The sequence below is a fragment of the Phyllostomus hastatus genome, unplaced genomic scaffold, assembly GCF_019186645.2.
Source record: "Phyllostomus hastatus isolate PE091 unplaced genomic scaffold, TTU_PhHast_1.1 phas_scaffold_78, whole genome shotgun sequence".
In the NCBI taxonomy this organism is placed as follows: Eukaryota; Metazoa; Chordata; class Mammalia; order Chiroptera; family Phyllostomidae; genus Phyllostomus; species Phyllostomus hastatus.
In genome coordinates this window covers 58,951,055-59,095,233 of record NW_025334041.1, presented here as the reverse complement: position 1 = coordinate 59,095,233, position 144,179 = coordinate 58,951,055, and the positions used below count along the sequence as shown (strand labels likewise).

General features: G+C 39.4%; 1 protein-coding gene across 7 annotated transcripts; it reads left to right on the top strand.

Annotated features, from left to right (window-relative positions):
* The first annotated feature begins 24,153 nt into the window (after positions 1-24,153).
* TBC1D8 (TBC1 domain family member 8) lies at positions 24,154-143,755 on the top strand. Of its 7 annotated transcripts, XM_045827680.1 has the most exons (20): positions 76,525-76,635; positions 76,952-77,068; positions 90,700-90,776; positions 100,818-100,936; positions 103,196-103,424; positions 106,126-106,366; positions 114,726-114,933; positions 116,273-116,467; positions 117,270-117,446; positions 118,321-118,471; positions 121,241-121,455; positions 122,414-122,817; positions 123,522-123,651; positions 123,795-123,893; positions 124,457-124,525; positions 130,220-130,460; positions 131,231-131,296; positions 140,245-140,334; positions 140,717-140,814; positions 142,786-143,755. In XM_045827680.1, the coding sequence occupies exons 2-20, from the start codon at positions 77,001-77,003 to the stop codon at positions 143,311-143,313; spliced, it is 3,405 nt and encodes a 1,134-aa protein (XP_045683636.1). In that variant the 5' UTR covers positions 76,525-76,635; positions 76,952-77,000; the 3' UTR covers positions 143,314-143,755. The 7 variants fall into 7 exon arrangements, with proteins under 7 accessions (XP_045683633.1, XP_045683637.1, XP_045683638.1 ...); XM_045827677.1 differs by lacking the exons at positions 76,952-77,068; positions 90,700-90,776 and adding an exon at positions 24,154-24,461 and having other exon boundaries at positions 76,525-76,680; XM_045827678.1 differs by lacking the exons at positions 76,952-77,068; positions 90,700-90,776 and adding an exon at positions 24,155-24,461.
* The last annotated feature ends 424 nt before the right edge of the window (positions 143,756-144,179 follow it).

The window sequence follows — 144,179 nt, the reverse complement described above, 5'->3', positions numbered from 1 at the left end:
CTAGATTTATTGATCCTTTGAATTTTTTTAAGTCTTTATGCCATGTAATTCTGCTCTGATCTTGATTATTTCCTCCTTCTACTCACTCTGGGCTTTGTTTGTTGTTGTTCTTCTAGTTCTTTTAGGTGTAGAGTTAGGCTGTTTATTTGAGATTTTTCTATATTCTTTAGGGAGGCCTATAATACTATGAACTTCCCTCTTAGGACTGCTTTGCTGTGTCCAGTAGCTTCAGGGATGTTGCATGTTCATTTTCATCTGTTTCCAGATACTTTTCTATTTGTTTATTGATCTCATTGTTAACCCGTTCTTTATTTAGTAACATGTTATTCAGCCTCCACATATTTGAAATTTTCTGAGATTTTTTCTTGAGGTTGATTTCTAGTTTCAAGCTGTCGTGATTCAAGAAGATGCTTGATATAATTTCAATTTTCTTGATTTTGTTAAGGGTTATTTTATGTCCTACTATGTGGGTTATCTTGGAAAATAGTCCATGTGCCTTTCAGAATTGTGTGTATTTTCCTTCTTTGGGGTAAAATGTTCTGTAAATACAAATTAAGCCGGTTGATCTAGAGTGTCTTTCAAGGATATGATGCCATATCCTTGCTGATTTTTTGTTTGGAAGATTTACCCATTGTTGACAGTGGGGTGTTAAAATTCCCCACAGTCACTGTGTCACTGTCTATCTCGTTATTAAAGTCCTCAAGATTTTCTTTATATATTTAGTTGCTCTTATATTGGATGCATATGTGTTTACAAGGGTTATAACCTCTTGTTGTACTGCTCCCTTAAGTAGTTTGTAGTGCCTTCTTTGTCTCTTGTTATGGCCTTTGTTTTGAAGTCTATTTTGTCTGACATAAGTATTGCCACCCCAGCTTTTTTTCATGTCCATTCACATGGGATTTTTTTTATCCCCTCACTTTCAGCCTATGTCAATCTTTTCTTAAGTATATTTTGTTCTATTTTTTAAATATATTTTATGGATTATGCTATTACACTTGTCTCATTACCCCCCTTCATTCCCCTCCACCCTGCACACCCTCTCCCACCTACATTCCCCCTTTTAGTTTATGTCCATGGGTCATAAGTTCTTCAGCTTCTACATTTCCCATACTATTGCCCTACCCCTGTCTATTTTCTACCTACCATCTAGGCTACTTATTCTCTGTACATTTTCCCCCTCTGTCCTCCTCCCACTTCCCTGTTGCCAACCCTCCCTGTGATCTCCATTTCTGTGGTTCTGTTCCTCTTCTAGTTGTTTGCTTACTTTGTTTTTGTTTTTATTTTCGGTGTGGTTGTTAATAATTGTGAGTTTGCTGTCATTTTACTAGACATATTTTTTATCTTCTTTTCCTTAGATAAGTCCCTTTAACATTTCATATAATAAGGGCTTGGTGATGATGAACTCCTTTAACTTGACCTTATCTGAGAAGCACTTGATCTGCCCTTCCATTCTAAATGAAAGCCTTACTGGTTAGAGCAATCTTGGATGTAGGTCCTTGCCTTTCATGACTTGGAATACTTCCTTCCAGTTCCTTCTTGCCTGCGAGGTCTCTTTTGAGACATCAGCTGACAGCCTGATGGGAACTCCTTTGTAGGTAACTCTCTCATTTTGTCTTGCTGCTTCTAGGATTCTCTCCTTCATTTTTACCTTGGCTAATGCAATTATGATGTGGCTTGATGTGTTCCTCCTTGGGTCCAACTTCTTTGGGACTCTCTGAGCTTCTTGGACTTCCTGGAAGCCTATTTCCTTTGCCAGATTGGGGAAGTTCTCCTTCATTATGTTTTCAAATAAGTTTTTAATTTCTTGATCTTGTTCTATTCCTTCTGGCACCCCTATGATTTGGATATTGTGATGTTTAAAGTTGTCCTAGAGGTTCCTAAGCTTCTCTTCATTTCTTTGAATTCTTGTTTCTTCATTTTGTTTCAGTTGGATTGTTAGTTCTTCCTTTTGTTCCAAACTGTTAATTAAGGTTCTGGTTTCCTTCCTGTTACTGTTGCTTCCCTGAATATTTTACTTTACTTCACTCTGAGTATCTTTCATTTGTTCTTTCATTTTTCAACCTAGCTCAATCATTTCTGTGAGCATTTTGACTACCAGAGCTTTAAACTCTCTATCAGATAGGTTGACTATCTCCTCATTGCTTAGCTCTCTGGAGTTTTGCTCTGTTCTTTCATTTGAGCCCTATTTCCTTGTCTTGACAACCCTGTTAAGTTGTAAGGGATAGGGCCTTAGGTATTCACCAGGGCAGGAAAACCCTCCTTGCTGCAGTGCAGTGCTGCCCGCGGGGGAGGGGCTAGAAAAAGAACAATGCAGCTGGCCTGCTTGGCTCTAGCCCCACTTTTCAATGAACTCTCCTGTGAGACCAAGAGTTTCTCCCACTGTGACAAACCCTGCCATAGTCCACACTCAGCTCTGAGTCTCAGTTTCCCCTTCAGTCAGTGCCTGGATGTGGTCCACTGCCTCACTAGCAGTTCTCTTAGACAGCCTCGCCTGCATGGTCAGCTGCCTAGCCAAGGGTTTTCTCCATTCACCCATCTTATTGGTTTGGTTGGGCTGGTTAACTGTTTCTTTAATTTAACTGTTTCTTTAACTGTTTCTTTAACTGTTTCTTCAGTTGTTGGAGTTCCATGCAGTTTGATTTTCTGGCCCTTATGATTATTTGTTATCCTCCTTTTGGTTGTGCAAGGAAGGGAAGGGTTTCTACCTATGCCTCCATCTTGGCTCTGGCACTACCCTGAGGGGCCTCCTCCAGGGGCCAAAAGGAGCCCTGGATCACCAGCCTGTGTCAATCTTTTGTTTTGAAGTGTGTGCCTTTTAGATAGTGTATTTGTGGGTTGTGCTTTCTTATCCATTCACTACCTTTTGTCTTTTTATTGGAGCATTTAATTCATGTACCTTTAAGGTTATTTTTGATAGGTACTTATTCATTGCCATTTTTTCCCTTTGTACCTGTGTTTCTCTCTCTATATATAGATTTTCTTCTTCTTAAAGCATTCCCTTCAGCATCTCTTGCAATGCTGGTTTGGTGGAAATGCATTACTTTAGCCTTTTCTTTTAAATCCTGGGAACTGTTTTATTTTTTATTTTAAGTGAGAGCCTTGCTGGGTAGAGTGGCCTTGGTTGCAGGTGCTCGCTTTGCATTACTTGCAATATTTCATGCCAATCCCTTCTGGCCTTTAGTGTTTCCTTTGAAAAATCAGCTGATAGCCTTATTAGAGCTCCTTTGTAGATAATTAGCTGTTTCTCTCTTACTGCTCTTAAGATTCTCTCTTTTTCTGTAAACTTTGCCATTTTAACTGTGTTGTGTCTTGGTGTGGGCCTCTTTGGGTTCCTCTTGATTGGGACTCTCGGTGCTTCCTGGACCTGCATGACTCTCTCCCTCACCATATTAAGGAATTTTTCTGTCATTATTTTTTCAAATATGTTTTCTATTCCTTACTCCCTTTCTTTTACTTCTGGTATTCCTATGATGATAACATTGTTACATTTCTCATCATAGGAATAAGGGGCTGTCCCAAAGCTCCCGTAAGCTATCCTTGTTCTTCTTGAGTCTTTTTTTTTTCATTTTGTACTCTGGGTGTTTTTTCTACTGTGTCTTCCAACTCCCTGATTTGATCCTCTGCTTCATCTAGCCTGCTTTTAATTCCTTTTAGTGTATTCTTCATTTCATAGATAGCATTCTTTGTTTTCAATTGGTTTTTATTCAAGTTTTCTATGTCGTTTTTCATGCTGATATGGTTCCCACTATGTTTCTTGTAGTTCTCACTAAGTTCCTCGCATATCCTTATAACCATTACTTTGAACTCTGTGTCTGATAAATTGCTTTCCTTGATTTCATTTTTCTGGAGATTCTTCCTTTTCTTCTATTTGGAGGTTGTCTTTATTTCCCCATTTTTGTTGTCTTTTTTTGTTTGTTTCTATGTATTAGACTGATCTGCTTTGACTCTCTGTTTTATGGAGTGGCCTTATGTGTTAGGAGTCCTGTGGGACCCAGTGGTATAGATTCCTTGATCTCCTATCTGGATGCTATAGGCATGTACTTTGTGTGTGTTATGTGGACTTTCTTGTTGTATTTGGGTCCTGATTGTTATTGGCCCATTCCTTGGTGGGAACAACCCTCAGGCTGGCTGACTAAGAGGCTCAATCCCCACCACATCTTGTATGCTATTGTATAGGTATTGGCAGAACAAAGCAAAACAACAGAGAAACAACACCAAAACAAGCAACACCCCAACCACAACAGGAATATCAACAAGAGATCAAAGAATAATAAAAGCCAAAAGAGAAATGTAATAACAAAGAAAGGGGAAAAGGATAAGAATGTGAGAAGACCAAAGGGAAGAAAAGTGATTATGAGAGTTGAAAGGTGAAGAGAACTAATATGTACGAGTAATGAATTAAAAGAGGGAAATGGGGGTAAACACAGAAAAAGTAACAAAAATAATAAAAGGAGAGAGTGAAACAATGATAAGAGTAAAACAGAAGATATGAAAGAAAAATTAGAACACCAAAAGAAAAAACAGATAAAAATAATAAAGTCTGTGAAAAAGAATAAATAGGGAAAATAATGAAGAAAGAAGCAAGCAGGTTAGTCTCAGCAGAGTGTAGTATGTGCATGCTAGTTTCTCTCTTTGGATGCTGCTCTGATATCTGAGTCTGGTGTAAGCCAATGTCAGGTGCTATCCACCTCTGGCCCTCAGCAGCGTTTTTAAAGGCTAACACTCAACTCACTGAGCCACACCAGCCAGGGCCCTCTGCAGCCTTTTCAAAGCTACAATTGATCCACAGTTTGTGGCTTATTCTCTGGGCTTGGCTGATCCCAGTGGGGGCCAAACTGCTCTGCAATGCTGGCTTTTATTAATACTGGGTCCAGAGGTGTGTGAGCAAATGCCCCTAGTCACTGCAGAATCCACATTTGCCTGTCTCTGCATGGTGACTTGCTTGTCAAATTTAGACTAGTTGCAGACGTGACTATTTCTTAGAAGGCTTCTGGTGGAAACGGGCTGTGTTTCCTGGATCTCCCATGGCAGGTGCCTTTCAGACTTCAGGGAAGATTGTGGATGTGTTCCCCTCCCCCAAGTCACTTGTCTGAATATGCCTAAGATTATTTCCCTGTGCTTGGCAGGGCAGGACAGGACCCCTAGTAGGCCTCCAGAGCCCAGATTTTAGGTAGAGACACTGGGAGGGTGTTTCTGGTGCTCTCCTGTGAAGGGGAAACACCAGTCTGTTTCCCAAGAAAGTGTATGGTTTGGCTGTGGCCTACTGTCAGTCTCTGACAACACCTGAGTCTGTATATGTTGCTGTCCCCTCAGCAAGGGTTAAGAGGAAGGATGGCAGAAAAGAAAAAGAAAAAAAGAAAAAAACAATCCAAAGAAAACAAAACCCAAGACAAACCAAAACTTTAAAAAAGAGCAAAAAAGTTACAGGGTGGAACAAACAGAATTTCAGAGGGTGTGGCTAGTGGAATTCTAGAGGGTGGGGAAGAGGTATCCCACAGGATAAGGTAACTGATTTTCCCCTGGGAGGGGCTAGCTCTTCTCAAGAAAGATGGCTGCTGTGGAGCCCAGGTGTCATCTGGCCCACACAATCCCATAGCTGCTCCCCAAATTCTCTCCCCAGTGCCTCCCACTCCAGCCTCTCCTTGTATGATTCCAGCCCATGTCACCCTACCTTTGGTGGTGCCCAAGGTAGGTAGCCACAAACATACAATGTTTGCTTTGACCCTTTAAGGAAAAAAAGATGGTGGGCTCATCTGTAGCAGTTTTCATCTTCCCCCAGCAGAGAGAGCCCCCATGGCCTTATCACTGCTGCTAGGTGCTACATGGTGGGACAATTCTGGTACTGGCTCTGTGTTTGGGAGCCAGGTCTGTGGTCCTGGTTTCACTCCTCTCAAGGGGAAACTCCCACAGCTGCACTGCCATCTCACCCTGCCACCGATATGTGTGGGGCTAGCCCCTTTAAGATGTCCCTTCCCTTCTTACTAGTCTAAGGGTGGCTTTTTGGCCATCTTTGGTTAAAAGTCTCTTTTTCAGATAGCCTTCAGTTTAACTCAGGTGGATATTTTTCTCTTTAGGTTTATTTCCAGTCTAATTCTGGGAGACAGTGTGCAATATATTCTATTCGACCACCATCTGGCCAGTCTCTCCCCAAATTAGTGCTCCTCCAAAAGAGTACCAGAGAAAACTCACCCCTTCTGCCATGTGTTTACACAGTAAAAAACCCCACAAAACTGTTGTCTAGGAACCAGGACTTGTATCTGTACCAGATACTGTATCTGCCAGCACTTTGATCTTATAATTCTCAGCCTCCAAAATTATGAGAAATAAATTTCTGTTGTTTAGAAACCACTCAGTCTATGGTATTTTTGTTATAGTAGCATGGATGGACTAAGATGGATCGATGAAAAGCTAATGAAGAAATTTAAAAAGATACTATATTGTTAAACATTAATGAATGGAGTGGAGAGAGTCACATAGTCTTATTCCTGCTCTCAAGCCCTGCATCATTCAACAGTCCTTTACCAGGCCTCTTTGTTTTTGCTCATTCTATAAGCATTTGAGAAACTAGGTATTTATAGGTAATTTAATATACTGTTTGTTTAGATACAGAACTGGATAATGTCCAACAGGGCCATTAGCTGTAACATTTGGGGTTATTTGTTCCATGGGCAGAAATTATAGAGGAACCTTATTATTGAACTCAATTCGTTCTGGAAAACTGTTCAAGAAGCGATTTGTTTGCAAACCAAACCTCCTTTGTTTGTCACGTGAGAAACACATGACTGATCATACAAGTATCAGCATGAAAGTGTTGTCAGGTAGAGAATGGAGACCCAAAGTTTTGTTAGACAACTGAGATATTTTTTCCATGAACAATTTAGTCAAGAACTGAGTTGTTTGAAACCAAGAGATTCAAGAACTGAAGTTTAACTGTAATTTGCATCCTTACTAGACAAAAATCGACAAGTTAACCTCTCTGTCTATGTGGATTTGTAAAACAGCCTTGACAATAAATTGGGAAGCCTAGTGTGCTGAAGTCAAAGAACACTTGGTTATCTTTCTGGCTCATTCACAAGCCTCTAAAACAATGTTCATCCCTTTAGGATGGGTGTTTATCAGTGTACTAAAACAAGAAATAAGAGTTAGTGTTACCAGTGGCCAAAATCTTCTTCTGAGTTATTATGCTCTGGGGAGGAAATCTGTGGATTTGGATTATTCATCTTCCCGTGGCCCTAAGATAGATAATTTAAAGTTGGCTATGTGTATTCTTATGGGTAGCATGAGGAAATTATAGGCCTCAGCCATTTGAAATTAAATTAATCATTTCCATCTCTATGATTGCTCTAAACTCATTCTATTAATTCCTCTAATTTCTGTTTAGTCTTTAAAATTAAAAAAGTATACTATCAAAGTCATAGTTTTATAAGACATACTGTTTTTATGATTTATTTTTTCATTCATTTACTCTGGAGGACCAAGCCGTCTTCTTGTGCTCTATGGAAGGACATATTGTTTCTAAACTTACAATAATAGCGCCCTGCTTCATCCCCTCTTCACCCTTCATACCTGATCCTTACAAAGAATCTCTTTCAACCCCTTTTGTCCTTCCTTCTACTATTTACTTCCCTATTTCTTTTTTAATTACTTTATTGTTGTTCAGTTATAGTTGTCTGCATTATCTCCCAACAACTCCTGCCACCCCAACCAAACCCACCTCCCTTCCTTGTTTCCTCCCTCCCCCTTGGTTTGGCCATGTGTCCTTTATAGTAGTTCCTGAAAACCCTTCTCCCCACTCTCCCCTCCCACCTCCTCCCTGGCTGTTGTTAGATTGTTTTTAATTTCAATGTTGCTGGTTATATATTTTCTTCTTTTGTTGATTATGTCCCAGTTAAATATGAGATCGTATGGTATTTGTCCCTGATCGCCTGGCTTACTTCACTTAGCATAATACTCTCCAGTTCCATCCATGCTGTTGCAGATTGTAGGAGCTCTTTTTTTCTCTCTGCTGCATAGAATTCCACTGTGTGAATGTACCATAGTTTTTTGACCCACTCATTTGCTGTAGGGCACCTAGATTGCTTTCAGCACTTGGGTATTGTAAATTGTGCTGCTATGAACATTGGGTTGCATAGGTTCTTTCAGATTGTTTTTTCAGGGTTGTTAGGGTATAATCACAGCAGTGGAATTGCTAAGTCAAAAGGCAGTTCCATTTGTAGTTTTCTGAGGAAATTCCATACTGTTTCCCACAGTGGCTGCACCAGTCTGCATTCCCACCAACAGTGCACTACGGTTCCCTTTTCTCCACATTCTCTCCAACACTTGTTTGTTGATTTGTTTATGATGGTCATTCTGACCAGTGTGAAGTAGTATCTCATTGTGATTATAATTTGCATTTCTCTGATGGGTAGTGATGCAGAGCATCTAGTCATATGTCTCTGGGTCTTCTGTATGTCCTCCTTGGAGAATGTCTGTTCAAGTCTTTTGCCCATTTTTAATTTTTTTTTGTCTTCCTGAAGTGGAGTTGTGTGAGTTCTTATATATTTTTGAGATCAAACCCTTGTCTGAGGTATTATTGACATATATGTTTTCCCATATACCTGGTTCTCTCTTCATTTTAATGCTGTTTTCTTTAGGTGCACAGAAGCTTTTTAATTTGATGAGGTCCCATTTGTTTATTCTTTCCTTTATGACCTTTGCTTTAGGAAACAAATCAGTGAGGATGTTGCTGTGTGGAATGTCTGAGATTTTCCTGCCCGAGTTTTCCTCTAGGACGCTTATGGTGTCACAACTTATATTTAAGTCTTTCATCTACATTGAATTTATTTTTGTGTATGGTATAAATTGATGATCGAGTTTCATTTTTTTGCATGTAGCTGTCAAGATTTCCCAACACTTTTTGTTGAATAGGCTCTTTTTACTCCATTTTATGTTGCTGCCCCCTTTGTCGAATATTAATTGACCATAGAGGCTTGGGTTTACTTCTGGATTCTCTATTCTGTTCCACTGGTGCATATGCCTGCTTTTATGCCAGTACCAGACTGTTTTGATTACAATGGCCTTATAATACAGTTTATTATCAGGTATTGTGATCACTCCTCCTTTGTTCTTTCTCAAAATTGCAGCAGGTATTCAGGGTCATTTATGGTTCCATATAAATTTCTGAAATGTTTGTTCTATATCTGTGAAATATGTCACTGGTACTTTAATAGGGATTGCATTGAATCTGTAAATTGCTTAGGGTAGTATGGACATTTTGATGATGTTAATTCTTCCAATCCATGAACACAGTATATGTTTCCAGTTGTTTGTTCCTTCCTTGATTTCTTTCTTCAGTGTTGTGTAGTTTTCTGAGTACAGGTCTTTTACCTCCTTGGTTAGGTTTCTTCCTAGATACTTTATTTTTCTTGTTGATATATCAAATGAGATATTTTCCCTGATTTCTGTTTCTGATATTTCATTGCTGGTATACAAAAATGCCTTTGATTTCTGAGTATTGACTTTGTATCCTGCTGTTTTGCCAAAATCGTTTATTAGGTAGAGTAGTTTTTTGGCAGAGTCTATAGGATTTTTCTATGTGCACTATCATGTCATCTGCAAACAATGACAGTTTGGTTTCCTCCTTTCTGATTTGGATGCCTTTTATTTCCTTTTCTTGTCTGATTGCTAAGGCTAGGACTTCCAGTACTATGTTGAGTAGGAGTGGTGAAAGTGTTCATCCTTGTCTTGTTCCTGACCTTAGTGGGAAAGCTCCAAGTTTTTGTTCATTGAGCATGATGTTGGCTGTAGGTCTCTCATATATAGCCCTTATTATGTTGAGGAATTCTCCCTGTATTCCCACAACACTGAGTGTTTTAATCATAAATGGGTGCTGTAGCTTATCAAATGCTTTTTCCACATCTATTAATATGATCATGTGATTTTTGTCTTTCATTTTGTTTATGTGGTGTATTATGTTTATTGATTTGCAACTATTGTACCATCTTTGCATCCCTGGGATGAATGCCACTTGATCATGGTGTTTGATTTTTAACATATTGCTGGATGTGGTTTGCCAATATTTTGTTGAGGATTTTAGTGTCTATGTTCATCATTGATATTGGCCTGAAGTTTTCTTTCTTTGTTATGTCTTTCTCTGGTTTTGGGATTTGGATAATGCCAGCTTCATAAAAAGAGTTTGGGAGTCTTCCACTTTCTCAAATTTTTTGGACAATCTGTTGAGGGTAGGGGTTAGATCCCCCTTAAATGCTTTGTAAAATTCTCCTGTAAAACAGTCTGGTCCAGGGCTTTTGTGTGTCGGAAGCTTTTTGTTACTGTTTCAATTTCATTAGCTGTCATTGGTCTGTTTAGGCTTTCTGCTTCTTGTTCATTCAGTTTTGGAAGATTATATTTTTCTAGAAATTTGTCCATTTCACCTAGGTTTTCAAATTTCTTGGCATACAGTTCTTTGTAGTAATTTCTTACAACCCTTTGTTTTCTGTGGTTTTGTAATCTTTCCTCTTTCCTTTCTGATTGTGTTTATTTGGGTCCTCTCTTTTTTTTCTTGATGAATCTGCTTAAAGGCTTGTTGATTTTGTTTATTTTTTTAAAGAACCAGCTCCTGGATTCATTGATCCTTGGAATTGTGGTTTTAGTCTCTATGTCACTTAATTCTGCTCTGATCTTGGTTATTTCCTTCCTTCTGCTTGCTGTGGGCTGTCTTTGTTGTTGTTCCTTGAGTGCTTGTAGGCATATGGTTAGGTTGTTTATTTGAAATGTTTCTATTTTATTAAGGTAGGCCTGTATCGGTGTGAACCTCCCTCTCAGGACTGCCTTCACTGTGTCCCATAAGTTTTGGGTTATTTTGAGTTCATTTTCATTTGTTTCCAGAAACTTTTTTGATATCTTCCCTAATCCCATTCTTGACCCATTCATTGTTTAATAGCATGCTATTCAATCTCCATGATGTTGAATGTTTTTTTTTTCCCCCTTAGGGTTGGTTTCTAGTTTCAGTCCCTTGTGGTCAGAGAATATTCTTGGAATCATTTCAGTTTTGTTGAATTTGTTGAGGCTTGTTTTGTGTCCTATCATGTGGTCTATCTTTGAAAATATTCCATGTGCATTTGAAAAGAATGTGTATTTAGCTTCTTTGGGATGAAGGGCTCTATATACATCAGTTAAGTCTATTTCATCTAGGCCACTTTTTAGTGCCACAATATCTTTGTTGATATTTGTTTGGAAGATCTATCCATTTTTGACAGTGGGGTGGTAAGATCCCCTCCTATAATTGTGTTACTGTCAATATCTTTCTTGAAGTCTTCCAAGGTTTTTTTTTTTTTCATGTGTTTGGGTGCTCCTACGTTGGGTGCATGTATATATATAATGTTTATGTCTTCTTAATGGATTCTTCCCTTGAGTATTATGAAATGACTTTCTGTGTCTCTTTTTATGGCTGTTTTTTTGAAGTCTATTTTTTCTGATATGAGTATTGCTATCCTGAATTCTTTTTCTTGTCAATTTGCTTGGAAAATTTGTTTCTAGCCCTTCACTTTCAGTCTGTGTAGGTTTTTTGTTCTGAAGTGGGTCTCTTGTAGGCAGCATAAGTGTGGGTCTTGTTTTCTTCCCATTCCTCCATTCTGTGTCTTTTGATTGGGGCATTTAATCCTTTTAGGTTTAAGGTTATTATTGATAGGTATTTACTCATTGCCACTTTTTTCATACCAGTGTTCCTCTCTCACTGTTTTTCTTCTGTTCTTAAAGCAGACCTTTTAGCTTCTCTTGCAGAGCTGGTTTGGAGGAGGCACATTCTTTGAGGCTTCTTTTGTCCCAGAAGGTCCTTATTTGGCCCTTCATTTTAATTATGAGCCTTCCTGAATAAAGTAGTCTTGGCTGCAGTCCTCTGGTTCTCATTACTTGGAATATTTCTTGCCATTCTCTTCTGGCTGGAGCATTTCCACTGAGAGGTATTCTGCTAGTCTTATCAGGGCTCCCTTGAATGTTACTTCCTGGTTTTTCCCTTGCTGCCTTTAAGGTTCTCTCTTTATCTTAGAATTTTGCCATTTCAATTATGGTGTGTCTTGAAGTGGGCCTCTTTGGGTTTGTCTTGATTGGGACTCTCTATGTTTGCTGGATTTGTGTGACTTTTTTCTCTCATCAAATTAGGGAAGTTTTCCATCATTACTTTTTCAAACAGGTTTGCTATCCCTTGATCTTCTTCTTCTCTTTCTGGTGTTCCTATTATATGGATATTATTATGTTTCACATTGTCCTGCATTTCCCTTAACCCCTCTTCATTCTTTCTGAGCTTCTTTTCCCTTTCTTGCTCACTCTGTGTATTTCTTTTCCTACCTTGTCTTCTAGCTTGCTGATCTGATCCTTCGCTTCATCAATCCTGCTTTTGATTACTTCTACTGTGTTCTTCAATTGAGAAATTGTATTCTTCATTTCCATTTCCTCTTGGCCCTTGTTGATAGTTTCTATTTCCTTTTTTCATGTTGGTATAGTTTGCAGTGAGTTCATTGTAGTTTCCCTGTAGTTTCTGGTAATTCTCTGTGAGCTGATTTAGCTTCCTGATAACCATTGCTTTGAACTCAATATCTGATAGTTGAGTTGCCTCTGTTTCATTTATCATTCTTTCTGAGGCTTCCTCTTTCCTTTCATTTGGGGATTGTTTCTTTGTTTTCCCATTGTTTGCGAGACTGTTCTTGTTAGCCTCTGCTTCTTAAATCAGTCTGTTCTGATTCCCTTTGTTTCTAGTGTGAACTTCTATGGTAGAATACCTATGAGATTCAGTGGTGCAGCCTCCTTGATCTCCTGAGCTCACTGGTCTTGGGTTGTCATTTATGTTGGCTATCTGTATGTCTTTGGGTTGGTTGTTGTTGGGTCTTTCTTTGGTTAGTCCTTCCCACCAGCTGGTTAACTGAGGGTCGCTCTGTCATCCATCTCTTGTATTCTGTTGTACTGATGTGGGCAGGTTTTATTGAAGCAGGTTCTTCCACGTGCACAAGGTTTAGAGGATTCTCTCTCTTATTCACTTGTTTGTTCTAAGTAATTGTCCACCATTTAGTTGTATTTCCCAATAGGTCCCGGGTTGAGTTAGTGTGGCTTCCACTCCCTCCTTCACCTTCTTCTGTTGTTATCTGTTTGTTGTTTCTTTGTTGGTGGCTTTCCTCTTCCAGCAGGTATCCTGGTGTTCTCAGCTCCCACTTACTGTTTTATGTGATCAGTTGGTGGCAGAAGGCCAAATTGTTTAAAACAGCAGGAGTGTATACTATTATATATAAAGTACCAACCTATGGAGAAGAGATAGGAGATCCTTTGGATATATAGAGTGTTAACCATGATTTTTCACCCAACTAGCTACTTTTTAGAAAGGGTAGAAAGATGATAAGACTCTTATTGTAGGGGGGATGGATTGTGAGTTGGATCTAGAAAGCAGTGAACTTGTGGGAGGTCAGATTATAAGATATAATGAGAGTGAAGGATATAAAATAGGTGTAGTGTGTGCGAGAACAGAGTTAGCCACAACAGTAATAAAGTTTAGGAAACAGGGAAGGGGGCTAAGATCTGGGAAGGGTGCTGTGTAGTATTTACAATTGTATGGAACAACAATTATTTATAATAATAATGGAACAACAATCACATGACAGAATATATGTGATTTGGATAATAAGAACAGGAAGTATAGGACCTAGAGTTGTGTGCTAATGAAACACAAGTTAAGTGAAAGACAGTAAATTAAAAATACACTATGAAAGAGAGAACAAGGGAAACCAACAATGCAATTTAGCCAGCCTAGTGAAGAAGACTAAGCAGAAAGAAGAGAAATAAAAAAAATACTAATAAAACAAAAGATGTAGGAATAATGAAAAAATAATAATAGAAATGTACAATAACTTGCAAGTTCTCTGGAGTAGCAAAGTGAAATTTGTCTCACTGTCTCAGCATGTGGGATGACCCCTCTTTTGGTCCAACTCTGGTCTTTTCACAGTTCCAGGTTTTATTGTTTCACTTGTGGGGCGGGGGGAAGAAGGAAGAAAAAAGAGATAAAGAGGGGAAAGAAAGGAAGGAGGAATTAAAAAGAAAGAAAGAAAGAAAGGAAGGAGTTAAAAGAAAAAAAATACTTAAAAAAAAAAAAGAAAGCTTCTTCCTAGCTTCAAACTGGCCAAGCCAGTTCTTCTGGTCTTCCTGGTTGCAGCAGGCTGAGGGGGAATTGGTTTTGCTTTTCTCCCTTCCTGAGCAGCACTGGCTCAGCTTTCAGCCCAATTCCTCAGTTCACTGCTAAGCTCCCAGTGCCCTTCTGCTCCAGCCCAGGCCTTTGGTCCACCAGTTGTGCTGTCCTTGAAGTGCACCAATTAGGGGCAATTCACATACCACTTTCTGCCTCTTTGCTGTCCTAGATGCTAGGGACTCTCAGTGCCCCTTTAGGCTAGTTCAGCTTCCCCATTGAGTTAAGTATTTCTGGGGATTACTGACTTCCTTAGCCTTGCAGTTCTCCTCTGAGGGGGTGTCTCGGCCTTCCTCTTAGAGAGCCAGTTGGCCTGCTCCTGTTGTGCATGCAGGTGCATGCCTCCTCTGCTGCTTCCCCAGGGGTGCAGGGGTTGGGTGCCCACAGTTCCTCTGGGGGGTGGGGTCAGGTGCGCTCTGTCCAGGCCTGAGGGTGTGGTGGGATGGGCAGCTGCTGGTCCCACAGGTTCAGGTATGCACTCTCCCTGGGTCTTCAGGTGTGAGTGCATGGCCTTCTGCACCACTGGGGCTGGGCAAGGTTAGGGTCACAGAGGCTGGGGCGGTGGCTGCAGGAGAATTCCCCAAACAGTCCCAAGAGTCTTTTTCACTTTTTCTTTTTGAGAAATTCCTCCTGCTCAAGCCTGCCTTTCCATACAAGGGCCTGGCTTCTCACACAGCCCCACTCTCCAACCAGACCAGACACTATCCAGGTTGAGGTCCATCACAGCCCAACTCTCCCCAGCCAGTGTCCACAGTCTCTGTGGGTGCACACAGCCCCCGTGTGTTTGCCACTTCTCATTATTCCCCTCCCTGTAACTTCAAGACTTCAAGCAACCAGGTCTCTCCTGGTGCTGCTCAAACCTTGTTTGGCAGGGAAAGGAGCCATTGACCCAGCTTTCTCCCAATAATCCTGTGGCAGACCCTGTGGGTGCCAAACATGGGGTTGCAGCAACTCTGGTCCCTGCGCTGGACCCAGGGACCTTATCATCCTGAAGCACCTTCCTTACCATCTGATTTTTCAATGTCCTCTATAATATTTGGTCTACAATCTTCATATATACTGGGGTACTGTTGGCTGTTCACTCTATTCCTCAGAGATTGGCTAGGTGTTTCACCCATGTGCAGAGGGAAGTGGACTCCACTCCCTCCTAAATCGCCACCATCTTCTCTCTCTACTTCCCTATTTCTAAATATATGCTCATACTACTAATTCTTGATATTAAGATATTATCAATTAACTTCCTGTTATGAAACATGAGAATTTAGGTGTTCTACTCTTTTCTTTCCCCAAAACCATATACTGCCCCCATTTTCCCACTACAATTATAACGAGATTTAGTTAAAACCAACATTCAGTGATTGTTATTTTGATTAATATGTTCACAGCTAAGCCATATTTTTACATGTTTCTTCTTGTAAAACTTAGTCCTCATTGAGTTAAACATTTCCTCATTTAAAAAATTTGCTTAGTTTTCTATGTATCTGATGCAAATTTTCTCAAAGTCTCTGCCAGAGCTATCAAGTTCCTCTCAACCCAGTTCCTCTCAATTAGTCAAGCTCTCAGATTCATAACTCTCCTGTTGCTCTCAGACTGCCTGCACCACACAGAGCTGTGGTGCTGGACTCACCCTGACTTTTACTGGGAGAGCTCCTTGTGAGTTTCATGTGTTGACTCCTCTACTTTCTGGTTCCTATTTCCTACCCCCCTTTTGATTTATTCCTTCTTTCCACATTCTTCAGTATTTCCTGAGAAAATATATTTGGCAATTAAATTTTTAAAAATATCTGAAAATGGAGACTTTTGGCCAACATGGAGGCATAGGTGGATATACTTTGCCTCCTAACACAACCAAAAGAAGGACAAAAACAAATTTTAAAACAAAAAACAACCAGGTCCCACTGGCAACAAATTGAACTGTATTGAAGTCTGACAACCAAGGAGTTAAAGAAGAAACATTCATCCAGACCAGTAGGAGGGGCAGAGACAGGCAGCTGGGCAGAGAGGACTTGTGCCAAGGTGGTGGCTGGAGGACTGGGAGAGGTGGCAGCTGGCAGAGCATGTGGTCCCACATTTGCTATTTGGATAGACAGGGAGGAAAAATTGGGGAGCAAGATGGACCACACAATCCAGGGTCCCAGTGCAGGGAAATAGAGTCTCAAAGCCTTAGACTGAAGAGACCTGTGCGGGTTGAGGTCATGGGGGAGACTCCCAGCCTCATAGGAGAGTTCATTGGAGAGACCCACAGGCTCCTAGAACACAGGCCCACCCACCTGGGGATCAGCACCAGAAGGGCCCAATTTGCTTGTGGGTAGTGGCAGAGCTGAGCAGGTGGCATTGTTCCCTCTTGGACCCCTCATACAGTGCCACAGAACAACAACATGCGTTGATTGAGAGATTCACGGGACAACCCTGGTGAATACCTAAGGCTCTCCCCCTCACATAAAATAGGTGTGCAAATACAAAAAAAAATTGAAACAGCAATAAAAATCAAAAGTATTTAATAAAAAAATGGCCCAAATGAAAGAACAGATCAAAGCTCCAGAAAAAATACAACTAAATGATGAAGAGATAACCAACCCATCATATGCAGACTTCAAAACACTGGGAATCAGGATAATTACAGAATTAGTTGAGTAAGGTTGAAAAATAGAGGAAAATGTGAAGGTTATGAAAAGTGAAATAAAGGAAATTAACAGTGAAGGAAATGAACCTGGGACTCAAATCAATGGTTTAAACCAGAAGGAGGAAATAAATATTCAACCAGAACAGAATGAAGAAACAAGAATTCAAAAAAATGAGGAGAGGATTAGGAACCTCCAGGACAACTTTAAATGTTCCATATCTGAATCATAGGTATGCCAGAGGAGAGGAGGAAGAGCAAGAAATTGAAAACTTACTTGAAAAAAATAATGAAGGAGAAGTTCCCCAATCTGGCAAAGAAAATAGACTTCCAGGAAGTCCAGGAAGCTCAGAGAGTCCCAAACAAGTTGAACCCAAGGAAGCACACACCAAGGCACATCATAATTAAGTTACCCAAGATTAAAGATCAGGAGAGAATCTTAAAAGCAGCAAGAGAAAAGGAGACAGTTACCTACAAAGGAGTTCCCATAAGATTATCAGCTGATTTTTCAAAAGAAACCTTACAGGTAAGAAGGGGCTGGAAAGAACTTTTCCAAGTCATGAAAGGCAAGGATCTATATCCAAGATGACTCTATCCAGCAAAGCTACCATTTAGAATGGAAGGGCAGATAAAGTGCTTCCCACATAAAGTCAAGTTAAAGGAGTTCATCATCACCAAACCCTTATTATATGAAATGTTTAAGGGACTTATCTAAGAAATAGAAGAAGATCAAAGATATGAACAGTAAAATGGCAATATACTCACAGCTATTAACAACCAAACCTAAAAAAAAAACAAAACCAAAAACAAACCTACCCAACAACTAGAAGAGGAACAGAATCACAGAAATGGAGATCACATGAGGATTATTATCAGTGGGGAATAGGAGGGAAGAGAATGGAGGAAAAGGTACAGGGGATAAGAAACATAATTGGTAGGTAGAAAATAGACAGGGGGAGGTTAAAAGTAGTATAGGAAAGTAGAAGCCAAGGAACTTGTATGTAGATCCCATGGACATGAACTAACTGGGAGGGGGAGGGAATGCAGCTGGGAGGGTGTGTACAGGGTAGAGCAGAATAAGGGCAGGGGGAATGGGACAACTCTAATAGCATTATCAATAAAATGTATTTAAAAATATCTGAAAATGTCTTCAGGGGATTAACAAATCATACTTGATTAGTAGCCTGGTTGTGTACAGAATTCCTAGTCTAAAATCATTCTCTCTCAAATGTTTGATGGTTTTGTTCCACTATCTTCTACCTTCCAGCAGTACAGTTGAGAATATTGATCTAATTTCTAATTTTTTGTTTCTGATCTGTTTCTTCTCTTTGGAAGGTGTCAGGATCTTCTTTTTATCCTGGATGTTGTGAAATAGCATAACAATGTGCCTCAGCATTGCTCTTTTTTCATTTGTCAGCTAAACTCTTCAAACTGGGTCCTCATTTAAAGTGGGCTTTTGTTGCCCTGGCCAGATGGTTCTGTTGGAGCAATGTACTATATATTAAAGGGTTACAGGTTTGTTTTCTAGTCAGGGCACATATGACAGGCAACCAATCCATGTTTCTCTCTGTCTCTCTCTGTCTCTTTCCTCTCTCTCCCTCTCCCTTCCACTCTCTAAAACCAGTAAATAAACACACACACACACATACACACGTGCATGCACAGAGTTTGGCACAAATAATGCCCTTTTTTAATGAGCTGGTAATCTATACCAAATCTTTTATTACAAAATCAAAAGCATGTGATTCTGTACACAACAATATCACACTCAAGCACACCATATGATGTTTTGGGTGAAATGTTCAAATTGCTGTTCATCTTATGTGAGACATTACCCTACCAACCACACTCAAAGGCACTACTTCTGCCAGAAAATAAAGTGGGCCCTTGTTAACATCAACAGGTGTGAAGAAGTGGAAGAAGGAGGCTCTCAACATATTCTAGCAACAATCAGAAATTATACCAAAATAAGAGGAGGTACCCCACTCTTATTGGTCCAGTTGTGGCTAGATGTGCAAAGAAAACATTTTTAGGTCAAATCCTGGACTCTGAGAAAGAATAGTGTAACTTGTATCTTTGGAAAATTATAATTTATAAAGTTCCTTTCAATTGGTCAAAATACTTTTCCTTCCACTTGTTATTGAAACAGAATGTGGATTCTATCAGCTGTAGGTCAGCAGTCTTTCAGAGTAATTGGAGTGTTTCAGGTTTTATTCTTTGATTTAATATTATTATGGTACAAATCACATATTTTGTGGAAGTTATTGGTATGGATTCTCAGTCTTATAAAACAATGAAACAAACTGGTTGTAAAACAGGGAAAAAATTTGGAACAGGACATGCCTCATTTGTACATTTCCTAACTGTGTAATTTTCCTTGGCAAGTGTACAGACTCATCATCATTGCCATTTGATACAATTTCTCAGATTACTCCTTTGAGATACAAAAAAAAACTAAGAGAAAAACACAAGATTAACTTTTTTCTCCCTACTTTTCCCATCCTTTGGCCTCCTTCTTGTTACTTTTCAAGGGAGAGGAGCCTGATGTACTTGGGGCTGCACAGTCTCTGGGAGGGGCATTTCTAAGGAGGCGGACACTAGTTGCATTTTGTTGGACTCTTTCCAAATGTGTTAACATTCTTTATATAATTACAGACATAGGAAAAAATGTAAGCAGAGGATAGAGGAACTGCTCTAGATTACAGAGGGAGTAGTGCACTTCCATTATAAAAGGGAATGCCAGAGACCTCCTGCTACAGCAATTCCTGAAGAAGGTGTTTTGAAAAAAATCTTTCCTTTTTAAAGATTTTATTTATTTATTTTTAAGAAGGAGGATAGGAAGGAGAAAGAGAGGAAGAGAAACATTAATGTGTGGTTGCCTCTCTTGCAATCCCCTCCTGGGAACCCGATCCGCAGCCCAGGCATATACCCTGACTGGAAATCAAACCAGCAACCCTTTGGTTTGCAGGCCAGCACTCAGTCTACTGATCCACACCAGCCAGGGCTGAAGGAGGTGCTTTTAGTGACTATGTTCTAATTAAATCACAAATCTGAGAGACCTGTGACTTCTGAAAGGAAGACAGTGGTGTGATGTTGGTGGTAATTTACTTTAAAACACCATAGCACAGTTATAAGGTGATTAAGGTTATTTATTATAAGGTTACACTAGTTGGTTTTAACTTGCACCCTAGGAGACAGCAATAGACACCCTAATTCTGATCATGTATATACCCTCCAGGGGTTGGTTAGGTAGCATGTAATCAAATACCCACACTCTAGCTATTTTCCTCTTCAAACAACAGAGAATTTGTTAATTAGCCCAACGGAGGTTAAAAGAGCAATTTTGTTGGTAAAATTTGTTTTGTATGAGAAGGTGGGTTGGCTAAAATTTAGTGAGCTTTTCACTTCTCACCCTTTGGAATGGTATGTAAGGCTTGAACTAAAAGGTCCTATGTCCAACTTCTGACTCAGAGGAATCTGGTTGCTTGATGCCAACCACAGAATTACTTCAGCATATGGTTGTGTTTTTATCTTGAGTAAACATTTAATGCCAGGTGCAGTTAGAGACCTGAGTCTTCAGGAAGTTATAGAACAGGATGTAGGACTACATTGGTCTCTCTTTCTAATAAATGTTTAATATATGTTTAAATGTGCAGCAACATTTGGTCTGTGACTTGCTTCCATTATAAGAAATTCTTTCTTGAGTGTGTGGGGAGTGGAGGAACTCACAGCCCTTTACATATTTCAAACCAGTGTTGGCAACTGACATTTACCAAAAGGTACTTACTAGTTATGTATAACCGAATTGACTAATGTCTGTTTTCAGTAGATCTTCAGTATGAGTATGTCACTATATGTGACTTAATATCTTTGTTTTCTGGATGTGAAGGGGATAAATTAGTCCAGTGGTCTCTGCTCTTGCATAACCACCTGTGCTTGGGAGGCTGCTAGGACAGGCCCTTCAGTCTTCTCAATCTGAAAGTAATTTCAGAATTGGAGACAGAGAGGAGAGATGTTAAATGTGTGCCTCGTGCTAGGGTTGAATAATCCCAGAGGAAATTATAACAATTGCCATTTGAAAGATGTACATGGGCCAAGACCTGGAGATTCTTAATGTTTAAAATATGAGTGAGTGTATATGTGGGTTATGTCTAAGAACTTCTGTACATTTAGTAATAATAGCTGACATTTAATGAGTGCTTATGTGTGTTCCAAGCAATGTACTTAAATATATTAAACACTAGATAGTACATATTAAAAAAAGGTGCTATGATTATCCCAATTTTATAGATGAATAGACTGAGACTTACTGAGATTTTTATCTTGCCCAAGGTCAAGGTTGCAGAGTTAACTAGCAACAAGAACAGGGTTTGGTGTAGGACTGTCTCCAGAAGTGTGCTTAAACCACTATGTCATACCTGTTGATTCATTCACCAGACATACCCTCCCTCCTTGACCTTGTGGCAAATATTTTCCAAGCCCCATTGAGCAACAGCTGTTCTGTGGGTCTTTCTCAATACCTTCCATGAGGAACTGATCCTTCATTCTGTGCATCCCCACCGTACCCACCATGACTCCCACTGCACTTTGTGCCTATTTTCTCTACCTGTGAGTTTTTCAGGGCAGGGCCATCTCCCATTCATCTCTGCAATTCAAGTGCCTGCCAGTGTGTCTGACAGGGGGAGGTTCCAGTGAATGTTTCTGAAAGGAATATTTTCTTGCCATCCCTGAGGGCTCTGTCTGCTGTGATGCACACAAATCCTCCTTATTATATCTGACTTCCTTCCTCAGTTTTACTCAAGGTATGTGTCAGTGACCTTCCAGTCCTGGACCACAGACACTCCTGCCCCTTGGGTGGAGGTCCTTTGGTCCTAGCACAGGGCTCACAGTGGCTTCTTACCTGCCAGTTCAGGCCAAGTTTCTGAGCTGATCCTGTTACCGTACAGCAAGTGGGGTCCTGCTGCCTTCTGCCTCCCTCTAGGCAAAATTCCGGAGGCAAAGGTTTGGTGGTAAAGGAAAGGAGTCTTCATTCAAAAGCTATACAATTTTGGGATAACAGCTTTCTACATGTATTAGTCACTTAAGCCTATGAATTAAGGCTAAACTCTTTAGCTCTTTAATTACAGCTTTAATCACTTAACCTTTTAATTAAGGCTAAGCTCTTTCACATCTGAGTTCTCTCATCATTCCCTGTTAGTTTTTAATTATCTTATTTCTATAGGATTAGTTTACAAACTAAAACAACAAAAGATACAAAAGCTATGCAATTTTGGAAGAATGGCAGGCTTCTGCCTCAGAGCTCATTCCCTCTAGAACACCCAAAGAAGAATAACCGAACTACCTTCTGCCAGGCCAGCCCTATCCTAGGCTGTGTCAGGGAGCTCCTTCCCATCCAAAATACCATTCTTTGGGTGATGCAGGCAGCTGCAGCATGCTCCTCCAGGTATCCTTGAGGAAGAGCCAGAGAGCCAGAGAGTCCTTTTATTTTAAATCTTCTGGCCTATAATACCATGCGTTCTGGAGGAATTCAGATTTTCAGCCAATCCTTCCCTAGACTCGGGCAACCTTCTCCTATGGCTCCTCCTTACACCTCCCCAATGATATGATCAGATCCCTCTGTATGAATCCCTGTGATCCTCGTTGGCTCTGGGTGAAGAGGTTTCACTCAATTCCCAGGCACCCCGTGGGGGATTTATTTGACTTCTACTTTTTGGTTTTGTCCTAATTAACAGTCGTATTTTGTCAGGAATCCCTTTGTCAAAACCAGACCGACATTTTGGTGTTTTTCTTTTCCTCTTGTTACTGGTGGTGTTGGTGGTGAAATTGGACCTCTGCTCTTGGGTTTGGCAAAGAGAGAACGGAGAAGCAAGAACACAAATTGTAAGAGGTTTATTTACAAACTTACACAGGTAATAGAAGTGAGCCAGTGGGGCTCCATAGATTCAGGAAATAAGTTATAGAAGCAAGTTCATAAGCCCTTCTAGGGCTCTGGAGCTTAGGAGAAGGAAAGGCAAAGGTAACACTACTTGGGGATAAGAAGAGGGAGAAGGGAAAGGCACAGGGCATCACTCCTGAGAGGGAGAGTTCACTGGGTCCTTTGTCTTCAGGGTTTCAAAGCCTGGGAGCTTAGGGTAGGTCTTAGGGGGAGGATCTTAGTAATTCTATGCTGATGCACTAAAATAAATTTTATTCCCTCCCCCACCCCACTTTACTCGTTCTTGGATGTGACTGGCACAAATGGTACTAATTGGATTTTTATCTACCTTTCTGAGTAGGGTAATTTAAGCTATTTACCCTTGGAGAAATGTAAACCTTTTACTTTTAAGTATCCTCCATTAGGGAAGATAGAATTTTGGGATTCACTAGATGGCTGTAAACTGCTTGGCTATTTAACTGTTTAACTACCTGTCTCAGTTTCCCTAGGACACCTGCATTGGCTTACTAGCCTTCCTCACTCTTTTGCTTGCGTGTTGTATATTTAACTGCCTTCCTGCAGAGATGACTTGGAGGCCCTCCACCCTGTTCAAGGCCAGTTACCCTGTGTCTATTTCTACACCAGCTCTGAGGAAATACTCATTTTTAAAACTCTACTTCCACATTTCTTTTAGATTTTCCATACTATCACCTACCAGGTTTCCCAGCTTTTCAATTCTTAGAACAAACGCGACTGGTTTTATTCCTGGTAGGGGACCTGCAGGACTCCCCTCCTATCCATCCATATTTTTGTGCCCTCAAGGGGCGCCCAGTGTTGAGTTCAGTCTGATATTTGCCTCAGAGTCCTACAAACGGCACTACCTCTTCAGCAGCTCCCTCGGATCCCTTACCAGACCATCAACGTGCGCTAAACATTTAAAAAATCGGACAATAATTATTTTTAACTTTTAATGCTACTTTTGAGTTATGTAAACATTTTTCTTGTTATTTTAAGTGTTATGTTATTCCAAACACACCTGGGTTTTCTGGAGTGCATTCTGTCCTGCCAAAGATAAATGCCTTAGGTCCGTCATCCTGCAGCTGTGGAGTACCAGCGGTCTTTCCCCTCTCTCCTCCTGGGCTCAGGATGTTGAGCGATCCCGAGAGGCCTCCCAGCAGGGGAGGAGGAGGCACCAGAGCCCTGGAGCCCTCAGCAGCCTGGTGGGGAGGGGAGGAGGACCTGTCAGCAGGGATTGGATTTCCTCTTTTGTTCCGGAACTGTGCTCTGGAGAGGCCAGGACTCCGACACCAGGAAGGCCCTGGGGAGCCTGCGCGGAGTGGAAGCGGGGGGGGGGGGGGGCCCCCGCGGGCAGACCAGGACAGGGCTCTAGCGGGCCAGTGGGCGGTGTCTGGGTGGGGCAGCGTGGGGCGGGCGTAGCTGGGAGAGCTGGGCTGGGCTAGCTCTTCCAGCGTTGCTCCCAGGACGCTAGGCAGACTGTGGTCGCTGCCGCCTCTCCTCGAGCAGGTTTGGCCTTGCGCGGCCAGCAGCCCGGGCTGTGTAAGCTGGCGGAGCCCACGGGCGGGGCCAGACCGCTACCATGTGGCTCAAGCCCGAGGAGGTGCTGCTGAAAAACGCCCTGAAGCTTTGGATGACTCAGAAGAGCAGCTGCTACTTCATCCTGCAGCAGCGCCGGGGGCACGGCGGGGGTGGCGGCCGCCTCACGGGTAAGCGGCGCGCGCCTGGGCAGGGAGACGGGTGCTGCGGCCGGGCCCTAGACCTCGGTCCTCGCTGGACAGAATCGCAGGTGGCGATTTCACGGGAGAGCTTGGGCCGGGGCAGCTCTGTTCGGGCTTGTTTTTCTTTTTTTTTGCATTTCTAGTGCAAGCCCCCGTTGTGGTTGTGGCAAAAGGACTTGTGGGCTCGTGCATTTTCCCAGGAGAGTTAGGTGCCCTCACTGCCTGGCCCAGTGACCTCTTTTAGGTCAAACTTGGCTCAGGAATCCGAGAAGAAACGCTGGCTGGAGCGTGACCGGAGGGAGCGAGGGCCATCCGGGTTGGAGCTGTGGGATGCCCCCTTGACCTGCACTGACTCCGCCACCTGAACACGCCGGAGGCTGCAGGTGGTGTCGCTGGTGGGAATATATCGCCAGCCCACTGCTGGGTGCAGTTTAGGAGGCCCTGGCATTCTGGGACTATGGGTAGTACCGGAACAGGTGAGGTGGGGACGGTCTCCACTCCCGGGGGGGAACCCGAGGCCGAGCAAATCCCAAACTCACGGTCTTTGCGTAATTAAGCATGTCTGTTCAGTACACCCTTCAGTTTCTTCCAAGGAAAGATAGGACAAAACTCAGGCCTGTAAAATTTATGAAAAACAAAGTATTTCTCCCCTAAAAGTTATCCACCACCCTCATTGAAAATCAAGCATTTGTAAAAATGGTTTATAATTTTTTTATTTAATTTATTGGGGTGAGATTGGTTAATAAAATTACATAGGTTTCAAGTGTGCAATTCTGTATATTATATTGTGTTCATCACCCAAAGTCAAGTCTCCTTCAGTCACCATTTGTCCCCCTTATGCTCTCTTCTACTTGCCCACCCTCTTTCCCTCTGGTAGTCACCATATTCTTGTATGTATTATATTTGGGGAAATTGAGTCCAGCGTGCATTGGCTGGAACACCTGTTTAAACCGTCCGGGGGAGTCCTGAACTGTGTGGCTCAGTTGGTTGGGCCTTGCAAATGGGTTCATTCCCTGTCAGGGCACATGCTTGGGTTTTGGGTTCAGTGGGCAATCTGGGTGGGTAGGACTGATGGATTGATATTTCTCTTTCACATTGATGTTTCATTCTTTATTTCACGTTGATATTTCTCTGCCTCTCTTCCTCCCCTTCCTCTTGCTCTAAAAATAAATAAATAAATAGATAAATAAATAAATAAATAAATAAATGCCAATGGAGGAACAATCAATGGAATCTTCAAATTTTGGAATCTGAATCTTAGATTTTCTTGCCATCACATCCTTCCTTATACAGAGGAGGACACCAGTGCTAGAGATTGAGGTCAAGGGACCAAGGGTGGTTCCTTGGGCTCATCACCAATTCTGCTGCCCTCTTATTCAGGGAGAGGCCCTCTTACTAAATAAAGTCTGAGGAAATGTTATCAGATCAGTCAGTTGGCTCTGAACCTGCAGGACCAAGTGTAAGTTACCCTTTTGTACTTTAGACTCAGAGGAGGGAAAGCAGGCAGAAGGATTCCTTGAGCAGGGCAGATGTCATGAATCTCCAGCAATGGGTGGGAGTTTATCTGATTCTGGATGGGAGAGTGATGGGTAGTTGAGGTAATTAGATGAAAGGGATAATAGGGTGATCTGTTGTTATGGTCTCAGTGGGGATAGTTTGGGCAGTAGATGTGTGTGCTCTTGGAGCTGTTTTTAAGCTCTGAGGGAGGCAGTTAGAGGCAGGAGGCCATAGGGGCCTTGTTGGGCCCCTGAACAGCACATTAGCACTTGATGTCTTGAGCTCTTAGGAAATGGTGGTTGGTGATGCCTTGTGAGGCCCATCAGAGGCAAAGGGGCCAGAGGAGGGGTTTGTCCCCATCACCCCACAACAGTATATCTTAATTTTTGGTGCATTAAGCATAGTACCTGGCCTTTAAATGGTGTCCTTTCATAGAGGGTGAGGACAGGGCTTGAAGATTTGTAAAATGGGAAAATAGAAGGAACATTTGTCCAGTAAGTACTTTCATTCACTTAGTTCACCTTACACTGACTGTGGGATGCTCGCACAGCTGCTTTGGAATAAAGAACTTCAGGTTATTCATCTGGCAGGAGAAAGAGCCAGACAGGAAGGGCAGAGCCTTAGATCAAATTCCTGATTGAGATTCAGGCCAGCTTTTCATCAGAAGAGCTTGCTTTGTTGTGTAGAGTCTATCTGTGAGGAACTCAAAATGAGATGGTCCCCCTCATAGTGCATTCCAAAATCAATCAGGTCTCATGTTGTCACTGATACTTTGCTTTATTAGAACCTCTTGTTGACTGTAAAAGGATGACAGCTCTTGGGCAGCTGAGTACTACCTTTGGGCATTTAGCCTGGAAGCAAGTAACATGGCTGTGTAGATTGTGCCTCTGAGTTGCCACATCCCCTGGTCCTAATGGGGCCACTTATGAATGTTGTGAAATCAAAACTGATGTGGCAAGGGAGCAACTCCATGTTGGTGGTTGTTTTCAGAAATTTTAGAATTCTAATTTGGCAGATTTTCAGCAATTTATTTTAAAAGTTTAAAACTTAAACTGAGTTTATCTATGAAAATATTGTACACTAACACAATGCATGTTCTGACCAGTTCTAGGTTTTTCTTTGGAGAGAATCAAGTAGAGATGATTAAGAGGGGTTGGAAATAAAATGTAAGGGAGCAGTAATGAAGAAGTATCACCTTTTTTTATTGCAATGCTGAATTTGTGATTAGGTAGAAGGAGCTTAAACATATGAGATCTCATTAGCATTTAAAGTATTCTATCAAGTTTAAAAATTGTTCACCCTCAGAAATACAAGGTTTTGTTTCATTGAGGATTATAATTGGTCTTCATACTTAAACACTCACACTCACTTCCTATACACATCTCTAGTTTTTTTCTTTATAACTTTCTCACTTTTTTCATGTACAATATATTTATTTTGTTCATTGTTTCTCCCAACTAATTTTACCAATGACAATGCCTAACATATAGTATATTCTCAGTAGACATTTGGTGGATGAATACATACATGATGACAGATCCCACTCTTTAAAAAAAAAGTTGGGTTGGAGCGGAGGCCCAGCTTTTCTGTGTGAAGCCTCACAAACTACATAGAGCAAACTACATAGAACAGGAACATCCCCTCTCTCTTCTCAGTTTCCTGTTTACCTGGCAGGCTGACTGTGTGGGAAGCTGGAGGGAGTGGATGGGAAACAGAGTCCCCCTCCTCTTGTCTTTTTCTGAAGCTTCTTCCTTTGAGCAGGAAGGATCATGGCACCAACTTACCAGGTAGCCTCTGTTACTACCCCCTGGGACCTGTCTGGAGAAGGAAAATCTTGGCTCAGGGGCAGTGGTGGGAGGTAGCCACCCTTTCCTCCAGTTAGACTATGGTGTGGCTGAATACAGTATTATCAGATGTTTCCAAAGGTTCCTTGACAGAAGTGATTTTGGTGCTCTGGAAGTTTACTTAGATATGTCTGCAGCCCATGGGAATATTTCTTATAACAGTTCAGTCATGTCTGGGAGAACAAAGGGGAATGCATGGCATTAGTGCCCTCTCCCCCAGCATTCTCTGAAGCTCTCAAAATGAACAGCGTAAACTTCAAAGACTATCACCACCCAGATGTGGATAGTGGAGGCTAGCCATTTCAGCCTTAATGGGGGACTCTTTAAGAAGAACTGCAAATGATTGAGAACATTGAAGCTTTTAAAGAATTCGTTTACTATCTGTGAAGGGATAGGATTTTATGATCTTGATTCCACATTCTGGCGGCATTGGATAAAGGAGGAATTCATTTAAAATGTAAGTGGTAAATATGATAATATTTTTAGTTTGGTAATCTGTAATATTTTCATCTATTTTTTAAAACTTGAATTAATTATATGAAAATCATCCCTGCTCATATTTGAACAGCTCCTTGGGTATTGCGTGAGGTATCCCTCACCATTTCTCAGATTGCTTCTCCTTCACTCTTGCTCTTTAGCACAGACTGTCCAGTGTGTCAGGTACTTTTCTTTCCTAGGACCTTTATCAGCTGTCCCCTCTGCCTGGGGTGCCCTCATTTACCCGTGAGCCTCTCTACTGCTCTTCATTTTTTCTTTATAGCACTCATCATTCTTTGTCACTCTTCGTGGCTTTATCTCTTTTGAGCAAACCAGCACATGAGCTCCAGAACAAGGTCCCAGGTCTGTGTTCTTCACCATTGTGCTTCTAGTGCTGGAACAGTTTCTGTCACTGGAGCACTTTTGATAAATGTGACTACATGGATGTCTAAGTAGAATTGATAGATGTGAGCCTTTGAGGTTGAGAAATATTTTGCATTGTCTTGGAAATGGAAATTATGCAGAAAACAGGAACAATTAATACAGAGCGTTGCTGTTTCTCACACCTGCCCTGCATGCTTGTAAGCAATGATAGTAGTTTGTCAGCTGCAAAAGCCCAGCTGTTAGAGCCACCCCTTTGGTAACCTTTATGTAAATGACCTATACAATCTTGAAGGATTTCCCCACTATATCATCAGGTGGCTAACACAGCTCTGTGAATCTGAGTCATTAATATTCTTGAATGTTTTGTGGGTCTGTTTTTCCACCAAATATTATTGTTTGCTTCCCTTTTTTTACTAAACAAAAAAGGAAAGAAAAATAAAAACCAAAATAAATGGCCCCTAAAAAGATCTTAGGGAAAGGTATTATGTTTGGTGATTGGTTTTATTCTGAATAGTTACTAATAGGTAATGGATATTGAAAATAATATATAGGATGAAAGTTTTCCTGAAAGTTTTAAATATGGAATATTTTATGTGCAAAGGGGTATATCATGTAAATGTGAACAATAAGTAATAAAATGAACATCATATATCCACCACATGTTATAAAAACTAGAATATTTCCAATGCCTGAGACAACTCTTGTGTATTTATGTTTTCCTGATTATAGTCCCCTCCATCCCTTGTGGGCACTACTATCCTGAACTAGGTATTAATATTCCCTTGCTTTTATTTGTAGTTTTAACATAATTATCATATGCATCCCTAAAATACATTGTTTAGTTTTTTATTATATAAAAAAGTATATTGTATTTAAATTAAAAAGTATATCGTATATATATTTAAAGTATATTGTATTGATTGTGTTATTACAGTTGTCCCAGTTTTTTTCTCTGCTTTATCCCTCTTCCACCTTGTACCCCATCCCACCAGCTCCTCCCCTCCCTCACCCCTCTTAGTTCATGTCTCTGGGTTGGACATATAAGTTCTTCGGCTTCTATATTTCCTATACTATTTTTTACCTCCTCCCGTCTATTTGATGCCTGCCAATTATGCTTCTTATTCCCTGTACCTTTTCCCCCATTTCCCCCTTCTCCCTCCCCATTGATAACCCTCTATGTGATCTCCATTTCTGTTATTCTGTTCCTGTTCTAGCTGTTTGCTTAGTTTTTGTTTTTTGTTTTTTAGGTTCAGTTGTTGATAGTTGTGAGTTTGTCATCATTTTACTGTTCCCAGTTTTGATCTTCTTTTTCTTAGATAAGTTCCTTTAATATTTACCTTATCTGGGAAGCACTTTATCCGCCCTTCCATTCTAAATGATAGCTTTGCTGGATATGTCCTTGCCTTTCATGACTTTGAAAACTTCTTTCCAGCCCCTTCTTGCCTGTAAGTTTTCTTTTTAGAAATCAGCTGAAAGTCTTATGGGAACTCCTTTGTAGGTAACTGTCTCCTTTTCTCTTGGTGCTTTTAAGGTTCTCTCCTAATCTTTAATCTGGGGTAACTTAATGATGATGTACCTTTGTGTATGCTTCCTTGGGTCCAACTTTTTTGGGACTCTCTGGGCTTCCTGGACTTCCTGGAAGTCTGTTTCCTTTGCCAGATTGGGGAAGTTTTTCTTCATTATGTTTTCAAATAAGTTTTCAATTTCTTGCTCTTCCTCTTCTTGTGGCATCCCTATGATTCTGATGTTGGAGCTCTTAAAGTTGTCCCAGAGGTTCCTAAGCCTGTCCTCATTTTTTTGAATTCTTGTTTCTTCATTCTGTTCTAGGTTGGTGTTTATTTCTAACTTTTGTTCCAATTTGTTGATTCGAGTCCTGATTTCCTTCCCTTGATTGTTGGTTCCTTGTATATTTTGCTTTATTTTACTTTGGGTAGCTTTCATTTTTTCCTTCATTTTGCGAATGAGCTCGATCAATTCTGTAGTCATCCCGATTACCAGTGTTCTGAACTCTGCATCAGAAAGATTGTCTATGTCCTCATTGCTTAGCTCTTTTTCTGGAGTTTTGATCTGTTCTTTCATTTGGGCCATATTTCTTTGTCTCGGTGCACCTGTTATGTTGTAAGAGGCAGAGCCTTAGGTATTCACTGGGGTGGGGCAACCCTCTTTGCTGTGTTGTGGTGCTGTCTGTGGGGGAGGGATCTGAGAGGGAACAATGCTGCTGGCTTGCTCTGCTGCAGCCCCACTTTGCAACAAACTTTCCTGTGAGACTGGGAGTTTCCCCCACTTTTGAAACCCCCAAAGGATTCCACAGCTAGAGGTTTTGAGTCCTTAGTTTCCTAGTCAGCCAGCCCCTCCTCACCCTTGCAGTCTGCCACCTTGCTGTGGGTCTTCTCTGCCTGGATGCTGGTCTCTGCCCCTCCTACCAGTCTGGATGAATGTTTCTTTAACTCCTTGGTTGTCAGAGTTCCATGCAGTTTGATTTTCTGGCAGTTCTGATTTTTTATTGTTTTTAAATTGGTTGTTATCCTTCTTCTGTTTTTGCAAGGAAGTGAAGCATTTCTACTTACTCCTCCATCTTGGTGGGAACTCCTCCATTGTTTGGTTTTGTATGCCTTTATAACTTTATACAACATGAGTTGTACTTTGCGTTTTTCTGAAGCCTGTTTTCCCACCACCCCGTTATATTTTACATATATACATGCATTTATATACAGTCGCACTTTGGTATCTGTGGGGTATTCATCTCCTATGAATACCAAAATTCACAGATGCTTAAGTCCTTTATATAAAATAATGTAGTATTTGCATGTAACCTACTCACATTCTCCTATATACTTCTCTTCTTTATTTTTATTGTTGACCCCACTACAAATGCCCCCATTTGCCCTCCCTGCCCCCCTGCTGTTACCACTCTACACCAAGCCCCTGCTCCCCCTACCCCTTTTCCTCTGGCTATCACCACACTATTGTCTATGTCTATGTCTAATGCATATATGTTCTTTGGCTAATCCCTTCACCTTCTTTCTTTCAGTCCCCTGAACCCCCATCCCATCTGACAGCTGTCAGTCTGTTCCATATATACATGCCTGAGTGTCTATTTTATCAGTTTATTTTGTTCCACATATAAATGAGATCATATGACTGGCTTATTTCACTTAGCATAATAATCTCTAGGCCTATCCATGTTATCACAAAAGGTAAGGGTTCCTTCTTTTTTATTGCTGCCTAGCATTCCATTGTGTAAATGTATCACACCTTTTTTATTCACTCATCTACTGATGGTCACTAGGGCTATTTCCAGATCCTGGCTATTGTAAATAACACTGGTATAAATTTTTTCAAATTGGTGTTTCGGGATTCTTAGGATATATTCCCAGAAGTGGGATTGCTGCGTCAAAAAGCAGTTCCATTTTTAATTTTTGAGGAAATGTCATACTGTTTTGTACAGTGGCTATACCAGCCTTCTTTCTCACCAACAGTGCACTAGGGTTCCCTTTTCTCCACATCTTCATCAGCACTTGTTGTTTGTTGATTTATTGATGATAATCATTCTATCAGGAATGAGATATCTCAACATGGTTTTAATTTGCATCTCTCTGATGATTAGTGATGTTGAGCATTTTTTCATATGTTTGTTGGTCATCTGTATGTTCTCTTTGGAGAAGTGTCTATTAAAGTCCTTTGCTTATTTTTTTTTTAATTAGATTCTTTGCCTTTCTGGTGTTGAACAGTGTAAGTTCTTTATATATTTGGGAAATCAACCCATTATCACATGTCTCAGTGGAAGATATATTCTCCCAAATGGTAGACTCCCTTCCATTTTGTGAGTCATTTGTTTCTTTTGCTGTGCAAAGCTTTTTAGTTTGATGTAGTCCCATTTATTTACTTTTTCCTTTGTTTCCCTTACTTGAAGAGGTATATTGGCAAAAATATGGCTACATGAGATGTCTGAGATTTTGTGACTATATTTTCTTGTAGGATTTTTATGGGTTCATAGCTTACACTTAAGCTTTTTATCCATTTTGAGTTTATTCTTGAGTATGGTGTAAGTTGGTGGTCTAGTTTCATTATTTTGCATATACCTGTCCAATTTTTTCCAACACCATTTATTGAAGAGACTGTCTTTACTCCATTGTATTCTCTTGCCTCCTCTGTCAAATGGTAATTGACCATAAAGGCATGGGTTTATTTCTGGGCTCTCTGTTCTGTTCCATTGAGCTATATGCCTATTCCTATGCCAACACCAGGCTGTTTTGATTACAATGGCCTTGTAGTTTGATATCTAGTATTGTGATACCTCCAAAATTAGTTCTTTTTTTTTCAAGATTGCTGAGGCTATTTGGGGTCTTTTTGGTTTCAAATAAATTTGTGAAATATTAGTTTTAGATCTGCAAAATATGCCATTAGTATTTTGATAGGAATTGCATTGGAAAAAAGAAATTACATTGGAAAAAATCCACAGATTGCTTTTCCTATGCAATCCTTGGGTAGTATGGACATTTTAATTATGTCAATTCTTCCAATCCATGAACGAGGCATATACTCCCACTTATTTGTACCTTCCTCGGTTTTTTCAGTGTCCTATAGTTTCTGAGTACAGGTCTTTTATGTACTTGATTAAATTTATTCGTAGGTGTCTTATTATTTTTTTTTTGCAATAATAAATTGGATTGTTTTCTTAATTTCTTTTTCTGATAGTTCATTATTGGTGTATAAGAATGCCTCTGATTTCCGAATATTAATTTTGTATATTGCTTCTTTGCCAAATTCATTTATTAGATCTAGTAGTGTGGTTCTTTTTGGTGAATTCTTTAGGGTTTTTTATGTACAATATCATGTCATCTGCAAATAATGGCAGTTTTACTTCCTCCTTTCCAGTTTGGATGCCTTTTATTTCTTCTTCTTGTCTGATCACTGTGGCTAGGACTTCCTATACAATCTTGAATAAGAGTGGTGAAAGTGGACATCCCTGTCTTGTTCCGGATCTTAAGGTAAGTGCTTTTAGTTTTTGCCCATTGAGTATAATGTTGGCAGTAGGTTTTTCATATATGACCTTTATTTTGTTGAGTTATGATCCTTCTATTCCCACTTTGCTGAGAGGTTTTTCCATAAATGGTTGCTGGATTTTATCAAAGGGCTTATCTGCATCTATTGATATGATCATGTGATTTTTGTCTATCATTTTCTTTATGTGATGAATCACATTTATGGATTTGTGAATGTTGTACCAACCTTGCATTCCCAGAATAAATCACACTTGATCATGACATATGATATTTTTAATTTATTGCTATGTTTAGCTTACTAATATTTTGTTGAGTGTTTTAGTGTCTATGTTCATCAGAGACATTGGCCCATAATTTTTTTCTTTATAGTGTCTTCATCTGGTTTTGGGATTAGGATAATACTGGCCTTGTGAAAACACCTTGGAAACCTTCCCTTCTCTTGAATTGTTTGGAATAGTTTACATAGGATCAGTGTTAGTTCTTCATTGAATGTTTGGTAAAAATTACCTGTGTTACCATCTAGTCTAGGACTTTTCTTTCCTGATAGTTTTTTTTTATATTTTTAAAAATTAATTAATTAATTGTTGTTCATTACAGTTTTCTGCCTTTCCCCCTCCCCCTCCCCACTACCACAGCCCTCTCCACCTCTTGCCCTGTTTCCACCACCCTTGTTATTGTCCGTGTGTCCTTTATAATTGCTGCTGTAAACCCTTCACCCTTTTCCCGCATTATCCCCTTCTCCCTCCCGGCAGTTCCCCCTCTCCCCTCTGGTCACTGTCAGCCTGTTCTCTATTTCAGTGTCTTTGGTTATATTTTGCTTAGTTATTCATTTTGTTGATTAGGTTCCAGTTAAAGGTGAGATCACATAGTATTTCTCTTTCACCTCCTGGCTTATTACTTAGCATAATGCTCTCCAGTTCCATCCATGCTGTGGCAAAGGGTAGGAGTTCCTTCTTTCTTTCTGCAGTGTAATTCCATTGTGTAAATATACCATAGTTTTTTGATCCATTCATTTACTGATGGACGCCTAGGTTGCTTCTAGCACTTGACTACTTTAAGTTGTGCTGCTATGAACATTGGGGTACATAGGTTCTGTTGAATTGGTGTTTCAGGGTTCTTAGCATATAATCTTAGCAGTGGAATTGCTGGGTCAAAAGACAGTTCCAGTTTCAGTTTTCTGAGGAAGTTCCATACTGTTTTCCATAGTGGATGTACAAGTCTGCATTCCCACCAACAGTACACTAGGGTTCCCTTTTCTCCACAACCTCTCCAATACTTGTTTGTTGATTTGCTTATGATGGCCATTCTCAATGGTGTGAACTGGTATCTCATTGTGGTTTTAATTTGCATGTCTCTGATAGCTAGTGATATTGAGCATCTTTTCATTTGTCTCTGGAGTCTCTGTATATCCTCCTTGGAGAAGTGTCTGTTGCAGTCCTTTGCCCAATTTTTAATTGGGTTGCTTGTCTTCCTGGAGTGGAGTCATGTGAGTTCTTTATATATTTTGAGAATCAATCCCTTGTCTGCGTTATCATTGGCAAATATGTTTTCCCATACAGTGGGGTCCCTTTTCATTTTAATGCTATTTTCTTTAGCTTTGCAGAAGCTTTTTATTTTGATGAGATCCCATTTGTTTATTCTTTCCTTTATGTCCCTTGCTCTAGGGGACATATCAGTGAAAATATTGCTGTGTGGAATATCTGAGATTTTCCTACCTATGTTCTCCTCTAGGACTTTTATGGTGTCACAACTTATATTTAAATCTTTTATCCACCTTGAATTTATTTTTGTGTATGGGGTAACTTGGTGATCGATCATTTTTTTGCATGTAGTTGTCTGGATCTCCCAACACCATCTGTTGAAGAGGCTCTTTTTACTCCATTTTATGTTGCTGCCCCTTTGTCAAATATTAATTGACTGTAGAGAGTTGGGTTTATTTCTGGGCTCTCTGTTCTGTTCCATTGGTCTATGTGCCTGTTTTTATGCCAGTACCAGACTATTTGGATTACAGAGGCCTTGTAATACAGTTTAATATCAGGTATTGTGATCCTTCCCACTTTGTTCTTCTTTCTCAAAATTGCAGGAGCTATTCAGGTTTGTTTATGGTTCCATATAAATTTTTAAAGTGTTTGTTCTATGTCTGTGAAATATGTCATTGGTATTTTAATAGGTATTGCATTGAGTCTGTAAATTGCTTTGGGTAATATGGATATTTTGATGATGTTAATTCTTCTAATCCATGAACATGGTATATGTTTCCAGTTGTTTGTGTCTTCTTTGATTTCTTTCTTCAGTGTTGTGTAGTTTTCTGAGTACAGGTCTTTTACATCCTTGGCTAGGCTTCTTCCTAGGTATTTTATTTTTCTTGCTGCTATATCAAATGGAATTTTTTCCCTGATTTTTGCTTCTGATGTTTCATTGTTGGTATACAGAAATGCCTTTGATTTCTGGATATTGACTTTGTACCCTGCTGTTTTGCCAAATTCATTTATTAGGTCAAGCAGTTTTTTGGTGGAGTCTCTAGGATTTTCTATGTACACTATCATGTCATCTGCAAACAATGACAGTTTTGCTTCCTCCTTTCCAATTTGGATGCCTTTTGTTCCCTTTTCTTGTCTGATTTCTGTGGCTGGGACTTTCAGTACTATGGTGAATAGGAGTGGTGAAAGTGTTCATCCTTGTCTTGTTCCTGATCTTAGTAGGAAAGCTTCAAGTTTTTGTCCATTCAGTTGTAATGTTGGCTGTAGGTCTCTCATATATAGCCTTTATTATGTTGAGGAATGCTCCCTCCATTCCCACTTTGCTGAGTGTTTTAATCATAAATGGGTACTGTAGCTTATCAAATGCTTTTTCCGCATCTATTGATATGATCATGTGATTTTGTCTTTCATTTTGTTTATGTGACGTATTACATTTATTAATTTGTGAATATTGTACTATCCTTGCATCCCTGGGATGAATCCCACTTGGTCATGGTGTATGATCTTTTTAATGTATTGTTGGGTGTGGTTTGCCAATATTTTGTTGAGGAGTTTAGCATCTATGTTCATCAATGATATTGGCCTTAAGTTTTCTTTCTTTATTGTGCCTTATCTGGTTTAGTGATTAGGATGATGCTGGCTGCATAAAAAGGTTTTGGGAGTCTTCCATCATTTTGGATTTTTTGGAATTTTCTGTGATGGATAGGGGTGAGCTGTTCCTTAAATGCTTATCGAACTGTCCCCTCATACCATCTGATCCAGGGTTTTTGTGTGTTGGGAGTTTTTTGATTACTCCTTCAATTTCATCTGCTGTTATTTGTCTGTTCAGGTTTTCTGCTTCTTGTTCATTCAGTTTTGGAAGATTATATTTTTCTAGAAATTTGTCCATTTCACCTAGGTTTTCAAATTTCTTGGCATACAGTTCTTTGTAGTAATTTCTTACAACCCTTTGTTTTCTGTGGTTTTGTAATCTTTCCTCTTTCCTTTCTGATTGTGTTTATTTGGGTCCTCTCTCTTTTTTTCTTGATGAATCTGCTTAAAGGCTTGTTGATTTTGTTTATTTTTTTAAAGAACCAGCTCCTGGATTCATTGATCCTTGGAATTGTGGTTTTAGTCTCTATGTCACTTAATTCTGCTCTGATCTTGGTTATTTCCTTCCTTCTGCTTGCTGTGGGCTGTCTTTGTTGTTGTTCCTTGAGTGCTTGTAGGCATATGGTTAGGTTGTTTATTTGAAATGTTTCTATTTTATTAAGGTAGGCCTGTATCGGTGTGAACCTCCCTCTCAGGACTGCCTTCACTGTGTCCCATAAGTTTTGGGTTATTTTGAGTTCATTTTCATTTGTTTCCAGAAACTTTTTGATATCTTCCCTAATCCCATTCTTGACCCATTCATTGTTTAATAGCATGCTATTCAATCTCCATGATGTTGAATGTTTTTTTTTTCCCCCTTAGGGTTGGTTTCTAGTTTCAGTCCCTTGTGGTCAGAGAATATTCTTGGAATCATTTCAGTTTTGTTGAATTTGTTGAGGCTTGTTTTGTGTCCTATCATGTGGTCTATCTTTGAAAATATTCCATGTGCATTTGAAAAGAATGTGTATTTAGCTTCTTTGGGATGAAGGGCTCTATATACATCAGTTAAGTCTATTTCATCTAGGCCACTTTTTAGTGCCACAATATCTTTGTTGATATTTGTTTGGAAGATCTATCCATTTTTGACAGTGGGGTGGTAAGATCCCCTCCTATAATTGTGTTACTGTCAATATCTTTCTTGAAGTCTTCCAAGGTTTTTTTTTTTTTCATGTGTTTGGGTGCTCCTACGTTGGGTGCATGTATATATATAATGTTTATGTCTTCTTAATGGATTCTTCCCTTGAGTATTATGAAATGACTTTCTGTGTCTCTTTTTATGGCTGTTTTTTTTGAAGTCTATTTTTTTTCTGATATGAGTATTGCTATCCTGAATTCTTTTTTCTTGTCAATTTGCTTGGAAAATTTGTTTCTAGCCCTTCACTTTCAGTCTGTGTAGGTTTTTTTGTTCTGAAGTGGGTCTCTTGTAGGCAGCATAAGTGTGGGTCTTGTTTTCTTCCCATTCCTCCATTCTGTGTCTTTTGATTGGGGCATTTAATCCTTTTAGGTTTAAGGTTATTATTGATAGGTATTTACTCATTGCCACTTTTTCATACCAGTGTTCCTCTCTCACTGTTTTTCTTCTGTTCTTAAAGCAGACCTTTTAGCTTCTCTTGCAGAGCTGGTTTGGAGGAGGCACATTCTTTGAGGCTTCTTTTGTCCCAGAAGGTCCTTATTTGGCCCTTCATTTTAATTATGAGCCTTCCTGAATAAAGTAGTCTTGGCTGCAGTCCTCTGGTTCTCATTACTTGGAATATTTCTTGCCATTCTCTTCTGGCTGGAGCATTTCCACTGAGAGGTATTCTGCTAGTCTTATCAGGGCTCCCTTGAATGTTACTTCCTGGTTTTTCCCTTGCTGCCTTTAAGGTTCTCTCTTTATCTTAGAATTTTGCCATTTCAATTATGGTGTGTCTTGAAGTGGGCCTCTTTGGGTTTGTCTTGATTGGGACTCTCTATGTTTGCTGGATTTGTGTGACTTTTTCTCTCATCAAATTAGGGAAGTTTTCCATCATTACTTTTTCAAACAGGTTTGCTATCCCTTGATCTTCTTCTTCTCTTTCTGGTGTTCCTATTATATGGATATTATTATGTTTCACATTGTCCTGCATTTCCCTTAACCCCTCTTCATTCTTTCTGAGCTTCTTTTCCCTTTCTTGCTCACTCTGTGTATTTCTTTTCCTACCTTGTCTTCTAGCTTGCTGATCTGATCCTTCGCTTCATCAATCCTGCTTTTGATTACTTCTACTGTGTTCTTCAATTGAGAAATTGTATTCTTCATTTCCATTTCCTCTTGGCCCTTGTTGATAGTTTCTATTTCCTTTTTCATGTTGGTATAGTTTGCAGTGAGTTCATTGTAGTTTCCCTGTAGTTTCTGGTAATTCTCTGTGAGCTGATTTAGCTTCCTGATAACCATTGCTTTGAACTCAATATCTGATAGTTGAGTTGCCTCTGTTTCATTTATCATTCTTTCTGAGGCTTCCTCTTTCCTTTCATTTGGGGATTGTTTCTTTGTTTTCCCATTGTTTGCGAGACTGTTCTTGTTAGCCTCAGCTTCTTAACTGATGTGTTTGGCTCCCTGGTTTTATGGTGTGAATTTCTATGGTAGAATACCTATGAGATTCAGTGGTGCAGTGTCCTTGATCTTCTGAGCTCACTGGTCTTGGGCTGCCATTTATGTTGGCTCTGTGTTTGTCTTTGTATTTTGATTTTTGTTGGGTCTTTCTTTGGTGGATCATTTCTACCAGCTGGTTAACGGAGTGTCACTCTGTCCACCACCTCTTGTATTTTGTTTTGTTGGTCTGGGTAGGTTGTGTGGAATCTGGGTCTTCCATGTGTATAAGGTTTTGAGGATTATCTCTTGCTCTTATTCCATTGTTTGTTCTGGTTAATATCCTCACTATTTAGTTGTATTTCCAGGTAAGTTCTGGATTGAGGTTAGTGTGGCTTCCACTCCCTCCTTCACCTTTTTCTGTTGTTGTCTGTTGGTGATTCCTTTGTTGGTGAGTTCCTTCTTCCAGCAGGTATCCTGGTGTTCACAGCTTCCACCTACTGTTTTTTGTGATTCTTTGGAGGGGGGAGGCAAAATGGTTTAAGACAGTAGGAGTGTATTCTATGATATTTACAGTAGCAGCCAGTAGAGAAGAGATAGCAGATCCTTTGGTTATGTATAGTGTTAGTTCCACCCAGCTAGCCACTTTTTAGAAAAGGTGGGAAGAAGATAAGACTCTTGTTGGGGAGGGAGGGATTGTGAGTTGAATTTAGAAATCAGTGAGCTTGTGGGAGTCAGATTCTGAGGTAAGGTGAAAGGAGGGATAGAAAATAGGTGAGTCTGAGATAACAGAGTTAACCATAATAGTAACAGAGTTCAGGAAACAGTGAAGTGGGCTAAGATCTGGGAAGGTTGCTGTGTAGTATTTACAATTGTATGGAATAGGAATTATTTCCAATAATAATGGAGCAGTAATCATATGACAGAATCTATGTGATTTGGTAACAAGTATAGGAAGTATAGGGCCTTGAGTAGTGTGCTAATGGAACACAAGTGACATGAAAGACAGTAAATTAACAATACACTATGAAAGAGAGACAAGGGAAACCAGTCAAACAATACAATTTAACAAGCAAGCAAAGAAGACTAAGTAGAAAGAAGAGGAATACAAAAATACTATTGAAGTAAAAGATGTAAGAATAATGAAAAAAATAATAATATAAATATGCTATAACTTGCAGGTTTTCTGTAGTAGCAAAGTGAAAGTTGTCTTACTGTCTCAGCTGTTGAGATGACCCCTCTTTGGGTCCAGCTCTAGTCTTTTCACAGTTCCAGGTTTTTTGTCTCACTTATAGGAATTAAAGGGGAAGGGGAAGGGGTAGGCGAGATAAAATGCGAAAGAAAAGAAGAAGGAATAAAACAAGAATGAATGAAAGAGAGGAAAAAGGAGTTGAAAGATAAAAAAATAATACAAATAAAAAATAAAGAATTACTTAAAAGAAAAAAGCCTTTCGCTGGTTTCAAAGTGGTCAAACTAGTTTTGTTGGTCTTCCTGGCTGCAGCAGGCTGAGGGGCAATTGGTTTAGTTTTTCTCTGTTCCTGATCCACACTTAGTTAGCCTCCAGCCCAATTCCCCAGCAGCCTTTCCTCCCTCAGGTTCCACAGGTTCTGACGTGCACTCTCTCCTGGGCTATAAGTGTGAGCTCTGGGTGCTTTTCCCCAGGGCTTTGGGTGTAGGTGCCCGGCCTTCTTCAGAGCGCACTCTCCCCGTGTTGCAGGCATGAGAGCTAGGCCAGGTGGCCTCCGGTCCCTCAGGTTGGGGTATGCACTCTTCCCAGGGCTACGGGAGTGTGTATAGAGCCTTCCGCGCCACCTTGGGAGCGAGGTGTGGCTGGATGGTGAGTAGGCTGGAGTGGCTGCTGCAGAAGAGTTCCTCAAACAGCCGCCAAATGTCTATTTTTTCACTTTTTCATTTTGAGAAATTCCTCCTGCTCAAGCCTGCCTCTCCATGCAAGGGCCTGGCCTCTCGCACAGACCAGTTCTCCAGCCAGACTGGGGACTATCCGGGTCATGGTCCATCACAGCCCAACTCTCAACTCTCCCCAGATGGTGTCCACAGACTCCATGGGTGCTCACAGCCCCTGTGTGTTTGCCATTTAGTCTTTATTCCCCTCTCTGTGACTTCAAGCAACCAGGTCTCTCTCCATACTGCTCAATCCTTGTTTGGCAGGGGAGGGAGTGAGCCATTGACCCGGCTCTCTCCCAAGAACCTTGTGGCAGACCTGGAGGGTGCCTGGCCTGGGGCTGCAGCTGCCCTGGTCCCCATGCTCTTCCCAGGGACCTTATTGTCCTGAAGCACTCTCCTTACCATCTGTTTTTTTTTTCTTTTTATTTTATTATTTTTTTAAATTTTATTTTAATCATTGTTCAGTTACAGTTTTCTCCCATTTACTCCCAATCCAGTCCCCCCAACCATCCCCACTTCCCTCCCATTACCACCCTCCCCTTAGTTTATGACCATGTGTCCTTTAAGTTTGTGCCCGTGAACCCTTCCCACTGTCCCCTGAAATTCCCTCTACTCTCTTCTGTGGGCACTGTCAGCCTGACCTCTATTTCAGTGTCTTTGGTTATATTTTGCTTGTTTCTTTGTTTTGTTGTTTAGGATCCTGTTAATGGTGCGATCATATGGTATTTGTCTTTCACTGCCTGGCTTGTTTCGCTTAGCATAATGTTTTCCAGCTCCATCCAAGCTGTTGCAAAGGGTAGGAGCTCCTTCTTTCTTTCTGCTGCATAGAATTCCATTGTGTAAATGTACCATAGTTTTTTGATCCATTCATTTACTGATGGGCATCTTGGTTGCTTCCAGCATCTAGCTATTGTAAATTGTGCTGCTATGAACATTGAGATGCATAGGTTCTTTTGAATTGGTGTTTTAGTATTCTTAGGATAGAGTCCCAGCAGTGGAATTGCAGGGTCAAAAGGCAGATCCATTTTTAGTTTTCTGAGGAAGTTCCATACTGCTTTCCATAGTGGTTGTACCAGTCTGCAGTCCCACCAGCAGTGCACTAGGGATCCCTTTTCTCCACAACCTCTCCAACACTTGTTGTTTGTTGCTTTGTTTATGATGGCCATTCTGACTGGTGTGAAGTGGTATCTCATTGTGGTTTTAATTTGCATCTCTCTGATAGCTAGCGATATTGAACATCGTTTCATGTGTCTTTGGATTTTCTGTATGTCCTCCTTGGAGAAGTGTCTGTTCAAGTCCTTTGCTCACTTTTTAATTGGATTCCTTGTCTTCTTAGAGTGCAGTCGTGTAAGTTCTTTATATATTTTGGAGATTAAACCCTTGTCTGAGGTGTCATTGGCAAATATGTTTTCCCATACAGTTGGTTCTCTTTTAATTTTGATACTGTTTTCTTTAGCCATTCAGAAGCTTTTAATTTTGATGACGTCCCATTTATTTATTCTTTCCTTTATGTCCCTTGCTCTAGGGGACACGTCAGTAAAAAAGTTTCTTCATGAAATATCTGAGATTTTCCTACCTATGTTCTTCTCTAGGACTTTAATAGTGTCATGTTTTATATTTAAGTCTTTTATCCACCTTGAATTTATTTCTGTATATGGTGTAAGTTGGTGATCAAGTTTCATTTTTTTGCACGTGGCTGTCCAGCTCTCCCAACACCATTTGTTGAAGAGGCTATTTTTACTCCATTTTATGTTGCTGCCTCCTTTGTCAAATATTAATTGACTGTAGAGAGTTGGGTTTATTTCTGGGCTCTCTGTTCTGTTCCATTGGTCTATGTGCCTGTTTTTATGCCAGTACCAGGCTGTTTTGATTACAGTGGCCTTGTAGTATAGTTTAGTGTCGGGTATTGTGATCCCTCCTACTTTACTCCTCTTTCTCAAAATTGCAGCAGCTATTCAGGGTCATTTATAATTCCATATAAATTTTTGAAGTGTTTGTTCTATGTCTGTGAAATATGCCATTGGTACTTTAATGGGAATTGCATTGAATGTGTAAATTGCTTTTGGTAGTATGGCCATTTTGATGATATTAATTTTTCCAATCCATGAACACGGTATATGTTTCCATTTGTTTGTGTCTTCCTTGATTTCTTTCTTCAGTGTTATATACGTTTCTGAATACAGGTCTTTTACCTCTTTGGTTAGGTTTATTACTAGATATTTTAGTTTTCTTTTTGCTATTTCAAATGGAATATTTTCCTTGATCTCTGCTTCTGCTGTTTCATTGTTGGTGTACAGAAATGCCTTTGATTTCTGGATATTGACTTTGTATCCCACTGTTTTGCCAAATTCATTTATTAGGTCAAGCAATTTTTTGGTGGAGTCTATATGATTTTCTACGTATACTATCATGTCATCTGCAAACAGTGACAGTTTTGTTTCCTCCTTTTTGATATGGATGCCTTTTATTTCTTTTTCTTGTCTGACTGCTGTGGCTAAAACTTCCAGTACTATATTGAATAGAAGTGGTGAAAGTGGACACCCTTGTCTTGTTCCTGATCTTAGTGGAAAAGATTTTAATTTTTGCCCGTTGAGAATGATGTTGGTTGTACATCTCTCATATATGGCCTTTATTATGTGGAGGAATGCTCCCTCTATTACCACTTTGCTGAGTGTTTTTATCATAAATGGGTGCTGTACCTTATCAAATGCTTTTTCTGCATCAATTGATATAATCATGTGGTTTTTGTCTTTCTTTTGTTTATGTGATGTATTACATTTACTGACTTGCGAATATTGAATCATCCTTGCATCCCTGGAATGAATCCCACTTGGTCATGGTGTATGACCTTTTTAATGTATTGTTGGATGCAGTTCATCAGTATTTTGTTGAGGATTTTAGCGTCAATGTTCATCAGTGATATTGGCCTGAAGTTTTCTTTCTTTGTTGTGTCTTCATCTGGTTTTGGAATTAGGATGATGTTGGCCTCATAAAAAGAGTTTGGGAGACTCCCATCTTTTTGGATTTTTTGGAATAGTCTGTGAAGGATAGGAGTTAGCTCTTCCTTAAATGCTTTGTAGAATTCTCCTGTGAAACCATCTGGTCCAGGGCTTTTGTGTGTTGAGAGTTTTTTGATTACTGCTTCAATTTCTTTTGTTGTTATTGGTCTGTTCAGGCTTTCTGCTTCTTTTTCATTGAGTTTTGGAAGATTATATTTTTCTAGACATTTGTCCATTTCACCTAGGTTTTCAAATTTCTTGGCATACAGTTCTTTGTAGTAATTTCTTACAATCCTTTGTAGTTCTGTATGATCTGTTGTAATCTCTCCTCTTTCCTTTCTGATTGTGTTTATTTGGGTTTTCTCTTTTTTTTTTTCTTGATGAGTCTGCTTAAAGGCTTGTCAATTTTGCTTATCTTTTCAAAGAACCAGCTCTTGGATTCATTGATCCTTAGAATTGTGCTTTTAGTCTCTATGTCATTTAATTCTGCTCTGATCTTCGTTATTTCCTTCCTTTTGCTTGCTCTGGTCTGTCTTTGTTGTTGTTCCTCGAGTTCTTGTAGACATAGGGCTAGGTTGTTTGTTTGGAATGTTTCTGACCCTTTTAGGTGGGCCTGTATCGCTATGAACTTCCCTCTCAGGACTGCCTTGGCTGTGTCCCATAAGTTTTGGGTTGTTGTGAGTTCGTTTTCATTTGTTTCAGGAAACCTTTTGATTTCTTCCCTAATATCATTCTTGACCCATTCATTGTGTAATAGCATGCTATCTAATCTCCATGATTTTGAATGTTTTTGTTTTTTTCCCTTGGGGTTGGTTTCTAGCTTCAGTCCCTTGTGGTCTGAGAAAATGCTTGGTATGATTTCAATATTTTTGAAATTCTTGAGGTTTGTTTTGTGTCCTTTCATGTGGTCTATCTTTGAGAATGTTCCGTGTACATTTCAAAAGAATGTATATTTAGCTTCTTTTGGATGGAGGGTCTGTATATATCAGTAAAGTCCATTTCATCAAGAGTATTGTTCAATGCCACAATATCTTTGTTGATATTTTGTTTAGAAGACCTGTCCATTTTTGATAGTGGGGTGTTAAAATCTCCCCACTATAATTGTGTTGCTGTCCATATCTTTCTTGAAGTTCTCTAAGATTTTCTTTATGTATTTGGGTGCTCCTATGTTGGGTGCATATATATTTACAATATTTATGTCTTCTTGATGGATTCTTCCCTTGAGTATTATGAAGTGACCTTCTGGGTCCATCTTTACAGACCTTTTTTGGAATTCTACTTTGTCTGATATGAGTATTGCTACCCCGGTTTTTTTTTTCCTGTCCATTTGCTTGGACGATTTGTTTCCAGCCTTTCACTTTCAGCCTGTGTAGGTCTATTATCCTGAGGTGGGTCTCTTGTGTGCAGCCCATATGTGGGTCATTTTTTCTTATCCATTCAGCTATTATGTTTAAGGTTATTATTGATAGGTACTTATTCATTTTCTTTTATGTACGTGTGTTCCTCTCTCTCTCTCTCTCTTTTCCTTCCCTTCCTTAAAGCAGTCCCTTTAGGATCTCTTGCAGAGCTGTTTTGATTGAGGTGTATTCTTTTAGAGTGCTTTTATCTGGGAAGCTTCTTATTTGACCTTCTATCTTGATTGAAAGCCTTGCTGGATACAGTAGCCTTGGTTGCAGACCTCCTGTTCTCATTACCTGGAATATTTCTTGCCGTTCTCTTCTGGCTTGAAGTGTTTCCATTGAGAAGTCAGCTGTTAACCTTATTGGGGCTCCCTTGTATGTTACTTCCTTTTTCTCCCTTGCTGCCTTTAAGATTCTCTCTTTGTCTTGAAATTTTGCCATTTTAATTATGATGTGTCTTGAGGTGGGCTTCTTTGGGTTCATCTTGATTGGGACTCTCTGTGTTTCCTGGATTTGTGTGACTTTTTCTCTCATCAAATTAGGGAAGTTCTCCTTCATTACTTGTTCAACTAGGTTTTCGATCCCTTGCTCTTATTCTTCTCCTTCTGGTAGCCCTATTATACGGATATTATTACGTTTCATATTGTCTTGCATTTCTCTTAATCCCTCTTCATTCTTTCTGAGCCTCTTTTCCTTTTCTTGCTCTTTCTGGATGTTGTTTTCTACTTTGTCTTCCAGCTCGCTAATCCGATCTTCTGCTTCATCGATCCTGCTTTTCATTCCTTCTACTGTGTTCTTCAGTTCAGGAATTGTATTCTTCATTTCCTCTTGGCCTTTGTTGAGAGTTTCTATTTCCTTTTTCATGTTTATATAGTTTGCAGTGAGGTTGATGTAGTTTTCCTCTAATTTCTGATAGCTCATTGTGAGTTCATTGAACTTCCTGGTAATCATTGTTTTGAACTCATTATCAGATAGTTGAGTTGCCTCTATTTCATTTAGCATTTTTCCTGAGGCTTCCTCGTTTCCCTTCAATTGGGGTTTTTTTCTTTGTTTTCTCATTGTTCGTGGGTTTCTTCTTTTTTTCTTCTTGTTTCTTAAATTGATCTGTTCTGATTCCCTGAAATTATGGTGTGAACTTCTGTGGTAGAATATTTGTGAGATTCAGTGGTGCAATCTCCTTCGTGTATCCTGGTGTTCACAGCTTCCCCCTACTCTTTTTTTGTCATCAGTTGGAGGAGTAAAGCCAAATGGTTTAATACAGCAATACAATCTACTATGATATTTACATTAGCAGCCAGTAAGGATGAGATGGGTTATCCTTTTGCTCCTAATAGTGTTAACCGTGATCCTCCACCCCACTATCCACGTTTTAGAAAGGATGGAAAGAGGGTAAGACTCTTATTGGGGACGTGAGGATTGTTAGTTGTATCTAGAAAGCTGTGAGGCTGTGGGAGGTCAGATTCTAAGGTATGATTGTATTAATGATTAGTACATAGGAGTAGTGTGTAAATGAATAGACAACCCCCACAATAGTATAGTTCAGAAAATTGCAAGGTGGGCTGAGATCAGGTAGGGGTATTGAGTAGTATTTACAATTGTATGAACTAGGTCTTATTAACAGTAATAGTAAAGTGACAGTGTCATGGTAGAATTGATGAGATCTAGATAACAAGAATAAAGAGTATAGAACCTTGAGAGGTGTATTAATGGAACACAGATGAAGAATAATAAATTATCAACAATTGTGACTGAGATACCAGGGGGAACCTATCAAATGAAAGTATAACCAGCCAAGCAAAGAATATTATACAGAAAGAAAAAGAATACCAAAATACTATTAAAATAAAAAATGTCGGAAAAGTGAGAAAAAGATAATACAAATTTACAGTAACTTGCAAGATTGAAAAAAGAAAGGAAAGAAAAGCAGAAGATGTAGTGCAGAGAGATAAATTTGGAGTGGAAAGGATAATATTAGGAGGAATGGAAGAGAAACGTAAGGGATTGCGATGTATAAAAATAATAAGAATTGAAAAATAAAATGTCACATAAAACACAAGATAAAATCAATCAAGCAACAACAGCCACAAAAACCAAACCAAACCAAACCAAACAAAACAAAATAAGAAAAACCTCTTGTTGGTTTCTAACTGGCCAGGCCAGTTTTTCTGATCTTGCTGGCTTCAACTGGCTGAGAGACCTTTGAAATGCTTCTCTCTCTTCCCAGCCAGATCTCAGCAAGACTGTCAGGTACCCTGGGTGCTCCCAAGCACACTCGCTCTCTAGAGCTCACTGCTGCGTTCTTCCGGACTCCGGGGTCCTGGAGGGTTCCAGCTGTATGATCTCAGAAGGCACCTGAGACGTTTTGGGATTCACTGCGCCCTCCCTGGGAATCGTAAATGTGTGTGCCCCTCCACCAAACTTTTGGGATTTGGGCTCTAGGATCGCCCTAAGCACCAAGCTGCGACTCTTCCGAGTTCACAGCGAGCCCGAGACAGGCTCCCCAATGGAGCGCTCGACCCTTCCGGGTTCACAGAGCGCAAGAGTCAGGCCTCCCGATGGGGCTCGAGTGGAGTCCTTCCCAGCTCTTTGTTTTCCACGGATCTGCACCCTGACCAGGCCAGGGGTGTTGGCGCCTTTCCCGACCAGGGGTGGTTAGTTGGCTGGGGGCCCTCACTTCTCCCAGGTCTCTGGGTGGGTGTTCATAGTCCCTGGGCGATTTTTTCCCAGACCAACTGGCCAATCTGTTCCTTCAAGCAACACGTTCTCCCTTGGAGTTGCTCAACCCCCCGTATTCTGTGGAGGGAGCAGTGACTCCCCTCTCCCTGGAACCCTGAGGCAGACTCTGGAGCACTGGGCTTGGGGACTGCACACCCACAGACCCCGTGCTGATCCCTGGGTCCCTTTTGTCCCGAAGCAGTCTCCCTACTGTCTGGTTTTCCAGTGATCGCAATAGTCTCTGATGTCCTGCTTTCAAAAGTGATTCGGTAACCCAGTCCACTTGCTCTGCCTCTCCACCCATCCACGAGTTTGCCTTCTCTTCACAGAAACCTAGAAAAACGCTGCCCAGAGCAAAGCCGCCATCTTCCTTCAAAAAAAACTCATCTGGTTTTTCAATGTCCTCTATAACTTTTGGTCTCCTATTTTCATATATGCTGGGGTACTGTTGGGTGTTTGCTCTGTTCCTCCGTAGATTGGCTAGGTTTTTCTCCCATGTGTAGGGAGAAGTGGAATCTGCTCCCTCCTACCTTGCTGCCATCTTCAGTCCTGATTTTAGGTTCTCTGTCTCCCCATTTTACGTGACTCTCTTTGTTTGTTTCTGTGATTCCGTATGCTTTGCTTTGCCAGCTATGTTCATAGGGTGAACTTCTGTGGCAGGGAGTCTGTGGGACTCAGTGGTGTAGTCTGTTTGATCTCCTTGTCTGGATTCTCTAGGGTTGCCCTTTCTTCCATTTTTTGTGGGCTCTCTTGTTGTACTAGGGCTGTATCTCTTGGTGGCTCCTTTGTTGGTGGGTTCTCCCCTCCAGCAGGTTTACTTGTATTCACAACTCCCATCTTGTCTTGTGTGCTGTTGTACAGGTGTTCGTTAACAAAGCAGTATTACCAGACAACCAAACCTACACCAGCAAAAAGAACTCCCCTTCCACATCAGCAATCTGAGCCGTGATTGGACTAAGATTAATAAAGTTGAAGAGAGTGCTGATATTATGATATGACAAAGGGAATATGAAATGACTAAAAGAGGGGAGAATGTTGTAGTGTGGTAAGAAGGAGAGGAATCGATAGGAATTGGGATTGAACTGAAGTGAAGAATGGGGGAGAGCAAAATTTTCAAGGTAAGTAGAATAGGAAAGGGTGATGGAAACAATTGTGTAAGAAGAGGAAAGAGTATGTAATGGGGCTAAAAGTAAAATTGAAAAGATACTGGACCAATGGAAGCAAAATTGCAGAAAAACCACAGCAGGGTTGATATCAGCGACAGCTAAATGAAGTTCAATAAAGGTGAAATGGGAATAAGAATATTGTACAAAAGAAAAAAGTGAATCTGAGATGTCTACAAGTAAAGAAAAATGATTTTAAGTGGATAATGGAAACAAACTAATAAGGATCAGCAGTAAAGACCACGTTGAGAGAGGGGGAAAAAAAGAAAAAAAATGGAGAGGGAAAACAATGAAATAAAATTCTTCACTCAACTGATCAGAGGCAGGGTGAAGGCAAAATGGAGTAAGACAGCAAGAGAGTATTCTATGGAATTTAAAATACAAACAAGTAGTGAATGAATAGGAGATCATCTGGAGAAGTACAGCAATAATTGTGGTATTTCTCCCAACTAGCCACTGTTTATGAAAGGTGAAAAATAAGACTCTTATTTGAGGGGAAAAAGAATGTGAGCTGACTTAAGAAAGAAGACTGCTTATGCGAGGTTAGATGGAGGTGAAATAGTGAGATGAGAGTAAGGCATAGAAACTTGGTGTAGTGTGAGAGAAAATAAAGTTACCCACAACAGTAATAAAGCTCAGGAAGATGGTGAAATGGATTAAGACCAGAGAAGAGTGCTATGTGGAATTTGGGATAATAATAGTATGGTAAGAAATGTATAATCTAAATAAAAAGAATAAAATGTGAAAGACCAAGAGTAGCATGCTATTTGGAATGCAAGTGAAGTAAAAGAAGAAAAATTAAAATGCAATTATGAAAGGAAGAATAAAAAGGCAAATAAAACAAAAAAAACTATATAAATGGAAAGAAGATAAATTTTAAAAATGCAAGCTCTGAAGGAGATCAAAGTGAAATTTGTCTCAGCTGTTGGTGTTTGCCTTCTGACTTCTTTCTGGAGCCATCTCTGGTTTTCTCAGAGCTCCAGGTCTTACTGTCTTACTCCTTAAAAACAAACAAACAAACAAACAAACAAACAAAGCCTCCTGATTTTAAACCTTCCTAGCCGGTTTTGGAGGTCTTCCAGGGTCCTGTGGGCAGAGGGGGCCTGGGCTCCATTTTTTCCTTTCCTGTGGTTCCACAAGGATGAGGCCTCAGTCTGGGCTACAATAGTCACTTGTGCCCAGTTTTTAGTCCATGCCCTCAGAGAACTGTGCAGTCTGCACTGTCCACCCTACACACCTGTGCTAGTCTAGTGCTGATAATCCACCTTGTTTTGCCACCCTTGGATCAGTCTGTGAAGTACACTGAATGGGAGCAAATCCCACCCATCCTGCTCCCTCTTTGTTGGTCTGGCTGCTGTACTCATGAGGTCCCTGCATAGCAGCTCAGTTTCCCTTTTGAAAAAAGTCCCCTTGGGTGCTGCCTTTCCTAACATGCACCTGGCTTTCCACACTGTCCAACTCTGACCAGTCCAGAGTTTATCTGAGTCACGGCCAGTCGAGGCCCATCTCTTCTTCCTGCTCCAGGTGTCACCTGGCTCCCCAATTTCTCTTGATAATGTCCAAGCCATCGACCACCACCTCATCCAGGGTACACTGCTGGTTGTATGTCACTTACTACCTTTTTATTGCCCCAGTGACTTTGTGCATCCATTTCTTTGCTGGCACATGTCTGGTACTTCCATACCCTGGGAGGTGAGGGAGCCGATAGGCTGCTATCACTGACTCAGCTCTCCTCAAATGCTACTGTGGCATCACTGGTCTCTGGTGCAAGGCCTGGGGATCTTCCAGTCATCCTAAATCTCCTTACCACCCATTTTGAAGTGTTCTCTGAATACTGTGCCTTCCAAATTTTATATCAGCTAGGATTCTGTTGGCTGTTCACTCTGTTCTTCAGAAGATTTGTTAGGTGTCCCAGTTTTGTGCACAAGTAAGTGGACTCAGCTCCCACCTATATTGCTGCCATCTCCCTACCCCACAAAGCTGTCTTTAATGAACTGGATAGGGAAGCTCTCTGACTCTGCCCACCTCAAGACTTGGCCATTACCTATAACTCACTTTGTATGTCTTTATTACTTAAGTTATCAGTCTTCATTTTCTCTAAGAAAGAATTTTCAGCTTGTAATGCCTTTTCCTTCCAATTTTCCTGTAAAAAAAAACCAAAACAAACAAAATCCTCCCCCAAAAACAAAGCCCTGGCCAGGTAGCTCAGTTGGTTAACTTGCCCCGATAAGCCAAAGTTACGGGTTTGATCCCTGGTCAGGGAACCTATAGAAATCAACCAATGAATGCATAAATAAGTGGAACATCAAATTGATGGGTTTTTTTTTTTTGGTGTCTTTTTCTCTCATTTTTTATCTCTCTAAAATCAAAGGAAGAAACAAACCCACAAAACATTAATTGCTTATTAGCTCTGCAGTAATAATACAGTATTTGGGCATATTGTATTGTACCCTTTATACTGATTTCATCCATTTCACCTTATATAATCTGCACATAAGTATTTGTGTAGGCTACTTGGTATCTCTATTTTGCAAACTGAGGTTAGTGTGGTTATCTGTCTTGCCAAGCTGTTGGTAGCAGAGCCTTGGCACTTGGTCTGTTCCAACAGTATTTATGGAAAGTCCATAAATGCATAATAGCAGAGATGCTTGTGGTAGAGAATTCCCTCTACTGCATTCCCTCAAGGCATTATAATCCAATAGGGTCTTAAGGGGTAGATGATGGAGTTCAAGGTTGATACCTGTAGTTAATTAATGTAATTAATATCAGTAATTAAAATGTTTAATGGATGATGGAAGAGCTGTGACTTTGTGAATTAAAATGACATTTGGGGATGTCTCGGCATTTAAGTGCGCATATTGGTTGCCCTGCCTGATTGTGGACTTAGGGAAAGGTGACAAATAATGTATTTAGATGCCTCTGAGACTCTGGGCTCTATATCATAGTACTTGCACCATAAAAGGTGCTATACCTTATTTCTGTGAGCTGTTTTACACTATTATTAGGTGTGTAAAGACTGGAAATACTACCTAACATGATCTGTTTTTGATTTTGAGGGCTTATGGTTTTGCTTGCTTTTTGCATAGAATCACTGGAAGTAAAGGCAGGACTCTTTTTGGATCAGAAATAAGGATTTTTAAAATAAATAAGCTTCTAATAGATTAGAATCTACTGTGCTTTGTGGAAATCAAACTTTTGGAAGGAAAGATTTTTTTTTTGCATGTCTATGTATATTTCCTCAAGTTTGTGACTTCATGGTGGTATTTAGGATGGATAGGATGTACAAATGGGATTTTTTATGTAATTTTTCTTTAACAGTCCATCTTGTCTACTCCTAGAAGGGAGTGGCTGTAAGTGGCAGGTTCAGGAATGTGGGACTCTGCAGAAACTGAATTCTGACCCTGGACACTCTATGGGCTTCTTAGGTACTGTATCGAGGATTGAGCTGGGACAGGCTTTGGGCAGGGGTGTGGTTGGAAGGCTGCTCGATTGTTTAGATGATGAATGCATCTGTTGTGGGAGGCTGCTTGTTTTTAAAAAGGCATAACAATATCATTTGCTCAGAGGAAATTAATTCACACACAAATGTCATGAATCTGTTCTTTAGTAATCTGTATTTACTTTTAATTAAAAATTTTTGATTACAGTTGACATTGAATACTATATTAGTTTTGGATGTGTAGCATAGTGGTTAGACATTTATATAGCTTATGAAGTGTTCTCCTGTCTCCTAATAAGTCTAGTACCCACCTGGCTCCATACATATTACAATATTATTGACTATTTCCCTATTCTTTATCTACCAGTTTGTACTTCTTAATTCCTTCACCTTTTTCACGCAGTCTCCCTCCCATTTGGCAACTCTCAGTTTGTTCTGTGTATCTATGAGTATATTTATGTTTCACTTATTTTGCTTTTAGATTCCACATATAAGTGAAAGCATGTGGTATTTGTTTTTCTCATGTGACTTATTTCAGTTAGCATAATACCCTTTAGGTCCATACACATTGTTGCAAATGGTAAGATTTCATTCTAGTAATCAGTATTGTTTATCTGTGAGATAGTTTGCATATGGAAGAGCTTGGTTGTAAGGCACTGGAGAAAATGAGTCTCTGCTGACAAGCCTGTTTGGGGGATACCTGTTCTGTCCTACTGTGGGGAAGCCTTGCCATTTCTCAAGGCTTCAAAGAGGTTTGTTGTCCACTTGACCCTTCATGACACTTTGTTCATAAGAATTTTTTCCCACAACTTCCTAAGTAATAATCAGTGAGTACACCTGGAAGCTGGTAAATCTGGGCTGAGTACCAAAAAAGGGATCACGTCTTAGAGGTTGGAAAAACAGGTTATATTGGGTTTAGCCCTCAAATTCAGTCTTGCCTTTGGAGGTGCTATGGGGATGATGTTCTCCTCTCTTGGGAAATAACCTCAATGCATTGTCTTTCAACTGATGATTTATATGAACCCTTGCCAAGTCTGTTCACCCACTTAGGCTAACTTAATATATAGCTGACCCTTGAACAACATGGGGGTTAAGGGTATTGATGCCCTGGGTAGTTGAAAATTTGAACATGATTTTTGACTCTCCTAAAATTTAACTATTAATCACCAAATGTTGACTGGAAGCCTTACCGATAACATAAATAGTCAATTAACACATTTTGTATATTGTATGCACTATGTACTGTATTCTTACAATAAAGTAAGCTAGAGGAAAGAAAATATTATGAAGAAAATCATAAGGTTTATCTGCAGGATTTTTCAAATTGTCTCAAATCTCCAAAAAAATTTCCAATGTATTTATTGAAAAAATATGCACGTATGTGGACTCATGCAGTTCAAACCAGTGTTGTTCAAGAGTCAACTACATATTGAATTAACAAAGCCTTTCCTTAAATTTGAAGAATAGCTTTTTAGTGTAGTTTTGGATTTGGGAATAGAAATACAGTTGTTGTTATCATGGTTAGCTGGCAAACAATCTTACCAACTCTAACAATTTTTATGAAATTTGAAAGCATTTCTCAGAGCCTTGAAATCTCACATGAACTTTTGTTAGACACACTGCATTTAAATTTTCTATTTTTAAATGATGAAAATACTTCCTTAATGTGTAAACTGCAAAGAAAGGAAAAAAGTTTGAATTATTCTTCTGTTGTTAAAGATTAAATTCTCTACCTCCTCTCTCCTTCTCTTTCTGGCAGCCTCTGACCATGTTTGTGAGGCACTAGATGGAGAGTCACCAGTGGCTGTGGGAGGAAGGGTTTCTCTGGCCTGTGGAGGGCTGAGAACTCAGTTCTTACCCCATGAGCACCTTGCTGAATCTAAACAACCAGCTGTCCATTAAATGAGTGAATCCTGCTCTCTTTTGCAAAGTGGATCTGCAGCAGAAACAATTTAATACCACAAATGAAGGGGAAAATATTTTCTCTTAGGAGTAGTGGTTAGAATCAGAGCAGCACAGTGGACCTGGTGGTGGAAGAGTAGTGGTTAGAATCAGAGCAGCACAGTGGACCTGGTGGTGGAAGGTGCCAAGGGTAGGCTTTTCTCAGACTCTTTTGCTCCTGAGGACCTGGGAGTGTAGTGGATATCTTTCGAGGTGCTCTTCCATTGGTTGGGGAAATCTCTGTGATGGTTTCTTTCTTCCCCACTTGTGTGAAGTGGCTATCTAGCAATGTGCCAGGGCAGGCTCCGTGGGGCCAACCCCACTCCTATAAGGACTCCTGTCAAGGATGCCTCTTCAGCAAGTAGCCTGCTCACGTGAGAGCCCCATGTCGTTGCTCTGGTCTCTGCTGGGAACATGAGTTGGTCCACTTAGAAGCAAGGGCTGCCAGTCTAAGCATAGTGGCTGATCTGGGGACACCTTCCCTAGATGTGAGTCCCAGTTCTTTCTTCACCTTGCACCAGCTCTGTAACCCCTGAGCCTTGGCGACAAAACTGTGCCCACTTCTAGCGTAGTGAGGCTTAGACAGACGTAGTGAGTGGGAAGAGCTTGTTGCAGTCCTTGATACATGCTGTACATGTGATGTGTGTAGCTGATGACAGTAGTACCAGTGTCCATAGCATGGGGGCAGGGACTGTAATGGCTTGTATTCACATAGGCACAGCTGATAACATTGTTATGTTATGTTAGAATATGGTATTGCAGTATAATTCTTCAAGAAGGCTCTTTGGAGTTGTTTCTCTCTCTTTTTATTTTTTCTGTACTTTCAAAAGAACTCAATGATTTGAGATGCTTTGCTATATTCTGTCAGGACAGATGGAGGTTTGCTGTATCATAGGGTCTCTTAGGTTAGGCTATTCAATGTAGTTGTGTAGCTTGTGAGTTCAGTGTGTTGGGGCTGCTGAATTTCAAAGGGGATAAGAAGTTAAAAAAACTGGGGGTGGGCTGAGATGGGAGTAAAAGACAGAAAACTGTACTTGAATAACAATTAAAATTAAAAAATGTTATCAAAAAAATTCTTAAAAACCTCAGTAGATTGCTGTATCTAACTATAATAGGGATCAACTTCTAAGTTTTAGGTGTAACTGCTCTGTTCAGAAGTTCTTAGAGGTGTATGAGTGTGTGTGTGTGCACATGCTCTCTGAATGAACGTGTGCACATGCTCTCTGAATGAACGTGTGCACATGCCCTCTGAATGAACACCTTCTTTCCAAAGACTGTATGCCCTTAGCTGGTGCCCTGGCAAGTTGCTGTGAGCAAACTCTTATTAGGGTCATCCATGAATCAGCTGCCTATTATGTCCTTGGATATGTCTGGAGCTTTCCTGGGGCTTTGCTTTTCATCCAGCATTTCTGTTGCCAGGTTAAACCTGAGACTGGCATTCTTGCATGGGCCTTCTGTATTTTGCATTTAGTTATTTTATTAAGGAGACTGACTGATGGTTTCCTTCTAAATGTGGGTTTGTTTATTATTTTTTATTCAGATATAATTAACATATAACATTGTGTAAGTTTAAGGTATATAATGTATTGATTTGATATATTTATTAATATATATTGCAGTCTGATTACTTCTGTAATGTTAGCTGCCACCTCTATATGTCACATAACTATACTTTTTTTGTGGTGAGAACAATAAAGATCTAATCTTTTAACAGCTTTGAAGTTTATACTACAGTATTGTTGACTGTAACCAGTGTGCAGTGCATTAGATTGCTAGAACTTATTTATCTTTTAGTTGCAGATTTATGCCCTTAAACAACATATGGTAAGCATCATTCTACTATGCTGTTTTTATAAGTTCAGCTTATTTTAGATTCCACATATAAGTGAGATCATAGAGTATTTTGTCTCTCTTTATCTGTCTTACCTCACTTAGCATAATGTCTTCAAGTTTCATCCATGTTGTTGCCAGTGGTAGGATATCCTTCTCGCTCAAGGCCAAGTAATAATCCATTGTCTACATATACCACATCTTTATTCATTCATCTGTAGATGTATCCCTAGGTTGTTTCCATATCTTCGCAATTGTGGGTTGGTTTATTTTTACCTACACTTTATGTTCTCTTAGACCGATTTTTATGGGCAGCTCCATCAGATAGCAAAGGCTCCTGCCTAGTTGTGGAAATATTAGGCTAGAACCAGTGGCTTGAGATCCTGAATCTCAAACCACTGGTTCAATTTCAATTTCAGTAGCCTCCATTCAGTAGCCTTCAGTAGCCTCCATACCACAGACCACTTGCATCTCTGGATTAGTATTTTGAGAGCTGAAGGGAGGCCCAGGCCTGCCCCAATAGCACCATGTGTCTGGGTGGGGTCTGGGGGCCTGGGGCCATGTTGCAGAAGCAGTGAGATCCCCACATTGAGGCCCAGTTCTCACTGCTGTGTGACTGTGACTGATGATGACCATGATGTGAGTAACTTTGGATATTTTAGGAAATTTGGCAAATAAGCAGTGTGTTCACACTGATTGTGAAGAAGGTATTAAGAGCAGACTGTTCAGTTTCCATATGGGAGGTGGCCCCCACCCAGAATTCCTTAGAATTTCCATACAGAAAATTCTAAGGAATCCACTCTTTTAAAGGCTAATAAATGTTTTTCCTTTAAATCAGTGACATGGACTTGGAATATACAGATGCCTCCTCCCAAATCCATCTTTTGCTGTATTTAAATTATCAACAAGCTGGGGCAAAGGGCAAAACAATTGATGTAACAACCAGTAAACAGAGAGTGGTTATGAAATCCACGTAGGACCAGAAGGATTGTTGGTTGGGACAGTCATTGTGTTGTAGAAGGTCATGCAGAGCCCTCTCTGTGGATGGTGGAGCTCTCACTTGCTGTGTGTGTGTGCAGGGATCACCAGGAAGTCTCCTGAGCTGGGCAGCATGTCAGTCTTCTAGGGTTGTTATAACAAAAAAGCAGCAGAATAATAGTTCTGGAATCTAGAAATCCAAAATCAAGAAGTCAGCAGGCTGTGCTCCCTCTGAAACCTGTATTGGAGTCTTCCCTTGCTTCTTCCTTGCTTTGGGTGGTGGCTGGAAATCTTTGGGGTTCCTTGCAGCTGTATAGCTCCAGCCTCTGAATTAATTGTCGTGTGGCACTCTTCCTTATGTGGCTGTCTTCTCATGAGCACACCAATTATGTTAGATAAAGGGGCCTATCTTACTATAGTATGACCTTATCTTAACTACTTATAGCTTTAAGGATTATATTTCCAAATAAGGTCACATTTTGAAGTACCTGGGCCCAGGATTCAACATCATTTTTGGGGGTGGGGTGAAATTCAACCTGTAGCATGTGTATGGGCCAAGTGATTTGCATGTTTCTGTTTAACATCCATGCAGACCTCATTGGACAGATGAGGCAGCTGAGACTGGTGTAGGTGAGGGTGCTTATGTAAGTTACTTATCTAATTAAAGACAGAATTAGGATTTGAACCTAGGATTTGTCACCCTAGGACAATATATAACTGGCTCCCCTCATATAGCCCTTCTGAGGGGTCTTTGGGGCTTCCTGTGGAATGGAGTTCATAAATCTTTGGGGCCTTCTCAGTGCAGTTGGGCCATTTCCCAGCTCTAGGAAATTAGTCAAGTACTAAGAGACTATATTCCTATCATCTTTACCTTTCTTGATGAACTCAATATCATCCTTTTATCAGTAGGAAACATGGAAATATGAAGTTAGTTTGATTTGGTGAGGTGGTGGGATTGGGTGGGCATTTTATATTTATTTTTATTTCCATTCTTACTGCTTATACAACTTAAAATTGTCTTAAATAGTACAAACAGAAGCTTTTTAGAGTTTGGTTAACCAATACCCTGCTGAAAGTTGCTTGTTTCTTGGGATCCTTTTATTGTGTGCTTCATGTGATGAGGACTTACATGGTTTCTACTTCTCACCGGCCCATGAAGCACCAAGGTGTCTGAATGGAAGAACCAGGTCAGGAAATGGTCCGGTACCTTTATTACCACTGGGCACATGTCTGTAGAATAATTGTCAGTGTTTTGCTGACAAGTGCTGTGCACAGGCTTGTCTTGGGGATCCAGAGTCTTGAAGGCTGTGACAACTTTTCCTAAATGGAAGTAGTTGAATAATCATATTGCAAGATCCAAATTCTGAGTAGAAAATGCTGTGTAATAAAGAGATATCTATGAGTCTGCAGACGAAATTGCTGCTGGTAGGCTCCTCCATTCCGTCATATTAAATATTCATTTGATTTGATGGTTTTTTTTTCTAATTACTAGCTCCTAGCTTGCTTTTTGCTACAGGCTCTCTGCCCATGGATGTTGGTAGATATATATCTTAGGTTCAGAAGGGAAGATTTTCTAACAAAGCATTGGGTGACCACTGTCCCTACATTGGGTGATGTCCTTAGAGACAGGGGCAAGCTGCCATTTTATCCTCTCTCCCTTTTTTCCCTGGTTTCTGCCTTGGCCCCTGTTGTGATTGCACACAGCCAAGCCCTGGTCCAAGACTTTCTTGGGACTAGAAGATGACAACAGGTTCTGTTGAAACATGTGGACTGGTAGCCTATTACAGACCAGGTCTACAATAATGTCCCCTGTCTGGGAATGCAGACCATGGGCAAAGGGGGTAAACTCACTTCCTATTTCCATGGGGTGGGGTACCTCTTCTTGGCTTCTCCTCACCCTCCAGCTTACCCAGCACTCCCCTATTTTTTCTAGTTAAATTTCCATCAGTATTACCTCCCAGAAGAAAATGCTCAGCTTCTCAGAATATTCATTTAGTAGAGGACGAGACTTCTGGGCTGTATGCTTAAAACAAATAAACAAACAAAAAACAACCAACCAACCAAACAAACAAAAGAACCCCAAGAAAATCTAATTAATTCCTGAGGTAAGTTTAAATACTGAAACACTTGCCTTCTGGCCAGTCTGAGATAAGATTAGTAGAGTTCTGTGACAGAGCCAGGCTCATGCTGGTGTGTTGCAGTTCCCTGAAAAGGAGTGAAAGGTGGCAGACTTTGAGTAATCAGATTTCAAGATCAGAGTCCTCTGTGAATAAAACTCCAGTTACTTATAGCATATGAAGAAAGTGTCCTTCTAGAGAGCTTAAAGAACCAAGTTCTTTGATTTTATTTTATGCAGAAGATTCATTAAACAAGTATTTAGTAAGGGCATACCAGGTGTAAGGAACTGATAAAGCTTTCCTGTCCTTAATATTTTATTCCCTTATCTGTGTACTTACATCAAGAAAGCTCTTGTAGCCTGTGAACATTTAGCTGCTAACATTTAGTTGTAACAAATTAGATATAATTTGATGCCAGAAAAGACTATTGGTATCAAGGGCAGAAGTGTTGAAATGAAAGTCAGAAGAGATTTATTGTAAAGGTAGTGAAGGGTATTGTAAACAGTTGTGCCAGACCCTGATGTGCTAATACACTTGACCTCTTTTGGAGTACCTGCACCTCTCAAGATAAGTGAAATCCACTTGGCCTCACTGGCTGCAGTTTATAAATGATAATCTTTCCTCTGGGGAAGGATTTATCTCACTAAATTGTGCCTGGCATGTAGTAGGTGTTCAGTAGAATGCATATAGCCTGGTAAACCTTATGAAACAAGCAGATTCATCCCATCTTAAGACTTGCTATTTGCAATCGTACAGGATCCTAGGGGGCTCTTTCTAATTCAAGTAAGGACCTAGAATCCACCAGAGGACTGTTTTTCACTTGCAATTTGAGCCTATGGAAAAGTGTTGCTTCACTGATCCTTTAGACTCTCCTATTGATTTTCATTTTGCAAAGGAGGCACTGTTACTTTATATTATTTGTTTTTCTGTGACCCTTGAGTGCTTCCAATTATGTACAGGGCCATTAAACAAAAGTGTGGTTTGCAAGGTGGAAGGAGAACCATGGCTATAACAAATGCTTAAGGTGCTATCAGGCAGAAGGCTGCATTTATGATTACATTTGGCCAGTAAACTGATTTGCCTAATACATTGTTGAACAAGTTTAACAGCCTTTCTGCAAACTGTCTCTGAGCATGAAAAGACAAGTCTTTGAATTTCATGTTCAGCCTTGTATTTACTTGCAATGCTCAATATCCCCAATGTAGGAATGCAATAGTATAACTCTGTAACTAGTTAGAAAAGAGGCCATAAATTATTATTAAGTGGTAAGTTTAATTTTGTTGTGTTTTTATGTGTTTCCCCAAGTTTCTACAACAAAAATGTGTTCATTTTGTAATCAAGAAAAAATTTGGATTGCTTTAGAAGGACAATTTGAGACTACACCTTGTTTTCTTAGGGAAAATTTTTTGGGAAAAGATACTCTTTGTAAATGGTTCTCTTAATGTGGTTCTGGAGTATGGTAATGCTTGTTGGGCTTGTTAAAAATGGGCTGTCAAAGATGATAAATTATTATGTCTTCAATGGGAAGTCTACATTTATTGTCCACAGGTACCAGAGTGCACTGGGCTATGAGAATACTTGACTCAAGACAGATAGTTTACCAACAGAATTGAGAAATCAGAAATGTTTTGCCAAAGAATCTTGGTTGTTTTGAAGTAGCAGAAACTGGCAAGGGGATTCAGTCTCTGCAGTCAAAACTGTTTGCAACAGGGTCAGTATGGTGTAATTTTATGATTTTTTTTTTTTTAGGGTTCATGGATTAGGGTTTGTTCTGATTTTTGTGGATTAGGTGTTGCTGGAATCTAAGGGAGGAGGGTTTGGAATTAAAATAGGTGACAGTTTCCATCTTTTTTTATCACCTTAAAAAAGAAGGAGATCCTGCCATTTGTGAAAACATGGATGAACCTTAATGATGCTATGTTAAGTGAAATAAGCCAGTCACAGAAGGACAAGTACTATGCAACACCACTTATATAATGAACTTAAAATAGTCAAACTCATAGAAGCATTATTAATCAAAGGGCACAAAGTTTCAGTTGTAGAAGATAAATCCTTCCTGGAGATCTACAATACAGCCCAGTGCCTGTAGATAACAGCATTGTATTGTATACTGAAACATTTGCTGAGAGGATAGATCTGATGTTAATGTTCTTATTACAACATACATATATGTTAAAAATATGTGATATATATGTTAGAAATAATAATGGCAATGGACGTGTTTATGGCATACATTGTGGTGATGGTTTCATGGTGTATACTTACTTTCAAACTCATCAAGTTGTATACATTAATTATGTACAGTTCTTTGTGTGGGGAAAAAAAAAAGAAAGAAACAAAGGCCACAGTGGGTTATCTGGAAAGAGCTGAGAAGAATAGGAAGAGCAGATTAGCACTGGGTGGGGTTGAGAAACCATTGAAATGCAGAGCAGGCAGTCTGAGAATAATCAGGTCCCATTTCATGGGATGGAATGTCAGTGTCCAGGAAATGGGGTGGGTGACCTAGGTTGTGCTGGGCTTGGCAATGAAGGTAGAGCAGGTGTCCATCCCTGTCTATCCCAGATGCCCCTGGCTGATGGTGTTTCATTTGAAGACTCTCAGATCTTAAGTCCAAACTCTTGTGTTGAGTCTTTGTTTTCTTCTCTCACTGTGTCACTTGTCTTTCATTTGATAACCTTGAATCCTCCTTATAGAAATTTAAGTCTGATTGCTCTGTATGGTCATCACCACAGAAGAGCAGAAAAGCAGATGGCCAAGTGGATGGCAATACAGGGCAATTTTCAGAATAGCATTCATTATGTGGGGGGTAAAAAAAAATCATACCTTTCCCTCCCACCTTCTAAGTTCTTGCTGGCTAATAATCAAATTAACAGATTAACATGAGAAAATTAAATTTTATTATGTGCCCATGGGGAATTCACATAGACACGAAACTCCCAAAGACAGTGAGGCAAAATTGAATATTAATGTCATTTTGGAAAAGGAGAAGAGGTGGGGAATAGAGGATCTTAGATTTCAAAAGTAGAAATGGGAAAAGTGGGAAATGGGTAGAGCAGAACACACAGGGCAGGCACATTAGTTGGTCTGATGTTTCTCTCACGATTAGACTGGGATTATTGTTTTTGAGAGGAAGAACAGAGGTAAAATGCTATTCTTACAGCATCATAAAAGAGTACATCCTATTAATGTGATTTTTTGACTGTTGATATTGATCTTGATCATCTGGTTTGTCCGTTTTCTTCACTGTAAAGTTAACTAACCCCCACCCCCCTCTTCCATACTATGGTATTTATTGGTTTGTTAGAGCTCTCCTTACTTTCTGCTGCTCCAGGCTCATCTTGTATATTTTCTGATCCAGTTCTAGAATCAGCCATTTTTCCAAAAAGCCCTGGGTCCTTTTATTGGAGAAAGGTAGAAACCGAGATCTGGGTGCTGGCTGTACTCATTGCTTCTAGGCTCTCTCAGCTGACAGAGTAAGGAAATACATGCATGTATGCTAACTCTTGTATATACAAATATCTATAAGTATTTACACATGTATCCATTTGTGTCTATAGTAAACTAAACATGAGTTCATACCCTTATCTTTGATTCTAATTCATTAATGTATAAATCATTTTTGCTTCTTTCTCTGGCTTATTTGTAAATTTTCATTCCAGCTATGAACCTGGCTCTCACCCTCTGCCATCCTTTCTCTTAGTTGTTCACTTCTGTATACATGTGTAGCAGAATAAGAGTTGTTAAGCCATACCTGGTGGAGTACAGTACTCATGTACATACTTCTTTGGCCTTTCTTCCTATAGACTCCACTCCTTTCCAAAATTACTTAGGTCAACACTTTTTTCCCCTCTAACACCTTCACTTCTCTGTTTCATACACTTAGATTTTTTTTGGTAACATTCTACATTCAGTTGGGTATCCTTCAACCTGTTAAATGATTTTTGAAAAATTTGCAAACATTAAGATTCATCCTTTGTGCTAAAAACTTCTGTGGATTTTGACAAATACATAGTGTTATATTGTATATCCACAAATACAGTATCATACAGAGGAGTTTCACCACCCAAAATTTACCCATGTTTTACTAATTACCCCTTTCTCCCAGCAGCCACCAATTTTTCTATCCTTGCTATAATTTTACCTTTCCCTTCTTCAGATTAATTGGCATCATACAGAATGTAGCCTTTTTCAGGAGGGCTTCTTTTACTTAGCAATTGCACTTAAGGTTCCTCCGTGTCTTTTTATGGCTTGAGAGATTACTTCTTTTTATCACTGAAACCTACTCCATTCATCTATTAAAGGACATCTTACTTGCTTCCAGTTTGAGGCAATTACAAATAAAGCTTCTGTAAACATTTGTGTGTAGGTTTTTATGTGGACAGAAGTTTTCATATGTGTTGGGTGAATACCCAGATGGTTTGAAAAGACTATGTTTAGCTTAGCAAGAAACTTAACAAACTGCCGAACAATGTGGCCATACCATTTTGCATTCCCATCAGCAATGAATGAGCTCCTGTTGCTCACATTCTCCCTAGCAACTGGCATTGTCAGGTATGTTTTTTTTTCCATTCTAATGAGTATACAATAGTATCTTGTTGTTTCAGTTTTCAATTTCCTAGTGAAAAATGATGTTGAGCAGGTTTTCATGTACTTATTTGTTATCTGTGTATCTTCTTTCCAGGTGTCTGTTCATATCTTTTGCCTATTTTAATGGGATTGTTTTTCTTATTGATTTTTAAGGATTCTTTGTACATTTTGGGTACCATTTTTTAAAAATCAGATATGTGTTTTATTGTTTAATCCTAACCAAAGGACATTTTAAAAAAATTTTTATAGAGAGGGGAGGGCGGTGCGGGGGAGAGAGAGAGAAGAATCAATGCGAGAGAGAAATGCTCCAGCCAACTGAGCCACACCAGCGAGGGCCAAGATATGTGTTTGCAAACAGTTTTTCCCAGTCAGTGGCTTGTGTTTTGATTCTCTCAAGTGTCTTTGCAGAGCAAAAGGTTTTCATTTCAATAAAATACAACTTACCAATATTTTTTCATGAGTCATGTTTTGGTATTGTTTTTAGAAATTCATCACCAAAACCAGGGCCATCTAGATTATCTCTTATATTTTCTTCCATGATATATTTTCTTCCATAATCTTATGGTTTTGTGCTATACAGTTAGGTCTGTGATCCATTATGGTCTGTGTCTTAGTTTTCTTTACTTTTCCTTTTTTTTGCATATTGACGTCCAATTGTTATACAACCATTTGTTGAAAAGTCTTGTCTTTCTCCACTGAATTATCTTTGATTGTTTGTCAAAGATCAGTTGACTGTACAGTGAAACCTTGGTTCTCAAACTTTATTCATTCCAGAAACTTTTTTGAGAAATAATTTGTTTGAAAACTAAATTTCCTTTGTTTGTCACCTCAGGGACACATTACTGATTATATAGGTATCAGTATGAAAGGGTTGTCGGGTAGAGAATCAAGACCAGAAGTTTTGTTAGAAAACTGAGACACTGTGAGTGACTTAGTTAAGAACTGAATTGTTTGAGAACCAAGATGGACAAGAACACAGGTGTGACTGTATTTGTATGGGTCTGTTTCTGTCTCTTTATTCTGTTCCATTGACCTGTCAATACTATACTATTTTAGTTCTCTTTTTTTTTCCAAAAATTTTTTTCCTTTTCTTTTTTTTAAGTATATTTTATTGATTAGGTTATTACAGTTGTCCCAAAATTTTTACCCCTTTGCCCCACTCAGCCTGGTACTCTCCCTTTCCTCAGCAATCCACCCACTCCAATAGTTCATGTCCATGGGTCATGTATATAAGCTCTTTGGCTTCTCCATTTCCTATACTATTCTTGACATCCCCCTGTCTGTTTTGTACCAATCAATTATACTTCTTAATCCCTGTACCTTTTTCCCCACTCTCCCCTTCCCTCTCCCCACTGATAACCCTCCATGTGATTTCCATTTCTATGATTCTGTTCTTGTTCTTTTTGTTTGCTTAGTTTGCTTTTTTTTGGTCATTTTACAGTTCATAGTTTTGATCTTTTTCTTTTTCTTAAGTCCCTTTAACATTTCCTATAATAAAGGCTTGATGATGATGAACTCCTTTAGCTTTACCTCATCTGGGACACACTTTATCTGCCCTTTAATCCTAAATGATGTCTTTGTTGGATAGAGTAACCTTGGATGTAGCTCCTTGCTTTTTAGCACTTTGAAAACTGTTTGCCAGTCCCTTCTTGCCTGCAAAGTTTCTTTCGAAAAATCAGCTATAGTCTTATTGGAACCCCTTTGTCAGTAACTCTCTTCTTTACTCTTGCTGTTTTTAAGATTCTCTCTTTATCTTTAACCTTTTGGCAATTTACTTGTGATATGTCTTAGTGTGGCTTTCTATGGGTCCAACTTGTTTGGAACTCTGTGCTTCCTGGACTTGTGTGCCTATTTTCTTCCCAAAATTGGGGAAGTTTTATTTCATTATTTTTTCAAATAAGTTTTCATTTTCTTGCTCTTCCTCTTCTCCTTCTGGCATCGCTATGATTTGTATGTTGACTTGTTTGGATGTTGACTTAGAATTAATTTGTCAATAACTATAAAATAGCTTACTGGGTTTTTATTGGGATTGCATTCAATCTGTAGATTAATCAAGATGGGGTGAATTGACATTTTACATAATTGAAATCTTCCAATTTATAAATATGGAATATCTCTTTAGTTAGATCTTTGACTTTTTAAAAAAATTATTATTGTTGTTCAATTACAATTGTCTGCATTTCCCCCCCAACACTCCCCCTCATTCTAGCCAAACCCACCTCTCTCCCTTGCTTCCACCCTCCCCCTTGGTTTGGAGAGGTCCTTTATAGTAGTTCCTGAAAACCCTTATCCCCATTGTTCCCACCCCCCTCATCACTGGCTATTGTTAGATTGTTCTTAAAATCAGTGTCTCTTGTTATATTTTGCTTGCTTTTTTCTTTTCTGATTATGTTTCAGATAAAGGTGAGATCATATGGTATTTGTCCCTCACCACCTGGCTTATTTCACGTAGCAAAATGCTCTCCAGTTCCACCCATGCTGTGGCAAAGGGTAGGAGCTCCTTCTTTCTCTCTGCTGTGTAGTATTCCATTCTATAAATGTACCATAGTTTTTTGATCAACTCATTTACTAATGGGCACTTAGGTTGTTTCAAGCACTTGGCTATTGTAAATTGTGCTGCTATGAATATTGGGGTGTATAGGTTCTTATGAATTGGTGTTTTAGGGTTCTTAGGATATCATCCCAGCAGTGGAATTGCTGGGTCAAAAGGCAGTTCCATTTTTAGTTTTGAGGAAATTCCATACTGTTTTCCACAGTGGCTGCACCAGTGTGCATTCCCACCAACAGTGCACTAGGGTTCCCTTTTCTCTACATCCTCTCCAACATTTGTTTGTCGATTTGGTTATGATGACCATTCTGACCAGTGTGAGGTGGTATTTCATTGTGGTTTTAATTTGCATCTCTCTGATGGCTAGTGATGCTGAGCATCTTGTCATATGTCTCTGGGCCCTCTGTATGTCCACCATGGAGAAGTGTCTGTTCAAATCCTTTGCCCATTTTTAAACTGGATGTTTTGTCTTCCTGGAGTGGAGACGCGTGAGTTCTTTATATATTTTGGAGATCAAACCCTTGTCCGAGGCATCATTGGCATATATGTTTTCCCATATACCTAGTTCTCTTTTCATTTTAATGCTGTTTTCTTTAGCCATGCAGAAGCTTTTTAATTTGATGAGATCCCATTTGTTTATTCTTTCCTTTATGTCCCTTGCTTTAGGGGACAAATCAGTGAGGATGTTGCTGTGTGGAATGTCTGAGATTTTCCTGAAGTGTTTTCCTTTAGGACACTTGTGGTGTCATGACTTATATTTAAGTCTTTCATCCACCTTGAATTTATTTTTGTGTATGGTGTAAGTTGGTGCTCGAGGTTCATTGTTTTTGCATGTAGCTGTCCAGATCTTCCAACACCATTTGTTGAAGAGGCTATTTTTCCTCTATTTTATGCTGCTGTCCCCTTTGTCAAATATTAATTGACCATAGAGACTTGGGTTTATTTCTGGGCTCTCTCTTCTGTTCCATTGGTCCATGTGTCTGTTCTTATGCCAGTACCAGGCTGTTTGATTACAGTGGCCTTGTAATACTACAGTTTGATATCAGGTATTGTGATCCCTCTACTTTGTTCTTCTTTCTCAAAATTGCTGCAGCTGCTCAGGGTCATTTATGGTTCTGTATACATTTTTGAAATGTTTGTTCTATATCTGTGAAATATGCCATTGGTATTTTAAAAGGTATTGCATTGAATCTGTAAATTACTTTGGGTAGTATGAACATTTTGATGACATGAATTCTTCCATTCTGTGAGCATGGTACATGATTCCAGTTGTTTGTGTCTTCCTTACTTCCTTTCTTCAGTGTTGTGTAGTTTTTTGAGTATAGGTGGTCTTTTACCTCCTTGGCTAGGTTTCTTCCTAGGTACTTTATTTTTCTTGTTGCTATTTATCAAATGGGATTTTTCCCCTGATTTCCATTTCTGATATTTCATTGTTGGTATACAAAAGTGCCTTTGATTTCTGAATATTGAACTTGTATCCACTGTTTTGCCAAATTTATTTATTAGGTAGAGCAGTTTTTTTGGCAGAGTCTTTAGGATTTTCTGTGTACACTATCATGTCATCTGCAAACAGTGACAGTTTTGCTTCCTTTTTTCCAATTTGGATGCCGTTTATTTCTTTTCTTGTCTGATTGCTATGGGTAGGACTTTTAGTACTATGTTAAATAGGAGTGGGTAAAGTGAACAACCTTGTCTTGTTCCTGATCTTAGTGGGAAATCTCTGTAAGTTTTTGTCCATTGAGTATGATGTTGGCCGTAGGTCTCTTGTATATGGCCTTTATTATGTTGAGGAATGCTCCTCTATTCCTCATTTTCTGAGTGCCTTTATCATAAATGGGTGCTGTATCTTATCAAATGCTTTTGCCACATCTATTGATAGGACCATGTGATTTTTGTCTTTTAAAATAAGATTTAATATATTTTATTGATTATGCTTCTACAGTTGTCCCATTCTCCCCCTTCATTCCCCTCCATTCTGCACACCCCTTCCTACCCACATTCCTCGCCTTTAGTTCATGTCCATGGGTCAAACATATAAGTTCTTTGGCTTCTACATTTCCTATGGTGTTCTTACCCTTCCCTTGCCTATTTTCTACCTACCATCTATGCTACTTATTCTCTGTATCTTTTTCCCCTCTTTCCCCCTCCCACTCCCCTGTTGATAACTCTCCATGTGATCTCCATTTCTGTGGTTCTGTTCGTGGTCTAGGAGTTTGCTTAGTTTGCTTTTGTTTTTGTTTCAGGTATGGTTGTTAATAATTGTGAGTTTGCTGTCATTTTACTACACATATTTTTTATCTTCTTAGATAAGTCCCTTTAACATTTCATATAATAAGAGCTTGGTGATGATGAACTCCTTTAACTTGACCTTATCTGAGAAATGACTTTATCTGCCCTTCCATTCTAAATGAAAGCTTTTCTGGATAGAGTCATCTTGGATGTAGGTCCTTGCCTTTCATGACTTTGAATACTTTCCAGACCCTTTTTGCCTTGCCGAGAGCCCTCCCCGTGCATCTGTCTCCACTCCTCCTACAGATCTGGATGAGTGTCTTCTTTAACTCCTTGATTGTCGAACTTCCATACAGTTCAATATTCTGTTAGTTCTGGGTTTTTGTTTGTTTATTTATTTTTATATTGTTGTTGTTCTTTCGGTTGTGGTAGGAGGCACAGTGTGTCTATCTACACCTCCATCTTGGCTGGAAGTAGGATTTTTGTTTTCTTTATGTAATGTATTACGTGTATTGATTTGCAAATATTGTACCATCTTTGCATCCCTGGGATGAATCCCACTTGGTCATGGTGTATGATCTTTTTAACATATTACTGGATGTGGTTTGCCAATATTTTGTTGAGGATTTTAGCATCTATGTTCATCAGCAATATTGGCCTGAAGTTTTCTTTCTTTCTTGTGTATTTATCTGGTATTGGGATTAGGATGATGCTGATTTCATAAAAAGAGTTTGGGAGTCCTCCATCATCTTGGTTTTGTTGGATAGTCTGTGAAGGATAGGGGTTAGCTCTTCCTAAATACTTCATAAAATTCTCCTGTGAAACCATCTGGTCTAGGGTTTCTGTATGTCAGGAGTTTTTGATTCCTTCTTCAATTTCTTCAGGTGTATTGGTCTGTTCAGGCTTTCTGCTTCTTCTTCATTCAGTTTTGGAAGATTATATTTTTCTAGAAATTTGTCTATTTCACCTAGGTTTTCAAATTTCTTGGCATATAGTTCTTTGTAGTAACTTCTTACAGTCTTTTGTATTTCTGTGGTATCAGTTTTAATCTCACCTCTTTCCCTTCTGATTGTGTTTATTTGGATCTTCTCTCTTTTTTTCTTGATGAGTCTGCTTAAAGGCTTGTTGATTTTGTTTATCTTTTCAAAGAATCAGCTCTGGAATTTATTGATCCTTAGAATTGTGCTTTTAATCTCAATGTCATTTAATTCTGCTCTGATCCTGGTTACTTCCTTCCTTCTACTTGCTGTGGGCTGTCTTTGTTGTTGTTCCTTAAGTTCTTGTAGGTACAGGGTTAGGTTGTTTATTTGAAATGTTTCTATTTTTTTTTAGGTAGGCCTGTATCACAATGAACTTCCCTCTGAGGACTGCCTTGGCTGTGTCCCATAAGTTTTAGGTTGTTGTGAGTTCATTTTCATTTGTTTCCAGAAACTTTTTGATTTCTTCCCTAATTTCATTCTTGACCCATTGTTTAATAGAATGCTCTTCAATCCATGAGTTTGTGTTTTGGGTTTTTTTCCTTGAGGTTGGTTCCTAATATCTGTCCCTTGTAGTCAGAAAAAATGCTTGATATGATTTCAGTTTTGTTGAATTTGTTGAGGCTTGTTTTGTGTCCTATCGTGTGATTTATCTTTGAAAATATTCCATGTGCATTTGAAAAGAATGTGTGTTTAGCTTCTTTGGGATGAAAGGCTCTCTCTATATATAACAATTAAGTCCATTTCATCTAGGGCATTGTTCAATGCCACCATATATTTGTTGATATTTTGTTTGGAAGATCTGTCCATTTTTGACAGCGGGGTGTTAAAATCCCCTGCTATAATTATGTTGTTGTCAATATCTTTCTTGAAGTACTGCAAGATTTTCTTTATGTATTTGGGTGCTCCTCTGTTGGATGCATATATATTTTCAATGTTTATGTTTTCTTGATGGATTCTTCCTTTGAGTATTATGAAGTGACCTTATGGGTCTCTTTTTATGGCTGTTGTTTTTTTGAAGTCTATTTTGTCTGATATAAGTATTGCTACCCTGGCTTCTTTTTCCAGTCCATTTGCTTAGAAAATTTGTTTCTAGCCCTTCACTTTCAGTCTGTATAGGTCTTTTGTTCTGAAGTGGGTCTCTTGTAGGTAGCATATGTGCGGGTCATGTTTCCTTATCCATTAATCTATTTTGTGTCTTTTGATTGGGGCATTTATCCTTTTACGTTTAAGGTTATTATTGGTAGGTACTTATTCATTGCCATTTTTTTTCATATTTGTATTTCTCTCTCACTGTTTTTCTTCCTGTTCTTAAAGCAGACCCTTTAGAATGTCTTGCATAGCTGGTTTGGTGATAGTGTGTTCTTTTAGACTTCTTTTATCTGGGAAGCTCCTTATTTGGCTCTCCATTTTAATTGGGAGCCTTGCTGGGTAAAGTAGCCTTGGTTTCAGGCGTCTGGTTTTCATTACTTGGAATATTTCTTGCCATTCTCCTCTGGTTTGGATCATTTCCATTGAGAGGTCAGCTGCTGACTTTATCAGAGCTCCCTTTATGTTACTTCCTGTTTCTCCCTTGGTGCTTTTAAGATTCTCTCTTTGTCTTGGAATTTTGCCATTTCAATTATGATGTGTCTTGAAGTGGGCCTCTCTGGGTTTCTCTTGATTGGGACTCTCTGGTTTCCTGTATTTGTGTTACCTTTTTTTTCTCTTATCAAATTAGAGGAGTTTTCCATCATTACTTTTTCAAACAGGTTTTCTATCCCTTGCTGTTCTTCTTCTCCTTCTGTGTATATTATTACCTTTCATGTTGTCCTGCATTTCCCTTACCCCTCTTTGTTCTTTCTCATCTTCTTTTCCTTTTCTTGCTGTTTCTGGGTGTTTTTTTTTCTACTGTGTATTCCACCTTGCTGGTTCATCCTCTGCTTTCTCTAGCCTGCTTTTGATTCCTTCTACTGTGTTCTTCAGTTCAGAATTATATTCTTCATTTCTTCTTGGCCCTTGTTGATAATTTCTATTTCCTTTTTCATGTTGATGTAGTTTGCAGTGAATTCATTGTAGTTTCCCTGTAGTTTTTGGTAATTCTCTGTGAGCTCAGTGAGCTTCCTGATAACCATTGCTTTGAACTCAGTATCTGATAGTTGAGTTGCCTCTATTTTATTTATCATTATTTCTGAGGCTTCCTCCTTTCCTTTCATTTGGGGATTGTTTCTTTGTCTTCCCATTGTTTGTGAGACTCTTCTTATTAGCCTTTGCTTCTTGAATTGGTCTGTTCTGATTTCCTTTGTTTGTGGTGTGAACTTCTATGGTAGAAAACCTGTGAGATTCAGTGGTTCAGTCTCTTTGATCTCCTGAGCTTGCTGGTCTTGGGCTGTCATTTATGTTGGCTCTGTGTTTGTTTTTGGGTTTTGATTGTTGTTAGGTCTTTTTTTGATGGGTCCTTCCCTCAAGCTTGTTAACTGAGGGTTAACCATATCTTGTGTTCTGTTGTGCAGGTGTGGACAGGTTGTGTTGAAGCTGATTCTTCTGTGTGTATGAGGTATTTAGTCTTGTCTCTAACTCTTGTTCAGTTGATTGATCTGGGTAGTTTCTCCACCATTTATTTGTATTTGGAGGTCGGTGCTTGGTTGAAGTTAGTGTGGCTTCCACGCCCTCCTTCATCTTCTCCCATCATTATCTGTTGGTGGTTCCTTTGTGGGTGGGTTTCCTCTGCCAGCAGTATACTTGTGTTCACAGTTTCCACCTACTCATGCTTGGTCATCACAGTAACAACTTTAAAAAAAATTCAACTGCATAAATTTGAAGATCTAATTGTCTTATGAAGCAATTCATCAGGCTTGCATCCCTTGAATGAATCAGGTAGTATGCCTTCTGGAAAGGAGGGATCTTTCATTCCCTCTATCGAGAAATTGATAAAAGTTTTCTGTGTCTAGAGCCTACACATCTTTTTTTGGATTTCCACCTATTAAAAATATTATTTCCTATTATCAGTGGTGTTAATTTTTTTTCCAAGTCCAAATTACTCACTGCTGGTATGTAGGAAAGCAATTGTCAGGTTAATCTTGTATACTACATCCTTTTTATACTTACTTATTAGTTCTATAAATTTTTTGTTGAGAGTGTTTTTGATTTTTCCATGAAGACAAGCATGGCATCTGTGAAGAAACACAGTTTTATTTCTTTCTTTCCTTCTGTGTACCTTTCATTTCCTGCTCTTTTTTTGTTTATAATTTTTAAATTTATTTTTAGAGAGAGGGGAAGGGAAGGAAAGGAGAATGAGTGGTAGAGAGAAATATCAATTGGTTGCATCTGAAATGGGCCCTGACCAGGGACTGAACCCAACATCTCTGCATGAGCCATGAAACTGGCGACCTTTCACTTTGTGGGATGGTACCCAACCAACTGAGCCACACAGAGTAGGGTTCCTTCTCTTGTCTTATTGCATTAGCTACCACTTCAATATGATGTTGAGTACTTGTCCCTGTTCCTCATCTTAGCATGAAGGTGTCCAGTTTGTCATCATTAAATATGATCTTGTCTGTAGAGTTTTTGTAGATACTCCTTTTGAAGCTAAAGAAGTTCTTGATTCCTAGCTTGGGTAGAGTTTTTTAAAATTATGCATGGGTGTTGGATTTTATCAAATGCCTTTTCTGCATGAATTGATGTGATTATGTGATTTTTTTTCTTTAGCTTATTGATGTGCTATATGTAATATACCTTGATTGATTTTGAAATATTGAAACAGCCTTGTATACCTGGAGTTAGTCCCATTGGTTCATCGTGTATAATTCTCTTTGTACATCATTGGATTCAATTTGCTAATGTTTTATTGAGGATTTTTTTTGTTTTGGAATTTTCACCTGATGACATGTTCATCGACCTTAGAGAGAGGAGAGGGAGGGAGGAAGGGGGTTGGGTAAAAGGGAGGGGGTAGAGAGAGAGAGACATTGATGTAAGAGAGAAACATTGATTGGTTGCCTCCTGTACATGTCTCAAGCAGGAGTTGAACCTGCAACTTTTGTAAGTGCCCTTGACCAATAACTGAACCTGCACCCTTTTGATGTACAGGATGATGCTCCAACCAGCTGAGCCACACCCAGCCAGAGCTGTTGAGGATTTTTACATAGGAGATATTTGTAGTTTTCCTTTATTGTAGTATCTTTATCTGGTTTTGGTATTAGAATAATTCTGGTCTTATAAAATGAGATAGGAAGTGTTCTGTCTGCTTTTGTTTGTTTGATTTTTGGAAGAGATTGTAGAGATTATTTTCATGTGTTCCTTAACATTTAGTAGAATTCACCATTGAAACCATCTATATCTGGTGTTTTCTTTTTTTTAATTTTTTAGCAGGTAATTAATTGATTCAATTTTAAAAATAGATATAGGCTTATTCAAAAGGTTTATTTCCCCTTGTATGAGTTTTGGTAATTTGTGTCTTTCAAGGATTTGGTCCATTTCATGTAAGTTATTAATTTTGTTGGCATAGAGTTGTTGATAGTATTTCTCTTTTTTTCTAATTTATTTATTTTGGAGGGAGAGAAAGATCAATTTGTTCCTCTACTTGTTTATGTATTTATTGGTTCTTTTATGTGCCTTGACTGGGGATCAAACCCACAGCCTTGGCGTTATGGGCACAATGCTTTAACCAACTGAGCTAGTCAGCCTGTGCCATTCATAGTATTTCTTTATTATCTTTTTACTATTAGTAGTGATGACCCCCTTTCTTAGTTTCTGATATTAGCAATTGGAGCTCCTCTCCAATTTTTTACATTAGTCTAAATAGAGGTTTGTCAATTTAATTGATCTTTTCAAAGAAACAGCTTTTGATTAATTTTTCTTTATATTTTTATTAATTTTTCTTTATAGTTTTGTTTTCAATTTTGTTGATTCTTTTCAATTTTTATGATTTTCCTTCTGCTTTCTTTAGGATAAATTACTCTTTTTTTGTATAATTTCCTATAGGAGAAACTTATATTACTGATTTTTAGTTCCTTCTTTATGCATCTATTGCTATAAAATTTCCCTCTAAGTACTGCTTTTGTTGAGTCACATGTATTTTTCCAAGTTGTATTTTCATTTTTATTAAGTTCAGATATTTAAAAGCTCTTCTTGAGACTTCTTTGATCTGGGTGTTATTTGGAAGTGTGATTAATCTCCATATATTTGGGGATTTTCCAGTGATCTTTCTGTTATTGACTTCCAGTTTAATTCCATGAGAACATACTTGGTGCTCAGATTGTCTCAGATTTGGCCAGTGGTAGCCCCTTCAGGTTGCCTTCTGTGTCCTTTGGACGTGTCTCCTTTATTCTTTATACTTTCTGGTACCATAAAATAATCCAAGTTCATCTTGTACTTTTCCTGCTCCAGCCCTTGACCATTTTTCCAAGGAACACTGGTTCCTCCAATAAGGCATGGTACTTACTTATTTTTAAATTTTGTTTATTTATTTTTAGAGAGAGGAGAGAAGGAGAAAGAGAGGGAGAAACATATTGATGTGTGAGAGAAAGATAGATCGATTGCTTCTTGCACTCTACCAACAGGTAACCTGGGCCAGAACCTAGGCATGTGCCCTGACTGGAATCAAACCAGTAACCTTTTGGTTTCCAGCATGAAGCCCAAACAACCAAGCCACACCAGTCAGGACATGAGGAATGGTATTTAAAAGCCAAAATCTGGAAGCAAGTTGTGTTCACTGCTAACAGGGTGCTTGCTTGGAGAATCTCTCAGTGGACAGAGCTAGGGACTGTATGTCTGTATGTATATATGTATGCATACATGTGCTTACATATTTATACACAGACATATTCATTGACATGTTGTCTACTTTTCTTTTTGTACAAATCTACTGTATAAAAATGAGTTAACCTCCAATTGGGTCCAGTATGTCCAACTGATATCTTAATACCACAATGTTTCTTCTAGTTTCTTTCTATATTTGAACTCACTTCTTTTTCCAACACTGAGAATGCTGTTATTCTTAATATATTCACTTATCTGATTAATCCTTCTGTTGCTACCACTGTCCCTTCCCTGGTGGGTGCCTTCCTCATGTTATTTAGGCTCCAACTGCCCATACACCTCATGCCCTATTGCAGTCTTGATTTGTCCCTTTTAATGACTTTAAGAGGAGGAAAGGAAAAAAGGAGGAAAGGGTGCATGGGTTTGTATAACAATTATACCTTAGGCTGCTTAGTTTTTGCTTTTTTACTGGTTTGCTTCTGAATTATAGATGATTGAGGGGTTTTAATAGCCATCTGCTGGATAAAGGGGCTGCTACTTTAATACAAAACCTGAGCAGGTTAGCTGCTTGGCTGGGTTAGTCCCTGTGCTTAGAGGTGTCCTTTCTTTTCTTTCTTTTGAAGGTCGCTTGGTAGGTGCTCTGGACACAGTACTGGATTCCAGTGCACGGGTGGCTCCATTTCGAATTCTGCTTCAAGTTCCTGGGTCCCAGGTTTATTCTCCTATAGCATGTGGTGAGTTCCTGAGTGGATCAGATGTTTACTGGGCCATAGCAGTGGGTGAGTTTTGTTCCAGTTGGAATCTTCAAACCTTAAGATCTGAGCATGCATGCTAATGGAGCTTGAAAGTAACTCCTTCTAGAGCCTTATTTGCTCTTTTGAACTCTTTTTTTTAAACCATCAAAAGTACATAAAGGCAATAAGCTTGAACAACTTACCTGGGGAATGCCAGGCTTTTGAGTGATATGTTGTTCTGGGCAGCTGTATATTGTTGACTATGAATTGAGCTGTTTGCTTCTTAATCTTGTGTCTAACATAAATGTGTTCCTAGGTGCATACATCTGTTGTGATGGGGGAAATATCTGAGGGCTGTGTCTAACATGGGACAGCCCACACTCCCTTGTTCCACATGTGCACTGAATCATTGGCTGCTGGGCACTATGGTAATGTAGGTATCACCTTCTCATCCTATCCATCTGGGGTCAGTCCCTCCTGCAGGCATACACTAGTACTCCCCCTCACCACTCAAGTGCCCCAGGAGCCAGGAATCCTCATCTGAGAAGCCCCTTTCATAGGGACCCCTTGGTTTCAAAACCAAAACCAAGAGATATCTTTTAAATTACACAAATAGTAAGTGTTCACTTTCCAGAAATTAAAAATAGGTAAGATAAAAGGAAAAACAAATCATCTGTAACCCTTTATCCATTGTGAATCACTCTTCTATCTACATCTCTGTATATACAGAGTTTCTTTGGTTTTGCTTTGTCTTTTAATGTACTGCTAGCTACTGTAGACTTGCATTATCACCTCACATTCTTTTACAATGTTGGATTCTTTTTTCAGGGAAAAACATAGAAAAGTAAAAAAAGGAATATTACCATCTGTATACACCATTCAATACTAATTGCTGTTAACATCTTAGCATGTTTCTTTTCTAGACCTTTTTGTTTTGTTTTTCAAATTAAAACAAACCAGTTTGTATTTGCATAAAATGATAAAAATGGTACATGTTCATTATAAAGACATCAATTAATGTTGAAAGACACAAAGCAGAAATGATCCCTGGTTCCACATCCTAGCCATTTCAGGTGACCTGTGGTCACACTGGGTATTTCAGATAGTTTTATAATGTACTTAGACAGTATAAGGATAGCTATGGAGAAGGATAGAAGTGCCTTTATAAAAATGCAGCTTGTCTGACAGTGCTATTTTCTCATAAAAGTATTAAGGTTTTACTTGATTTCAAAAAAAGAAAAGCTACAGTGAAACTAAAGAAATGTTAACTTCAAATAAAGGTTTAACCCAAGAGAAGCGAACTTATTTTCTAAAAGGTTCATTTAAAGGAGAGATTTTTGAAAGCATTACAAGGTTGGAATTGTGGCTTTTTAAAAGAATGTTTCAGTGTTGGCAGTGTTCACTGACTCCTTATTCCAAAGGATAAGGAAGCCAGCATTCTTCCCCCTGCTTCTCTAATTTCTTATTTTGAAAAGTTCCATTATTAATTTTATGTTGTAATTCCATTCTGTTCTGAACCATATTTTCCATCATTGTTTGACTCAGTTCTCTATTTAAATTAAATTAATGCTCAGGTATCTTTCACTCAGGTATCTCATCTCAGATATAGGCTCATCTCTTCACTGGCTAGATTCTTGTTGTCTTCCTCCAATAATAATTCATATTTGCAAATATTTTTCTCTTGATTTTGAGCTTGGAAGACACCTTGGCTGGCTATGATAGTCTCTGGCCATATATTAGAGCTTGGTGGCTGTCACTCTAGTGTCTTTCAGTATTTAGCATGGCAGTCGGAAAAACTTCAGGTTGATCTGGTTTTATTCCTCCCTTTTGGGTTATGTGCTTATTGTTGACATTTAGTAACATGTCAACAGGTTACAATTTGTTACTTCCTTGGGCACATTGTGTTAAATTTTTCTGGAACTCAATGTGCTTGTTCAATATGCAGATATATTTATTTCAGTAATTTTTCTTATATGATTCTGTGTATGTATTATATTTTAAGTGCATATTCCATTTATTGGATTTGCCACATCAAGAGTACTTTATATTGTGATCTCACCTATGAGTAGAACTTAATCAACAAAACAAACGAGGGTAGCAAAATATAACCAGAGACATTGAAATTAAGAACAATCTGACAGTAGCCAGAGGGAGCTGAGAGGGGATAATGGGGAGAAAAGGAGGAAGAATTTTTAGGAACATATAAAGGACACATGGACAAAACCAAAGGGGTAGGATCAGGGGTGGGCAGTGGGGTGGCGGGGGTGGGGGGAGTGGTAGGGGGAAAATGGAGACAACTGTACTTGAATAACAATTAAAAAGTTAAATAAATAAATAAAATATTTTAAAAAAGAATACTTTATGTTGGATAGATTTGGTCTGCTTTTCATTTCTTGCTGATTTTCTTTATCTGTCTTTTTCAATTGCACTCTCCATGCTGTTCATAACTCTTTACTCTTAAGTTAATAATTCAGTTTTCAGGTGTGTGTTCTACACTTTGCTGCTTTGAACTTACTATTAATTTTGTTGTCATGTTGTCTCAATCCTTGGTTCATTTCCTCAGGTCGCTAATCTTCCTTCTCATCTCTGTTATTTTACCATCTCACCTCTTAGCTCATTTTATTCATGTTCTTATATTGTTTGAGAGCATGAAGCATTTGTGAGAATTTCCTGTGCTTACTTGAGTGTTCCATTTTCTTCTAGGACAGAATTTCTTGAATACCTTGTTCTCATTTGTTTTCCTGTTGCTGTTCAGTGTTTTGCTTGGAGCACTGTGTATTTCTCCTCATCTTGGTCATGCTTGGATATTGTTACCCCAGAACCAACCCTATGTTATTTGCACTAACATAGTGAGTGTGACTTTTTAACTTGTGTTTTGGGGACAGAAAAGAGGATTGGTGTGCTGTTGGACTGGACATGGGATATTGAGGGGCAAGACCCTATTTCTTTCTCCCATTTCTTCCCTATTCTCTCCTCTTACTCTGCCCAGGCAAAAGAGTTGGTCTTGCTCTGAATTTGAGGCTTTTGTTGGGGATACTTGGATTTTTGTCTCCTCACTAGATTGGCTTCTGGGGAGTCAATGTGTGGGGACTGTACTTGTTTCCCGAGTCCTTGTAGCCTAGGACACGGACAATAGCCCCTTTGGGCTCCTGGAGCACCTTGAAACCACAGTGATACAATGTAGTTCTCAATGGCTACATAGTATCCACCCTTATAGCTATAGCCTAATTTACTCAACCAGTCCTTTATTAGCTACTTAGTTGTTTTTGATATTTAAAGTATTGCAAAACCTTAAATGAACATCCAAACACTTAAATATTCCAAGACACTTGTAGGCCCCAATGTCTGTATATTTGAAATGTTTGATGCCTGCCCCATAGCACACGTGTGCTTGGTGTCAGGATTATTTGGTTAATGTGAGGCGGACTCTCCTTCCCTCTGGCTTTCTAGGGCTGTGGGGAATACAGATAGCATCCCGGAAATGGGCATGTACAGATGGAACAAGGATTAGGAAAACAAGACATGGCAGGAACCTTGAAAAACACATAATAAGGAATTTGCTGCATCATAGGGAATATATTTAGAAATATATATATCTCCAAATTACCTGCCCTAAAGGTTGCAGCAATTTATACTACTCCCCATGGCAGAACTGTAGAAGCTTTACTTTCTTCTGTCATCTGGCCCATGTAGGATCCCCTGAGTAAATGATTATTCTTGTCAGTGCAGCTTTTCTGGGTTAAGGAAGAGAGAATGGTGAGAGTATTTGTGTCCAGGGTTTGTGGTATTGATTTAGGGGCTCAGGTCTGTTTTGGGAGTTACTCGGGCATTTGGCATTGTGTTATTGACTCACTATACTTAATATTTTATTGTCTTGAGCATTGAGAAAGGATCCCTGCCCAAGGTTTCAAGTCTCAGATAAAGCAAAATGAGAACGGTAGGAAGGGCCTGGGTGGCTCAGGATGTGGGTGGCAACAGGAAGACTGGCTCGTGAAAATGATTTATGTTTTCATTGGATTTGGCTATGTGCATGGCAGTGGGGGGAGACACAGGAGAGCCTTGAGGAGAACTTTGTTTTTTCTTTTCTGTTTCTTTTTAAGCAGAAGTGGAGGAGGTAGGTAGATAATTTTATGGGTAAACAATATTACTATTTGGCAACAGATATCTGTGGATGACTGTGGTAAAAGTAGATAAGGGATAAGTTACTATTACAATTATTTTTTAACTCATGTGGACCAAAGACTCCCAGGATTTATAAGCATTGCTGGTTTCAGTGCTTACACATATTGTGAGACAGTAGCTGTGAGTTGCTGGGAAGGATGTGGACAGAGTAGCATGCCCTGTCATTCTGGTCAGAGCCTAGATGTCCCCTTCAAAGAGACTTCCCTGACACCCTGCCAACTGCTTCCTCTGTTCTGGCACTGAAGGCTCTCCAGTATGTATCACTAATATTATTTCCTTTTTATTTTTTGCTTGTTTCCCTACTGAAAATAAAAATTTTCTCAGTCATGTTTGCCATTAATGCTTTAGTGCTGAGGACAGAGCCTGACATTCAATAAAGAGTAGAGGAATGGATGAGTGGTGAGGCATGGAAAAAAGTTAAGAGACTTGGTGGTCAAGATTCCTTTTTAAAAACAATTTATTGATTTTAGAGAGGGGGAATGGAGAGGAAGGAGAGAGAGGAGAGGAGAGGAGAGGAGAGAGAAGGAGAAGGAGAAAGAGAAAGAAAGAGATTTGTTGGTTGATTTCTTATATGTTCCCTGACTGGGGATTGAACCTGAAACCTTGGTGTGTGGGGATGACACTCTAACCAACTGAGCTACCCAGTCAGGTCCACTAAGACTCCTTCCTGAATGTAATGAGAGGAGGTGGTATATGGAATCACAGAGAAGTCTCTTTGGGTCCTTTCAGAAAAGTCAGGGCAGGGATATTCCAGAGCTGGGTGAGGGCCTGGGTCTAGAGCTTTGTAATGAGCCATCAGGACCGCTGAGCAGTAGAAAAAATTGCAAAAGAGGGATCTTGCTTTCTTTTTTTCTTTTTAAATATTTTATTGTGGTAAAATATGCATAACATAAAACTTACCATTTTAACCATTTTTAAGTGTACAGCTCAGTGGCATTAAGCACATTCACATTGTGGTACAACCATCACCACCATCCATCCGCAGAACATTTTCATCTTCCCAAGCTAAAACTCTGTGCCCATGAAATGCTAACTTTCCATTCCTCCTTCCCTCCAGCTCCTGGAAACCACTATTCTACTTCCCCTCTTTATGAATTTGACTACTTTAGGAACTCATGTAAGTGGAATCATATAGTATTTATCTTTTTGTGACTTGCTTATTTCACTTAACATAATGTCCTAAAGTTTTATAGCCTGTGTCAGAATTTCTTTCCTTTTTAAGGCTGAGTAACATTCTGTTGCATGTTGGCTTTTTTTTTGAAACAGATCTATATTTACCGGCACACAAGTAGAAACCAAGGACATGGTGTATGGAACTAGGATGGCGAATCCCAGGAGCCAGTTCCAGCATGGGCCATGAGAGGAGGGAGGAACCAGGCAGACGTTAAAAGGCCAGGGCTTCAGCTTGTGGGTGGGTTGGCCTTTGGCTTTTGACTGAATTGATGCCTAAGCTGTGAAGAATTCTTTGGGGCCCTGGAAGAACAAGGAGACTTTGTTGCCTTGTCTCTGTGTCACATGGTCTCAGTCTGTGCTTTGTCCTGCAGTTGAGAAGTTCAGGCTTTGAAATATTTATTATGCTCTGTTCCTGTTGGTAGGTGATTCTCAGTGTTACTGCTTTGTTATTGACACACACATTTTTTTCTTTACCATGGTCCTGAACATTAGTTAGTTGTTAGTCTTTGCCTGATTTTTAGAAAGGAGAAAAGCCCATGTAGGACTCTGGATTATCTGCCTAGGTCATTACAGGAGTTAAATTGATTGTGTAGTAATTTGACCTTTTAATGTCGGTATGTGGGGTAAATTGTCTTTTTTGTTTACTAAAAGAGGAGTTGATTGCCATCCTTAAAGGCAACCAGAGTGGTATCCTAACAAGAACAGGGCCAAAATTGCAGAAGCTTTATGAAAAACTCATCAAACCCTTGTGCAGATTACCTTTAAAGAGCATTAATGTCTTTACAGTTATGAGTTTGAACTCCAAAGCATTGAGTAGTTTTGTGATTCTGTTTATGGCAGCATAAGTCAAAGTAGTCCTATTTCTAGCAAGTCCTGTTCCATGGTCTTAAGTGAAATGAGAGAGAGAGGGAAAACAGAAAAAGAAGCAGCCAAGTGGCAGCAGGTTGAGTGATGCCACTGAGATTCCATCAGCAGAAGGCAGAGAGTTTCAAGCATACCAAGGGGAGATACCCATATGACCAGTTGCAGGCAGATCTGTATCTTGGAGATATGTATGTAATTTGAAAAAACTTAGTTAGTATTTATTTTTTATTTTTATTTGTTTATTCTCATCTGAGGACATGCCTATTGATTTAGAGAGAGGGACAGAAGGAGGGAAGAAGGGAGAGGGAGCGGGGAGAGAGACAGACAGAGAGACAGAGAGAGAGAAAGAAACATCCATCAGTTGCTTTTTCAGTTTCCATCAGTGGCTCCAACTGAGGACCAAACCCACAACCCAGGTAGGTGTCCTGACCAGGAATCAGACCCACTCTAAGACAACACTCCATACCAGACAGTGAAAAACTTAGTTAATATTTTAGATTTAGAAAATGGAAAAACATAATTTTGAAATTTCAAGGATTTTTAAAGGAAGCTCTGATATTGCTAATCAAAATGTGGCATATGTTTTAAGAAATTGAGAATCACAATTTGTGCTTTCTAGTTTAAAAACTAAAAACTTTCCCACTAAGATAAGGAACAAGACAAGGTTGTCCACTTTCACCACTTTTATTCAACAAAATATTGGAAGTCTTAGCCATAGCATCAGAAAAGAAAAGGAAATAAAAGGCATCCAAATTGGAAAAGAGGAAACAAAACTGTCATCGTTTGCAGATGACATGATAGTGTACACAGAAAATCCTATAGGCTCTACCAAAAATTTACTCGACCTAATAAATGAATTTGGCAAAACAGCAGGACACAGAGTCAATATTCAGAAATCAAAGGCATTTTTGTATACCAGCAATGAAATATCAGAAGCAGAAATCAAGAAAAAAATCCCATTTGAAATAGCAAAAAGAAAAATAAAATACCTAGGAATAAACCTAGCCAAGGAGGTAAAAGACCTGTACTCAGAAAACTACACAACACTGAAGAAAGAAATTAAGGAAGACACAAACAACTGGAAACATATACTGTGTTCGTGGATTGGAAAAATTAACATCATCAAAATGTCCATACTACCCAAAGCAATTTATAGATTCAATGCAATACCTATTACAGTACCAATGGCATAATTCACAGACATAGAACAAACATTTCAAAAATTTATGTGGAACTACAAATGACCCCAGATAGCCTCACCAATTTTGAGAAAGAAGAGCAAAGTAGGAGGGATCACAATACCTGATATCGAACTGTATTACAAGGCCACTAATCAAAACAGCCTGGTACTGGCATAAGAACAGACATGTGGTGGACCAATAGAACAGAATAGAGAGCCCAGAAATAAACCCAAGTCTCTACAGTCAATTAGTATCTGACAAAGGGGACAACAGCATAAAATGGAGGAAAAATAGCCTCTTTAACAAATAGTGTTGGGAGATCTAGACAGCTACATACAAAAAAAAAAAAAGAAACTTGAGCACCAAGTTACACCATACACAAAAATAAATTCAAGGTGGATAAAAGACTTAAATATAAGCTGTGACACCCTAAAAGTCCTAGAGGAGAACATTGGCAGGAAAATCTCAGGTATTCCACACAGCAATTTTTTCACTGATATGTCCCCTAGAGCAAGGGACATAAAGAATAAACAAATGGGATCTCACCAAAATAAAAAGCTTCTGCACAACTAAGAAAACAGTATTAAAATGAAAAGAGAACCAGCCATATGGGAAAACATGTTTGCCAATGATACCTCAGACAAGAGTTTAATCTCCAAAATATATAAAGAACTCACAAGACTCCACTCCAGGAAGACAAGCAGCCCAATTAAAAAATGGGCAAAGGACTGCAACAGACACTTCTCCAAGGTGGACATACAGAGGGTCCAGAGACATATGAAAAGATGCTCAATATCACTAGCCATCAGAGAGATGCAAGTTAAAATCACAATGATATGCCACTTCACACTGTTGAGAATGGCCATCATAAACAAAGCAAAAAACAAGTGTTGGAGAGGTTGAAGGGAAAATAGAACCCTAGTGTACTGTTGGTGGGAATGCAGACTGATACTGCTACTATGGAAAACTGTATGAAATTTCTTCAGAAAACTGAAAACAGACCTGCCTTTTGACTCAGAAATTCCACTGCTAGGATTATATCCTAGGAGCCCTGAAACACCAATCCGAAAGAACCTATGCACCCCAGTGTTCATAGCAGCACAATTTACAATAGCCAAGTGCTGGAAGCAACCTAAGTGCCCATCAGTAAATGAATGGATCAAAAAGCTATGGTGCAGCCCTGGCTGGCATAGCTCAGTGGATTGAGCGCCCGCTGCGAATCAAAGTGTCGCAGATTTGATTGCCAGTCAGGGTACATGCCTGGGTTGCAGGCCATGACCCTCAGCAACCACACATTGATGTTTCTCTCTCTTTCTGTTTCTCCCTCCCTTCCCTCTCTAAAAATAAATAAATAAAATATTAAAAAAAGAGGTTTAAAAAAAACTATGGTGCATTTACACAATGGAATTCTACACAGCAGAAAGAAAAAAGGAGCTCCTACCCTTTGCCACAGCATGGATGGAACTGGAGAGCATTATGCTAAGTGAAATAAGCCAAGTGGTGAGGGACAAATACCATATGATCTCGCCTTTAACTGGAACCTAATCAACAAAATGAACAAGCAAGCAAAATATATCCAGAGACATTGAAATTGAGATCAGGCTGACAGTGACCAGAGGGGAGAGGGGAAGGGGATATTGAGGGGGAAAGGGTGAAGGGTTTACAGGAACAATTATAAAGGACACATGGATAATAACAAAGGGGTGGGGAAATGAGAAGGAGGTGGGGAGGTTTGGGGTGGTGGGGAGGGCTGTGGTGGTGGGGAGGGGTTGTGGGGGAAAGGCAGATAACTGTACTTGAACAACAATAAAAAATAAATTAAAAATACTTTAATATATACTCTTCATTTGATCCTCTCAATAATGTATTAGCAGGTATAATTATTGACTTTGGAGAGGGAAGAAGGAAGTTATAGGTTGCTTTAGTGACTTTCCAGGGTCACATCCTGTGTCAGGGGTACCTACCTCCCTAGTGGCCTAGGTGCACATTCTTACAGAATGTTCTTTTAGAGTGTTCTTTCTGATGTGTTGTCATCTCTAATCTCCGCCCTTGATCGTGGCTGGAGGTTTAGTTTCTTGTATTCCACATCATTGTTTGCTTTGTTTTTGGAGAGTAAATTTTATTATGGGAGGAAATGTTCCTGCGTGGATCAGATTAATGTCTTGGTAAACTTTGTTCCAGGGCAATAAAGGAAGTGACAGCTAGATCTTTTTCAAGAATAGAACTCACTGTGCATTTCAAGGAAAGTGAGTGCACATTCTGAGGTCACTCACTTTGAGGCATCATACTTGTTTTTGGTTACTTGGGATTTCCTTAGAACAACACTGGCTGGCATTTTCTGTGTGGGATATGCACTTGGAAATGGCTGAGGGGTGACATGGCTAATGTTTCTTTTCTATCTGGGAGTTCTGTTACCAGGCTCTTATTTTTTAAAATTAAGTAATTTTGCTTATGCTAAAAAAATTAAACCTATTTGAAGATATTCTTCCATTGGGGCTTACTTACAGTTGTTTTAAAAACAGATGAATTTTGAGTATAATTTTAGCAAATTTGGAGGCCAAACATTATATTTTAAAAGACTGCTTTTAAACCAGGGAGATATTTGCAGACCCTGTAGTCTGGGTGAGTTTTTCCTGTTGCAACAGTCGCCCTCCCTCTATTGCAATAGTCCATTTCTTCTTTCTGGCAATAATTCTTTTGTATAAATCTCTCCTTACTTAAATCCAGATTTGTTTTTTGTTTTATTTGACATACTTCAGAATAACTATGGCCTATTCAAAATCTTTTAAAAGTTTTTTTAGCTGGAATCAAACTGCTCTAATACGTATCTTACAGGTCACCTAACTTCTGCATGGACATGGCATGTTTGATAAAGAAACCATCTGGAGGGATTCTGAGTAAACAGTTTGATACCTTTTATTTTATTAGGTGAGAAGTAATGGACCAAGCCATATGGGTGTCAAAATAAGATGACTTTCATAAATGACTTTTTATTAGATGACCCTTAATGATCAAAAAAGAAAATTGAATATGAGAGAAGCATTCTGATTCGCTGTTTTGTCTAGACTGTGCCTTTCTCTTAGGTTTTGCTGGCCTGAGTGTGCTAGCTAGCTTCCAGACATTTGAGAGGGCTCTCTTCAGGCTTGCTGTTTCTCTGGCTTCTCTCACATGAGCCTAGAACTTTCTATATCCACATTGCCTGGGGCTGGGAGTCATCCTGATTTAAAAAATAAGGAAATTCAGAAAGTGTGAAATTCTTGGCCTTTTTTTGTTTGCTCTGCTTTCACTTCAGGTTTCAGAGAGTATTCCATCTAGGTGGAGATCAGTGATCCAAGTTGATGCCTTTCGTTTTTTAAGGAGGGGTTTTTAATTCTTTAAAAAATATATTTTATTGATTATGTTATTACAGTTGTCCCATTTTTTCTCCCTTTTATTCCCCTCTGCCTTGCACTCTCCCTCCCACCAGCATTCTGTCTGTCCCCCTTAGTTCATGTCCATGGGCCGTACATATAAGTTCTTTGGCTTCTCCATTTTCTATACTCTTCTTAACCTCCCCCTGTCTATTTTGTGCTTACCATTTATGCTTCTTATTCCCTATACCTTTTTCCCCCATTCTTCCCCTTCCCTTCCCCAATGGTAACCCTCCATGTGATCTCTATTTCTGTGATTCTGTTCCTGTTCTACTTGTTTGCTTAGTTTGTTTTGTTTTTGTTTTGTAGGTTCAGTTGTTGATAGTTGAGTTTATTGTCATTTCACTGGTTATATTTTTGATCATCTTTTTCTTAGATAAGTCCCTTTAACATTTCATATAATAAGGGCTTGGTGTGATGAACTGCTTTAACTTGACTTTATCTGGGAAGCACTTTATCTGCCCTTCCATTCTAAATGATGGCTTTGCTGGATCGAGTAATCTTGGATGTATGCCTTTCCTTTCATAACTTTGAATTGCTCTAGTCTGTATTTAACAAGAACCACACACTCATTTGGTTATTATGTCTCTTTTAGTCAACCCTCTTCCTACCTCCTTCTCACCTCAATTTCCCCAAATCATTGACTAGGTGAAGAAATTTGGGTCAGTTTTTGTGTAGAATGTTCAAATGTTATGCTCTTCTGTTTCCTTCCTGGAGTTATCACTGAACTCACTTCTCAGTCTTTCATATTTCCTGAAAACCAGAAGGTGTTTAAAAAGGTTCAGTTAAATTAAGGCTTAACTTTTTAAAAACAGGAACACATAATAGGTGTTTTCACATATTTTATGCTACATCCTCTCAGGAGTTACCTGTCATGTGGGGTCTTACTCTTAGTGATGCTTAGTCTAGTTAATGAATTCAGATGATGGTTTCCATTGCAGTTTTTATTAACCTTTCATCTAGTGGTTTTACCCATTATGATCATTACTTGAATTAATTTCTTCTTATGTATCACAAAATGGTTATTTTTAGAAAATCTTCACTAGAATATGTTTACTGATTTCAGAGAGAGGGAGAGGGAGGGGGACAGAGAGAGAGAGAGAGAGAGAGAGAGAGAGAGAGAGAGAGAGAGAGTGCATGCAAATATGAATATGAGATGTGAGGGCAGGGATCAAATCTGCAGTCTAGGTATGTGCCCTGACTGGAATTGAACCTACAACCTTTTGATGTATGGGACAATGTTCCAACCAACAGAGCCACCCAGCCAGGGAATAAAATGGTGATTTTTTAAAAATACTATCAGTCCTTTTTATAACTGTCAGCTTATTACACTAGGGCTCTTTGGTCACTCTGAGACACAGTACATTCAGAACAGGTAGGAAAAGAGTGCTCACTTTGGCCCTTTCAATGCCTATTTTTAGTGTAAGGAGTTGGTGCCCTGCTTATATCCAGTGGTGACAAGTGAATTCTTATTTGTTTTGGCTTTCTTTTCCTCTTTCCTTCCTTCTTCACGCTCCCTTTTTCCTATCATTTTAAAGTCAATGTTCCCATTCCCAACATCTTATTATGAAAATTTCAAACATGCAGAAAAGTTGAAAGGATTGTACAGTGAACACTATAAGCCATATATTCAGTATGTTTTTGTTAATTACAATTCATTTTGATATTTGTATTGTACCATCTTCTGCCCACTGGAATCCTTTCCTGTGGCTTCTGTGACTTTATCTCACTCTCATTCATCTTTGAGTGTTTCTGTGTTCTCTGGCCAGAAATATGCAAGACATGCAGTTAAATGCATGTCTTGTGCATTTCCTGCCTCCTGTGGAATTGGCCATTTATCCAAGTATTCCTGGTTCCTTTTAGTGGGGAATGATTTTTAGGGGCCACAGTCTGGGGTGTAGGGTTGGTTGCTCATTGTTATAAGGATGGCTGTCATTGCTTCTAAGGCTTCTCAGGTAAGTATGAGCTAAGAAGTATGTGTTATGAAAAAGAATGGTAAGTCATGAATTCATACTTTTGAATTCTTCTGTAAAAGTACATAGTTATAAGTTAACTTTGATTTTATATTTGTTTTTCTTTTTTATTCATTGAAAATCTTGGTTTCTAACAATATTTACATAATTATTATTTCTCATACACACCCCCCACAACATGTTGTTGCTAAATAATACCAACATTACTGTTAACAATAAGACAGTACTGAATGAAATTTAAGTTTTTGCAGCTTTATTTGGCCTTAGAATATAGTTAGCTATGGATATACAGTCAAAATACTGTTTAAAATAGTATTTCCTCTGTATAGTTACAGACATTTTGTTTCATTGTGTATTGCTCTATTGCACTTCGCAGACACTGTGTTCATTTTGTTTTGTTTCTTTTTTTTAAACAAATTGAAGGTTTGTGGCAACCCTGCATTGAGCAAGTCTGTCAGCACCATTTTTCCAACAGCATTTGCTTAACTTTGTGTTCTGTGTTACATTTTGGTAAATCTTGCAATATTTCAAACTTTTTCACTGTTATTATATGAGATGGGACTGAAAAAACATGGACTTTATTTATAAAAATTGTATATTTATTCTTATATGTACAAACTTCAGTCACCTTCAAAGTACTCTCTATTTGATGTGATACACTTATTGAGACTTTTTGAGACTACACTGCTCAAAACAGTTTTTGAACTCGTCGATTTTGATGCTAAAAAGTGCTTCTGCCATTTTTTGTTTCTTGTCTTCCATATCAGCAAAATGTTTCCCTATGAGGACTTTTTTCTTCTGGGAAAAACAAAAGTTGCTCAGAGCAAGACTGGGCGAAGATGAGGCATGGGGGTCATGTGGGTTTTTTTTTTTTTATCAAAAACTACCGAACACTCAGCACAGTGTGGGCAGGTGCACTTGTAAATCAGGTGCCTAACATGAAGAGGGCAAATACGTTGAAAGAACCTGCAAAAAAAATTTACTGAAGCCAAACACAGCCTCTCACAACAACTCCAGCTGGTACACTGATACAGATGGGTTCCTAGGACACTCACCTAGTGGAGGAAACCTGTACTACAAGGTCCTCCAGAAGATAATTGTTTTCTTGAGGGGGTGCCCCCTCATATTTGTAATGGTGATCTGTGATCAGTGTTCTTTGATGTTCTTTTGTAATTGTTTTGGGGCACTATGAACTGTACTCATATAAGACAGTAACCAGTAAAAATGTGTTCTGACTGCTCCACAGACTAGCTGTTTTCCTGTCTCTCTCACTCTCCTCAGGCCTCCTTATTCCCTGAGACACAACAATATTGAAATTAAGCCAGTTAACAACTCTACAATGACTTCTAAGTGTTCAAGTAAGAGTCATGTGTCTATTCCTGATGAAGATACTGTAAAGACTTTCAAAATGACAAAGGATTTAGAATATTGCATAAATGTTGTTGGATAAACAGCAGCAGGGTTTGAGAGGACTGACTCTAAAAGTTCTACTTGTGGGTAAATGCTATCAAACAGCATCACATGCTATAGAGAAATTGTTTGTGAAAGGAAAAATCAATTAATGCGATGAACTCTATTATTGTCTTATTTTAGAAAATTGCCAGCCACTGTGGCCTTCAGCAACCACCACCCTTATTAGTCAGTAGGTATCAACATTGAGGCAAAAAGATTGTGACCTTCTGAACACTCAGATAATGGTTAGCATTTTTTAGCAATAAAGTATTTTTTTAATCAAGATATGAACATTGTTTCTTTAGACATAATGTTCTTGCACATTCCATAGATTACAGTATCGTAAACACCTTTATATGCATTGGGAAACCAAAAAATTGTGTAACTCACTAGATTGTGATAATTGCTTTATTTTGGTGGTCTCGATACAAACCTGTAATGTATCTGAGGTATACCTATATTTTAATAATCTGATAAACAGTTATGTTTTCCCATTTATTTAACTGTTAAGGATTGCTTTTTTTCCTTAGTGTTTATCTTAATTTTTTTATAATGTAAGGCCTTTTAAGATTTTTCAAACTTAAAAAATTTATAAAACAAAATATTTGTAGAGAAGCCATGTTTTTTTTCATCACTGTCCCTTTCCCTGTTTCCTTCCCTCTGCCATAGGGAAACCTTTCTTTTTCTGGCTTAGCTTCTACTGTTTTGTTTTACAAACATTAAACAAATATACTATATACATATTTCCCCCATGTATTCTGTTCTGTACCTTGTCTTTTTCACTTATCGACATATCCTGGAAATCATCCCATATCAGAGAGTAGAGATTATTTTCTTCTCCTTTGCTTTTGTCTTTTATTGTGTAGAAGTACCAGGGTTTATTCAGCCTATTCTCTACTGCTGGACATTTGGGTTGTCTTCCACCTTTGCCAGCACAAATTATGCCCCAGTGAATAATCTCATTGATAAATAATTTCATACTTTTGATGTTGAATCATTGGGATAGAGTACTAGAAGTGGTATTGCTGAATTAAAGAGTAAATGACTATGAAACTTTGTTAAATGTCAGTAAGTGCCCCTCCCTCCACTGGAGGGGCATTTTAAAACCTTTTTATCAGCAGCGGATGAAAGTGCCTGCTTTCCCTGACTTGTCATCAGATCAATTGTCAAACTTCTAGATTTTTGGCAGCCTCCTAGGTGTTTCTGCATAGTGTTAATTTTTACTCCTTTTATTATGCTTAAGGGCTCTGTTCAGAACCTCCTTGTTCTTATCCTTTGCCTAGTATTTTATTGGGTGGTTGTTATTTTTCCTTCCTCAATATTTAGATATTGTCTATGTACTAGGAACATTATTTTTATCTGAGATATGGAATTTAAAAAATGTTATCCCAGTTTGTCATGTCTTTTAGTGGCTTTGCTTTTGGTGTATTTTACCATGCAAAATTTTTCTTGAATCAATCATTTATTTATATATGCATGTATGTATGTATGCATTTATTTATTTAAATCCTTACCTGAGGACATACTTACTGATTTTAGAGAGAGAAGAAGGGAGAGAGACAGAGAAACATTGATATGAGAGAGAAGCATCAATTGGTTGCCTTTCATATGCTCCCCAACTGGGGACTGAACCCACAACTTGGGTATGTGCCCTGACTAGGAATTGAACCTACAACCTTTTGGTGTATAGGATGGTGCTCCAATCAACTGAGCCACCAGCTGAGCTAGGGCAAGTTCTTTTTTTTTTTTAAATATATATAGTAGGATTTGAAATTCATATTTTATACTTTCTGATTGTGATTCATGGTTAGGAAGGTTTTCTCTTTCCCAATTATATAGGAGTTCACTTATGTTTATTTCAAATATTGGTAAATTAATTTTTCTTTTAGTACTTTTTAGAGCTGTTGTTCTATGTCTTCTGGCTTGTATTGTTTCTGATAAGAAATCTACTATGTATCATTCTTTGTTTCTCCATAAATTTTGTGTCTTTTTCTTATTTATTAGTGTTTTTTACCAGTTTGATTATGATGTGCATTTGTCTAATTTTCTTCATGCTTTCTCTGCTTGGGGTTTGAGATTCTTGGATCTGTATGTTTCTAGTGTTTATCAAACCTGAAAAAATTTCAGCTCTTATTCTTTAAACCTATATGTATATATATATATATATATATATATATGTAAATATATATATAATTTTTTTCTATTTTCTGACCCTCCTTCCCCCTTGTTTTTACTGGGACTCCAACTACACACTTTTAGGCTGTTTGTTGTTTGACAGCTCAGTGAATCCCTGCTCTTTTCCCTTGTTAATCCTCTTTTCTCTGTTTTTCAGTTTAGGTAATTTGTATCACTATGTCTTCAAGTTCCCTACTCTTTTTTTCTTGCAATGTCTAATTTATTTGTAATGCCATCTAGTATATTTCTAATTTCAGACACTGTGTTTTTCACCCCCAAAAGTTTGATTTGGATCCTTCCGTATATTTTCTATTTAGCTTCTTACCATCCTCATGCTGACCTCTGCTTTTTGAACATGTGGAGTATATTTATATTATAACAGCTGTTTTATGGGATTGTCTAGTGATTCTTTTATCTGTGTTACTTCTGGTGCTATTTCTATTGATTGGTTTTTATTTTGTTATAGGTAAAATTTTCCTGCATCTTTGCTACTGTCCCTGCTTCTGAGAATATTGCTAATGGCACTAATACAAGGACATTTAAGTTATTATTTCAATTATAAGTTAAAAATCTGTTTTATTTTCTGTACTAAGGAGGTCGTATTTATCTGTTTTTCACTAATTGTACATACTCTTAGTATTCATTTTAATTTGAAGGCAAAAAAATGTGAAAAATTATGTAGAAAGAAAGGTTTGAAACATTTTCTTAAACCACATAGTGAGAAATACACACAGGTAAAAATCCTGTAAGTCATGAAGATGTGATACTGATACTGAGCCTTAACATGTTCATGTAAAGATGCTCCTTCAGACACATTATTTACTTTAAAAGAATGTAAGGTTTCTGGAAACTAAAGGCTTCAGTCCAATCCTTCCCCCCATCATGTGTAATTTTGCCTCTGAGAAGTTCTTTGTGTGATGAGTGTTGAGTGAAATTTAGATGTGACCTGCCTTGAGAGTTATACCTTTAATTCACCCCTTTGTGTCTGTATAGCTTTCCGTCCAGGCATTTAGACAGTGGACTGTTTAGTGTGGGGCAGTAGAGAAATATTTTACTATTGCAGATGAACAGATCTGAGCTATACTTTTGCAATGTCCATTTTATTGTAAATTGATCTCAGTGGCTGGAAAAGATACTTAGTTCAAAATTGGATATTTAGTATGCACAGACAGTTGCTTTTTAAAACTGAAGCTTGGATCAAATTATTTATTGCTGTGTTCCTGTAGGTATAGTCAATAAGGTGCTTATTTTATTTCCTGAAAATACTTCTGGGGAAAGCATAAGAGAATAAATATTGTATATAAGTTTCTAAGTGACTTAGCTCCCCCAGCGCCAGCTCTTGTCTCACAGTGTATTACAAGTAGAACCAGAAAAACCTTCAGGTTGGCTCTTTTCTGCACTTTAGTTTTCTCATCTAGAAAATGGAAATAACAATATCTACCTTGTGCTGTTTTTATAAACATAAGCAATATAACGGTACGATGTGTCAAACAAAATACCTGGCTCATGCTGGTCTTCAGAAAATGTCTTGTGTCTGCCATGTCTGGATGTTCTTTCTTAGAACACAAAGTTTTATAAGTCATTTATTTATAAATTATTAGCATTGTTTGTTTTCTGGTCTTAGATGAGGTTTCTCATACTGTGTTTCAGTTTTGCATATGAATTTATAAATCTGATTTTTGACTTGTGTGGGTAATGTTTAAGATCCAGTGAACTTTAATTTTCTAAGAAAATGGAGAAGTCTCTTTCTTCAAAATTAGGGCCTTAATAAAATAAAATATAATTTTGCTATTTGGACTTATGTTATAATCCACAGTACTCCTATGAATTTTGATTTTAGAGAGCTGTACCCTCTCTTGACACATCCTTATTTATAAGGACACCAGTCCTATTGGATCAGGGCTACACCCACATGATCTTAATAAATCTTAATTACGTCCTTAAAGGCCCTATTTTCAAATATGGACACATTGGATGTTAGGGCTTCATCATGTGAATTTGGGTGAACAAATTCAGGCCATAACAACTGCTGCCCTTTTTCTTGGAAGGCCCATAGCAGAAGCAGTGGGGATACTGCTATAGTGTTGAGTTAATTTGTAGCCTTTTTATCATTCTGGCCCTTTAATGGATGAAAATTCACACTTTATCTTCTCTTTTTTATATTTCCTACCACTTACATGTCTGTAACTTTATTTTGACCAATACCACTGACAGAAATATATTTGTGTGTGTGCATAACTGTAACAGAAACTTCACAATTCAGTAGTTGCCCTTATAAAGTTGTATGCATTCTACTTTCTATTCTATTTCATTTTTTAAAAGCTATTTTCTGACAGGCTACTTAATGTAATTTGAGAAACACAGCTACAGAGCTTTGATGTGTCATGTATGTGGGAAGACTTTCCTTTCTAGTCCTTGGAGGTCATAGACATGCAGTCGGGTTGCATTGATTTACAGTATTTTTGAAACCCATCATAAGACTTCCCTGCAGGGGGAATTATAGTTTGGAAAATTTCCTTGTCATTTGGCAACTTTTGTAGGAAATAGAAGATGGTAGGGTGGAAAAGTTTCATCATACTGATTGTCTTTGCCAAGAGAATCATAAAAGTATGTCTTATATTCAGGAACAGGGTAACATGACAGATTGTAATGTAACCTAATGGTGGCTCAATGACATGGATTTTGTGTGTATTGATTATCTCTGTCAAGACTTGGGCTTGGATTTGTTTTAGTATTATCTTTCCCAACTGCAAGCTCCTCCTCAGTAGGTGGAAGAATTTTTAAAAGAGTAATAGTTTAATTTTTTGATGATCGTCTCAAGTCTTAATTCATAGGATACACTGTGTTGGGACGTGATTATAATTTATTCATGGTATAATTCTGTGGTTGTCACTTGAGGAAGACACATGTGTGTATCTGTTAACAGTTAACTGTGTTGGCTCTAGGAGCTTAATAGCAAGATGAATGAAAAACTGCTTCGTGTCATCCAGGAAAATGGGATTGCTAGGAGAGAGAGCTCACTCTACCTGTAAGCACAAAGTAGCTTTTTAAAGTGTCAAGCCATAAGACCTAAGGATTATGTAAATGTTACTTAAAAATTGAAATATAGCTTATTGTGGGAGGACTACAGGATACTTCAGGGTTGTAGAGAATGACTTAGTCTGGTGAGCCTTCCATATGATACGTGTCACCTTGGAGAAGTATTGGAGCTTCCATTTCCTCATTCAGTCTCCATTACAGATCAATGAGACAGTGCCCAGAAAAGATAGGTCACGGAGTTGAGTTTTCACCCCTCTCTTGTTCTTCTTTAATTCTTCAAGTCTTTTTTTATTTTTTAAATATATTTTTATTGATTATGCTATTACAGTTGTCCCATTTCCCCCCCTTCACTCCCCTCCACCCTGTACACCCTCTCCCACCCATATCCCCCCTTTAGTCATGCCCATGTGCCATACTTATAAGTTCTTTAGCTTCTACCTTTCCCATACTATTCTTACCCTCCCCCTATCTATTTTCAACCTACCATCTATGCTACTTATTCTCTGTACCTTTTCCCCCTTTCTCCTCCTCCCACTCTCCTATTGCTAACCCTCCATGTGATCTCCATTTCTGTGGTTCTGTTCCTGTTCTAGTTGTTTGCTTAGTTTCTTTTGGTTTTGCTTTAGGTGTGGTTGTTAATAATTGTGAGTTTGCTGTCCTTTTGCTATACATGTTTTTTTCTTTATCTTCTTTTCTTAGATAAGTCCCTGTAACATTTCATAAAATAAGGGCTTGGTGATGATGAACTCCTTTAACTTGACCTTATCTGAGAAGCACTTTATCTGCCCTTCCATTCTAAATGAAAGCTTTGCTGGATAGAGCAATCTGGGATATAGGTCCTTGTCTTTCGTGACTTGGAATATTTCTTTCTAGCCCCTTCTTGCCTATAAGGTCTCTTTTGAGAAATCAGCTGACAGTCTGATGGGAACTCCTTTGTAGGTTACTGTCCCCTTATCTCTTGCTGCTTCTAGGATTCTCTCCTTCATTTTTACATTGGCTAATGTAATTATGATGTGCCTTGGTGTGTTTCTTCTTGGGTCCAACTTCTTGGGGCTCTCTGAGCTTCCTGGATTTCTTGGAAGTCTATTTCCTTTGCCAGAGTGGGGAAGTTCTCCTTTATTATTTGTTCAAATACATGTTCAATCTGTTGCTTTTCCTCTTCCCTTTCTGGTACCCCTATAATTCGGATGTTGGAACATTTAAAGATGTCCTGAAGGTTCCTAAGCTTCTCCTCGTTTTTTTGAACTCTTATTTCTTCATTCTTTCCAGTTTGGTTGTTTTTTTTCTTCCTTCTGGTCCACTCTATTGTTTTGAGCCCCAGTTTCCTTCCCATCACTATTGGTTCTCTGTGCATCTTCTTTCATCTCTTTTATGGTAACCTGGATTTTTTCATGTAATTTGTGCCCAAAATCAACCAATTCCGTGAGCTTCCTGATCACCAGTGTTTTGAGCTGTGCATTTGATAGATTGGCTATCTCTTGGTCACTCAAAAGGATGAGCCCTGGGGCATTGATCTGTTTTTCTGTTTGAGACACGTCTCTCTCTCTCTCTCTCTCTCTCTCTCTCTCTCTCTCTCTCTCTCTCTCTCGCTCTCTTTTTTTGGTCTGGTGAGAGGCGGAGCCTTAGGTGTTCACCTGGGCTGGGCACCCCAGTCGCTAGATTGTGACGTTGTATGTGGGGGTGGGGGCGGGGGTGGGAGGGAACACTGGTGGTAGCTCTGTTCTACTGGGATCTCAGTCCCTTCTCTGAGATCCTGGGTTGCGTGCGCGCTCCACCCTGATCCACACTCGCCACCTCACTGGGTCCTCCAGCTGCCGCTTGCGTACTCAGGGTCCACCCACTGCGTTCTTGCGTGCCCCAGATGCCTTAGAAGATCCCGGTCGCCTTATACACCCAGTTCCCCCTGTTCTCTGAGCACCGCAACCCCCTGCCCGGCTGCTCCTCTCCGTCCCTTCTCCTGGTCTGGATGAACAGGTCTACTTCAACTTCCTGGCCTTCTGACTTCCATTCAGATAAATTCTCTATCAGTTCTGGGTGTTACTCTGCCTCCAAATTGTTGTTGTTCTAATCTTGGTTGTGCATGGAGGTACGGTGCATCCACCTATGCCTCCATCTTGCCAGAAGTCCCCTCAAGTCTTTTTTTTTTTTTAAATAGGAAGTACATGAAAACATGCAGAAAAAGACTGAAGTCCAATAAAGATATTCCTTTTTCCATTTATTCCTTGCTTTTAAAACATATTCATGACAAATTGGTTTTATTATGATGGATAATAAAAGATAAAGATCTAGAAAGAGGACCTGAAAGTGCCAGAGAGGAGCAGAGACCCAGGCAAACTCAAGGTACCTGTGCGTTATTGACTTCAATGAGAACCTATACGTATTCTCTTGGTATTCTCTTGGGATTGTGTGATATGTGATGTGTGCTGCAAAGACAGCATTGCTGACCCACTACATTTAGTGTTTTTTTTTTAAATTGACACCTATATAGTTGTCATCTGAGCACACTGCACAAGCAAAGAGATTTAAGCAAGCGGCAGGTAAACCAGATGGACTGAATATGAGGAACCACTGTCTACCTACACTGTCAGGTAGACAGTATAGGAAAGCTTCAAGAGAATTATGCAATGGAGGCTGGAATTGTTTGATTTCATTTTGTTTTAAAATGAGCTCTCCCTTTCATAAGAGGAATGGGGAGTCTAAGGGCCAGTGGTTTCCAGATACCACAGAGGTCCTCCTAGGTGAGATGGAGGTAGAGAGTAAGAGGATCATAACCAATCACACTGGAGCTAGCTCTCCCAAACCCTAAGTAGGCTGCTTCCTGCAGTTAAAGAGCAAGACAAGGGAGGTGGGATTGATGGGTAGTTGAATAGGGTCACTGATTATTAGGGACTGAATCGTGACTCTCATAAAATTCATACATAGAAGTCCTAATCCCCAATTTCATGGTGTTTGGAGGTGGGAATTTTGGGAGGTATTAGATGAAGTCATGAAGGTGCGGCCTCATGATGGGTTTGGTGTCCAACAAGACTGGGAATAGAGACCACAGATCCTTCTTTCTCTCTGCCATGTGTGGACACAGTGAGAAAGCAGCTGTCTGCAAGCCAGCAATGGGTCCTCACCAGGAACCTAATCCACCAACATCTTGATCTTGGACTTCTATGCTTCAGAACTGTAAATACCTGTTGTTTAAGACACTCAGTCTGTGGTATTTTATTATAGCAGCCCAAGCTGCCTAGGATACTGATCAGGTGCTTCTGGTACAGGGCCTGGGATTATTGATCCTGTAAACAGAGATATTATGGGAGAGAGTCATGGAGATGGCTCTCCAGGATGGATGAGAAGACAGGCCTTAGCGATGACTGAAGGACATTGCTTTAGCAATGCCATGCCTAAAACTTGTGAGAATACAAGAAAATAAATACCATTGTTTTAAACTCTCATTTTTCCTTATGAAGTGTTCTTGGATTCTTCTGTTTATTCTTTCCCAAATTGCCCATTCAGAACAGTTCTAATAGATATTCTTGCTATTCCCTGATCCCAAATGTACAAGTCCAGAGTGAGTTCTGTGGCCTCTTTATGCTGGGGTATTTATAAGATTCACACATGCATTTATATTCTAGGTGAGGAAGGTTACCCTTAACCCAGGGAAAGTTCAGTGCTGAGTACCTTTTTGTGTTAGTGGTATGTGGCCCTATGGGCCATCATGCCTCTCACATTGGTGAAATGCTTCTGCACTTTGGTTTGTATGCTAGCCCATCATTTCTCTGAAGTTAAGATATCTCTTGCCTCCCATTTTGGAAATCTGGTTCTAATTGTGTATCTCTTTTTATATTAGACACATTTGATGCACATTTTCTTGTCCAGTGCTATGCTTGCTTCAAGTCTGGACTTCACTGAACACCTGCCATGTGCCAGGTCCTCACAAGGAGCTGGCACAGTTCCAATCCCAGGTGCCCATTGTCCAGGGAGAGGACAAGGGGGCCCTTTGAAAAGGAACCTAGACAACTAATACAACTAAGCTTTTTGGTAACAGTGTTGCTTAATGCTTCAAAAATAGGATGATTTTTTGTTGATGCTTTTGAAAGAAATTACTTGTATACACTTGGATGTTTTTGTTTTAACATGTACTATGAAACCTCTTTTTACATAAGTTTTTAAGGGATATTGTTGTAAGAGATACAGAGTGCATACAAAATTGTAAACCTGGGAATTGTGTTCAATGAGGCCTATTGCAAGTGGCAATGCCCTCAGGCAACCAACAAAACCTTCTCAAGAGGGGCTTGAAGCTCCTGGGCTGAAGTTCCTCTTGGGGCCTCTCCTGTGAAATGGTTGAGTGAGACAATTGAGAATCACTCTACTGCTTGGGGCTTGTATCTCTTGCAATAGCTGTATAATTACAAATATTTTTGTCACTTGGAGTTCATAGGAATTCCATGGTTAAGGAGGCAGGATGTCTACAGACCAGTCCCCAAGGGTAACTGATTGGTTGGCTGGTCCATCTGTGTAGCTTTGGGACAGGTGTTCGAAAATCCAAGTGCAGTGGTGGAGGACAACTGACTGTTCCTCCAGTGGAGGGTGCCTTTATTGTCAGCTGACAGACTGTGGTCCAGGTTGTGAGAAACCAGGATGTTTTAATACTGTAAACACAGGACTCATGCCATTTGGAAAATAAATTCATGTTCTGGGAACTATTTTGTCTTTTAATCCCTGTATCTTTTCCTGTTATAACCCAGGTGCAACATTAGAGGAAATAACCCAGCACTGGGACTGGCTGGAACAGAACCTCCTCCATACCTTGTCTGTCTTCGATAACAAAGAGGATATTGCTAGTTTCGTCAAAGGGAAGATAAAGGCAGGTGTTTTTTATTGTAACATTTCTTCTCATTTTCTCATCTTTCTTATAACTTCCTTATAATATTTTGAACATTGAAACATTTTTAATGCTATTCTTTCTCCACTGTAACTGAACACAAAGTCAAATAAGTTCCACTTGTTACCCTTTCAACTTTGCAGAATCAGTTCAGCAAAATACACCTAAAATTCAAAAAGACCTCATTCTCAAGCCTAAATTTTTGTTATTCTGTATGTATATGAAGTCCTTTTTTGTCTCAGGAAAAAGGATAATATTAATTTTTATGTTTTTGCAGAATAATAATGTTATTTGACTTTTTAAATTAGTTATTCCCAATGTTTTTGCAGTTGCAACATCTTGTGACTCTTTATTTTATTGGAACCAGCACTTTCCTCCTCCTAAAAGTGGATATTTATTCTTAAATTATGTTATTACTTGAGTGTAATTACAGCTAATTAAGTTTTGAGATGGCAGAGAAGACTATTTTGGGGACTCTCTATTGATATCTCCTATGAATTACATCTTATATAACTAGTCTCACTGTAAAACAAGTAGTTTGGTAGGTATTGTTTAAAAAACCCTATCAGGTAGGGAAATACTGTTTTTTATTCTAAATTTAACTCTCTCATTAAATGCTTTCACACAGCAACCTGTAATACAGTTTTCCTCCTTTAGGGTAAAATTTCAGTCCAAGTGCTGAGGTTTTTAGTAAAGGGTGTGGAAATGAATTCTCAGTTTTAAATGGACAATATAGAAGCAGTGTTTTCCTTTGGGGCTGAGAGTACTTGTGGGATCAAGTAGATAACAGAGGTCTCCTGAAGCCAGCCAGGATGTGGCTATGTTGACTGGTATCCTCTTGGTATCACCTCTGGCCCATTGGGTTAGCAGGTGAGTGACTGTGGTGGGATGTGTTCAGCTTCTGGGCTATACCTCAACCTGGTTTGAATGCCTGTGACTTGGTTCCCTGGGTCAGATCACAATGGGGCTTAGCTCTAGAAATGCCTGTTTCATGGTTATTTTTCACACTTCCGCCCCCCACCCCACGCCATTTCTTGGTCTAACCAGGGGTGTGGTGGTTTTTTGATTTAAATGTTTCTTATATTAATTCAGAGGGAGGAAATTAATTTTTGGTACTGTGGCTTTAAGAAAGCTTCTGTAGAGGAGGAAAAAATACTCTCTCCTTCTAGGTTGTGGCTGTGGCCCTGGAAATGAAACTGACAAAAGTCAGATTAATAAGAGGAAAACTGTTTATCAATATGTGTGTCATGCCACACATGGGAAAAACTCAGTGATGAATAACTCAAAGGAGTGGTTGGAACTTGGGGCTTTTATAGCATCTTAACAAAGAACAATATATTTGTAGAGAGGTAACAAGACAAAGGAAAAGGAATTTAGGCTTCTAGGGGTGGCAGGCTGTGGGAAGGTAAATATATGGGGTGGAACTAATGGAAAATAAGGGCTATTTTAGTCTGGTTTGTTATGTAGATTACTTTGAGTGCTGTCTCTGGACTGGTAAGAGTCTAGAATTGTCTCCAACTGCTTTGGAACTATTTAGGACCTCAGGAACTTCAACCAATATGCTCCTTTTCTACTTTGGAAGACTATAGATATATAGTGAAAGTGAATGTATCAGATATCACACTGTCTGGCAGTTATCAGTTGTTAGTTTTATACCAGGATTTTTTAACCTAATGAGGAAGATGATTTATTAGGGTTTTTTTTTTAAATAAAGACTAACTTTTAACTCCAACTTGAGTAGTTCTTCGGGGTTGATGCTTTGAGTTTGCACGTTAGCTATTTAATCCTTATATCCCTGCATGGAAGAGTAGACAGGTATGATAAAATAGTAATTTGTTTGAGAACTGGGGCATAGCAGTCAGTGTTTTGCCCCAAGCCTTATGGCTGGTAAGTGGCCAAACAAGAGACCTGTCCTTAGATTTTCTTCCCCAACTTGTTTTTTTCCCTATATGGCTGTGTTCCCAGGTGGTAGACAGACAGACTGGTGAGCTGTTCTCTCACACCCCCTACTGGGAACCTGGCTCACAACCCAGGCATGCGCCTTGGCTGGGAATCGAACTGTCAATCCTTTGGTTTGCAGGCCGGTGTTCAATCCACTGAGCAACACCAGCCACAGCTTGGTGAGCTGTTCTCATCCATCCTGTGTGTCTTGTTGAGCAGCGAAGACTTCCCACTTTTGTCTCTCCTCCCCCACCTTGTTCTTCTCCCTGAATGAGGGGCTGTTATCTTTCTGTGTATCAGGCTCTGATTGCAGAGGAGACAAGTAGTCGGCTGGCCGAGCAGGAAGAGGAGCCTGAGAAGTTCCGTGAGGCCTTGGTCAAGTTCGAGGCCAGGTTCAACTTCCCGGAGGCAGAGAAGCTGATTACCTATTACTCGTGCTGCTGCTGGAAGGGCAGGGTTCCCCGCCAAGGCTGGCTGTACCTCAGCATCAACCATCTCTGCTTCTATTCCTTCTTCCTGGGCAAGGAACGTAAGTGAGGCTGGCACTGGTTTTGGGATAGGTTTAGCTCTTCACAGATGATGTTGGCCCTTGGGGTGCTTAGCACTGGTCCCAACATAAGTTGTTAGCAAGAAAAGTCAGACCACAAAAAAGTTAAGTAAGTTGAGATCATAACAGGTGCTGCTTGATTAATTTCCAAATAACTTATGCAGAAAATTATATTTAATTATATATCCTACTACCACTAAGGGGATTTGATTTGGTGAGACTTCATTTTTCCTACTACCTTAAGAATCATTTCTGTGCAGCTCAGCTCATAGAGCTTCAAAGGGTTTTTACTACTCCACATTGCTTTGAAAACCCAGTGTTAGAACTGATGGCCCAGTAGTTCTGAAGGAGTAGAACATATTGCTGCTTCTTAACACAGGGGCCATTTAAAAGATTTCCAGCCCTGAATGTCATGACTGCTTCTGGAAGAGGAGCTGGGTGGGCACTTGTTTCTGGACAGCATATTCTTCACCTGGGTCCTTTTGAAATTCAGGGAATGATTCACTTTTCACACATATATCCACTGACAGTCACCATAGTAGGCAATAGAATTCCAAGGTAAAAGAACAGAGTTGCAAGTGTCAATTATATATTGAATTTTTAAAAAAGTTATTCTCATTGAAACTTCTTTTGGAAACAAATATTGTTTCAAATGCCCACACAGGGTGGTATGGATATTGTGTTTTTACATACTTACACACACAAATACTTCTTTTTCTTCCTGCATTTCAGTTTATATTTCAACTTAAGCCCAAGGCAAGGGGGTCTCCTTTTGAATTCTGCTCTAGCCACCTTCCTGCACATGCTTTCCCTTCTTTTCCCAGGCCACCAGCCTCAGTTCTGATACTCTAGTCCATACATCCTGTTTGCACAGCCCCTCCCCACCACATCTGGAATGTGTTTTGACCTAACCTTGGCCTTCCTTACTCTTCAGCTTTCTGAAATGCTTCCCAAGAGTTAACACTGGGTCTTGCCTCTGCTTTCCCATTCAATGTCTGTTTGGAAACTCCTTTCATCCTTCAGAATTCAGTACAGATTTTATTACCTCCCGGGACCTTCCCTGGCCCCCTCATGAATGGTACCATGTTTGTCCATGTCAGAATTGGTACCATTTTGCGTCCTGTCAAGTCACTGTTTTTTTTCATTTGTTTACATGTCTGTTTTCCCTATTTAAACAAACTACTTAAGGGCAGGGTTCTTCACAAACTGCATGCTTAATGAATGAAAGTTGATAGTGTATGTGTGTGTATAAACAGGACTTTATGTGAAAGCAACTAGAAGTAGCTGAAGAAGCTTATTCTCTAGCCCAGTGATTTTCAACCAGTATGTGCAAGAATTTCTAAAACATACAATGCCTGACTACTTAGTCAGGGGCACTGAGTTCTTTTCTCTTAGACTTTCAAATAAAAAATGACAACAGCCAATACAACAATAGCTATCTTATGTGAATGAGTCCAAATTATACCTTTTTTTGTTAGATCAGCAAAAAAATATAATTCTTTGGTGTACTGCAGAATTTTAGTAAATAATTTGTGTACTATGAGATGAAAAAGGTTGAAATTTGCTGCTGTAGCCTAATGTAAAAATGTGGCCTTTTAAAATTATTAACTTCTTAAGACATTATTGCAAAATATAAATGGAAAGAATTTGTAGAAAGGAAAATACTTAATTATCCCCTTCTTTATTTGAATAGTGAAATGAGTTATTTTCTAACACTTAACCAATCATTGTCACTAACCCTAATTTTGTTAGGGTATTAACTTTGGAAAAACTAAATGATTCTCAATAGTTGGTAATGTTTATTATTTTAAGTTGTTTTATATGTGTCTTCCCCATTTTTTCTGTATTAGCACCCTAGCCTACCTACCAGTGTGCTGGAAACATTTCTGAGAATAAAGCACTTGTTTATAAAATGAACTGTTTGTACTGCATTACTTTAAAAAGAATTCCATAAAAACTACTTGTACCCTGTCTTCTAAGACTAAAACAACTGTCATTTGACACAGTCTGAATATTAAGCCCATTTCTTTAAATGAGATCATGAATAATCCTCTTTTGTACTTTCTTTTATAGTTTACACAATGGATGCTGCTTTTGAAACTAGCATTTATGTGGATTGCATATTTTGCAAATATTTAAGTTTAAATATTCTTTCTTTTTTTGACATGCTCATTGATGTTAGAGAGAGGGGAAAGCAGGGGAGGAGAGAGAGGGAGAGAGAGAGAGAGAGAGAGAAAGAGAGAGAGATATTGATATGAGAGAGAAGCATCAATCAGTTGCCTCTTGTGTATGCTTAGACTGGGGACCAAATCTAGGCATGTGCCTTGACGGGGAATCAAACCCACAACCTTTTGGATTACAGGCCAGCACCAACTAACTGAACCATACTGGCCAAGGCTTAAATATTCTTGAGAAAATTTTCATGGTTTTTCAGGATGATGTCCCTTGTATATGTACAGTAGCCAGCAACTTGAGAAGTTCTACTTACACCTTTGAAACAATTATTAGGACATGAATTGGTTTCTGACATACAGGTGTCAAGCAGTTCTATGCCTGATCTTTCCTGTTCTGGTTTCAAAGATATTTGCATCTTACTGTAAGGAAAGCCTTGGACTCTTGTTGATGTACATAAGTTTGGGGTAAGTTTTAGGATAAAATGTTTTTGCTTTTTTTCCCCTACTAGTTAAACTTGTAGTCCCTTGGGTTGATATCCAGAAATTAGAAAAAACATCCAACATCTTTCTGACGGCTACTATTCGAATTACCACGCATAGTAAGGAGAGGGACTTCTCCATGTTCCTGAACCTTGAAGAAGTGTTTAGGATCATGGAGCAGCTGGCAGACATGACGCTGCGAAGACTGTTGGATAATGAGGGCTTTGACCTGGACCCAGATCTTCAGGAGCCAAGCCAGATCACCAAGAGGTAAGAGCTTCTGGTGCCAGGTATCCCTCACACCAACTTCATTTACCTGTGCTTTGTTAGCATGAGTTACACTACATTTAAATTTCCCTTGTGGCAGAATCCAGATTTTCCTCTGTTGTTAACCATGTTATAATAATTAGCAATGATTATTATTTGTTCCTTAAACGCCATACACTTTGATTTCTGGATCCTATTCCTTTTTTTTTTTCATAACGATTTCCATAAAAATGCTTCTAGAAAATGTAATATGGTAGGTAGCCTCGTGATAGAATTCTATTCAGCATTGGGTTTTATTGATGAACATTAAGAAAACTTGTATTTTCATATTCAACTGTGGTTGACCATGATTTCTGGCTTTGTGGTTCAAAATGGATAACCACAGAGCTGCTACAAAGGTGAACTGTTACAGAGGTATCCTTTGACCCTAGAGAAAGGGATGGGAGTGGGGGAGAGGGAAACACCAATGTGAGAGAGAAACATCAATTTGTTGCTTCCCATATGGTCCATGACCAGGCATTTGACCCACAACCTAGGTATGTGCTCTGATCTGGAATGAACCCACATCCTAGGCATATGCCCTGACCAGGGACTGTACCTGCAACCTTTTGGTGCATGGGACAATGCTCCAACCAACTGAGCCATTTGGCCAGGTCCTGGTTGGATATTTTTGATATAGTTACAAAATCACTACTGCTATTTGAATGTTAGTAGTCATTAAAAAATTTATTTTGTTGTGGTAAAATACATATAAAATTACCATGTTAACCATTTTTAAATGTATAGTTCAGTGGTATTAAGTACATTCCTGTTGTTGTATGACCATCATGATCATCTATTTCCAGTACTCTTTTCATTTTGCAAAACTGAAACTCTGTGCCTTTTAAACAACTCTCCATTTTCTCCTTCCCCTTTTCCTGGAAAGCATCCATTCTATCTTCTATTGCTATGAATTTGACTATTCTGGATACCTCATATAAGTGGAATCATGCAGTGTTTGTCTTTTGTTACTGGCTTATTTCACTTAGCATGATGTTCTCAAAGGTTCATCCTTATAGCATGTGTCAGAATTCCTTTTTTTTATTGCATGTATGTATTACATTTTGCTTACCTGTTCATCCATTCATGGCTGTTGTAAGTTGCTTCTACCTTCTGGCTATTGTGAATAATGCCTGCTGTGAATATAACTGTGCATCCATGTCTTTAAGACCCTGCTTTCAACCCTGGTCAGTGTGACTTAGTTGGTTGGAGTGTCGTCTCATACACATAAAGGTCACAGGTTTGATTTCCAGTCTCAGGGCACATGTCTAAATTGCAGGTTTGGTCCCGGTTGGATCCTGTGTAAAAGGCAGCTGATCCATGTTTCTTACATCAACATTTCTCTCCTTCCCTTCCCCTCTCTCTAAACTCAATAAGTATGTCCTCAGGTGAGGGTTAAAAAAAACAGATCCTGCTTCAATTCTTTTTGATGTATAGCCAGAAGTAGATAGTATGTGATTATGTGTTTAATTTTTTAGGAACCACTAGTCATTAAAAATTTTTTTATCATCAATTTTAACATTTCTATTATTCCTTAAACACATGAATTGTCCTCTCTGAACATTTGGGGGAAAATATCTTTCTAATTAGTGATCTCAGAACAGTAGTATGTTTAGAATTTTCTTGAGGAAAGAGGAGGAAAATCAAAGGCCTGTAGCACTTGAGACCCTTTTGGTAAAATCGTCCATTTTGGAGAAAATTCATCAATGTTGGCAGTTGTCAGAATCAGAGGAATTCTACAAGGCTACCCTCTCTTCTACACTGGGGACTATTAAAAAGTAGATCAGAGCTCCTGAGGGAAGAGGAATGAAGTTGGGGGGTCACGTGGCCTGGTGCTGATTTTTTTTGGTGGCTTTTTGGTCTCATTTGTGAGATGGATATTGTCCTTCATAATGGGCAAACCAGGAAGATGGCAGGAGTGAAAACTGAAGGTGGCAGAATTCACATTGTCTTTTCTGTGATGGGAGTCTGTTCCAGGAAAGGTAAACCTAGCCCACAAGAACTTGGGAAAAGGCTAGAGCACCAAGTACTTCTGGCCAAGATGGAGGCATAGGTAGACACACTGTGCCTCCTCACACAACCAATATAAGGACAACAACAATTTAAAAACAAAAAAACAACTAGTACTGATGGAAAATTGAACTGTGGAAGTCCAATAACCAAGAAGTTAAAATAGACACATTCATCCAGACCTGTAGGAGGGGCGGAGCCTGGTGGCCAGGCAGAGTGGGGTTGCAACAAAAAAGCTGTGGCTGGCATCCCCGGGTGCAGGGTGGCAGCAGGTGAACCCAGTGAGGCAGTGGATTGTGGAGGGGTGCAGCGGGCAAGGCGGCTGTTGGAACGGGTGGTACCACATTCACGCACAGATAAACCAGGCAAAACTGGGGAGCGAGACAGACCATGCAAGCCAGGGCTCCAGTGGGGGGTAATAAAACCTGAAAACACCAATTGAACACACCTATGGAGGTTGAGGTGCCAGGAGAAACTCCGAGCCTCCCAGGTGAGTTTGCTGGAGAGACCCACAGGGTCCTAGGATGTACACAAACCCACCCACATGGAAATCAGCACCAGAAGGGCCCAGTTTGCTTTGGGGAGGCAGGGGAAGTGACTGAAATCCAGCTGAGAGTGTAGCAAGCGCCATTGTTTCCTCTCTGACCCCGCCCCCACATACAACATCACAACACAGCAACTTGGGTTGCCCTGCTCTGGTGAATACCTAAGGGTCTGCCCCTCACTACATAATAGGCACGTCAAGACAAAAAAACAATGGCCCAAATGAAAGAACAGGTCAAAGCCTTAGAACAAATACAACTAAGTGATGAAGCACTTTAAAGATGGTTTCAACATGTAGGGGGTGAAAAGGCCAGAGTCCATTTATAATAGTCTTCCTTTTTCTTACAGTGATGCACTTATTTTATATTATGTAACAAAATATTCTTCATGTACATACATTAAAAACAGTGATTTCTCTGAAACATTGAAACCTTTCTTAAGCTGCCTGTTTTTGTAATGCACACTTTGATTTGATGGTAAGCATTCATATGCATCAGTATAAACATTAAAGATTTTCATGAGTAGGCTGGTATTTGTAATTTTGGTTTCTATGTAATGTTGATTATAAATCCATTCTTTTTAAATGTTAATGATTACCTCTTATTCTCTACTTGCAAAATTAATTATTTTGTGTTTAAATAAAAATAGAAAACTGGAGTGGTCCTTACGTCCTGCAAAGATTGAAAACATGGAATCTCAGTATTTTTGAGTAATACATTTATGGCTTTTTTTATCCTCACCTGAGAATATGTTTATTGATTTTAGAGAGAGAGGGGAAGGGGGGAGAAGGGGAACAGGGAGGGAGGCAGAGGGGGGTACAGGGAGGGAGGGGGGAGAGGGAGGGAGAATTGATTGTTGTTAGTACACACCCCGACCAAGAATCAAACCCACAGCCTTCTGGTATACAGGGTGATGCTCCAATCAGCTGAGCCACCTGGCCAGGGCTGCATTTTGTTTTCACATGCATATTTGAGAAATGCATATGGAATATTTTACTGTAGGTCTTTCTGAGTCTACCATTCAGTGGTTTTCTGAATTTTATTCTCTTTAAAGTCTTCTATGGTAAGAATATTTCTTTTTTTCCCCAAGGTATTATGTGGCATGTCATTGCCACCTTTCTTATTTTTTTTTTGTCATGGCAAGTAACCATTTTGCTACTACTATCCAGCAGGTACACTGTTTGTTTTTTGCAATGTGGAATTGACTCTATGTTGCATTTTAGAATTTGATAAAACTATATAATTTTTTCATTAATACATTGATTCTTTTTAAATTTAAGGAATATTTTTATCATATACACACAAATATAATTTTCTTGACTTCACAAATATTCTCTTCCTTTTCAGGGGAATATTTGAGGATGGGGGATTCAGGTGGACCTGTTAATGAGCATGTAGTTATCCAGATCTGGACAATTTCATGTTTGTTAAATTGGAACTTTGGCTTGTTCAAACTCGATTTTAAACTTCACCCACTCTGTTTAATTTTTTAACATTAAATTTAAGTCATTTGTTCAAAGTCTGTAAAAAAGAAGGCTGCAGTCCTCTGTTCAAATGCATAAGGTCTGATATTGAATACACACTTAATGTGAAGTATAGGGACTAAAATGACAAAGCCTGTTGTGTGAAACTGTTTTCATTTATGGTTCATTGGTTTTTGTACCAATATTTTTCATATACTTCAGTGCAAGTCTTGTCAGTTAACCTTACTTTATAGTAAATTAAGTAATCCAAATTATATTCTTTAAACTTTTTTATTAGTATGGCACTTTGATAAAATGGTCACGAACCAACTTCTTTACTGGCAAAAGACACCATGTACCAAGTGCTGGAAAATTTATTTTAAATGTAGATATCTGTGAATACTAATGTTTTTTTCATGTAAGTGCCTGTTCAGAGTTTCAAAGTTTATAAATTCCAAATATTTTTGTAGTCGCTTACATGTAGTAATCTAGAATATATTTCAAGAAAATGTGAAAAACTGTTGTATTTAACTAGCCTCAAATTGTGTGACCATGATGTATAATAATGAATTTGAAAGTCCTGGCCAGGTGGCTTAGTTGACTGGAGCATCATCCCACATACCAAAAGGTTGGAGGTTTGATTCCCTTTCAGGGCACATGCATAGTTTATGGGTTTGTTCCCCAGTTGGGGTGCATATAGGAGGCAGCTAGTTGATGTCTCTCTCTCTCTTCCCCCTCCCTCCCTGCCTCCTATCCTTCCTCTCTCTCTAAAAATCTATAAATATATCATTGGGTGGGGAAAATATTTTTTAAAAAGAGAATTTGAAGCAGTAAAAAAAGAAAATAGAAGAAGAAAGAGAGAAGGATGACCAGGGCCCTGGTGGTGACTGGTGGTAAAGCTGCCCAGTGCTGAGGTGCCGAGGCTGGCCCAGAAGGAACAGCAGTGTTCTTGTTCAGGCATGTTTTTTTGATAATTGCACTCTGATTCTCTCCAAAAGTGAAAGGCATGTCACTGCCCACCAAGTCTTTACCAGTGCCCATTTCTTTCTTTTTGTGGACATGTGGATATAAATAGGTAATGACTCAGTTAACTTCGCATCCTACCAAGAGAACCCAGGGTTAAAGTTTAGGAAAACAGTTTCTTCATGCTAAGGGCATGATCAGAAATGTTGGAATGGTTGTCAGTCTCTGTTTTGTTGACATATATTCACTTCCTTTCCCAGATAATGGCTTTACAAAAGTACATTTGGGGTCATGAGCCTGGTGACTATGGGTTTGTCATGAATGCTGCTGTACTCACTGCTGAAGGACTTACAACATATCAGAGCAAGGCTCATACTGGTGGGAGCAGTGAGGATGAGATGGTGCATTGTCACCCCAGGATCAGACAGAATCCAACTTGTCAGACAATTCAGAGCTGGCAGAACATGGTGTCACTGGCCCAGCCCACATGCTTCAACAGCAGAGTTCCTGGCCCAGAGCTTTCCAGTACGCAGTCACTGAGAATCCAGGGGGGCAGGGTGTCTGGGGTTGGGCAGGGGCCTCCAGAGAGAGAATGGAAGGAGGGAGGGAATAAATTATTAGTCCTGAAATTTTTATACAGGATATATCAATTCTAAAGTTTTGAATGATGGGGTGAGAAAAGTATAACCAGATAGTTTTGGGGGAACATATTGGAGAAGTGATGGGCCTCACGAAGTGGAAGTTAATATCTTCATTAAAGTCTCTTTGGATGGGCTGAAAATGCTGGAGGAAAACTCAATTAATGCAGTATAGTAATAGAAACGATTCTCACGATGTAAGTAAGCTCTTCCTGCCAGTAGGTAGACAGTGTCTCCCAAGAGGCTGATGTCCTCAGTAATAATCCATGCCCTCAGTAGTAATTCTTCACCTGCAGTTAGCTGGCTTGTACTTAACTCCCGGCAGCTTTTCAGACCCTCTTGAGCCTTCTCTGCCCAGCTTCATCCCTTTCCTACTATTCTCCCCATACCCCCACCAGCAGTGCCCAAGCTGCATGTAGTTTGTTTGACTGACCGTCCTGATCTTAGCAGAGTCCTCGTGGACCACTGGAGACATTCCTGGGGATCATGCAGTGCTGAATAGCCCCCTTAGCAGGAAAAGCCCCGTCTCCCACCTGCAGCATCCTAGGTGCTCTGTAGTCATCAGATATGCTCTAGGACAGGATGGAGAGGAGAGGAGGAGGGCAGGAGCCTTTTCTGGAGGGTGAAAAAGCCTTCTGATACCCAGTGTTGTTGAGGTGCTGGTGAGTTGTCTGCTGTCTCAAGGTGGGTTATTTCATACTCCCACTCTCTGAGTAGTCCTCAGCTGCGGTGTGCTTTGTGTAAGGTCCCACATCACACTTTGTCCTTCCATTTCCACAGAGCGTTTGGGGGATTGCAGAACAAACACACATTTGAGAAATGCAGTGTTTTCTGTGCAGACTTGGGTTTTCAGGAAAAGCACATCTAGCCTTTCTGCCTTGTTTCTAGCTTGCTAATTCTTGATATTTCCCAGACTTTTAAATGCATCCAACCTGGGTCTATGGGTGAACACCTAACAAGAGACTGTAGAAATCTTTGTGTGTTTCTTTGTGCGGCAAACTGTCTGTAGAACACTGAGTTATTCCAGAAGGGCAGGAGTGGTGGCTGCAGGCTTTCTGTTTAGCACAGATGGGAAGTTCTCACATTCTGAGCTAATAGAGAGCCCCCCTGCCTGAGCTTGTCACACAGCCCATGTGTGGGGAAGCATTTGGCCTTGAATCAGCTTTAAGCCTCTGACACATAGGAGGTATGTGTAACGAGAAACATGAAGGAGTGAGAGCCAGTGTGTGAGACCTGACACAGTTCTTTCAAACGCATTCTAAAAGTTATGGGGTAAGAGAGAGGGGGAAATTTGTTTTTGATAGATCTTTACCTAATCTAAGAGAGACAACTCTAATTCTGGGTTTGTGGAGAAATAAGAGAAGTACTTACCCTTAAGTACTTCTAGCAGGGGCATGTATGGGAAGCAACCAATTGATGTTTCTGTCTCACATCAATGTTTCTCTCTCTCTCACTCTCCCACCCCCTTCCCTCTGCCATATAAAAATCAGTGGAAACATGTCCTTGGGTGAGGATAAAAGAAAAGATAGGATGACTTATGGTACCTTCCCCTGCTATTCTCTAGCTGTGGCTGTGGCCTGTGCATGCCAGAAGTGTGCACAGTAGGTAATAGTGAATATTGTTGGGTTGTTGGGCTGGTTTCCATCCTGACAGGGGCATTTCTGCCATGGCTTACAGGCCTGAGATCACTTGCTGCTCACATATTTTGAGAGATAATTCACATACTTTACAATTCACACTTTTGAAGTATACCATTCTTTACTGGTTTTTAGTATGTTCACTGAGTTGCACAGTCATCACTGTGATCGATGTTAGAGAGTTGTCATCAACCCAAGAAGAAACCTTATACTTGTGAGCAGTCACTCCTTATTTCTCCCCCTTTCTCCAGCCCTAAGCAGTCACGAATTTGTTTTGTCTTTATAGATTTGCTTATTCTGGAAATTTTGTATAAATCGAATCAGGCAATAGGTAGTCTTTTATATCTGGGTCCTTTAACTTAGCATAATGTTTTCAAGGTTCATGCATGTTGTAGCATATATCAGAACTTCATTCCTTTTCATGGCTGAGTAATATTCCATTGTATGGGTATATCACATTTTGCTTATCCATTCATCAATTGATGGACATTTGGGTTGTTTACAGTTTGAAGCTATAATGAAAAATGCTGCTATGAAGATGCATACATTTTTGAGTGGATATATGTATTCAGTTCTCTTGGGTATATACCTACAAGTGGAATTGCTAGGTCATTTGATGATTCCACATTTAACCTTTTGAGGAATAGCCAGGCTGTTTTTCAAAGTGGCCACACCATTTTACATTTCTACCAGCAGTGTATGAAAGTTCCAGTTTCTCCACATCCTCACCAATACTTGTTATTATCTGACTTTTTGATACTGGATTTTTATACAATTGTTTTATGGTAATTCCCAGTGTTACTTAAACTTGAAAAGATTGTATATTTTGGTCTCTGGGTTTGTCACATTACTTCCGTGCAGAGGCAGCCCATTCAGCTTTGTGTCCTTGTTCCAAAGGTTGGCTGTGAAGTGGAGCATGTGCTGCTGACTCCTGCAGGGACTGTACGGCACAGCACCTTTTTGTATTCATTTAAATAATAGATTGTGCCAGTGGGTTTAAAAGTGTTTTCCTTTGTAATGGAGTGTGTTCATTGTTTCTGCCTCTTTATTCTGTCTCTCTCCTTCACCAGGCATCTGGAAGCTAGAGCACAGAATGAATTCTTCCGGGCATTCTTCAGGTTGCCGAGGCCAGAGAAGTTGCACACAGTCATGGACTGTGCTCTGTGGACACCCTTCAGTCGCTGTCACACTGTTGGTCGGATGTTCACCTCAGATAGTTACATCTGCTTTGCTAGCAAAGAGGATGGCTGCTGCAACGTCATCCTTCCACTTAGAGAGGTATGGAGGGGACCCCACCTCCCTGGGAGATGGCAGCCAGTGGGGATGCTCACTGCTGGCTAAGGCTGGGTATCTAGAGGGAAGCATGGCCTGAATTTGACCATTGCCTTCTTAGCTGTTGCTTTTTCTGTTACTGCTGTGGCAACTTGAAATTTTTATAAAAGTGATTGGGGAGAATAGGACATGCTGACCTCCACATTATCAATAAAGCTGTTATTTAAAAGTACTGCCTAGCAATTAAAGCTTTATGGCAGCTTTTAGTCATGCATACTCTCCTTTCACCCACAAAAGAGAAGAGAAAAAAAGATGACCTACAAAAAGCATCCCTTCTGAAACTAAAGGTCAAATTGCTTGGCTTTTATATACTCCTGAAATCTTAGTTGAAAATTTAAAAGTGTTTCCTTTCACATGGATCAGGCCCCTTCCTACTTTACAAAGCCATAATTCTTCTCTTGGAATTGAGAGCAGCCCGAGTCTACTTCTGGCTCTGACAGCTCATCCTGTGGTCTCAGGGCATCCCTGCCGTGACTGTACCCACAACTCCATTACAGTCAGAACCCCTGTCTTCCTATTGTGACATCCTGACAAGCACTTCTTCAGAAAAACTCAAAATTTCTTCATTCCTGTGATTTCATATCTCCATGTCTTATTTTGGCAGCAGATGTCTTCATTTCACAAATATTCTTACATAAGAGTGTAACAAGAAATCCACTTGTCTTATATACTTATTTTTTAAAATTATGATAATATATACATAACAGCATTTACCATTTTAGCATGTTTAAATGTTAATCAATGACATTAAGTCATTCATTTTGTTGTGCAGTCATCTCCAGAACATTTTTTACCTTCCCCAACTGAAACCCTGTACCCATTAAGCAACACCTCATCCCCCTCCCCTCCACGTCCAGTCCTTGGCAACCACCATTCTACTTTCTGTTTCTGTGAATTCAGCTATTCTGGGTACCTCATGTAAGTGGGATCACACAGTATTTGCCCTTTTATGACTGGATTATTTCACTTAGTGTAATGTCCTCAAAGTCCATTCATGTTGTAGCATGTGTCAGAATATCTGCCCTATTTATGGCTGAATAATAGTTTCTTGTATGTATAGAACACATTTGGTTTATCCACTTGTGTTCAAGGGTGGCCACTTGGGTTACTTTCACCTTTTAGCTATTTTGAATATGCTGCCTTACATACTTTTAACCTCTGTCCCACTTCCTTATTGTAGTTATTTGTTTTGGCCTTCTATCTTGGGGTATTTCTGAGGATGTAATTAAATGTCTGCTTCCCTTCTTTTTTGCTGTACCTTTTTGTGTGTAATTTCTTGTCACAGGTTGTGAGCATTGAGAAGATGGAAGATACAAGTCTGCTGCCCAACCCCATCATCATTAGCATCCGCAGCAAGATGGCCTTCCAGTTCATTGAACTCAAGGACAGAGATGACCTGGTGGACAGTCTGCTCATCCGGCTAAAGCAGGTGCATGCTGACCACCCTGTGCATTATAGCACCTCACAGGATGATGACATGGTATGATCTTTCAAAAGAGTAGGATTCCACACACTGAAAACCCCTTCTATTTTTTTTTACCAGTTCTATGGCAGCAGTCTGCAAAAGGGAGTGCACATAACAATAATGCACATGGGTACAACAAACATATGTCAGACATGATGTGCTTTTATATCAGTTTGGCATCATTTCTGATGCACTGGGTGTCCTAAGTAGGTGTTCCACAGGTTAGAGGGGTCTCCAAGCAGATTAAAGGGGTTGATAGGTGTGTACCCCACAGGTTAGAGGGGCTAAAGGGGTACTCTACTCACAGGTTACAAGGGTCCTCCACCACCCCAGGTTGGAAGGGGTGTTGTTATTTGGGGGCAGGAGTAGTGTGCTGAAAGAGAAGCTTCATTGTCTTTGAGGGTGGACAGCTACAAAAATGGACCTGGTCTGCTGGAACCTAGTCTTCTGTACTTACACACCCATCCTGGACAGGGAGGACCAGAGATAATTTTCAGTACCCTAGAGCTGTTTTCTAGAGATAGTCCTTTTCAGTCTGGAAGCAAAGGGAAGATGAGACTGCACATGAGGAAAGGTGCTTTCCTAGTCCCCATTAGACATGTGCCCTGGGTGCCATGAGCAATCTCATGGGCACATTGCAGTGTGGACTGTACTCCTTCCTGAGGATCAAATCCACTGGGTTTCATATTAGTCTCTTTTTCCTTTGATTCATAAATAGACATGTTTGAATTTGTTACACTCATGCCTTCAGAGGCAAGATGAAGATTGTCCTATAATTAAAGCAATGACTTTCTTCTTTCTCTCCCCCTCTGTGCAGATGTCACATGTATTTCATTCAACAAGCATGTGCAGTGGCCACAAGTTTAGGGATCTTGAAATGATATCTTCTCAAAATAGTGAGGAAGGTGAAGAAGAACAGAGCCTGCAGCAGCACCCCCAGGCCCTGAAAACTGTCTTGGAGCAGTCAGGCAGCCAGAGTCCCGACACTCGAATGGTGGGTGCATACTCTGCCTATCCCAGACCTCACAGAGTTTGCATGGGTGTGGCTTCCCAGCCATCTGACTCACTGTGGAGCTCAGCATCTAGGAGGGTGGGTGTGGCTGGAATAGCAAGCTTCCCCCTCTTTGCCTCCTTGGCCCAAAGTGGGAGTCCACTGATGCTGCTGCCTGGGCACGCATGCATGTGTTGAGGATGTGGTCACACAGTGGAGTCTGTGTTCCCAGAAAGTCTCTCTTTTTATCGAGTAGGATCTGAGTATGAGTCTTTTTACGGTATTTCTTTTTTGTAAAGATAATTAAATAAACATCTTATTAAAAGAAACTTAAGTTTTCTGCCATCTAGCAATTATTTTAAAGGGTTTTTAATTGCCTAGAAGAGTAGTATCTTGTTTCTGATGGTGAGAGCAATGTGGTTTTTTCAGATTTCAGTTTTTCTTCTGGCTGTCAGGAAGTTCATGGCAAGTTTTGATTCCCCCTTGTTCCCATTTGTCCTCTTAGCTGGCCTGTGTTTCGGCAGCTGGTTCCATGTCATCATCCTTCCTCTCATGCCTCCCATTCTGACCTCACCCTCCCATCTGCTTTGGGTTACTTTTGTCTTAGGACAAATATTTTCTTCCTATCCACTTTGCCAAGGAAATGGCATTTTATTGCCTAAGTGCTCCCACTGGGCTCTCAACTTCTGAAGGGCTGGTGCTCTGTATTGTTCCCCTTTACATCCTCAGTGCCCAGTAGAGGTTCAGAAGTACTATTTGCTGAAGGAGTTGCCTGTCACTTAACAGAGGTGATGTTCCTGTATTTTGGATTGTAGATGGGCTGCACTGGAAGTTGCAGGTGGGCTTCTTTGTATATTAAGGATGTTTCTATTTTCAGTCCAGAGAACAGATAAAATTAAGACTGTGGAATGACCATTTTATGGAATATGGCAGAACTGTATGTATGTTTCGCACAGAGAAGATCCGGAAGCTTGTGGCCATGGGGATCCCTGAGTCTTTGCGTGGTAGACTCTGGCTGCTCTTTTCAGGTAAGTGGTTCATGTGCCTCTAGGCCAAACGTGATTTCTGGAGCAGACTCAGAAACACAGACTGAGGTCTGAGCAGTGTGTGTGTGTATCCTAGATTCTTCCTGTGATGTTCCCAACCCAGACTTCAGAACCATAGTGTGACAACTGTGGGGCCTTGGTCAGGCAGGCTGCCTGGGGCCTCTGGGCATCAGTGTCCTCCTCATCAATGTGAAGTCTGGCTGACGTGATCTCTTCTATTTTAAAAAGGACTTTGAGCCTTGGCTGGTGTGATTCAGCTGGTTGGGCATCATCCCATAGGCCAAAAAGTCATGGGTTTGATTCCTGGTGAGGGCATATCCCTGGGTTATGGGTTCATTCCCAGTTGGGACGTGTATGAGAGGCAACCAATCAATGTTTCTCTCTCATATCTGTGTTTCTCTCCCGGTCTTTCTTCCTCTCTTCCGCTCACTTTAGAATCAATTTTTAAAAAATAAGTTTGAGTCTATATGTAATCCTGAGAATTCTGTTAAATACCAACTCCCTGGAAGGGAAGTGTCTTTAAAGAGCATGCACTCTGAAATATACTAAACAAAACAGTCTTTATAAGGTGTTCACTTACAATGGTGTTGAAATAAATTCCTCCGAGTACACTTTCTATTAGCCCCTCCTTCCTAAAGACACTTATGTCTCCAAGAGACAGAATCACAGAGATATCTCCTCTGTGTTTTCTACTTCTGAATAATTTGACCTATTCAGTGCTGGCTTTTTCGTGTCAGGCCCCAGGCCTCTCCTTCCCTTTGCTGTTGTTTAGTGCTGATGGATGGGCTGAGACTGGGATCAAATTTCTTCAGAGATTCTGGAGCAGACATTCATCTGTCTCCACATTGATCATGAGCCATTTTGTCTCACTTTGTAGAGAAGCTGGGCTGCGAGCAGGAAGGGTAGGGCCTGTTGTTCTGCGGTGTGACTGCCGCTCCCCACAGAGTGCTGAGGAAGGCATGGTGAGGAGTGTCACTTTTTCCAGGTAACTTGTGCTGTGTACACATCAGCAGTGAGGCTGGGCATGTGTGGGTACCTGTCCTCTCATTACTTGGTTATCCTGTTCCTCCGTCATGGTAACTTCTCACCCCCAATCATCTTGCTCCTCCTTCCTGGTCTCTCCCCCAAAGGAGGAGAGCCCCTTTCTTATCCAGTCAGAGGTGCCCACATGTAGAATTTGGGCTTTCTGGCACACTGGGTGCATTTCCATAGTCAGTGTCATGGATACCTCTCTAGCCACTGTTCACCCAATCACAGGCTGAGTCTCCCCCTCAGGCTTGTTTCTGCAGCTGCCTACCCAAGACACCATAGAGATAATTTTTTTAAAAAATTAAAAGTGTCTTCTGTATTTTTATCTGTAATAAAAACAATCTGTGTTCATATTTGAAAAAAAAATATGGAGGAACAAGCAAAGAAAGTAACATTACTCAATAATCTAGCCACCTAGAATGGTTTATAGTCTTCCAGGTGTCTTTAATGAACGTATTTTATATATGTGTATTGTTAGCTCTCCATATCCATATGTTTTGCATCTGTGAATTCAACTAACACAGATCAAAAATACTCAGGGAAAAAAATCCCAGAAAGTTTGAAAAAGCGACACTGAACTCACCATGTGCCAAGCACTACGCTAAATCCATGTGAATGAACTGATGTGTAGGAACACAGTGCTGTAGCCTATATGCAGATACAGGTTCTATGCAAATCCTACACTATTTCATAGAAGGGACTTGAATGTCCACAGATTTTGGTATCCATGGGGATCCTGGAACCAATCCTCCATGGATACTGAGGAATGACCATTTACACATATGCTTTTTATTAAGAAAATAAGTGCTGAGTCAGTTCATATAGGGCTGCCTTTTCATTCCAGTGATAGACTGTTTCCTTTGGTGGCAGAAGAGTTGCTATAGTGTTTAAACTGTTGCTAAATAAGTGATAACTGTTAATATAAGGGACAGTTGGAGAAGTGTATAGTCCTAAATCCAATAAGAATTAAAAACATTAACTAGTGGTTAAAGGCATAACTGGGCCCTTGCTGCTTCCCCTGCCTTCTGGGAACCTGTCTGCAATGGGCTGGCAGCAGTTCTGGGAGGGACCCATAGCCCCACTGAGGGAACGCTGACCAAAACCACAGGTGCCCTGATACTGGCTGGTGAGTGACGAGAACCCTCAGAAGGTGTTGGTTCTCTTATCCCTGATGTCCCTGCTGTCAGAGGCCTGGGCAGTAGCTTGGCCCTGGGTGAGCTGTGCTTGTCCATCTTGCACATCATGAACACTGCAGTCTCATGCTGGCTGCTGTTGGCTCCTTAATAATTGTTAGCATTACTTAATCATAATGGCATCTTCTCATGAGATTTACACATTGGTGCTCAGTAATTTCTTGTTGAGTTAATGCATGGAAAACTGTGTATTTGTACATACATGTAAGTATATATGTATACACATAAACACATCAGACACTTCCTGTTGCTAGGGAATACAATTTATGAAGACCATAATAATAAAAGTGTTTCTAGTATGTGTTTCTAGTTCTTTTCTTCATATAAGGTTATTCTTAGAAAAGCTATGTTCTTTCTTTTTTGTTTTTTGACAGAAATGAAGTCCTTTTTGTTGTATGTAGTCTCAAAATATTTCATGTCCTTCAACAAATGAGACCCTACTGAGGTTCTCCGACAGGGCGGGTGCCCTTCCTATGTTTACACTATCCTGGTAATCAACTCTCTTGAAAAATTACTTTTAAATCATTAGATGCTGTAACTGATCTCACCTCACATCCTGGTTACTATGGTAATCTGGTAGAGGAGTCCATGGGCAAATGTTGCCTAGTGACGGAGGAGATAGAACGGGACCTGCATCGTTCCTTACCAGAGCACCCTGCCTTCCAAAACGAAACTGGAATTGCTGCTTTGAGGAGAGTTCTGACGGCCTATGCCCACCGGAACCCCAAAATTGGGTACTGCCAGGTGAGGTGTGTGCTAAGGAGAGGAATCCTCTAGTCCACATCCCGTGTTGACCACTTAGGCCTCAGGGTCTGTGATTTCTGGCCATCTGGTACCAAGGACAGTTGTGTGAGGCTACAGGCTTGGTTCCTTTCCCTAAACAATTCATCAAATGAGGCCAAAGGAAGTTACCTTCATAGTGTCAGACAGCCTGATCATTTAAGATTAGAAAGCTTTCCCGGGGCCTAAGAAGAGCATCACATGTGCTCAGTCTACAGTGGAGGAGGTGCTGTTTTCATGCATCTGCAGGCTTCCACTGGTGGGTGGCGAGGATAAAGCTGCTATGGAACTCTGTCTTTCCAGACCTCTAGGACTTAATAGGGATTGTTTTTTAAATAGCAGTGCTATTTGGGGAGGAAAAAGATGTTTGGGGCAGGTCGCTTCCTTCAGGAAACATGAGGGGTTGAGGTAAGATGTCCTCTGAACAGTTCCTGAGGACTCAGGAAGTTTGTTTAGTTTACTCAGGGATGTGGAAACCAAGCACAAAATAAACACCAGCAACAAACAACAAAAATCCCCCAGCCTAAGACTGAATTAGAGAAGATTCTAACATTTAAAAATACAAGATTTCACACTTTGAAGAAGCAAAATCATGACATGTGTGTATGTGTGTATCTGTTGGAACATAAACACAGAAAATGGATGGATTTAATCTGAGCCTGAGGTGTGCACCACAGCTCAATCCAGCATTGCTAGATGGGGGCAGTAATGGAGTGGTCGTTGACTGCTCAGCCTGGTATCTATACCTTGTGAGGACCAGGTTGATAGGACACATGGTAAATCCCACTGCATGAAGGTCAATGTGGTTGGGGTACCCTGATCTTGATTTTCATAGGTCATTTGGACTTCTGTGTTTTTTAACTTCTCTGTGTTCCTGTGTGGTCTAGTCAGTAACTGTTCCTCCTCTGTGAACCCTGAGCAGTCCATGAACATCCTCACCTCTGTCTTGCTGCTGTATGCCAAGGAGGAGGAAGCCTTCTGGTTGCTAGTTGCTGTGTGTGAGCGGATGCTTCCTGACTACTTCAATCACCGAGTCATTGGAGCACAAGTGGACCAGTCTGTGTTTGAGGAGCTTGTTAAGGAGCACCTACCTGAGCTGGCGGAGCACCTGAACGATCCATCAGCCCTGGCGTCCATCTCGCTCTCGTGGTTCTTGACTCTGTTCCTCAGCATTATGCCCCTGGAGAGTGCAGTGAACATTGTAGATTGCTTCTTCTATGATGGGATCAAAGCCATCTTCCAGCTGGGGCTAGCCGTGTTGGATGCCTGTGCCAAAGACCTCTGCAGCAGCAGGGATGATGGCCAGGCCTTGATGGTCCTCAGCAGGTGAGCTCTGGTGCTGTCTTTGGCTGACTGGGGAATGGAGTGGGCACCAGCTGCAACTCTGTGAGGTGGACTATAGGAGGAGGCAGCAGCAGGTGCCCAGGGGAGCTGTTACTGGAAGGTTTCCTTCCACTCTGCTGTTTGTCACCCTGTAGGTCTCTCCAGAGCCTGTCCCTCAGGTGGCACTGTCAACTGCGTGTGCTTGAAGAGTGCCATCTTCCCTCATCCTCTCTACCAAGTAAGGGAGTCCAGGAAGAGAGGGTTATCAATGGTTTTCTCTGAGGAAACTGAAATGTCTTGAGTGTAGATGGACTTCTAGTGGTCTTGAGTAGGGGGAGGCAAGCACTGGGAATTGTTGGCTTCAGAAAGCCAACTGAAGGTTTCAGACATTTTGTGTGTTCGGCCTGGTGTGTCTCACTAGGCTGAGGACTGGAACCCAGGCCTCTTACAGCTGAGGGTAAATTAGCTGAGAAAGGTTCCCTTTTAGAATGTTGTGATTTACTTCACTGGAGAGTCACAGATCCCTGAAAACCTACTGGTGGAGCCCAGATTGACAAGTCTGGTTTTATGGAAGCCTTCCTATTGTTTGGAGACAAATGAGCTATGTTTGAAAGTGCTATGACAAATGACCTATATGTAACATGTGTCATAGCCCCTGTGACCCAATGAGGGTAAGCCTGTGCTTTAATGCTGAGTGGTATGTTCAGGTTTTTGGATCACATTAAGAATGAGGACAGCCCTGGACCCCCAGTTGGCAGCCATCACACATTTTTCTCTGACGACCAGGAGCCCTATCCTGTGACTGACATTGCTGACCTGATCCGGGACTCCTATGAGGTAACTGATCCCTGTCCCATCTCCACCCACCCAGTGGAAGCTTGCTGGGGAGATGGGCTTGAGGGAGGTTTCCAAGGCTGCCTCTTGTGTCCTGTGTATACAGAAGGGATTCTGTGAGTGCATGCTTCCTTGTTTCCCTGCAGAAATTTGGAGACCAGTCTGTGGAACAGATTGAGCGCATGCGCTATAGGCACAGGATCAGGGTCCTCCAAGGCCATGAAGACACCACAAAGCAGAATGTGGTGAGTAGAGGCCTCCTTAACATGGTGGCTCAAGACAGGTACTGACCTGTGATGTCCCTGTTGGTCTCTAATATAAGAATGCCAGGGGTTTTTGGTATGTTGAATTAAAAACTTAATAGAGGTGACATGGTATAGCAAGAGCATAAGTTTCAGCGTCAGACACATTGTGAGCCTCAGGTTCCCCAGTTGAGGATAATAATACCCACGGTGTGGGATTAAAGGAGGTAGGATATAGAAAATGCCCAGCACACATGGTCTACAGTGTTAGTTGTTTTTCAGGAGGAAGTTATTGCCCAAACTGTCTTTGCTAGTGTTGAACTTCCATTAGAACTTACAAGTGTTTCTGGAAGCCCCAGTGTGTGAATCAGAAAGGTAAGGATAAACTCCTGTGAAAGTTCCCATAAGGTGATCTTTGTGTCAGAAAGAAGCAGACCCTGATCCTTCAGAGATGGAAGTTGGTGCTAGCACCTTGTGTCCCACACTTGCAGGAAGAGCCCCTCATGTCTCTGACCCTCCAGATGTAGACAAGATCTCACTCCATTCCTGTTTTTTCTTTCCTCAAGCTCCGTGTTGTCAACCCAGAAGTCTCATTTCTCCTGGAAGACCTTGAGGAACTCTATGACTTATTCAAGGTATGAAAGTCTGGGAAGATGAGGGAGTGCCAGGCCCAAACCATTGTTTTCAGCCTGCCCATGGTGATGTATGGAAGCCAGAGGGTTTTGCCATGTGCTTCTCTGAGGCAGCAATGCATGGAGCTCCCCATCTGCCAGCCTTGACTGCTGCAAGCCTACATACCAGTGCTGCTGCTGTTCTGCACTAAATTCCCAGTCTATGTTAGATGGAACAGTGACCCTATTGAAACTATCACTTCATATACTTTTTAATTACTTATAATTCAACCCACAATACACATTCACGTATATTTAAAAAAATATTTTATTTATTTATTTTTAGAGAGAGGGGAAGGGAGGGAGAAAGAGAGGGAGAGAAACATCAATGTGTGGTTGCCCCTCAAGCACTCCCTACTGGGGACTTGGCCTGCAGTCCAGGCATGTGCCCTGACTGGGAGTTGAATCAACGACCCTTTAGTTCTTAGGCCAGCACTCAATTCACCGAGCCACACCAGCCAGGGCAATACATACACATATTTTTATGTTTGTATGGCTGGTATGCATGCTATTTCATATTGTATTTTCCCTTGATGCTATTCTTAACATTATTCACTGTTGCCACATAGTCTTATTTTAAATAACTTTATATTCTTTCTTACTGGTAATAATATACTAAACCATATTTCTACTATTTGCATTTTAAAAAATATTTTATTGTTTATGCTATTATAGCTGTCCCAATTTTCCCCCTTTGCCCCCCCCTCCTAGCCTGTCCCCCATTTCCATAGTCAATCTCCACACTGTTGTCCGTGTCCATGGGTGGTACATATATGTTCTTTGACTAATCCCTTCACTTTCTTTCATTCAGTCCTCACCTCCTTCCTCCCCTCTTACAGCTGTCAGTCTGTTCCATGATTCTGGTTCTCTTTTGCTCATTAAATTATTTTGTTCATTAGATTCCTCTTATTAAGTGAGATCATATGGTATTTCTGTTTCAACAACTGGCTTATTATTTAGGTATTTAGGTAGATTCCCAGGTCTTGCCACTCAACTCATGCTGCAAAGGATGTTTTCAAGTGCCTTGCTAGAAATTTTCATGCTCGAAACAGCAAATAAAAATGGGGAAGAGACTCGGACACATTGATTCTCTGCTGACACCCCAGCAGTGAAGGGAGGTTGCCATGATAGAAAACAAGTCCAGCTTTGGAGTCTGGACTCCAAACTCTTCCTGGTGGGAACTCTGAGCTGCTGTCAAATGTGAATCTAGATTGTCAGGATAATTGGCATAGTGATAAGCAGCACTTCAGGGACTTTTAAGCAGAGTCTTAGCGGTTGTCTGAACCCTGGTGCACTGGTCGTGGCACATTGTCTGCAGTCACTGAAATGGGTTGTTGGTGTTTAGATTCCTGACACTTCTCATTCATAATAAGCAGGATGTGTTGTGAGAACTCCTCACACACCTGTCTCCTGTAGACGTCACCTATTTTCAAGTTTTATAGTTTCCTCCATTGTATGAAGAAAAAATACAAAGTGAAAGGTTACTTAGTGTCCCAACGCTTCTGACTTTCTGGAAGGAAAAATACAGAATACTAGAAACATAAAAACAGGTAAATGAATGTGTTGTTTAACATATAAAGTCTTTCATTTATTTGGGGTTAACTGTTCTCAATTTGAGAGAATAAGAGACATCACAAATTTGAATTTATATAATTTAAAAGATTGCTTTGCCCTGGCTGGCATAGCTTAGTGGATTGAGCGCGGGCTGTGAACCAAAGCATCGCTGGTTCAATTCCCAGTCAGGGCACATGCCTAGGTTGCAGGCCAGGTCCCCAATGGGGGCTGCATGAGAGGCAACCACACATCGATGTTTCTCTCTCTCTTTCTCCCTCCCTTCACATATCTAAAAATAAATAAAATCTTTAAAAGATTGCTTTAAATTTATAATAAAAGATAAATTTCATTAAGTACTAACCATGTCATCTTTAAAATAGTTTTTTTCTATATTTTATTTATTTAATTTTTTAGAGAGAGGGATAGGGAGGCTGAAAGGAGGGGAGAAACATCAATATGTGAGAGAAGGTTGCCTTTTGAATGCCCCCAGTGGGGTACCTGGCCTGCAACCCACACATGTGCCCTGACTGGGAATTGAACCAGCAACCTTTAGGTTCACAGGCTGGTGCTCAGTCCACTGAGTCACACCAGCCAGGGAATAATACAAAGAGTTTTTAAATAAGATAGTTAGGGCTGTTTCTTATTTCCTATTTCTATGATTCTTGAGAATGATGTGGTTGTTACTTAATGAAATTTATTTTCATATTTGTAGTTAATCTCATAAGTCTTTCATTTTTGTAGGTGTCACTACAAATATAAGCTTAAAAACTACAAATACAAGATAACTTTCAAAACTTACCTCCAAAGGAAATTCCAGTAAAATAGTGTCATCATCATGGTGTCTTATTCTGGTGTACAACCTAAGTGCCTCCTTTATGAACCCTCCCCAGCATCTTCCTTCCAGACTCAAGTCAGCATCATGTCCTCTATGACAAGCCCTCTCAGACTTTCCTTTCTCCCCATCCTCCTGACCTTCTCTAAATTTCCTTGGCTTCCATAGTTGGACTTCTTGTATTTTAATACTTAAGTACTGTTGGGTATAATGTCCTCTAGTTGGATTTTACATGCACCTCTTGTCTTTTGAATAGAAATATCATTTTGTCAAGGGAAAGGTCCATGGAGACATACTTTGTTTTATAAATATGTGATAGGTTCTTAATAAGGAGTCCATTCCTTTTATTGGATCCTTCACTAAGCCTGGAGTGTACAGATGTGACCTTTTTCCCTATTAACAAGAAATAGTTCTTGATCATTATCTTTACATACTGTTACCTATTAAAGATGAATAATGTGGTTGGTACTTAATCTATTTTTATTGTTAATTTAAAGCAATCTTTTTTATCCTTTAATGCAGTTCTTTTATTTCCTTTCATTTTATCAAGATATAATTAATTGATATATAACACTGTATAAGTTTAAGGTGTATAGCATAATGACTTGACTTACATTATATTGTGAAATGATCACTAAGGTAAGTTTAATTAACATCCATCTTATACAGATACAAAAAGAAAAAAGAAAAAAACGTTGTTTTCCTTGTGATGAGAAGTTTTGTACCTATTCTCTTAGCAACTTTCAAATATACCATGCAGCAGTGTTCAGACAGTCATCATGTTGTACACCACATCCCCAGTATTCACTCATCTCATAACTGAAAGTTTGTACTGTTTTATTACCTTCATCTAATTCTCCCACCGACCCCTCTCTGGTACCCACAAATATGACCTCTTTTTCTATGAATTTGTGGTTTTTTGTTTTGTTTTTTAGATTCCAAATATAAGTGAGATAATAGAGTATTTGTCTTTCTCTATCTGACTTATTTCACTTAGCATAATACCCTCTAGGTCCATCCATGTTGTAAAACAAGTGTTTAAATTACATAAATTCAGATTTGTGACATCTATTTCCCATTCTCTCAAATTGAGAATAGCTTCATTAATCTTATCTCTCCAAGTAAGATGCAAACAGTCTGACACATAGTCAAAACCATAGACTATTCCTAGAAACACCGGGACCTGAACTGAGCTCTGTGGATTCCGTCAACCTGCTCTTCTTCATGATCAGCTACATTCATTCACTGCTGCTGTATTATTAAGCCCTAGAGAACATTTGCTTTTTTAAATATCATTTTCTTACCATCGTATTCTAATGAAGACTTTTTATTTTCAAAATTTAATTAAAAATGAAAAACAAAGAAAATGAAATTATACTTACTCTTACCATTAAAAAAAGAAAAAGTAAACTTTTAAGCAAAAATGAAAGGATCTTACCCTATGTGCACCTACAATCTTATCTTGTACAGGTAATTACTGTTCACAAGTGACACGTTTCTTTCCTGATTTTTTTCTCTGTAGACACACACACCCACACACGCATTTTCCACAGAAAAGTGAGATTGTCCTACAAATAATGGCCTGCTGTTTTTTCTAGATCAATAGCTACAGCTCTTCTCTCATTTTTTATGGCTGCACAATTTTATTGTTGGGCAGAACCATAATTTATTTAACATTTACCTGTCCATGGGCACTGATGTTGTTCCCAGTTTTTTGCTGCTGTATAAACAGTACTGTGCTCGGTGAATGTCCTTGTGCCCCATCAAGATGTCAGTCCTGCTGTTTTTGTAGGATGGGTTCCTTAGGGACGCACAAGTCTGGTTTTAGTCAATACTGTTCAAGTGTTTTTGATTTTTCAAATTTCAGTTTCATTGATGATGTCTAAGAGTGGTCATTTCCTACACTCCACACCCACCCAGCATTTAATATTGGATCTTTAACATTTAATATTTAACATGTATTAAATATCCAATATTTATAACATTTAATATTAGTATTTAAAGATATTAAAGTTAATACTAAAGATTTATTAACATTTAATAAAATGTTAATATTGGATCTTAACACTTAATATGGATCTTTAAAATTTTTTCTAGTCTTTAGAAAATTGTATTAAAATTAAATTTGTTTACTCATGAGTGAGGTTGAGTACCATATCAGAATTTTAGTGGCTAATTGTATGCTTTTTTCTGTCACCTCTTCTCATCCATTGCTTATTTTTATTTTTATTTTATTTTGTTATTTTTTTTTGTAGGATTCTATGCAAACTAGTTGGATAGTCCTTGGCCTATATAACTGTTTTCTTCTGGGCAGGATTATTTGGGCCTTTAGTATCACAGATGCACAGATATACATGGAAATTCATAGTGTGTCGTGGGTTTTCAGGAACAGAAATTAATTAGACTTTCATGGTAGTTTTCACAATTCTGAAAATACTACTTAAAAGAACATGCCTGTAATGAATATGACAATAAAGTCATAAATGGCATTTTGGGTTCTATCCAGAATGGTATGTGCCCTTGAGTACTAGAGCATTGGTAGAGGGCATTGGAATTGTGAAGAATCTGCAGTCATTGGGATCCATTTCAGTGAGCTGAGATATCCCAAGGTTACTTAGTACAGGTGTACAGGATGTATTCTAAAGAGGTTCAGCCAATCCTCAGTGACAGGGCCAGTTTTGTTTGCTTTAGCTTTTAGTCTATTACCAAGACTTTTCAAATTGCACTTGATTTTTACTTTTAATTCTTTGAATTGTTAATATATTCACATGGTTTAAGGTTCAGAACATACAAAGAAGGATGCAGTAAAAAGTCTTGCTTCCACATTTGAGTCTCTCTCCCATTTTTTCTCCTGACAGGTAACCAACATTCCTAGTTTCTTTTGTATCCGATAGCTTTGGCTAGTACTTTTTGATTTTCAGATAAGAAAATAGATTAAAAATTGTATGTTGTCTATATTTAAAACTATGGCAGCTGAACTGCATATTTAAAAATGGTTAGAATGGTAAATTTTGTTATATGTATTTGCTACAATGAAAAAATTTTAATAAAAAAACATCAAAATTACATATTCATATAGTAACAAGGAACACTTACATGTCTGGTTAGAGTGGTGAAATAGTAACTTATTTTTGTGTGTGTTACAATGTTGCTTATGCCATACAATAGATGATAATTTTAGAAGGCAAAGTAAGCCATGAGAGGTCATGTTAGCCTTGGCTGTCAAGTGTGCTGCCATCTCTCACAGGTCCCTTTTTTCCTCTTGTTTTAAGAGAGAATATATGATGAGCTGTTACTGGGAGCGGTACAGGCCCATGGCCTCTCACCATGACCCCAGCAGACCCTACGCAGAGCAGTACCGCATAGACACCAGGCAGTTTGCACAACTGTTTCAGCTTGTCTCGCCATGGACCTGTGGGACCCACACGGAGATCCTCGCTGAAAGGACTTTCAGGCTTCTGGATGAAAACATGGACAATCTTATTGAATTCAGAGCATTTGTGAGCTGTCTTGGTATGACTCCATACTTTACTGCAGCGAGTTGATTTGGGATGTGAATCTGTGAACATAATACAAGGTGGATTGTGTAGCAAGCAGCTACAAATGATGAAATGTTTTTGTGATTAGCCTCACATGAGTTTGTGATTTTAAAAATTACTCTGTAGCCCTGGCCGGGTGGCTCTGTTGGGTGGAGCACTGTTCCATACACCAAAAGGTTGTGGGTTCCATCCCTGGTCAAGGCATGGACGAGAAGCAACTGATGGATGTTTCTCTCTCATGTTGATGTCTCTCTCTCTCTCTTTCTCTCTCCCCCACTTCCTCCCTCTCCTACCTCTCTCTAAAATCAACGAACATATCCTATGGTGAGAATTTTTTAAAAAATCATTCTGCAGGTTCCTCTCATGACTGGTTTTATGATTTCTTAAGGAGAAAGGGACTCAGGCTCTTAATACACAAGGTCATTGACCTTTTTCTCTTTGGTTCCCAGGGTGTGATAGTAGCTTGTTAGAAGCCACATTCCTAAAGCTTACACATAGAATTAAAATCTGTCAAAAGGTATGAGGCCAGACAAAATTCATGAGGTTACCTTGTAGCTCAACAGTCACCAATCACCAGTTTTTTTCACATTTTCATTGCAAACATAGTGTGTGTCTGGGGTAAGGGAAGAGGAAGTATTGCACCCACGAGTGTTGACCTTTTTCTCTCCTCAGTGAGTTTGTGTCATGACACATGTACTTTAACTATTTGCATGTATTCAATCTCACTCTTTGTTTTTTTTGCAGATATTATGTATAATGGAGAAATGAATGAGAAAATTAAACTGTTATATAAACTTCATATTCCTCCAGGTAAGAAATAATGAGTAGAAAAATTAGGCTCTATTCTGCCTTGACTGCTTTGTGTACAATACTGAAGTTCTTTTTATTTATTTGATTTTTTACTTTGTTTTTTTCTCTTTTTATTGTATTTTATTGATTATGGAATTATAGTGTCTGAATTTTACCTCCTGTGCCCCCCTCCACCCAGCACCCCCCACTCCCTCAGGCAATCCCCACACCATTGTTCATGTCCATGGGTCATGCATATAAGATCTTTGGGTTCTCCATTTCCTATACTGTACTTACATACCCATGACTATTCTGTAACTATCTATTTGTACTTCTTAATCCCCTAACCATCTCACCCATTCCCCTACACACCCCTCCCATCTGGCAACCATGAAAATGTTCTCAGTATCCATAATTCTGTCTCTTTTTTTTTCTTTCCTTCATAGCATACAAATTTTTAAAATATATTTTATTGATTATACTATTACAGTTGTCCCATTTTCCCCTTTATTCCCCTCTGCCCTGCACATCCCTTTCCACCCACATCCCCCCACACACACCCCTTAGTTTATGTCCATGAGTTGTACATATACGTTCCTTGGCTTCTCCATTTCCTGCACTATTCTTAACCTCCCCCTGTCTATTTTCTACCTACCATTTATGCTGCTTATTCCCTGTACCTTTCCCCCCATTCCCTCTCCCTTTCCCTGCTGATAACCCTCCATGTGATCTCCATTTCTGTCATTCTGTTCTTATTCTAGTTGTTTGCTTAATTGGTTTTTGGTTTTGGTTTTTTAAGATTCAGTTGTTGATAGTCGTGAGTTTGTTGTCATTTTACTGTTTGTATTTTTGATCTTCTTTTTCTTAGATAAGTCCCTTTTACATTTTATACAATAAGGGCTTGGTGATGATGAACTCCTTTAGCTTTACCTCATCTGGGAAGCACTTTATCTGCCCTCCCATTCTAAATGATAGCTTTGCTGGATAGAGTCATCTTGGATGTAGGTCCTTGCCTTTCATGACTTTGAAAACTTCTTTCCAGTCCCTTCTTGCCTGTAAGGTTTCTTTTGAGAAATCAGCTGAGAGTCTTATAAGAACTCCTTTGTAGGTAACTGTCTCTTTTTCTCTTGTTAAACTTCTCTCCTTATCTTTAATCTTGGCTAATGTAATTATGATGTGTCTTGGTGTGTGCTTCCTTGGGTCCAACTTGTTTAGGACTCTCTGAGCTTCCTAGACTTCTTGGAAGACTATTTCCTTTGCCAGATTAGGAAAGTTATCCTTCCCTAATAAGATTTCAATTTCTTACTCTTCCTCTTCTCCTTCTGACACCCCTATGATTTGGATGTTGGAAAATTTAAAGTTTTCCTGGAGGTTCCTGAGCCTTTCCTTATTTTTTTGAATTCTTGCTTTTTCATTTTGTTCTGGTTGAATGTTTATTTCTTCCTTCTGCTCCAAACTGTTGATTTGAGTTCCGGTTTCCTTCCCTTCACTGTTGGTTCCCTTTATTTCACTTTTCACAGCCTTCACATTTTTCTCTATTTTGCAACCATACTCAACCAGTTCTGTGAGCATCCTCATTACCAGTGTTTTGAACTCTTCATTTGATAGGTTGGCTATCTCTTCATTGCTTAGTTGTATTTTTTCCAGAGCTTTGATCTGTTCTTTCATTTGGGCCATTTTTTTTTTTTTTGTCTCAGCTCACTTGTTATGTAGAAAGGGGCAGAGCCTTAGGTGTTCACCAGGATGGGGCAACCCACAGTGCTGTGTTGTGATGCTGTATGTGGGAGAGGGGTCTGAGAGGGAACAATGCCTGTTGTTCAGCTCTCTCTGCCAGCTTTCAGTCACTTCTGCTGCTACCCACAATCAAATTGGGCCCTCCTGGTGCTGATTCCCTGGTGGGTGGTTTTGTGTATGTTGTAGGACTCTGTGGATGTCTCCCAATAAACTCTCCTGTGAGGCTGGGTGTTTCTCCTGCCTCCTCAACCCCCATAGGTTTTTTCAGTAATAGTCTTTGAGGCTCTATTTCCCTGCACTGGAACCCAGGCTAGCATGGTCTGTCTTGCTCCCCAGGTGTTCCTCCTGGTTTATCTGCACACAAATATGGGACCACCCACTCTGCCAGCTATCACCTTGCACGGTTGGTCAGCTGCCGCCAGCTTTCTGCCCCTCTTATTGTTCTGGATGAATGTTTCTTCTTTAACTGCTTGATTGTGAGACTTCCTTAGAGTTAGATTTTCTGTCAGTTCTGGTTGTTTTTTGTTTTTAAATTTGTCATTGACCTTCTTTTGGTTGTGTGAGGAGGCACAGTGTATCCACCTATGTCTCCATCTTGGCCGGAAATTCTGAAGTTCCTTTCAAATTTCAGACTTGAAACCACAGATGTTTCTGGTTTAGGGTTCCTGATGACATTTTAAGCACTGTGTTGTATGGCCTATGGCAGTGGTTGCCAAACTTAAGGGTATAGCATAGTCATCTGGAGAACTTGTTAACACAGGTTACTGGGCCCACCCTAGTTTCTCAACTCACTAGATCTGAGGACCACACTTTATGAACCATTGGCCTGTAGAATGTATGAGAAACCAGACCCTGGTGGCCTTAACAGATGGCTGTTTTACTCTACTATTTTTGAAGGACCATTTCATTTTTCCAACATGTAAGACCTTGCTCCTTCAAATTGAATCAGTGGTAACTGAGAACATAGGAAACAGTTTTGAAACCTATGGATATACCTTAAGTTATTCAGTGGACCTTTGAAATTGATAGAGGCGGATTAGGAATCCAGAGGGTCTCTGGACCTCAGTGCCATGGTTCCGGTGCTGGATGGGGCAGCTTCTGATAGAAGTTCCCCCTGAGAGTGCCTGGGGAAGCTGTTGGGCTTTAGGTTTCTAGGGCCATCAGAACCTGGTGGCTTTTACAATGAACACCTGTACAAAAGTTTAAAATGAAAGTGACTATCATTAGTGGGCTTTCTGGGTACAGTTTCTGAATCAGCCATTACTGAGTTGGTATATAATACATTATGCACGTTATCTCCAGGGAGCAGTCTATAGCAGCCACACACAGCTGCTCCTCCACTGTTCCAATCACTCATTATTACTCTAGTGCAAATTGTTTAGCATCAGTGAAGTTCTTTGCCTTTTATGCCAGTATATGGTAATTTGCCCTTATTTTTCCACAAATGTTTTCCTACTAACATAGAAGACATGCATAATTATTCCTTTATTGTCATTATCACCTTTTCATAATCATTACCTATTATATCTAGTATATTGCTAAATAGAACATGGTTGATTTTATTTTTTTCAATTATTTTATCTTGAATTTAAATAACTTTATTTTGGAATAATTTTAGATTTATAGTAAAGCTACAAAGATTGTATAGATAGTTGTCATTCTTGATATATCTTTAAATTTATTACTGGTTTTTGATATTATCATTTGAAATTGGTGTTTGATTAATATAACTTCATATTGAATTATTTGGTTCCAAATTACAAGTTTATTTCTAAAAAATATTTTAATTATATTCATTAAAGGCATTTGTAGACCTTTATGGATTCAGAAATCATTTTTTCAAAAACTTTCTGAACATATATGATTGTAATGTTTATAGTGTATGATGGAATTTAAGTTGTTAAATGGAAGTTAAGACTTGATATGTTATTTTGTTTGCCTATATTTAACATTTGAAGTTTTATGCAGTTTTTTTAAAAAGTCTTAATGTAGACCCTAAAACCTGTATTTAAGCACATCAATTTACCAAGGCTGTGAAGATCCACAATGCATTTAGGTATTTTCATTTAAATAGGTTTAATTTTAACAAATATGTACTTTCTACCAATAATGAACAACTTTTTGATTAAAGGTGGGATAAACATGCTAGTTGGAAAAGAAGTTTTAACTCATTAATTAGGAAATATGTTGAGGATTACAAGTTTGAACTTGTGTGCCCAAAGAGGAATGCTTTATTTGCCTGATGGGAGGCAGGGTACCAGACAGGGTACATGAGCACCTGGCCTATCTGCAGACTGGTTGAAATTTGGAGAGGGCCCTAGAGGATGCAGAGGACTTTTGTGAGCTTGCTTAAGTTATCTGATGCAACACAGGAAGCAAGGAAGTGCTAGGCCTAGGGCTGGACCTCACAGTTCTGGAAGTGCTCACTTTGTTGGCTCCATGGTGACTGCAACACTATTTAGCACAGGAAATAGAAAAGAAATACTCCAGATGATTTGATACCATATCAGGTGACATAGGGATGAACAGTATTCCTGAAGATTATTAAATCAGGAGTTTTCATAGCAGATTGATAAATGTACAGGTATTGATCATTTTGCATAATTACACTAATTGGACTTCCAGAAGACAGTTTCCTGGAAGAATATTAGCTTCATCATCAAGAAGCATCAAAACAAGCTACTGAGAATGATATGTTGGCAATGGTAAACAAACACAAAGTAGTGAGGTGTTGGAGGCTTTCCGTAAGATGGTATGCTAAGATCAGAGCTCATATCACAAGTTCCTCCTGGCAGATTAGCTTTCCAAAATATTTCCCTGCTTGTCTGGATCTACATCAGATGAACCTGCAAATGTTGAATCTAATAAAATTTGAGCAGCTCATCTTCATGTTCAGCTTTATGTGAAGAAGTAGAAATTTCTTCTTGAGTACCAAAGTCCATTTGCTGTCCATTTGCTGAGGAAGGGTTTAGTCAAGAAGTTCAGTTAAAAGGAAAAATCTTATGAGTGATTCCAACTTGTAATTTGGTTGAAGATAGTTATTTTAAAAAGACTTAAAATGTTGAAAACCTGAATGAACTTAATCAAAAACTAAAAGAATGCATGAAAATATATTAACATGTACTGATACAGCATGGATTCAAAGCAAAAAGTCAACTTAGAAAAGAATAAGGTTATACTTCATTAATGATGGTCAGTGTTATTATTTGTATCCTCCTGAAACATAATTATAGGCTAATACTGCAATATCTGTATTTTAGTGAAGAAAAGCTTTGTTTTGAAATACTTGATATGGAAAAAATATTGATTGGATTAAAAATATAGTTACAGTGGCCAAAAATTTTTCAACATTACATTTGTCAGGAAGAGAGAAGCTGATTGATGTACAGAATGACTGACCACATATTTGAAGTAAAAATTATTTAAACCATTCAAATTCTCAGAATGACAAGAAAGGAGTCCATCAAGTAGAGAAAAAAGCCATTTGCCTCCACCTTCTTGTGATAGTGACAGTTTGTTTTGAAGAGATCATTATTTCAAAGTCCTAGTCAGGAATTGTATGTAGCCATTTCAATATTATTAGTATGAAAACAAATATTAAAAAGTCCTGAGCATGCTAAGATTTCAGTACCATTTATTCCATTTTGTTACTTGACAAAATCTATTTTGTTCCATTGCCCACGATAAAAGAATGTACTTTGGAAATTTAAGTTCATTTACTTAGAATGGATCCACTTTCCAAACCCATGCAGTACAATTAGAAATACACAAGATCTTTGCTTGACGTTGCTTTGTCAAGAGTACCAACAGATAGGATGGTAGGTATTAATACACACACACACACACACAATCATAGATTTCATGGAATGTTCACTGTGGATGAAAACCTTAGCAGTATTGCAGAATGGGATATTATGTGTTTGAAATTAACATCAACAAGACCAAAGATATAGAGCATGTGATGACTAATGTTTGCCTAAGAGTAGTTTGGCACTCAGATTATACCCACCATATTGGTTCTCTTTGGTCGACCTTTTATGTTTATACTGAGAAACAATACTGGGGATAAACTATAATCTTCTGCTTTTAAGAATGTGCCAATATGTCAAAATATCCACTGGCAACCAATAAAACTAAAAAATCACTACACTGCTCTAAGGACCAAGTTGTTGGGAATGACCCAAGAGACATTACATGAAGAAAACTCACCAAATGAGGTGGAAACAGGTGAGCTAAATGATGACTCCATCCATAAGAACTTCCTTCAGAGAAATATAAACTGTGTGAAAATTCAGTTGAAGGAAATAACGATTTTAAAAACAGATGACCTACTGAGGAAACTTGCCAAGGTCAAATCACAGGATACAAAAACGACAGTTCCCATTCTGGTCTAACAATTTAAGCTGTATTGATACCAGCCAGGTCAGAAATGATACCAAGTACACTGATTTGGTGATGGGCAGCTTAGGCTAGATAGGAGAGTTGTTTTTCGGATTGGGATCAAGACTTGAAAATGCCACTTGAAGTGAAAACTGCAGAATACAAACCTTAAAAACCTTTTGTGAAATTAAACATTGCATTGAACTTTTTAAAAGAAAAGTGAGGTGCTGAAGATCCCTGGTATTATCCAAGTTGTCAGGAAGCCACTAAGAAATTGGATTTATGATCTCAGCATGCAGTACTCACTATATCTGAAGGGCTTTTTTTTACAGTAGATATCTAACACATAAGTTGGATACTTTAGTTGATTTTCATATCAGTGATTGAGTTATATTGTAATTCTTAATCCAAATGCAAGTCCTATAATTTGATTGCTTTTTCCAACCACTGTTGAAGGGTAGGAGGAGGACACTGTATTGCTTTTGAAAGAAGAAAATATGATGGAGGATGGTATTATTTTGATGATTATAGTATCTTAATTGAATTGGAAGGCTAAATTGTGCTGAAAACAGTATGTTTAAGAGATAAGGGAATTTCAGATAACCAAATGTAAATTATTCATCAGATTTTAACTTGTGCAGTCCTTGAAATGAGACACAATGAAAACTTTAATAGTTTCTTAATTCATTTATAGTCTTGAATTATGATATTATATATATAAGAACATAAAACTAAGATTACATTTAGTTCAAATCGCCCATTTTGAAAGGCTAAAAGTACATTTGAAGACTATATGTAAACTCAGTCTTTACTATTTTCCTGAATGCATTGTATCCTGTTTCTGATCATAGATAGATGAGTTTTCTTCAGTGAACTCTGAGGCTTCTCGTGTTCCCTGATGTCCAGCCCCAGTCATGGTGTTTTCTGTGTGCCAGGACTGGAAAGAGGCTGGAAAGCATTGCTTTGTGGTTGGTTGGCGTTTCCAGTTCCTTGTCACTGTTGATACTTTATGTGCCTCCTTTCTGGACACTCACCCACTGCTTGAACTAATTGTTCTGCTCTATGCTTCTATGACGTGTACATGTTGGTTCTTCTATTAGAGTGACTTGTGGGCATGTTTCTTCTGTTTGATACACCAAGGTTTTTGAGGACAGGGATCCAGTGCCCTATTGACATCTCAGTGGCTCTTATCTAGGAAATCCACTTCCATCATGGCTGCCCCAAGTACCATCCAGTGTTTGTAATTTTCCACTTACTCAGTTTCTGAGTGGCTTCTCACATTTGCCACTTTGTAGAATGTGTTTTCAGCAAGCTGGGGAAAAGAATGACTGAATATCTTTATTGTAGGAAAAAAAAAAAGATCCGGAAAATAACTGAAACCTACCTTCCAAGAAAAGAGAGTAGCTTACCAAGGCTTTGGTGCCATCTTGTGGGAATTTATTCAGTCACAACTGAATTTTGCCTTTGATTTATTCTCAGTTGAATGGCTTTGACCTTTTTAAAATGAGGATCCTTTGTCTGTAATCCCCTTTATAATTATTTTTGTGAGCTTTATTTATTTTTAGAAAGGGGGAAGGGAAGGAGAAAGAGAGGGAAACATCGATGTGGGAGAGAAATATTGATCAGTTGCCTCTTGCATGTCCCCAACCGGGGATCTGGCCTGCAACTCAGGTATGTGCCCTGACCTGGAATCAAACCAGTGACTTTCTGATGATGCCCAACCCACTGATCAGGGCTATATTTGTAAGTGTTATTGATCTACAATTCACATACTTCATAATTCACTTCAAGTATACAATCCAAAGCTTCTAGTATATTCAGCTAAGCAACCATCATGATGATGTTAGAACCTTTTTGTTACCCCCTTAAAAAAGCCCAAACCTTTTAGCATTGCCCCCCTCCCCCTCTACCCATTTCTCCCTGCTTTCTGTTCCATAGATTTGCCTTGTCTGGATACTTTGTATAAAGGGAATCATGCAATATATGTGCTGTTTTTTGGCTGCCTTCACAGTTCATCCATGTTGTAGCACGTATCAGTGTTGCATTCCTATTTATGGCTGAATCTGATACACCAATTATTGTCGGTCATGCCATAATTTATCTGCTCACCAACTAATGAACAGTTGGATTTGTTTCCAACTTCTTAGCTTTTAGGAACAATGCTGCTACATCCATTTGTGTACAAGTTTTTTGAGTTGACATGTTCTCATTTTCTTTTTGTATACCTAGTGGAGTTTCTGGGTTGAATAGTAATTTAACTTTTTTGAGGAACTTCCAGGCTATTTTCCAAAATGGCTGTAACATTTTATATTTCCACCAGCAGTGTATTAGGGTTCTGATATAATTGTATTTTTGTGCATTTCAAAATGTGTAATAAAGTGCTTTGAATACAGGAAAGTGCTTCCCAATTTTTGTTAGAAAGTATGTAATATAGCACAATGTGCCTACTATAGAAAAATAACATGAAAAGTTTAGAACAAATTACATATTATCCCACCCAAAGATATGGTGTTTATTTGTAAAATTTATGAGTATAGTATACACATACATATATTTAAACAAAATGGATTTTACTTTACACATTTTTCTAGACCAGGTCTTGTGAATTGGTGTATCATTAATTACAACAGTACGTATACATACATCCAGAAAAGAGTACTACTCTGTTATGTAAGATATTTTCTTTACTCTAGTATCCAGACAGTGCTTTCTGTATACCTGGGTTCACAGACCCTGCAAAGGCTGGTTCCCACAGGTTGGGGGCTGCTAACTTACTTAACCTTTAGTTTTCTTACCTAAAAAATTTTGGTTTTAGTCAAGATAACATAATTTGTTCAACTTAATCTTTTTTTAAGCACTCACTGAAAATGATCGAGACAGCCAGTCACCATTAAAGAATCCTCTGTTGTCGAAGTCAAGACCCCTGGTTTTTGGGAAATCAAATGGCACGTACCTCTCTTCATTGATACCTTCAATATGGCATACCACTGCTGTTTTCAGGAGCAAGACTTTGCGGCTCTTCTTAGACTCACCTATGCCCTTCCTCCAGAGAAGAAACACTGAGCCTGATGCTTTCAAAGGCCAGAAACCTTGAGTTGTAGTGTACTGCTGACTGCCCCTCAACCCTACCATGTTTACTCCTCTTGTAGTAAGCAAGAGATGTGACCTAGCTGCCATTCTCCATTTGTGATCAGTTGTAAAACACTGTTCCTCCTATGTCATCTATGTCCCTCAGTTTGGAATTCCTCCACCTTGCACTACCCCCTTTTATGTTTTTTTGCTTTTATTATATTTAGACTAACACATACATTGTTTCCTGTGCCTCAGGTGATGCAGCTGATTATCAGAAACAGCTAAAACAGATGATTAAGGATTTAGCCAAAGAAAAAGATGAAACTGAGACTGAATTGCCCCAAATGAGCCAGGTATGGACTTTATTCTGTGTAAAGAATTAACTGTCTTGCCAAATGATTTGTTTAGAAATAAGTTTGGTAATTCAGTTGGGGCTCTTTTACCTCCAAAGCCATTATTAAAGGATCTTGTAACTTTTGGGGGGAAATCTTTAAAAATGTGACCCATTCAGATATTCAGAGCTCTTCAAAACAGACTGTCTTTGAAGAATTTTTCTATCAAATTCATTACCCAGAGTGTGATGATTTATTCCATAGAGTGATAGCATTTGGTGGCACTGTGGATATACCATAGTTTTCTCCCCTTAAAATTGGTCAATGCTTAAAAGCATTGATTACATGACAGTACTTGTCTCCTAAAGCCTTTCTGTAATCTCCAGAACAGGTTTCTGTGCCACATTTAAGCACCATATGATGGTGGTAGGTTATTCACAGTCCTTTATTACAGGACCTAAGCCTTTTTGGTGCTAATGTGTGCTGTGAGCCTTCAAGAGGGGACATTTAGCATGCAGTTTCTCAAGTCTTGTTTTGACCTCAAGTATATTTTGGGATTCTGGTGTCCTGACATATTGACGAGTGTTGCTCTACTCTGGGGAGTTCCTTTCACATTTTCCTTCTACTCCATAGTTAGTTACACGTCAATACTGCATGTCAGTCATACTTCGATTTTAAAAAAAACTAGTTAAATCTCATCACCCAGAGCTGTAAGCATTACCATTCTGATATATATATCAACTTTTTACTACAAACAAAAATGGCTCCATCAATATTTGAAGTCATTTCAAAACAATCATGGATATTTCTCTCAGATCATTAAATATCTATTCAATTAGCAGTTCTCAGCCATTTTCTTATTTCTAGAATTGTGTAGCTAAATCTCACATGAAGCATCTCTTATCACATTACATAGTCTCAATTTGGGCAGGAGTGTATAATTTCAGAAGCATCAGTCATCACTGTCCTTCATTTTTACCACCTTTAGTTGCTGCATGGTAGTCCCACCAGAGGAACAAGCCATTATTTTAGTCATATTTAAGTTGCTTCCAACTTTTTCCTGTAATAACCCTTAAACATCCCTGTAAACAAAGTTCTGCATAGCTTTTGGATGCACTGCTTGCTTGAAGTTGACTTGCTGGGTTAAAGGATGTATACACATCTTTACATTGGGATGGGTAAGTTTGTTTTTTTTCTATAAGATGGCTCTAGTAGAACTTAGTTGCCTTTAACTTCATATGAAACAATTTTGTTAGATTGCATTGTGACAGCTGTCCCATCAGCATACATTAGAAAAAGAAACTTATCAGAATGTCCCTTCAGGCTTCAGCATACATTAGAAAAAGAAACGTATCAAAATTGGTGAATTCTTAAATAGCCACTTTAATGTTACAGATGGAAGAAAATACACATTTTCAGGTATTATGCTTTATTATTTCAAGAAAGGTAAAAATACAACTGAAATGCAATAAAAGATTTGTTCATTGCATGGAGAAGGTGCTATGACTGATCGAACTTGTCAAGTGGTTTGTTTAGTGCTGGAGATTTCTTGCTGGACAATGCTCCACAGCTGGGTAAAGCAGTTGAAGTGGACAGTGATAAAATTGAGAATCAGCATTATACCATGTGGGAAATTGCTGAGATACTTGAAATATCCAAATCAGTAGTTATTGATGAAAATGAAAAATGTGTGTTTACAGAAAAAACTAAGTGGACTTTTTGGGCAACTCAATACAATAGCACATTTAGAAGTATACTATTTGTATAGACAAACACTATACAAAGCATCCATACTCCTTAGAAGTATAGCATACTTCTAAGTGTGCTGAAATTCTCTGGAGTTAAAGGGCAGATACTACCTTTCTCATATTCTGCTTTCAAAAGTACTGTGTAGTTTTCTCTAAGTACTAAAGTTGTTGTTGTTTTTTTTTTTTTTGAAAGCATACTTCTATCCTGGTTATGCTGCTATATACCATATATTTTTTTTCCCAGAGAGAATTTATCCAGTTCTGTAAAACTTTGTACAGTATGTTCCGGGAAGACCCAGAAGAAAACAATTTGTACCAAGCCATCGCCACAGTAACCACTCTGCTGCTGCAGATCGGGGAAGTGGGGCACGGAGGTAGCAGCTCTGGAAGCTGCTCTCAGGACGGTGGGGAGAAGCCACAGGCTTCAGTTCCTTCTCTGGAGCAGGACTCTGTATTTGCAGACACTGACCCTGGGACAGCTTCCCAGGATGCCCAGACATTTCCGGAAGAGGTAGAAGGGGACTGGACAGTCTCCCTTGAGCATATCTTAGCTTCACTTTTGACTGAACAATCATTAGTAAACTTTTTTGAAAAGCCACTGGACATTAAATCCAAACTTGGAAATGCCAAGATCAATCAGTACAGTCTCAAAACTTTTGAAATGAGCAGCCAATCACATCCTGAAATCAAGCAAGACAGCAGTTTGCCGAGACGAGTCTGCCATAACAAAGCAAGCACCACAAAGCAAGTTTCGTGGGTTGTCAGCCCATAAATCCAGGTTTCAGGCTCATTCAGAGTATATCCCACAAGCTGGGTCAACCTGACAGCCCCAGCTGTGGCCAGGGTAATTTATGTAACCCTCAAACATTTATTTCTATTTGTTCTTAAAAGAATTACCAGTCTTATGAGATTTGCTGAAATGGGCATTTGTGCTGTGATTTTGTTCTCAGAACAAAAAAGTCCAATGTATCATGCTAACCCAGAGACAAATGCCCAAGCTTCTATTTTTCACTTAGATAATGGGAGGTCTAGAATCAAGTTCACTTCCAAATCTAAGAGCCACTGTGCAATTGCATGTTTTTGCACAAACTTTGTTTCAATGCTGGTAATTGAAACCATTTTAATATATTTGGTTGTATTCACTTGTCCTTGCAAAAATGTATACTTTCAATGTTGGCCTCCAGATTTTTAAATAAATTTTTGTATTGACTTTGGTCCTTGTACTTATCTGAGTGTCTAAGGTCTGGGTTGTGCCATTGAACAGATAAGCTGGAGATGGCCCTCACCCTCAAATCTTGCATTCTCTGTCAATGGTGCAATAGGCACAGAGGTGTCCAACACAAAATCATTAATTTACTTAAAACATGAAGATTTCTTTTGTGACTATGTATTGCAATGTATTTTAATGTGTGGGCCAAGCCAACTCTTCTTCCAGTGTCGCCTCAAGACACCAGAAGACTGGACACTCCTGCTTGGATTTTCAACCCTACTTTGCCTGTGCATTACCATTACCAACAGGGCTTCAGAGATGATCTCTTTATCATGTAATACAACCCCTGCAACACTGCTTTCAGGCTGAAGTAAAATTTTGAATTATGTAAATTTTACCCCTGAGCTCCATGTAAATCCAGACTAAAA

What these genes read in the sequence shown, in the direction of transcription:
- TBC1D8 (XM_045827677.1), top strand. Translation starts at nt 24,335, where the DNA reads ATGTGGCTCAAGCCCGAGGAGGTGCTGCTGAAAAACGCCCTGAAGCTT. An exon ending in TCGTCAAAGGGAAGATAAAG is followed by an intron (nt 100,937 to 103,195) that starts GCAGGTGTTTTT and finishes TCTGTGTATCAG; the next exon opens with GCTCTGATTGCAGAGGAGAC. An exon ending in TAAACTTCATATTCCTCCAG is followed by an intron (nt 131,297 to 140,244) that starts GTAAGAAATAAT and finishes TCTTTTTTTAAG; the next exon opens with CACTCACTGAAAATGATCGA.